Below are 125975 nucleotides of genomic sequence, written 5' to 3'. Positions count from 1 at the left end.
TAACTTGGAAAAACAAAGGGGCATCAAGACATTAAATGTTGTGAGGTCTGTTGTGTTGAGTGTTGAGAACTGCAAATCTGCCTGTACTGATGTAGTTTTCCTTTTTAAACTTCCGATTTAATTTAGAAGTTCACTGTTTGTAATTAAATTAAAAAATAATTAAACTTTCATTTATTCTAGATTGATTACACTGAGAGTGAAATATTTCATACTTTTTTTGTTTTAATTTTGATGACCAGGCTAATGATACACAAATGTACACTCTAAATCTCAAAACATAACTATAGTTTCAAAGATCTATCAAAAAAAAAAGATTTACAATACAGAAATGTTCAAAGCATATTTATGCACTCACTACTTGGTTGTGGCTTCTACAGTTATTCCAATGAATGGCAGGATGCTGAGCTCTGGTAGGATCTGGCCCTTAACCCCCCCTTTAAGCTACACCATATTCAAAAAATGTGGACACCAATTTACATTACCTTTGACTGATTCCTAATTGGAATGTGTATGGAAATGAGCACAAATATGTACAAAACAACAATGACAATCTGTAAATGTGTTAGTTTGATGAGTTGTTGAGTTTAGAATAACAGTTTACTCACACCAAATTACTGAGAAAAAAACAACTTTTTTTGTACTTTTCAACCATCATACAGTCATTGTTTGGTTTTGGTTTTTTATCATCATGTAGCAGCCAAAGTGACCTCTGTCATAGCCACTGTCATTGTCATAGTCATTTGTTTATTTAAATATAAGCCTGACTGGTAAAACCAGTGTAGAACTGTTGCACACTGTCTCATTGTGTTGACAGGTGTTTACTGTACCTACAGATCTGGAGGTACACTGTTGCAGTTGTAATCTTAAATGCATTAGGTTGTTATTTTGAAATGTCACTGTGCTTAAACAATAAGCAGACTGACCATTCAGATCCAGCCACTAATGACCAGGTTCTCCAGCAGGTAAAACTCTGTCAAAACTTAATCTCAGAGGTATCAGAATGCCTTGCCCTCCATCTGATCAGTTTTCAGGATCAGAATTCACACCTTAGGGCTCAGAGTTCAGACAGGGACAGAGGAGCAAAAATGATGGATGGCCACAAAGGTGAGGATCAGAATCTTAAAATGAATTTGAAATTTGACTGAGAGCCAATGAAGGGACGGATGTGATGTGATGAATGGAGAGGGTTCTGGTGAAGATATGTGCGGCTTGAGTTCTGTACCAGTTGAAGTTAAATTATAGACTTGGGGAGAAAGAAGAGAGGGAAGTTACAGTAGACTATGTGGGATACCAGGGTGTGAACAATAGAGAATAGCAGTGCTCCAAAAGGAAATATGCAGACCAAGTGACATTATTCATCTGTCATAGAATCCTGTCAAAAATGACACCCTGACTCTTGGCCTGAAGGTTGGGAGAACCTGAGGTGTTATCAGTGGTGAGGGAACAACTGTTAAGTTTTGTCAAGGTGGCTTTGGTGCCAATGAGGAGGATCACCATTCTTTGAGGGAGGTTCAGTGGATAGGTGGTGCGGGGATAGCAGCATCAGTAGATAAGACCTAAAAGGGCTCGATGTTAGTATACTGTAAGGTCTGAGGGATCAGACTCTCTACATGTACAGTTACAGCTCTCATGTAAAACTGCAAATATGATACACCCCCCCCCTTTCCTCTCCTTGTTTTTTTTTGTTTTTTTTTAATATACTGTATGAAGAGTTCATTTGCAAAAGCAGATGAGTGCCATTTTGAAAAAAATGAGCTGAGGCTTTGTAATTATTCTTTGCATAGTGTTGAAAAAATAAAAAATGAAGATTCTAGAATTTTTTTAAAACAGAGTTATCTGCTTTTGCAAATGAACTCTTCATATATAGTCTACTTGCCAGCCCATAGGGCCCCATTGTGAACCCGGAAATGTTGAGTACCCCAAAGTTTTATGTTAGAAATATATAGTATGGGTCCCCAGTATTCAGAAACTGCCGGATGCTAACTTATATATATTGGGCAATTAGCACAATTGACATGATTAGCATAAATTAGCATATTTTGCCTATTCATGGGTTGCAGTGACGTCACGTCGAAGGGACCGCCGCCATATTTGTGTCCGATTTGACAGGTCTCCTCATATGATAGCATGCAAACTGCAGGATGGAAATTACCGTTTCTTGACAAAATGACAGGGTTTCATACATCCTGTCTGGGTTTATATCTCTATAACAACAGACAAACTCTATATTATCCCACTTATTACACAGTTTATGAATTAATTAATTAATTTGAGACGTAATGTTGATCAAAGTCCTTAGTCCGGTCACTTCGCGCTGTTTGCTCCTCACCCTCCTCCTGTCGACTCGTGTGTAGTTGTTTTCAACGAGCTTTTGATAATCAATCAGTAGATTGATGAATTATCATGTAAATGTTACGTTGTGCGCATTTATGTAGTCCTGTCTGTCATAAGAGATTACGATACGGGACACGTTTGTGTCACGGACTCGCGGTGGCACAGACACAGCTGGTCACAGCTGTGACACTGCGCTGGCCCGTCCGCTCTGTCCGCTCTGATCGCAGGTTTGATTCCAGCAGTGGTGAGGGAGGCAGAGAGCCTCCACTCTCCCTCTAACAAGCTACAAGTCATTTTTCTAACATCACAATTAGTCTGAAGCTGGTAAAAATGAAACACAAGGTAAAAATCCTTATAGTTCTTCTGCCCTGCTCCGCTGATGAGAGCGGCGTCCCTAGCAACGGCCCGTTTTACTTAGTAACGGTCTGTTATACAGAAATAAAAGACCCTAAATGCAGAATCAGTGAGTAATTAATAAGAAAGTAATCAAAATGCAGAATTCAATATATCCATGTTATTTAAAAAAAAAGTGAATCTCCTCTTTTTGTGAGACTTGTCACAGCCCCTGCTGCCACTGATAGACTGCCTGCAGTCAAATATTTATTCCGCCTATAACTTTACGTCTTTTGGGATGGAATAGAACTGCAGTCCGGGGTTTTTTTGGCGACTGCTATCACATTCAACAGCACAATATAATCCTGGCATCTTTCATATAACGTCGGTTTCGGTCTCTTGCTGATTTCCTCCAACTACTCCACTTGTTCTGGTAACGTGACGCTGTGATCTGTGCCCAGGTTGCCCTGATTCGGACACAAATATGGCGGCGGAGAAACACAGTGACGTCATGTGAATCTAATGAATATGGGCAATATTTCAACAAAATTGACTTGGCTGATCTGGGCAATATTGGAGTGGTTTTAGGGGTTATTGATGATGCTGAATCCATTTCTGACATTTTCAAAATTCAAAATGGCTGTCTAAACCGGAAGTGACCAGATTTTAACCGCCAGTGGGACGATTTTGATGGATTTCAATCTGGTCACTTCCGGTCACTTCCAAACAAGCGTACATGCGATCTACACACATATACACACACCTATGTACATACTCAGCAAATACCAAGCAAAAAATAGACATTTAACATTTGTCAAATCATTCCTACACTACATTTAAATCATTCCCCACCTTCAAGACTGTATCTTTCCAAAATGAAAATTTTTAACTTATTTTTAAATTGCACCAGATTTTTACTTTTTTTGATCTCATCAGTTAACTTCCCTTTTAACAGGGAAAACCAGGAGAAACCTCAGGGTGAGGGGTAGCTCACCCAGGACGGGCAGATGTGCAATATATGTTGTATACAGACAAGAAAACAGTTTAACACAGAATGTGGGAAAGCTGTTTCTAAATAATGTAACCGGGATGCAGAGGTCGGGACGGTCCATGGACGAAATTATTTACAGCACTCAGACTCAGGCTCAAGACTACCACCTTCCAGTCCTCACGGGGATGTAAAAATATGTAGGCTATAGGATGATAATTAATGACCCCAGGGGCCACGGAGGTGGGGACCACACAATTTAACATCATTTATTCAACAAGTAATCAAAAAATAAATATTAAGGCTGTCAAATGATTAAAAATTTTAATCGCGATTAATTGCATCTTTTTCTTTTTTTGCTTGAAATAACAGCAATATGAATGGAAAGCATAAGAAACATCCAGATCTGGATGTTTCTTATGCTTTCCATTCATGGTATTTAAAAATCAGCTGTCAGAGAGAGAGCAGCCTCGTTTGGTGATAAGAAGAACAAGTTCTCACATGAGGAGAAAAAACATATGCAGGTTTTCTGCTTGCTAGGGCGTTAGAGCTTCCTGCAGCTCATGTACGCCATCTAGCCACAACCCTGTTTTCCCAAACTATGGAGTGGCCCGAGGTTCAAATGTCACAGCGTTAATCGCGCATTTAAAAAAAAAGTGCCGTTAAAATCATTTTGTGTTAACTTGTTAATAACGCTTTCACTTTGACAGCCTTAATAAACATACATACAAACGTATATGCATTCATGTAATGAATACGCTTGATGCGTTTCTAGCAACACACCGCACACGGTCCAGTCAACCGAGTGATATAAATGAGTACAGTCTATATGCTCTACACGAGGGGTGTCTAAACTTTTTGCAAAGAGGGTCAGATTTGGTGAGGTGAAAAATGTGTGGGGGCCGACCATTCAGCCTGACAACCTTTGAACCATTAACATTAAATGCAAATTAACTATTTAATACATTTTTATGTAGGTTCATTTGAAACATTGCATATTACATTTTATAAGGAAAGGGTCAAGGGTCGCACGGCCACAGGTCAGCTGCCATCTTAAGGTGAAATATAAAATAGGTTTTTTTTGTAAGTTTTTATTTTTATTTTTTGTACGTGCTGGCAGGCCGCATATTATTGATTTTATGACAGACTGGCTGTGGGCCCCGGGTTGGACTTTGGACATGCCTGTCACTTTTCTTCTTCGTCTGTTATGACAGCTGGCAGCTTTTAGGGCCCTATTTTCCTGGCGCAACTCAGGGGGGCGCAGCGAGGCGAACCCTGACGCAGCTGGCGCAGTGGCATTTTCCTCCAGTGCAACAAGGTGCGCAGCGGATTCGGTAAATTGGCAGACTGCTGTGCGCCGAGATGGGAGTGGTCGCGCAGCAGGGGGAGGTGTCGACAGATCCACCGTGGCGCAGTGACAATTTGTTGCAGATAGACCACGCGGAGAGTGCGCCGAAAGCTCGCCAGCTCCGTGGCAATTTGACTGCCCAGCTCGCAGTGCGCCCACGTCACCAAGACCTCACAGGCAGATTTCCACAGTTCCAGGCACATTTAAATGCAATTAATAATAATAATAATAATAATAATAATAATCATCATCACAATAACCCCTATTTATTGTATCGATGCGGCTCAATAAATCAATAAGTAAATACATAAATATAGCAGATACTCGTGTAGTGTCAACACAGCAGTAATCCATCCTCATCTTTCATCTGTGCAGCCTTTGATCTGTCATCAGTGTGACGGGACAATCGATATAGATGTGCTGAATGTGTATGCTGTAATCTGTAGGTGCTGATTCAAATCTTCTCTTCCACGGTGAAATCAAAGGCGAGGAGAGGAGCTCATTTGATTGGTGAAGATCTGACTCGGCTGTGTCAAACCCACTCCACGCCTTCTCTCCTCCCTCTATGCCATTTGCGCCGGTGGGAGGGAAGTAGGCGGGATGCGCCCCGCTGCGTTTCGAAGGAAAATTGCAAACTGCTCCTGGTCACTCCCCGTTGGCGAAGCGAACGCGGAGCGCAGGCCTTATCCGCTGCGCCTGCACCTAGTTCACGAAAGTAGAGCCCTTAGTCTCATTACTGCCACCTGGATTGGAATGACGACCTGACCTTCATTTTTCCCCCTTTATATTCACTCAGACATATTCGTCCTATGACTGCGTGCACCGAACCGTGACCCCCGTACCATGAGGGCATGGGACAAATACAAAAACTGTTGCCATGATTTACATCTTTATAATGAACAGCCATAGGATATCGGGGATTGCCAGTTCTTATTGCATGCTTATGCTCAGCCAATCTTGCCTGCTTTGTTTTCCCAATATAAAATGCGCACTAGACCTCATGGGAAATGCAGTCTTCATTCAAAACGCTACCGCATTTGTCCACAGGGGTCGCCAAAATGAACCCAAAATGAAAGTTATTTGTAGGGGCTTTAAACAACTTTTAGATTTCTGATTGTGGGGTGGGGGTCTTTGGTTCTGTCACCACACGCCACTGAACATTACTTTTATGAATCAACAGTATATGAACATGTGGGTCTCATATAACACAGTGTTATGAACAAGTGGTGCGGTGTGAGGGGAAGAAGCAGACCCTGAACCCACTGCTTCACAAACAACAGTTTCTGTTGGAGTCAGTGTGCATCCACAAAATGAACCAAATGTGTATATTCCTTGACTTGGAGCTCAACTCTGGAGAGCTCTGGCCCAAAGTAAACCCTGCCCTGGCAACACACCTCTACCCTGGTGAGGATAAGTCTGCTTTGCAATTCATAATAAAACTGACCTTTAGTGCATTTCTTCATTTACATATGAGTTACATAAAAGTCATAAAACAAAAGCATTTGATTTTTGCCTGTGAATATTTGGCTTTTCAGAGATGTTGAGTTTACAACAATGGGCCACTAATATCAAATCACTGAAAAACGTGACAAAACATTTTACCTCTAACAATTTCCAACCCTTGAACAATTGGTTATAACTGGTTGGTTATCATCATGTAGCGACCAATGTGACCTCGGCCATATTCCTTATTTGTCTATTTCAATATGACAGATAAAACACAGCAACACAGAGCTGGCTGTGTCTCACTATATCTGCAGCTCAGGAGTTGATTTTCCATTAGCCTATAGTTGTTAAGTTAAAGCTATTTGTTAGCAGGAAGTCGGAACAGTATAAAGTTAGTATTTTCAAAGCATCTCTTCAGTTGAAGAGGAACTATGCAGGATTTTTAGCTTAACTATGCTACATTTTTACCGTAATTAAACAGATTTGGAGTTATTGTGATGGTTAAATAAATGACTGCCTTCCACATAGCGTCTTTTGGCTGAAAACAAACCTTGCAAGATTAGTGCTGCCAACCCGGTGTCCACATTCTCATCTCAGTGGTATCGCAACACAAACGCACCCTGTAACCTGTAATTTCTTGTTTATGACAGATAAGACTACATACATAAATATACACATCATAACACTTATATGATAAAACACACTATCTACTGCTCTATTGATTGCTCCCTCGCTGGCTATGGCCAGGAGGAGGGTTAGCGAAACAGCGGAAAAGCGACAGGACTTGCATAGTTCCCCTTTAAAATACTTCCTTTCTGATACAAACTGTGACAGCCACAACTCTATCCCCCTGTACATGTCTGTACAAAACAGTAGACAATTGTTTCCAAGTGCATCCCATGTGTCATTACAGTAATATACCAGTCTAGATGAACTGCAGTCTGCCATCAACCCTCAGGATTCGGCTTCCTGTCCTGCTCTCATTCTCTCTTTACCATTTACCGTATTAACCTGAAAATGAACTGGACCAACACTCAACATCACTGCTGAATGAAATACACATTTGAAAGTCACTAAGCGAGTGGGCTGAGCGACAGCCTAAAGAGACGCCAGCTTGACTTGGTGATAAGGAGATATGTTTATATGGTTATACAAAGGTTTATCTTTCCTTATTTGAATATTTAAATATGTGAACATCAAAATTCAGCACAGCTCCATGCACCTCTCAGAGAGAGGAGCAGACGTTTCCTATGGGTTTGGTTCATTTTCATCATTTTCTTTACATGTGAGTATAATTCATTACATTTACTTTTATTTTTAACTTCAGTGGTATTGAAATAAATTCCCCTGTGTTAGAAAACTTATCAGCCTATAATGTATATAAATATGTACTTAATATGTAACAATTTTCTGCTGTACTTCTGCTGTACTTTTTTCCTTATTTACTTTTCAGTGAAATCAGAGATGGACTCTACAAAGCTTTTGATTTTTGTCTTAATCGGTAAGAGTTATGATTCCTTCAATTTTCTGTTGATGCTTTTTGGTTTCCAGTTTTGCTCGATCACACGGCTGAGAATCGCAGGCCCTGAGAGAGACTTCATGAGGGATTTTTTTTTTACTTGTCTACTTCCAATTTAATCTAAATGTCATAACAACTCAAATTAATTGTTGAGCAATTTTGTATAATTATAAAACTAAATGAAAACCCTTGAGACTGTAGAGTACAATGTGATTCTTATAGTTTACAACTAAATATGTCCTCTATCATCAAACCTCAGGATTTGACCTCACTTCCTGCTCTGACACCTACGTTCGAGAATACCACTATGTCAACCAGTCACTGACCTGGACCGAGGCTCAGAAATACTGCAGAGAGAAATACACTGATCTGGCAACCTTTGAGAGTGTGGAGGACTTGAGCAGGTTAAACAGACCAAGTGGGGACACTTCATGGACATGGATTGGACTGAGTGATGACCTGAAATCCTGGTGGCGAGTCATGAGCAATGCTGCAAACTCATGGAGATGGTCAGCAACGGGTACAACATCAGAAACTGGTTACCAGAGCTGGCACTACTGTCCAAATATTGAATTGGGACATGTCGTCTGTGTGTTTATTGATGACCGTGGAGGATGGATTGAATACCAGTGTAACAGAACATTATATTTTCTCTGCTTCAGTGGTAAGAAAAAAAAGTTTGTTTACTAGATTTAAAAGATTGTATTGCTAATGTTGTCAATGAACAAATAGTATGTCTCATTTTAAATAGTTGCCTGTACACACATGAAAATGTGAAACTATGAACACACATATAGTCTTATTCTATTGTTGTATATTATGTTTTTATTACTTTGTGCATTTTATTCATATAATTTTTATGACGGCATCCAATGGTGATGTGAGCTGTTCCTGCAGTTTTCTAGAGTAACACATGTTTCCTTAGTGTTACAAATGTTGTTTTTCCACCCTCTTTTAGTATTTACCCAGTTACATGTTTTTGAAACACCCTCATCTCTTTAGAGCTAATGCTGCTATATTTCTCCCACTGACTTTACTTTTCCTCTGTTGCAGGATCAAATCTTCCAGGCCAGAGAAGATATACTTTGATTAACCGTTCACTGACATGGACAGAAGCCCAGACTTACTGTAGAACACACCACACAGACCTGGCTACGATCGAGAACGCTCAAGAAGACGCAGAGGTGAACTCACTGATGACCACAAACTCAGTATCTAATGCATGGATTGGCTTGTACAGAGTACCATGGAGGTGGTCTGACAACAGCAGCAGCTCCTTCACAAACTGGGCATCTGGTCAGCCAGATCACATAATAGACGAGCTCTGTGTGGCTGAAGACTCAGCCCATTTTTGGCATGATATGCCCTGTGATGAGAAACATTTCTTTTGGTGTTACGGAGGTGAAAATACTATATCAATATCATAAATACTTCTCTACCTTTTCTTACAAGGTAATAGCTTTTTTCTCCTTGGTTTGAGGAAATGTGTTTGTTGAACTCTCCAGACCCGACAGAGAAGAAGACGACCGAGAAGAAGACGACCATGGTGAGGATGAAGATTCAGACCTTTGCTGACCTTTCAGATCCAGCTACTAATGTCCAGATTCTCCAGCAGGTAAAACTTCCTCCTGTTCCTGAAAAACTAAATCTGAGCCATGATAACTTCTGTCCATCTATAATAATGTTTATTTACAGTTACAATAACAATTCTAATTATATTTTCTGTTTGATGACGCTGAATTTCCAAAATGTTTGTACATTGTATTATTCAGACACTGGTCTTCTAACGTTGTCTTTATTCCCTCTCAGCTCAGTGAAAGGTTCAAGGCTTTACACGGTGACGTTGAACTGAGGTGGGTGACTCAACCCACAAAACAAGAGGAAGACGACGATGAAGACAATGGAAAATGTAACTGAATTGTTTTGTTTTTAAACCACCTACAAAGGCACAATGCAGGAAACCAAAATGAATGTAGATAGATGACTTTGTTAATCAAATTAGACTCAGTGTGAAACAAATCATGTTGTAATCTTCATTTATCTTCAATTTAAGATTCACAGGCACCACCGTCATGTTCAGTCACTAAAAACCAGTGTTTTGCTGCCCTGTCCGTTGGAAGCTTTCATGTCAGCGTCATGATGAGTGTGGCAAGAAACATGTTGTACTGCTGTTGCTTAGACAAAAACATACATAGCAACAGGGAATTTAGTCGGTGCTCTGTCAAATTGTATTATTTTGGGGACATTTTAGTATCCTATTATGCTATAGCAACCAGGGTAGCACCAATGTGTGTGTGTGTGTGTGTGTGTGTGTGTGTGTGTGTGTGTGTGTGTGTGTGTGTGTGTGTGTGTGTGTGTGCCAGCCGCTGTTCAGAATCATGGTAATTGGTCGTCTTCTTTTCAATGTCTGGCTTCAGTAGAGGTAATAATCTATTAACTCGACCACCGGCATCCTAAAATAAACTGTTAAAGTGATCATGATAATTCCGCTGCTCATTTACAAGCATGTCCCCTCGCTCTTGACTTCCACTCAGTACTGGATGGAAACTGGACCTCAACACACTCAACACTCATTATCACTGCTAGTGCTAAATGAAATACACATTTGACAGTAACTGAGTGACAACCTACAGTGACACCAAAGTACAAATGATTAACTTGTGGTAACCAGGTTTGAACTTTGAATGACATGGTTATGTGGCCATATGATAATATTATTCAAAGGGTTTTCTTTCCTTATTTGAATATTTAAATACAGTATGTGCACAATACAATTTACCACAGCTCCAGGCATTTCTCAGAGAGAGGAAGTTTCCTGACAGGTTTGGTTCATTGAATTTTCATTACATGTGAGTATAATTCATCAGATTAACTGGTTATTTTTATAGTACTGTTGTTCATAGATAGATATTCAATTCAATTCAATTCAATATACTTTAATTGTCCCTGTAGGGAAATTTGTTGTGGGCTTCACAGGTGGTCCGCAGTTTGACAATAAAACAATCAAACAAACAAACAAACAATAAAAATCGAGCGATCGGTAACCCATACTGCTACAGTATACAGCAGCATAAATTATACCATGGTCTGGGTGAATCCTCGATTCTGATTGGCTGCGGGGTGTCCATTAAAAAGTGATAATGGACACCCATAAAGATGTTCCGGTAAAATAGCCTGATTACGTTCTAAATATTACTGCGCTGACTCAAACGCTTGTTGGTAACCACGGCAACGGACACTCGGACCATAACAACTTTTTTTCAGCGCATCATGGCACTGGAGTCTGTAAACACACAAGCGGTAAGAGGCACTGGCCGTCTGAAAAAATTGGTGTCACGTAACATTTGAGCCGTCACCTCATCTCCCTTCACTGATCAACTACCAGGCTGTGGCAGAGTCACTGGCTGAAACGTTACGCTGCGGTCACAGCGGGTCCCTCTTTTTTTTTCTTTTATCGCCGACGAGAGTTATTAAATAGTCCGCTCAGCCGCTTATGTTAAAGACGACGTATGATTTTAACGGTAAAAACAACATTAAATCATGACTGACTTATTTAATATGTATTTTTCTCGTAAGTGACCATGGTATAAGCGGGATAATGCCCTTCACTGAAAACAAATGTACAGGACGGGAGGAAGCAAAACAGTGGGGAAGTGACCGCAATTTACAATTTGATAAAAGCCGATTTTTGCCATATCAACATTATGTTTACATATGGTGACCACGCGATTTTGTATTAGTGTCCGTATGTTTAGTGATTATTGATATTCACAGTAGCGTCTGAGTGGTCAGCGCATGGTCAGAGTCGAGAACTTGACGTGCTAGCAACAGTAACTAAGGGGGGTGGGGATTTATGAAAAATTTCCTGTTTTCCTGTCCACACATGAAGCTGAAACCGGAGTTTTCGAAAAAGTTCACCCTGGACTCCGGTTACAAAAAACTCTGGTTTCAGGAGCCCACACCTGATACTCTGAATGGAGAATATGAGATTGATCAGACACAATTTTGCGTGCGTGTCTCAAGGTGGATTGTTCGTAAATGGATTGAAGAGAAACATGATCTTTAACGCCCATGATTTTCATGACATGTTGTACCAGGCGATTAATTTGTGTCTTTAGTTGAACAGACAAGTTGCCACACCAGGCTGTAATTCCGTACCGTACAGCATGATAAAACAACAACATAAATTTCTGCTCAACACCAAAAACTCTAATCTGCGCAGAAAATACAATCTCTGTTGCAGTTTGGAGCAGAGACTCTCAACATGGGCCCTCCAGCTGAGTGTGTCATCAATATAAACTCCCAAGTACTTATAAGAAGAGACCTGAGCGATGGGTTCGTTGTGGATGACCACCGGCCTCAGGTCGTCCACAGCTTTAACATTGAACACCATCTCTTCAGTTTTAGCATCAGATGATTAGAGTCACACCACTGAACAAAATTACAGATCTCAGAATGGTAAACTACTGGACTGCCATCTTTGTGCAACAGCCCCAGAATGGCCGTGTCATCTGAAAATTTGATGATGTAGTTATCAGGATGGACTTTGATGCAATCGTTGGTGTATAATGTAAAGACAGGGTTCCTACACATTTGACATTTCCAAATTCCATACTTTTTCCAGACCCTAATTTCCAGACTTCTCGGTAAAAATGATTTTGAATTATTCTGAATGTGTATGCCATTATGTAACCAAATAATTTCCAGGAGATTGTAGCTATATACTGCATATAGGTACAATAGCACATACAAAAATAATTAACCCAGATAACTTAAGATACGACCAAACCAGATAAGTATTAAGATAAATATATTTCCATACAATAATTTACATTTTCCATACTTTTCCAGACCTGGAAATGTATAAAATCAAACTCCATACTTTCCATACTTATGTAGGAACCCTGTAAAGAGCACAGGGGAGCTCACACATTCCTGGGGGGCACCAGTGTTGGAAAGTCTGGACTCAGAAAGGACATTGTTAACTCTGACATACTGCACACGGTTAGTTAGAAAAGACATAAACCATTTCAGTATAAAGGGGCTAACATTCATGTTCCTCAGTTTTTCAATCAGTAGATGTGGCTGCAGCGTATTAAACGCTGAGCTAAAATCAACAAACAGTAAACGAACATAAGCTTTGGGGTCTTCCAGATGTTTAGTGACCAGATGAGTGATGCTGTTAATTGCGTCATCTGTGCCACGCCCCTGCTTATATGCAAACTGAAAAGGATCAAGCAGCGAATCAACCTCCTTCTTAAGTGATGACACCATGATTCTCTCAAAACATTTGATTACATTTGATGTTAACGCAACAGGACGAAAATCATTATTTTCCCTTGGGCAGGGTTTTTTTGGTATAGGTGTTATGACTGATTTCTTCCAGAGGGTGGGCACAGTGTGCTGATATACAGATTTTTGAAAGATAGGACACAGTGCAGGTGTCAGCTCCTCCGCGCAGGTTTTAAGAAGAAAGGCTGAGATGCCGTCTGGCCCTGTGGCTTTTTTAGCACAACTGTGTTTAAAAACTGACTGGACCTCATAAGGGTCGATCAACACTCTGGCGTCCTGGTCAGTGACACTTATAGATTGTAAAACATTGTCACACTCAGAGGAGAAATTATGGGTCTCAAATCTCATAAAGAAGTCATTTAATTCATTTGCTTTTTGCAAGTTATCAGGAGTACTAAGACATTTCTTGGCTGGGGTCATGTTAGTGATGGCCTTCATAGTATCCCACAGCTTCTTGGAGTTCATAGCATGACAATTTTGTTCAATAATTTCCTCATGTCTGTTCCTCGCTTCCCTGAGCATGCTGTTAAGTTCGGTCCGGTTAATACACTCTTTCATCTCCTTAGTTATGTAAGGTTTGTTATTTGGGTATACAGTTATTACTTTATGAGGTATAATATTGTCCACACAGAACTGAATGTAATCAGTGACAGTCTCCGCAGCATCATCCACATCCATCTTATGAAAGATGCTCCACTCAGTAGACAGGAAGCATCCTTTAAGGGCCTCAATACTGTCACTGGACCAGATTTTACGTAACAGTTTTGGTTTGTGGTTTGCTGCTTTTGAGAGCGGTTCTGTAAGTGGGGATGAGATACACCGTGTTGTGATCCGAATTTGACTCTGCCCACATATGCATTGTTCACGTTGCCATAGCATTTATCCAAAATTTTGTCCTCTCGTGTACCACACTTACAGTTATGTAGCCTACTGTTGGAAACCCGGGAGTGATGGATCGAGTTTGCAATGGTTAAAATCTCCTAAAATGAAGATAGGTGCTTGGACACAGTCAGCAATTTGAGCAGCAGCACTTACAGCGTTGCCGCTGGGTGGAACGTATACAGTGCAGAGGATGATGCTCCCGAACTCGCAGGGTAAATACATCGGTCTCAGGCTCAGACACATGAGTTCAACATCAGGGTTACACAAAGTCTTGGTGAGTGTGTACTGCCTGCACCACCTATCATTAATAAAAACACAGACTCCTCCACCTCGGCTTCCCCGAAGCTTCACTCCTGTCGGAGCGGATGAGGGAAAACCCCTCCAGTTCACATACCGCATCAGGGATGTTCCGGTGGAGCCACGTCTCCGTAAAGACCAGCATAGATGACTCACGGTACTCATGGCAGACTCTGGTGTTGATGCGCAGCTCATCCATTTTCCGCTGTAACGACCTGACGTTGCCGAGGATCATGGAGGGCAGGGGCGGCCTGTTGCCTCTGCGTCAGAGGCGTTGGCGAATTCCTCCTTTCCTTCCCCTTTTCCGAAGCCGTCTCCTCCTCGGCGCCGTTCGAGTGATGTCCTCGGGCAGGTCGGGGGGAGGCAAAAGTCTATGGAGGTAGATTTGTGTCTTTATTATTCAATCAAAAAAAAGGTTGCTTCAATCAAAAAATATATTTTCAATCAAAAAAACCCGTTTCAATCAAAGAAAAAAAGTGTTTGAATGCAAAAATATATTTGAGACTCAAAAAAATGCATTTGAACACTATTTTTTTTTGCTTGAAAATGTTTTTTTTGATAGAAGTGAAGGTTTTTTTGTTTGAAGCAACTTTTTTGATTGAAGTATTGTTGTTTTGTGTTTGGGCCATATTATGGGTAGGACATTTGTGTCTTTATAATTCAATCAAAAAAGAAGTTGCTTCAAACAAACAAAAAATATTTTCAATAAAAAAATCACTTCAATCAAAAAATAAACCTTTTCAATCATAGAAAAAATGTTTTTGAATGCAAAAAAATATTTGAGACTCAAAAAATTGCACTTGAACACTTTTTTTTTGATTGAAAATGTTTTCTTTGATTGAAGTAATCTTTTTTGTGTTTGGACCATGTTATGGGTAGGACATTTGTGTCTTAATTATTCAATCCCAAAAAAGTTGCTTCAATCAAAAAAAAAACATTTTCAATCAAAAAAAAAATATTTTCAATCAAAGAAAAAACTGTTTAAATGCAAAAAAAAAAAAATCATTTGAAGTGTTTTTTTTTTTGATTGAACTTTCTTTTTTTTTGAATGAAGTGAAAAAAGTTTTGAAGTCGTTTTTTTTTTGAATCATTTTGACACAAACGTACCGCAGTGGGCGGGTGCTTCCCCATTGGTCAGACATGTTTGAGTGACAAGTGTCTACACCAACGACGTCTTTCTGACAAGCAAGTCATGGTCGCCACTCGCCAGCGAGCCAGGAAGCAGTGGTGGAGTTGTTGGTAAGTAGATAAAACCGTATTAAAATGATTGGTGTCACGTTATTAGCCTACTCTGTTTGATATTTCGATTAAACATACAGCTTGCTAACTTAGCTCACGTTGACTAATTTGTGTGATGGTGTTAGATATCTGACGCCTCATATTGTCAGGCAGGCTAGCAGGGTGCGCTAACGGCTAATTGAATTGTTTATTTCACTTAAGTAACGTTACAGAGGCTTGCTATGTGCTAGTGCTATATTGTGTTATAATACGTAACGTCATTAGTGGTCAAACAACAGTCCACAGGCCAACTGTTGCCCACAGCGCTGCCTGTTTAGCAGCAACAGGTCATGCAGAGCCTGAGTCTATCTTCTCACACAGCCCACAGGATTACAGCAATTTGACCGTCCCGCTCTCTCTCTCGCTCACGGGTAGTGGTCTCCCCACCATCACACATACAGGCAGTCAAATGCTCGCAGACACAGAGGCAGATGCTGTTATTTTGAGAGCGGGGCTTACATATGCCGTCCCGTACGGAAAATAATGTTGCATACCACCGGTAACATGAATATATATTCCGTTGCTCGGTGCGCAAACTAGCTGTGTCAGGCATTATCAGGGGTGGATTGGCCATAGGGAGTACCGGGAGTTTTCCCGGTGGGCCGGTCACTAATGGGCCGATAGGCGGCCGTTTTTAATTTATCTATTTATTTAATTTAACTTTTTTTTTCGCCATGCCTCGCCTCTCCCGGCCCGGGGAGAGAGACATGCATCGGCTCGGCCCACAGTGCTCAGCTGCAGACACAGCAGAGAAGTGACGATTGGCCCAGTGGCTTGTCTACCTGGCCCAATGGCCCTATGAGAGGCTACAGAGGCCCAGGAGTCCCACCCACGCATGTTCTAGACCCCCCCTCGTCCAATCACTTTTAATGATGAGTCATGATGAGAGCGAGAGCGAGAGAGAGAAAAAAACAACACACCAGCGCACGAAAACGGAAAAGAAAAATGGAGGAAAGTAACAGAAAAAGAAAAGCTCTAGCAGCACAGACTGCTAAAAGTACAACAATTACGCAGATCAGGGGCCGCCTGGCCTGGCCAGGGCTAGAAGCACCGATGCTGCAGCTTCAGCAGCAGGTCCTTCACGTGAGTCTGAAGAGAGTGAAGCTCCCATTACCACTGCCCTTATGATGCAGGAGGAGGCTGAAAAAATAAGTGTTGAGGAACATTCATTAAAATACTGTAAATGGTCTAGAACGGTTGCTATGAACTTTACTTGACATAATAAATAGCTATAGCTAATAACTCTGATGGTGTGGTGTGTTACAGCTAAATCTAGTTATCTAAAGTATTGGAAAACAATAACTATATTCATATACTATCCTCATTAATTGATTAGTTGCTTTTATTAAAGTGCCCTCACTCAAATTTGGTCATGAAGGACATTGAGCTAACAACTTAACAAATATGTAGGCTATGCTTTCCATGTTTTTTTCAGTCAGTGTTTATGGTTTATTGTCCTTTCAACAGTTTAACATTATACAGTTAAAATTTATAAAACACCAATTAACTACTGTTACAGTAAAACATCATTCTGCATACATAATACTCATGATGCAGTACACAAATTACAAGTATTTCTGGTCATGCTTCATTGTCTATGTTATGTTGAGCTGTACTGTCTTTCTAAGATAAAATTAGTGTTTGTCCATTTTTCAGATCATTGTACTATTGTTTTCCATACTTTAGCCAACTAGCCAAAGTTCTGATTGCATGCAGACTCATTATGTGCATGTAATTTTGTCCAAACTTAACTTATTCCACACTATTCCTCTACTTTGTTGTATATTGTATATCATTTAGTAGTGGTGTTATTAAGAGCTTGTGTGTTTGTATGCACATCAACGGTGCTAGTTTGCAAAATATCCGCGCGCAGATAGTGGGCCGGTCTGGACCAAAAAGTCCAGGGCCAAATTTTTGTCTCAGTCCACCCCTGGGCATTATTTATAAGTAGCCTAATGTCCCGCACAACTCCACATGGAAAACTGGCAGTTCAATGAAGTGATGCTTATTGTCTGACATAGTGTACAAGTAGTTACTAGCTTAAAGTATTGTGCCAATAATGATCCTTCTGGTAAATTTGGCATTCAGTTGAGACACAAAAGCTCTTAGTTTAATGAAAATCCTTGGAAAAGAAGACAAGATGGTTTGTTTAATTAGTATTCATTTATTTAGATTTCTAATATCATATAGTATTGTCCTGTCAACCCATTACAAGTCTTGCCTTATTCAGTGTTGATTTATTGACATGTTTATGTAAGATGTTTTATTAGAAGGTGTGTGAGTGAAAGTTGTCTGAAGTTGTATTTTTCTATTTTATTGCAATGCTGATTGATAATGTAGGACTCTGGTCCTGGCTTGGCCTAAGTTTTGGTGTCTCTAGGTGCTGTGCTCTGTAGGCATGACACATTCATTTCTTTATGTGATACTTTATTTTTTGCATCAAATTATTTGAAGTATTGATAAGCAGTATTGATATCGATACAGGTATTGCTGCACTCTCAATTATAACTGCTCAATAGTGTCGTATGGTTACTTTTATTATACAAGCCATCAATTTTGATGGCTTGTTAGTGTAACCGTTAAGCATAATGGCATTAATGCTATATATAGCGTACACTTAGCCAGATATTTTTTATTTTTTATTTTTTTTTTTAAAGTAGCTAACTAGCTAAAGCCTTAAGTAGCTGAAATTAAGTTGTCTCGTGTCTCTGTCTGCAGCAACACACACACACACACACACACACACACACACACACACACACACAGACAACGATAGCTACCTACATTAACTGCAACATCTTTCCAGGCAGCAGATGGACTAATTGTTTTTCCTGTTGATCAAATTATGTTTTTTTAGGCCAAGAACTCCACTAAAACTTTTTGGAACAGGATTGCTTAATAAAGGTAAGAATGGATGGGTAGATTTTATTTATGGTTTTGCTCTTTTTATGTGTCTGGTGTATTGTAGGTCATAACCATTTTCACAACGGCCATCTTTTCTCCCTCCCATTTAGAAAGACCAATACTACACATCACCTCTGCTGCTGATTCTCCATTTTGGGGTTGTGCTCCCCATTATCTATTGCAGGTAATGCACTGACTATCTCATACAAGTACACTTATACATGAATTTCAAAATTGCTCCTCTTATAATGCTAAATTTTAATTTGCAGGCATCCGATGGCACAACAGCTCTTACTGAGGTTAAGGGATAGGTTGGTTTCTGTCATCAATAGAGTACCCATTGATTTTGAGTACCTCCTGTTTGTGTGCACTCAAGAGTTGCAGTTTATTCAAGCTGGCACACAATACATGGATATTCCCGCAGAGCTGGCTGATGGTCTGCAACAGTTGACTTTAGTGCTCAGTTCACATCTGTCACAGAATCCTGTTCCTCCACTATTTAATGATGTAGCCACCACTTGTTGGAGTGGGAATGTAGGACGGCCAGAACTACAAATGAGTCGTGACACACTACAGACGTTGCTGGATACCTCTTTACCTCTAGTTCATTTAGTAGAAATGCATGGCATTTCACGGTCAACCCTTTACAGAAGAATGAAGGACCACAACATGTCAGTGAGGGCATGCTATTCTGTAATTTCTGATGAAGAATTAGACCAGAAAGTCAGGGCTATTAAGGCAAGGATGCCGCATGCAGGCTACAGAATGGTCAAAGGAAGTCTCCAAGCAATGGGCCTTCGTCTTCAATGGAAAAGAGTGAGGCTGTCTTTGCAGCGTGTAGATGGTGCAGGTATCATTGCCAGGATGATCCAGCTTCGTTGCATTGCTCGACGAAGCTACTCTGTCCCTGCTCCCCTGTCTCTCGTCCATGTTGATACAAATCATAAACTGATAAGGTAAATTAATGTCTTGTCTGGCAGAACTTATTTTACGTTTGTATGACGTTGCTTGTTGACCAATTTACTGTGTTGTATGATGTGGGAGTTCTACATACATGTAATACACAATGAATTATATATTTTTTCAAATGCATTTTTTAAAGGTATAACATCGTCATCTTTGGAGGAATAGATGGATTTTCCAGGAAGGTAGATATTTTATTTTCTATTCATTCACAACATATTTACCCTTATGAACAACTCCAAAACATACATGGTATGCGTCTACCTCTTTCATAGATTTTGTATCTGGACGCAGCAGCTAACAACAAAGCAGCAACTGCTTTTGGCTTCTTCATGGAGGGTGTTCAGAGAAATGGATGGCCCTCAAGGTATATATTCAAATTGCAGGAGAAATAAAAGAACGACGTGCTGCTGTACATTATGAAGTTATGTCATATATGGGGGGGAAAAGCATTTGCTTTTCTTTCAGAGTGAGAGCTGATCAAGGGGTGGAAAATGTCGACATAGCCAGGTGCATGTTTACTGTCCGAGGAACAGGCCGTGGAAGCTTTATTGCAGGCAAAAGTGTCCATAACCAGAGGTAATTAAATGAACTTGTCGCATCTACACTTGACATCTGCTTTTTTGATAATCCTTCTCAGAGTGGAGGAGTAAGCAGTGCTCTGCTGCTTAGCAACAATAGACCATTTTTTATAGCAGCTCCTTTGAGAGAACTGAAGGTAAACTTGTATTGTATTAATGTGACTAACAGGAAGCATTAATTACATTATCAATTTGTGTCAATCATGTGTCAGTCTGACCGGATGTTGGTTTACCCTCTTCTGTCAAGATGGCTGCTTTCAACAAGCTCCATGGTATGCTGGTTATAGTTGGCAGTCATCTTTTACATTGAACAGTGGTCACAAACCTTGGCACAGATTTCAGCTTGCTCTCTCCTATACTCTCCATTCCTGATTGAAATTTCCTGGTGTGAACTGGCGGACACACACACACCGGCATAAAAGTGGCTGCACCACTTAAAAGCCATAAATGCCATTTACTTATGAACAGACAGCACCAGTGTTTCTTATTCTAACCATTGTCTGTCTGCCTTTTTTCAGGGTGGAACGCTTATGGAGAGATGTTTGGAATTCTGTAACATCAAAGTACTACAACGCACTACACAGCTTGGAAGAAGAGGGCTTCATTGATCTGTCTAATGCGATCCACCTCTTCTGTGTGCAATATGTGTTCGTACCTCGTCTGCGGTCAGATCTACAGCATTTCACAGACAGTTGGAACAACCACCCGATCCGCACAGAGGCAAACCTTACACCTCAACAGATGTGGAACATTGGAATGCTCCAAGCACCTGTGCCTGAGCCAAATTATGCAGAGGTGGGCATGTAATACTTGATTGGCATGGCAGTTTTTCCCTTAAGCACTTTGTCTATTATCATTAATTTGTTTGTTGGGCCATGCAGCTGCAGCACATAGACCATCAGGAGGAGGTATCTGAAGACACTGACCATGGGATTGTTGTTCCTTACATTCCATCCCCCCTGTCTGCAGAGAATCTTGCTCTGCTGCAACATGAAGTGAATCCTAACTCTGACTCCTTATCCTTTGGTCAGGATATATACCTGCGTGCTCTTCAATTTGTAATGAGTGAGTGACGCTCCACACTATTAAGTGCTTAATGATTATAGCAAACATGTTTTGAAACAATACAAATACACAGCTAATCATTTCAATGTTATGATTAAAAAAGGGGCACTAAGAAAATGTCTTTACTTTTTACAAATTCCTAGAAATAAATTTTAAACATATTTTTCTAAATGCGTTCCAAAAACCAACCCAACCTTTGTATGTTGAAACCCACAGCCCATGCGTAAATGGACAGACACCACTCAGCTTTGAATGAAGGTAACTAACACATGGTTACTCACATACACCATGAAACGTTACACTACAGGCATTTAAGTATTTTCTGTCAATGTCCAAAATTTAACCTATATATAATAATCTAAAACCTGATTACTATAACATATAAAACTATTTGTTCTGCTAGACCCCTCCCCCTTTCAACAGCATAAAGAGCAACAGTATAACCCACTGCAGCCCTAACACGCCTGGGGCTGCATGATGGATCACTACACCACCTTACAGATCACCTCCACAAGTTCATCAATGTCCTCTTCTGCCTCCCCGGCTTCCTGTTCCTGTTAAAGAAGTCCTACACCACTTCCTCCACCGACCGAATGAGGTCTTAAAAGTATTTTGAGGTCTATAAAAAGTCTTATAAAAGGTATTGAAATAAACTTTTGCATTCCTGCATATACCCCGTATAATAAGTTTGAAAATACATTTTAAATATGAAATGTTATTGCATGTCTGTTATATTGATTTATACGTGAATTTTTGAAATGTGAAGCAGTTGGAAAACATGTTTTTAAAAATTGTTTATGTTATTGCTAGTAGTTTTATTTTTGTTGTTCATAATAGCACAGTATTTGGAAGTGGTCATTTTTGATCAACAATGAATACGTCCAAGGATCTTTAAACCCTAAAATGATAACTAGTGTTGGTCTTTCATTTCCACATTGTGATGTTTCCCCAAACCATATTTTATTTGCCATAAATCAGAAAGATAATGTATGGAATGTGTGTTGTGGAGCTCTCAAAGCTGCTGATCCTGCTGCTGCTAGCTGTCCATATGAGAAAAACATTCATAAATTATGATTAAATGATAATTAGAGCATTAAAACATAATCTTCAGGAAATGGTGATTTTGAGGAAAACTTGCAATGATGTAACAGAATATGTTTCATATAAAATGTAAAATTGTTTCATATAAAATTCCCATATAAATATGTAATTATACAGCAGGGGAATAAACGTAAGGTGACAGCACAAACAGCTGGTTTTACTGAACATTTGTTTTATATAAAGATTTTTAATTATCTGTTTTCGGTAAGTAGAATCATAACAATATGTAGGTCGAAACAAAATCCCTCTCTGATCAGCTGTGTACACATGATGATACAGATCAACCTGACACGTAAGGGGCTCTTCAATTCAGTGGTGCAGTGGTAGCACACGTCTCTCAGCTGGGACATGTGAGTTCAAGTCTCAATCTTTGCATTTTCCTTCTGTCGCTTCCACGTCGATTTGCCGGCGTTTAATCATCTGTTTGAAAAACAACCTAAGAAAAACTTTCATTTCAGCCCCTCTATTGCCTCAAATAGACGACAGGATGAACCTAACTCCAAGCGACGCTGAAGTTAGGTTCCGATTCGTCAGCTTCCGATTCAACCCGATTCGGTTCGTAATGTACAACATTAATCAGACGTGAGAAAGACATCAAAATGTTTGCTGGGTAATCATATCTGTATGTACACACATCTCTAAACATGAAAAATGCATAAACAGAAGGAGCATCAGACCCTCGCATCCTGACGAGAACCACTTTAATTCAAATTATTTTATTGCTGGAACAAAATACAGAACATTAATGACCTTACAGTAGATCCTGAATCGTCCTGCCGCCACATAGGAAGATTTGAATAGCCTAATCAATTAAGTTTGCTGCCTGCTTGTTGTGTGTAAAAACGATCGGTGAAAAATACAGTATATTCAATATAACAAGAATATTTAAAATGAACATTATCATATGACAATGAATTACATTATCGGCTCAAATAATAATAATTATTATTCTTATTATTAACAACAATTCTTATTATAGTAACAAAAGACTATAACTTTAACAAGATTTTTAACACCTCTATGGCACTTTCTGGTCTCTTCAGTGGTCAACACCTAGGGCCCTAGTTTGCTGGCGCAGCGCAGGTGGCGCAAGGTAGCGCAGCCGGTCTAATGCAAGTTTCGACCAGCGCAGCCTAGCGCAAAGTCAGATTGGAAGATTGGCAGATCGCGCTGCGCTGAGATAGGCGTGGCGGCGCAGCAGGGGGAGGCGTCACAGATTCAGCTTGGTGCAGTGCAAGTTTCGTCCGAAAATGTCCCGCCGAAGTTGCGCTGAAAGCTCGCCACCTCCAACCAGGTCTAGTCTCAGCGCAGCGCGGAGCGCAGCAGGTGCAGTGGAAGTTTGGCTGACTGACCTGCAGTGCACACACGTCACCAAGACCTCACAGGCAGATCTCCACAGTTCCAGACACATTTCAATGCAATAAATATCCACAATAACCACTATTTAATGCAACTAACGGAATCAACACGTGAATTTATATCTATATAGATTGTCCCGTCACATCTGACGTCAGATCAAAGCAGAGATCAAAGGCTGTCCGTGCGTAAAGGAAACTCCACCTGAATTAACACAGCAGGGACGAACTGGCACTGAAAAGCAGCTGTGGATGTCCCAAGCAGGACTGAGGGTGGATGACTGCATGTCGCTGCCGTGTTGAGATACCACTCTGCCCTTGTGATGATCGCTGTATTTATTTATTTACTTATTAATTCATAAGCACGTGCGACCGCATCACGCAGCCGTAATGAAAAACAAAACACAAATCATCATCTCTCTTAGTCCACCACAACAGCCTCGGTATCAGATAGTCAGTATATAGCCTACTACAGTATACTCAGCATCTCTATCACAGAAAAAAAAGAGAAAAAAAGAGACGGACAGAGAGAGAGAGAGAGAGAGAGAGAGGAGGACAGAGAGAGAGAGAGAGAGGGAGAGAGAGAAAGCGCGTCCTTGCTGATTTCATCCACATGGTGTGTGTTTATGTTGTGATTAGTGTAGCCTACACCTCTGATCTTATACACAGGGTTTGAATAAATGTGAGTTTCTTTATTAGTTTATTAGTTGTTGTTTCTTACATTGGGCAGGGGTTCTCAGTGTATCAGATCAATCCTGGTTAAGTATATTAGTAAACTCATTATTGGTCACTCTGAGCTCGGACCTCCGGACCAAAACAGCTGTTTCCTCCTGGGAGAGGTTCGGCCTCTGGCGTCGCTGTTTCCTCCGTCCATGTCCAAGTATAAAATGACAAACTTGCAGCGCGCATCACCCGCCGCGCAGTTAAAGGTGAGGAGAGGAGCTCCTTTGATTGGTGAAGATCTGACTCGGCTGTGTCAAACCCACTCCACGCCTTTCTCTCCTCCTCCTGTCTCCCTCCCGCCCTCTCTCCTCCCTCTTTGCCGTTTGCGCCGGTGGGAGGGACGAGGGGAGGGGTTGCGCCGGTCTAAGTCTGACTGCGCGGCCCACCAATCTTGCGAAATGGACCTGGTCCACGCCCCGTTGGCGTGGCGAAGCTGCGCTGATCACAGACTTCACCTGGTCGACGAAACTAGAGCCCCTAATGTCAAATGTCAGACTTATACCCACCCTTCTCTGGGAAACAAGCAGAAATGCAAAGAAATACATCCCTCTTTAAATTTTGCTTTGTATAATTTTGAGCACAGTGTATCAGACACATGAGAGCAATAGCAACTGTCCAAACATTCAGAGCTTTTGAGTGTGTTGCCAATTGAAATTCTGCTGTCATGTTATCAGTTTCTGCTTGTTTCCCAGAGAAGGAGGGGGTGTCAATGCTGGTATACCATTAATTGTACAGTATATTTCAGAACGTTTCTATATGCAAGACTGATTGCAAGAAAATAACAGAACACCCAGCAGACAACAGGAGACATTTTGCAGGAGTGGTGATTACTAGTAGTCTGAGAGGATCAGGGTTGAACTAAAATTAACTGACTAAACACATCAGGTTTAGTAAAACAAAAAGTTAAACTCTATCAAACCTGGAACCATATCGGATTGCAATTTCAAGGTTGGACTTAAATGCATCACTATCTTTCAGATGTGCTGTGGGGAATGTTATAGTGGTGCTGCATGCACTCACAACAGGGTAGCACACTGTGTGCTTTGGCATGCGTTCAAGACAAGTGTGATCGAACAGGACTGTGATTTTGAAATTCTCCCTTTCTGAGACCAGCATGTGTCTGTGAGCCTGCCCCGTGAGCCACTGCATCACTCGAGGAACCGAGAGCGGTGCTCCATTGTCTTCTTCATCAGGCTGACTGGTGTCCCCATCTTTAGTTAAGCATAGTCAAATGCAAGAAAATGGTGAAAAAGTTTCATATTCAGTTTGATGGATGACATTGACATTGGTGCAGCTCAGTTGATTTGAAAGCAAAACGTGATTTTAGAAAAATTACCAAAAGCGGGGGGGAGTAAGCTGCACTAGTAGAACAAGCATAAATTGCACAGATTGTAGGTCGCTCATGTAGCGTACCCAGACTCCCCACAATGTCTGTGATTTACTTGCATATGACCTTAAACCAGCTGCTGTAGACATGGAGTAGCTCTGCTACCAACATGTAAAAATGTAATGCCAATACATACCCTCCAGCTCGAGAAGGAAATCTTGAAAGAAGTTCAGTATCTGCGTCTCTGTCCTTTGTTTTACTGAACCTGTCTCGCTCATCACTGGAGCCAGGCTGGAGATGATGTAATGTGAATCAACCTTGAAACATAAAGTACATTGGGCTGGTTAGTTTGGATTGCATCTTAGAAGTCAAGACAGACAAGAGCATAGCTAAAACCAATTATATTTAGCACACCAAACAGTATGAGACGTGATATTTAAGTGGGAGTCTAATTCTAAAATTTCATGCATTTCAGACAAACGGAAAGTCACTTGCCGTTAGATCACGAGTAAAATAGTGGGGCGAGGAAATAATGAACCACTTTAAATTGAACAGTAGAGTTATTATAGGTCGGAACCACCAATCAAAACAAAATCCCACTCCATAAATTGTCTAAGAGGGGGACTAAAATGGCTGTCTCTCAACTGAAGGTAACACAGAAAGCCATCTCCAAGTGTGGGGTGTGAGACAGGTTTTGGACTGGTTTTGGACTTAGGCATTCATGTTACTATTTTATAAATGTGGATTCTATATGCAGATTTTTATTTTACTGTGTAAAGCACTTTTAATCACTTTGTGCTTAAAATTTGCTATTTCAATACAGTTGCCTTGCCTTAGGCTCGTTAGCAAGACTGTGTTTTATGAGCACCCGTCTTGTTTATTTTACCTTGTCATCATCCCCAATCACGAAAAGATTCCGACATTCCTTGGGTTTCCTTTGCATGACTGACAGTAGTTGGTAGAGTTCAAGGCCTTCTTGCAGTTGTTGAAGCATTGGTGTACGCTTCGTGGTGGCATGTAGCAAAACAGCTCTAACAAAAAGATAGACATTGGACATTAACTTTAGTGCCTATCTTACTGCAGACTTTTTGAAAATATTGCTGAATCCCAGATTTGTGTGTCAAACGATTGTACGCAAGGTTTAAGCACAGATTTGTGCGTATGCACTGGCTGTGAATGAGGCCCAATGACTTTAACTTGTCATCTGTAGACCATGGTTGGCTCACTGCACCTTGGTAAAAATCCATGAAACGTTTGGTGAGCTATAGAAAAAACAATGCATACCTTACTATGCTGTCTTTGTGCTCCAAGGTGATGGGGCCCGTATATCCACAGTTAAGAATTTCCTCTGTGTACTGTGTCACGTCAGTTGCATTTTCAATCTGAAAGCATATTTTCCAAACATAACTTCCAGAAAAAATATTTTTCACACAAGACTTTCATAATGGGAAGGATATGCGCTTGAGATTTCAACACACCATTTCGATTAATGTGGACAACTCTGCATCATGCACATTTTCTTTTGTGATGTCCTTCAGTGTCCCGGTCACCAGATACTGGTAACACCACTCTTGAAGAAAGCTTGGAGGCGGTCCACCTTGGCCAAGGCTCACTGCAAATATTTCACCAGCAACTCTGGATATAAGAGGGGGAAATAAAAAAGTGATGCTATGACAAAATTATGTATTGACCTCCCTGTTCATTCACACCATTACCATGGATATATTTTTTTCCTCTATTATCTAAAAACTATGCTAGAGAAAGTTGCTTGTTGAAAATACTTCCATGTGAGTATATTCCTCCAGCAACAAGAGTCAGTTTGCCATTTAGGCCAACATCCTCTGTTTACCCCATGTGGTGAAGGCTGAAGGAATATAATTTAAATATGAAAGTGAATATTTAGGTTAATTGTGACTAATTTATCAATCCATCCCAAAGATCACATTCTTCAGACTAAAACCACCTTGTGAGATCACAGTGACCTTAACCTTTGAACTCCAAAATCTAATTAGTTCAGAGTCCAACTGGACCTTCTGGCCACATATAATCAAATTCTGCCAAGCTGTTTGTCCTGAGATATCCAGTTACAAATAGTAGGAAGTACTACACAAGTCCTTGCTTGTGTTGTAGGAACTCTCAATGTACGTCGCTTTGGATAAAAGCGTCTGCTAAATGACATCGTAACATTGTACTAAGCCGGATAAGACAAATACAATGCACGAGGTGAAAATATAAATTCATTCCTATGTACCCAAGTCCCTGTGACATACCAGCATCATGTCAGGGGGGTGCACTTGTACACCAAGGTGCCTCACGTTACAGAATCAGGAGATAAGTTCCTGGCTGGAATGGCCAGGAGCCAATATTTGGAATGGTTACTTACTATGTACCCAAAGTCACAGAGTCAAAGTGTCTTAAGACAAGATATGTAGAGGTGTACCACGAGCAATATCTTTTTAATGTAGTCTATTCCTCTAGCAGTGAGTAGTTGTACACACCATTATAGTATACACCATTGTGTAAATGCAAGTAAATAAGTAATACTGTTGATTAATATGAGAATATGAATAAGAGTAACAAACTTAAAATAGTTTTTGTCCAGGTCAGTGATGGAGTATTTTGGGATCTTCCCCTTCTTCCCCCCTTCAAAGAGGCGCGTCTCTATCCCAGCAACCATCTCTGTGGACATAAACAAACCAGAGAACAGCCTCAGTCACAGGGTTTTATTGTTGATTTGGAAGTATTACACACTTGTGACTGGCTTACTACTTACCAGACAGGAACTCCTTCCTTAATGCCCCAGTGTCGATGCCAGCTTCTCCTATGAAGGTAATTTTCAGTTTGTTCGCTGGGCCTCCAGTCTTCTGGCGCTGCCAAAGCTTTAGACCTCTCTCCAGCATGTTGTCCCTCGAGACACAAATGTTGAAGGTCTTCCCCGTCTCAACTTTTGAGTCAACCCAACGCAGAACATCTTCTTCACTGTTAAAATAAATTATTACATCTTAAAAATCTAAAGATATTTTGGCAGCAAAATCAAAGTTTCAAGATCCCTTTTCTTTTTTTTTACCATGAGATGTCATCTATTGGATCTTGTGTTGGTTCTTGCAGATCATGGGGACTTTCAGGTCCAGCATCTGGGCTCCATACAGGACTACAACTAAGAATGGAAGTTACAATGAATTCCATCTAATCACAGCAAACTAAAAAATGTGATGTTATTATATGCAAAGGACATACACCACTTGTCTGTTTTATTTATTTATTTATTTTTTTACTCTTAAGCACATTGAGTCTGCACCTGTCGCACGAAATGTGCTATATAAATAAATGTGACTTGACTTACCTTGTTCCACAGATACTGGCGTGGAACTCAATGTCCTGGCTTGGGAAGTATTTGTTGCATATCGGGCATTTTGTCTTACTTTGCTAAATGGGAAGATGTATGGACAGGATTAGTTCCAATTTTTATAGCAACCCTCTCAGCATAAATGGTAAATAGTAAATGTTCATTTGATCATTTATGGTTTCACTCAAAATCAGGAGTAATAAAAATATAAAACATTATATTATTATTGCAATAAATATTATTCTGTCCTACATAGAACCATACCTTGTTCGATGGTGGCACATCTAAAGTCGCAGGAACAGAAGAATCAAGCTCCTCATCTTCTTGCTGAAAACGCAGCCAAACAATGTGTCAGATAACTAGATAACACTCTGATTGACAGTTGTCAGTCATTTAACATTTAAACAGGCCAAGAGTTGTTTAATCTAAACAGCAAAATTAATTTTTTTAAACCAGGTTTTCTTATAGTTATGGTTATTTTCACTCAGACTTTTGTGGATGCTTAATCAGACACTCGGCTTTGATATAATATATGTATTTTTAATATTCAAATTCATGTTTCCAGGGGCTTTTTTAATTTATTATGACTACACTTTATTTTCTCATAATGATGTTTCTGTTTATCTTATGCCAATAACAGACATAGATGATAACAATTAGAGAAGAAAAAAAACACTAAAAAAAACACCATTTCGATTTTGGGACAGTTTACATTCACTTCGGGATGGTTGAGACCGTTTTTCAGGAATGTCCAGGGACAGTTTTAAAAAAAGTTAGTCTGGAGGCCTGGTGGCAACATTCACCTTTCACTTGCATTAAGTGGAAAAATGTGACAAGAAAGGCGTCTCACCTCTGAATCACAAAGAGCTGTCCAAGACGTCCCTTCACAATCACCTTGCACATGAAGGGCTAGCATTTGCAATGGCATGACCATTTTGCACTGTGTGCATGTAGCCTTTGGCATGAGACTGAACTCTGGAGCATCCACTGGCAGTGGTGTCAGATCAATCTTCTCTTGGAGAGGAGCAATATATAACATAAACTTCCCTCCTGCGGAGGCGCTTCTAAGAACAGAGCCAGTGTATCCCTCTGACTCTAAGGCGACAGCGGTCATTCTCCTCCTTCCATGTCCACCTGCAAATTCAAGTTTTATGGGAATTAAAAGTAGTGCCAACCAAGTATATTAACATCAGTGTGCTGAGCATGGCATTCAGCCAGTGTAAGTTGACCCATTCATGGCATACTTGTAAGTGAAAAATAATGACATGAGGAAAAGTATTATCGACTGTAATGATAATGAAATCGAGGACAAAAAGTTAAAACGTGCACAATCAGGTGTTCTGCATTATAATAATCTACAATGTCATGTTTCAGAAAAATATATTAGATGTTTTTATGTTTAGATACGAGCCTCTATGACATCTCTTCTTGAGTTAAGCTCTAACATTATTCACTAAATTTCCCATATCTCCTTGCGGCAAGTTTGGTTATCACATTATGATCACTGTACACATGGATGTGCCCACTTAAAAAAAAAAAAAAAAAACTGTCAAGTCAGTATTTTCGAACAGCTTATTTTGGGAAACTCTGGAAACTCCTTTTGAACTCGGAAAAGCCTTGTGTAGTGCAGGGCTCCACACTATTTAAAGATTCTATTCAAATAGCCTTATGTTAATCTAATGTCTTGTTTAACATACCAGCTGCTTTGTATAGAAGCCATCCTCCTTCAAGACTTGCCATTTTCGGGTAGGTGCTCTCCAGTAAAGTGGACAACTACAGTAATAAAGACAGAACATTTCAGGAAGGTATATCTGTAAAAATCGATCGTGGAGAAGGCAATGATAGAGGAGGTAGGGGGAGATAAAGAAAGATGCTGCTCCTCACCTCTTCATGGCTTAAGTCTTTAGTGATCGAGAGAGTCCTCTTTCCCAGCCCTGCCTGTAGTAGCTCCAGTTCATCTTGTGTGGTCGGGGTTGTTTCTGCTTTGTCACTCAATAAGAAAAAAGCCATGTCAAATCCTTTCCATGGTTTATGTTTCTTGTCTCTGTGTTTGTCTGCAGATTTTCTTTTGAAAAATCCAGGGAATGATCTGCAAAAAAGTAAAAAAAATGTGAGACCCTTGTTTGTAAAATAGATTTGTAATATTTTACAAAAAGGGGTCAGTAAAAAATGAAATTTGCATGGGATGGCTGTGTATGTGGAATAACATTTCACAAATCCCCTACAACCTGCATGTCATGACTCGGTCCATGTTATAGTTCTGTTTCCTGTGTCATCTTGTTGTATTGACTTCTCCTCTCGTTTCAGATTCCCCTTCCCTCCTCGTGTGGTTTCGTCCTCCTCCTTGATTGTCTGTCCCCACCCTCAATACTTTCACCTGTTCTGTGTGTGTGTATATATAGTCCCTGTGTTTCCCCTGTCCGTTGCCAGTTCGTCTTTTTGTCCCCGTGCGTTACTTCATAGCCTTTATTGCTCTGTAGTATTTTCTAGTTCCTTGGTATTGACCCCTGCCTGTGTTCTGGATGACCTCGCCTTTGCCTGATCCCTGTCTGGTTTGTTTGCCCCCGCTGATGGATTACTTGTGTACCGAACCTGTTTTTCCAGTAAAGACTGTTACCCTGCCTAACGCTGTGTTTGAGTCGTGCATTTGAGTCGAGTTGCTACACCCTCAGCTCTGATACCGCATGGCTGACTTGAAAAATAAATGCACTACTGCTGGCTGGCTACACTACCTGGACATCTCGTTTTGTACAGTTGAAGGAGTAGGCATGTCCTGACTCCTCTGCCTGGGTTCTTCTATGGTGCGATTAAGCACTGACAGAAAAGTCTGCGCAGCGGCAGTGGCTGCCTGCTTGTCATACTGGGATGAGAGATTAGATCCTAAGTTAACCACTGTTATCAACAATAACACCATCAATCACTTTAGATGAAGCAGGTAGAGTCTAAAAAGACTAATAATTTTTTTTTTTTTTTTTTAAAGATTAAAAAGTGTGAATCCAGTCAACAGCAAGTGGAGTGTAACCTGAGTATGTGATAATCGCCTTGCCATGAAGACATGCACAAGAGGTGATGTGTAGTATTGGTCTTTCTAAATGGGAGGGAGAAAAGATGGCCGTTGTGAAAATGGTTATGACCTACAATACACCAGACACATAAAAAGAGCAAAACCATAAATAAAATCTACCCATCCATTCTTACCTTTATTAAGCAATCCTGTTCCAAAAAGTTTTAGTGGAGTTCTTGGCCTAAAAAAACATAATTTGATCAACAGGAAAAACAATTAGTCCATCTGCTGCCTGGAAAGATGTTGCAGTTAATGTAGGTAGCTATCGTTGTCTGTGTGTGTGTGTGTGTGTGTGTGTGTGTGTGTGTGTGTGTGTGTGTGTGTGTGTGTTGCTGCAGACAGAGACACGAGACAACTTAATTTCAGCTACTTAAGGCTTTAGCTAGTTAGCTACTTTAAAAAAAAAATAAATAAATAAAAAATATCTGGCTAAGTGTACGCTATATATAGCATTAATGCCATTATGCTTAACGGTTACACTAACAAGCCATCAAAATTGATGGCTTGTATAATAAAAGTAACCATACGACACTATTGAGCAGTTATAATTGAGAGTGCAGCAATACCTGTATCGATATCAATACTGCTTATCAATACTTCAAATAATTTGATGCAAAAAATAAAGTATCACATAAAGAAATGAATGTGTCATGCCTACAGAGCACAGCACCTAGAGACACCAAAACTTAGGCCAAGCCAGGACCAGAGTCCTACATTATCAATCAGCATTGCAATAAAATAGAAAAATACAACTTCAGACAACTTTCACTCACACACCTTCTAATAAAACATCTTACATAAACATGTCAATAAATCAACACTGAATAAGGCAAGACTTGTAATGGGTTGACAGGACAATACTATATGATATTAGAAATCTAAATAAATGAATACTAATTAAACAAACCATCTTGTCTTCTTTTCCAAGGATTTTCATTAAACTAAGAGCTTTTGTGTTTCAACTGAATGCCAAATTTACCAGAAGGATCATTATTGGCACAATACTTTAAGCTAGTAACTACTTGTACACTATGTCAGACAATAAGCATCACTTCATTGAACTGCCAGTTTTCCATGTGGAGTTGTGCGGGACATTAGGCTACTTATAAATAATGCCTGACACAGCTAGTTTGCGCACCGAGCAACGGAATAGTATATATTCATGTTACCGGTGGTATGCAACATTATTTTCCGTACGGGACGGCATATGTAAGCCCCGCTCTCAAAATAACAGCATCTGCCTCTGTGTCTGCGAGCATTTGACTGCCTGTATGTGTGATGGTGGGGAGACCACTACCCGTGAGCGAGAGAGAGAGCGGGACGGTCAAATTGCTGTAATCCTGTGGGCTGTGTGAGAAGATAGACTCAGGCTCTGCATGACCTGTTGCTGCTAAACAGGCAGCGCTGTGGGCAACAGTTGGCCTGTGGACTGTTGTTTGACCACTAATGACGTTACGTATTATAACACAATATAGCACTAGCACATAGCAAGCCTCTGTAACGTTACTTAAGTGAAATAAACAATTCAATTAGCCGTTAGCGCACCCTGCTAGCCTGCCTGACAATATGAGGCGTCAGATATCTAACACCATCACACAAATTAGTCAACGTGAGCTAAGTTAGCAAGCTGTATGTTTAATCGAAATATCAAACAGAGTAGGCTAATAACGTGACACCAATCATTTTAATACGGTTTTATCTACTTACCAACAACTCCACCACTGCTTCCTGGCTCGCTGGCGAGTGGCGACCATGACTTGCTTGTCAGAAAGACGTCGTTGGTGTAGACACTTGTCACTCAAACATGTCTGACCAATGGGGAAGCACCCGCCCACTGCGGTACGTTTGTGTCAAAATGATTCAAAAAAAAAACGACTTCAAAACTTTTTTCACTTCATTCAAAAAAAAAGAAAGTTCAATCAAAAAAAAAAACACTTCAAATGATTTTTTTTTTTTTGCATTTAAACAGTTTTTTCTTTGATTGAAAATATTTTTTTTTTGATTGAAAATGTTTTTTTTTTGATTGAAGCAACTTTTTTGGGATTGAATAATTAAGACACAAATGTCCTACCCATAACATGGTCCAAACACAAAAAAGATTACTTCAATCAAAGAAAACATTTTCAATCAAAAAAAAAGTGTTCAAGTGCAATTTTTTGAGTCTCAAATATTTTTTTGCATTCAAAAACATTTTTTCTATGATTGAAAAGGTTTATTTTTTGATTGAAGTGATTTTTTTATTGAAAATATTTTTTGTTTGTTTGAAGCAACTTCTTTTTTGATTGAATTATAAAGACACAAATGTCCTACCCATAATATGGCCCAAACACAAAACAACAATACTTCAATCAAAAAAGTTGCTTCAAACAAAAAAACCTTCACTTCTATCAAAAAAAACATTTTCAAGCAAAAAAAAATAGTGTTCAAATGCATTTTTTTGAGTCTCAAATATATTTTTGCATTCAAACACTTTTTTTCTTTGATTGAAACGGGTTTTTTTGATTGAAAATATATTTTTTGATTGAAGCAACCTTTTTTTTGATTGAATAATAAAGACACAAATCTACCTCCATAAAAGTCCCGTAGTTTGTAGAGCCAGCAGCGCTTCCCTGCTGTACGGGAGTACCAGGTTGCTTCCCCCATGTGCTGGAATTGTTTGGCATGGCGACAGGAGTCCGATGGTAATTACGTAAAAGTACCAGTAAAAGTTGGGCAAGGGACGCCATTTAGTGCAGCAACCACTTCAGCAACACGTTAGAATGGTTACATGCTGCTATTCAGACATGCCGCTATTTCGACATTGACTTCTAATTGTCGGAATAGCGGCATTAACATTATTTTTTAAGCGTCCCACTATTCCGACTTTTTTTTTTTCATTGTCGGAGTAGCGGCACTTTACTATTTTTCAAACATTCCGCTTTTCCGACATTGATTGATTACGTTATAGTCAGAGTGTCCTTCTGATTTATTTTTATTTTTTCATCTGAGACACTGTTTCTCATACACAAATACATAGGCCTATTAGAGAAGAAAAAACAAACCCTCCAAGTTTAAAAACACACAGGCAGCAGCGCACACTGATCTGCAGAGCTGAGACTGTTATTATTCTGTCACCTGAGTTTATCCTGCTGCTTTACATTGTTTTAACATAGGTAAAAGAAGAAAAAAAAGATTGTCTGGAATAAAGGGGCAGATTACATAAGATTATTCTTTTTTCTGCTCCCTTTTGTTGAGATTTGGGAGGTTTTTGCCTGATTTATTGCCCGATGCCATGTATCTCGCTTTCTTTCCCCCTCCCTCCGCCCGTTGTCTTCGTTGTCACTTTGTTGTCGCTCCACAGAGCGCACATGGCTAATTAATATGCACGTGCTGACCATATGGTTGTGTAGGCATTCCGGGACGGAGGTGTGTTCACGTGCGCAACTGCGCACCATTCTTGGATCCAGTTATCAAAGTTGAGGTGCAGAGTTGTGCACGCACAGTTTGATAGATCTGAAAAAAGTGTAAATATTTTGGGCTGTCTTTTCACCGTAGGCCTAAGCAAAACATTTAGTAGCAGCAGTTTTACACTGCTTACTTACAGTTTTGATAAATAAGGCCCCAGGCCCTAAGCCCAGAGCCCAGACGCTCACAGCTGGAGCTCCGCGGCTCATCCGCGGCGCTGTCCGTGGTGCTGAAGGTGACAGGTTAACTTGACAAACAAACTGCAGCATAGTTCTGTTTGTTTATCATATGTGTCAGTTTTGTTTGCTTGATAGTTGAGTTGTTGAGATTAAGAACATCACTCCCTCATCAAACCAGTGATAGACATGCTGAAAAGAAAAGAGAGAGAGAGAGACGCCCCTGGGTATCGCAGCTGTAAAAAAAAAAAAAAAAAAAAAAAAAAAAGACGTGTCGGAATAGCGGTATCAAAAAGTGTCGGACTACCGGTATGTCTAGATAGAGGGATGTCGTAATAGCGGGATGTCTAAATAGTGACATGTCGGAATAGCGGGATGTCTGAATAGTGACATGTCGGAATAGCGGGATGTCTGAATAGCGGGCGGACCCCCGTTAGGGTTGACGTGGTGTAAAAAATCACCAAGAAAAACGAACTTACAGTAAAACAGACAAACAACATAGAAAAACTGCAGCGCACAGCAGGAGCCCGGGTCGCCGCGGCGCAGCGCCACCGGTTAATTCATCCGATGGATGGATGGATGGATGGATAGATAGATAGATATTGATACTTAATATGTAACAATTTTCTGCTGTACTTTTTTTTCCATATTTACATGGAGGTGGTCTGACAACAGTAGCAGCTCCTTCACAAACTGGGCATCTGGTCAGCCAGCCTAGAACACCACTGTCACTGTGTGGCTAAAGACTCAACCCATGCTTGGATTGATGTGGCCTGTGACTGGAAACTATTATTTTTGGTGCTATAAAGGTGATAATATATCAATATCATAAATGCTTTTTCTTTGTTTTCTCACAAGGTATAACTTATTTCTCCTTGGTTTGTCTTCGTTGAACTCTCCAGACCTCACTTCTTCTAACGTTGTCTGTATTCCCTCTCAGCTCAGTGAAAGGTTCAAGGCTTTACACGGTGACGTTAAACTGAGGTGGGTGACTCAACCCACAAAACAAGAGGAAGACGATGATGAAGACAATGAAAAATGTTTTTCTACCAGCTACAAAGACACAATGTAGGAAACCAAAATGAATGTAGTTAGATGACTTTGTTGATCAACCTGGATCAATACTCCATCATTAGACTTAGTGTGCAATCTTCCTTTATCTTCTAGTAAAGAATCATGTTGACAGTCACTAAGAGCAGGCTGAAAACCAGTGTTTTGCTGCCCTCTCTGGTGGAAGCTTTCATGTCAGCATCATGATGAGTGTGGCCACAAACATGTTGTGCTGCACCTGTAGCTCCACCCAACAATGATGTCACAGGGTATTTGAAGACACTTGTATGTCACTGCAGCAGGTGAGAAGGTAAACCACTCCATATCATATCCCAAATATTCTGTATCTCAAATGCCATTTGAATTCTTAATTCAACAAAGTGACCAACCCACAGACATTTATTCGTACTGCTCTACTTTTCACTTTATTAATTATTATTAATTTTTGTACTTTTTATCCAATGTGTTCTTGTTATGGTTTTTTGGGTTGGTGAGCCAAAGATAATTTTCCACTTCAGTGGACACGGTTCTATTCTGTTCTATTCTATTCTATCCTATTGGGGAGCTGAAAATAAAACCCAAACCTTGACATTTTTGTATATAGCAACCAGAAGCATGTGAGGGAAGAGAAAAAGTCCCAGAGGAGCGTCTCTCAGACTTGGTATTTTTTCTCGTTTTGTGGGATCTGGTACACCTTATATCACCTTTAATATCCTGTACCAGCCGTGGATACAGAACAGCATCTCATCTCCAGGTTCTTGCATCTGGCATGTCCCTGGTTTCCCTATCCCTCTGCAACACCCTGAAACATTTACAGACATCAGGATCATATTGCCATACTTAATGATGGACCAGCACCCTGTTTTGTCTTTTGTGTCTGACCTCATTACCTCGTTTACCTAATGAAGGTCTCCTGACCGAAAGCTTGTTTATTAAAATAGTGTGTGCAGATACTTTACTTTTTTTTTTTTTTTTACAGCGATTATATGCATCATTTTCTCATTCCCTGATCACTATCTTTTTGCACATCCTGCCCAGAAGGATTGTCTTCAGAATAATTTGTTTTGATCTTGTTCACCAGGTATCCGTTTCTTTCTTTCTTATTGTTTGTATAGAGTTTGATGTGTACTTGCTGTCCATGATCTGAAGAAATTTTCTAAAATCGAAGATCGTCTCCAATGTGGTTTATGTTGCTAATGTTTATGTAAAGAGGATCTACCAGTGGCAGCTCATAAAGGTGCGTTCACAGCGGGCCTTTTATTTTTTTCGCTGGCAACGAGTTTACTTATTAAGTCAATGCAAATGGGTGATTGAGTGTATATTCGGTCAGGCGAAAAATCACTGGGGCTCCGAGCAACAGCGACAGAGCGAAAATTTGCTCATCACCCGAGATGAGAAATCTCAAGTCAGCGTCATTTCGCTGGTCGTCAGTCGCTTGCCACTCAATGCTGATTGGCTGCTGTACTCCCGGTGGTGCCAGTGTATACAGAAAGACATGACAGTGACACAGACAAACTTTAGTCTGTTGAATTGTGCCAAACTGACGAGCGATTGCAGCTGAGTGATATAGTGATAACAAAGGAGCGATATGAGCGACAGCGAAAAAAAATAAAAGGCCTGGTGTGAACACACCTTTAGCAAGATAACCTATAACTAATTATGTGGCTTCTGAGAAATGAAGAGGGCTTATATTGACAAATTGTTTGTCATGTTAAAGTTTTGCTGATGGTTAAAAAGAGATAACAGAGCACATAAGCTCATAATTGACTCTGCTAATGTAGTGGTTAGAGCTGTATGGTTAATGTCACTTTGCAGACATTACACTCTGCTGAGTGTTTTCTTCCCACTTGACTTGCAAATAAATTCTTTGTTGTATTTTGAATATACAAATCAAATAGCAACGACTTAAGGGAGGATCAGACTACACAAATTCAGGCCGATTTTCACACAATTTTCTCACAGCCGACAAATTTCCAGTGGCAGGCCCAATTATGAAAGTCGGACCAGCAAACGGACGTGTAGTGTGACATAACTGACAACCAGCCACTGTGATTGTTTAATTTGACATGGTGACCATCGTGAAAGACAACAAAAATTGTGTAGTCTGATCCTGGTCTTAGCTGACATCTCTTTAGCCACAGACGGAACCTTTCTCCACTGTCCTCTCTTACTTGGCATGTAGGGGGGCAGCGTTGAAACGTTCAGTTGGTTCCAAGACAAGACCACCTCTGTTGTGCAGTTCTTCATTTATGTCATGACCAGAGACTCTGTTCAGGTTTAAGTTGTCATGTTGTCTTGTGGTTTCCTGTTTTATTTTGTAATTTACCTCTCCTCTCGTTTCAGGTGACTTGCCCCTTCCTCTTGTGTTCCCCCATAGATATACAGTATATACTGACTAGATGCCGCCTTCTGCTTCTCAGCGTACGTCAATAGCGCCGCCATCTTGGTCCGGGGTTTCTGACCATAGACATAATATACGTCTGACAAGCAGTCGGACCCGGTCAGACCCTTGTAGAACAAATTTCAGTGTATTTATGCATGTGGGTGTGTGTCTGAGTATGTAAGTGTATGTTTAATACATACAAAAAAAATGTTTAAAAAAATTAAAAAAAAAGATTTTTGTTGAACTTTTGACACCAGCTCACCAGCACTGTGCAGACCTTTTCATTGTCAAAAGCCTTTGAAACTGTAGACCACAACATCCTGTTAGGTAAACTCTCATCCATCAGCCTGATAGCCTTTCTGTCAACTGGTTCTCCAACTATCTCTCAGGAAGAACACAAGCCGTTGTGTAAATGGAGTTAGATCTCTCTTTTAGTACACAACTAACCCTACCCATTCTTGGCCCGCTTTTATTCTCTATTTATGTTAAAGGGATAGTAGCATTTTTTGTAGCACAAGTGGGGTTGTATGATCTACAAATAGCCCCTAAGTACTTAAATTGCAGTAGCAGCTTCTCTACACTCCTCCAGTTAGCAACGCCAGCCCATAGCCCTGCCCAGAGATTTACAACATTGTTGTGAATGGACCCAAAGAAACGGCCTATTTTCGTGGCCGTGGTTTTACCTGAAAAAAAAAACACAGTTCCATTGTTCGCTATAATATAATTTTTTCCAGCCCTTCAAAGTGCAGGAAAAACGCAACTCACGTATCCCTCCGCCCAGGGTTAGCGCCCGCTGATCAGCAGTTGGTTAGGTCCAAATAAAAACTGTGTTTTTCCTGCACTTTGAGGGGCTGGAAAACATTGTATTGTAGTGAACAATGGAACTGTGTATTTTTTTCCAGGTAAAACCTCTTTTAGGCCGCGAAAATAGGCCGTTTCTTTGGGTCCATTCACAACACTGTATATTGTAAATCTCTGGGCAGGGCTATGGGCTGGCATTGGTAACGGGAGGAGTGCAGAGAGTCTTCTACTGCTATTAAAGTACTTAGGGGCTATTTGTAGATCATACAACCCCACTTTAAAAAAATGCTACTATCCCTTTAATAATATTGTACCCCCCTCTCCAATTTGTGATGTCCATTATTATGCAGATGCATACCTGCCAGCACTGGGCTGTGAAAAGGGGGAGATTTTCTGGGATAGTGGTTGGAATGCTCCACTCGCAACATCCTTTCCCCTATTTAACCCTACACCACAAATTAATTACAAGGATGCAAATAAAATGACTTTTAATGAGCCTTCAATCCATGGCTACAATGAAATGTGCAGCACTCTACCTCCAAAAATGACTCTACAGTCTTCTTGTAGCCAAATATGTTTAATATTAATAACAATACATAAAATACAATTATACATAATAACAGCAATAATTGTTGCAATAACTGTGTGTGTGTGTACTTCTACATTTCTATTGAATGCATTTCTATTGAGATTATTATGGAGAAAATGAAAAATATCACGGTCAGCTGTGTTTACAGAGCTCCCAGCTCTAGTGTTGAAAAGTTCAAGGAAGTGATGGAAAGCATGTTTGCAAACACTGAGCAGAAACACACTTTTATCTGTGGCGATTACAACATAGATCTATTAAACCAGAAAAATGTATCATCAACCTACAGCCAATATACAATATGCAAAAGAGAGCAATAAGAATAGTGAACAAAGCAGGTTATTATGATCACAGCAACGCAATGTTCATAAAATCTCAGACACTGAAATTTTGGGATCTAGTAGAATTCAGAACCGCACAAATTCTGTATAAAGCACATCATAAATTACTACCTGGCCATATACAAAAAGATTTTAGTGATAGAGAAGGGGGATACGATCTAAGAGGGAGATGGAATTTTAAACAACCAATTGTTCACACTACTCTGAAAAGCATGTGTGTATCTGTCTGTGGGGTGAAGCTGTGGAACAAGTTCACTGATGAGATCCAAAAAAAAGTAAAAATCTGGTGCAATTTAAAAATAAGTTAAAAATGTTCATTTTGGAAAGATACAGTCTTGAAGGTGGGGAATGATTTAAATGTAGTGTAGGAATGATTTGACAAATGTTAAATGTCTATTTTTTGCTTGGTATTTGCTGAGTATGTACATGTAGGTGTGTGTATATGTGTGTAGATCACATGTACGCTTGTTTGTTTATGTAAAGGTACTGTATATATTTACATGTATGGTGTAAAGGTTAGGGCATCTATAAGCTTGTAGCTTCAGCCCTGACCCTTTCCATCAGCCATGCAGCCCTGCTTTTAGAGGGATGTGTAACTGTTTTTTTGTGGTTCTATTTATTTGTTTATTTTTTGCTGATCGAAATAAATAAACTCAAACTCAAACTCAATACTTTACAGCTATACATGTGAGGACCAGTTTGAGTTTTGAACCATCAGAGTCAGGACATTTTGGGCAAGTAAGGAAATTTTGGCCAGTCCTCACTTTCTCAGACCCCTACCAAGGGCTGTTTGAGGGTTCAGACTAGGTTTAAGTTAGGTAATTAAGTAAGTAACGGTTAAGTAAGTAATGGTTAAGGTTAGGCATTTGTTTTGGATGGTTAAGGTTAGGGTAAAACATTATATCAATAAAACATTATGTCAATGAGTGTCCTCACAAAGATAGCCATACAAACATGTGTGTGTGTGCGTGTGTGTGTGTCTGACTGTCCACACTGTTTTTAGCAAGTGTCTAAATTGGATTTGGCTCTGTTCAGACTGGGCCACATTATTGACTGATTGACTGACAGGTTGCTGTAGCAACGACATCGGAGCGGAGGCATCATCCAGCGTGTGTATTGTGTGACGTCATTTATAATTGCGACAGCGACAAGAACAACAACGGATCACCATGACCCATCTAATGAGGCATTTCGTTTCGTCCTCTCTCCAAGGACTGATGTTTTCAACGTCTTCCATTGACTTCTCCATTCCGCTGATATCGCTCCACAACTCGAAATAGGCCGGCGGTCAGAGGGTGGTCAGAGGGTGGTCAGAGGGTGTTCAGAGGGTGGTCAGAGGGCGGTCAGAGGGCGGTCAGAGGGCGTTCAGAGGGCGGTCAGAGGGCGGTCAGAGGGCGGTCTGGCACGGCGTAGTGACCTCACGGACAGTCAAAACTGATCTGAGTGTTTGGAGCTGTTAAGGGCGCCCTCTGTCACCCCTCCGGCCCACCGCCAAAACTTCGCTCAAGCGGTGACGCGGCCGCCTCCTGCTTTCAGAATCCCCCAGCCTGCGACTCAGGCCCCGACGAGGTCGTCGACCCCTAAGGGCCCATGGCAGAAGAAGTCCAAAGAGGGCTCCCAGTCTGACCAACCACCCCCCACCTCCTCTCAGGTGGTTAGGAGGAAGAAGCGGTTGGCCTAATAGCCCTGTGGGATGCAGCAGACGAGACGGCGCTGTTCTCCTCCCCATCTCCACTCGCTCCAACAGCCCCGTTTTGTGTTCACGAACAGGTTCACGAAACTCGGTTCTGTTCGGTGCATGAACAGCGGGATTTCCGACCCAGCCCAGCGCCCCATGGAAGAAGCAGAAACATTGTTCAACAAGTGGACACTCATTGTTGCACAGAATTAAAGTTGTTCCAACTGTCGCAGCCAGGCATTGTGCAGAGGGCACAGTTAAATTTCATTCATTCATTTCTCAACATCTGGTGGAGCTATAAAAGCTAACAAGGCCAAGGCCACAGCTGTATCACAACAGTAAACAGCAAACAGCAAACAAATGTTCGGGTGTCAAACCCACAGCCACACACAGCCTGTTTGCACCGTGCAACACCAGTGGCTTTGCTGTTAGAGCTCAGCCTTCCTCTGGAAACATAAACAACAAGGACTTCGAACTGAATTCATACATATATGGATGAACAAATGCCCCACGGTTTCTGTAGACACAAGATTATAAATCTGCAACAAAATGTAACTTTTTCATGACAATTCAGTATAGTTACACAAAGGGTTGTCGCTTTTTATTTGAATATTTAAATATGTGCACATTAAAATTCAGCACACCACCAGGCACTTCTCAGAGAGAGGAGCAGACATTTCCTCACACATTCTCGGTTTGGTTTATGGTATTTTCTTTACATGTGAGTATATTTTATTAGATATACATTTCTATTTTATATATTTATCTTCAGTTGTATTACAACAAATATACCATTGGATAGAGTTGTAATGTATATTGTTTATATTGTTATCTCATACTTAATATTTAACTGTTTCTGCTGTACTTTTTTCCTCGTTTACTTTTCAGTGAAATCAGAGATGAGCTCTACAAAGCTTTTGATTTTGATCTTAATTGGTAAGAGTTAAGATTCCTTCAATTTCCTTTTGATGGTGTTGAGACAGTATTCAGATCAACTGTTCCAAACATGATTCTTATAGTTTACAACTAAATATGTCCTCTATCAAACCTCAGGATTTGGCTTCACTTCCTGCTCTGACACCTACGTTCGAGAATACCACTATGTCAACCAGTCACTGACCTGGACCGAGGCTCAGAAATACTGCAGAGAGAAATACACTGATCTGGCAACCATTGAGAGTATGGAGGACTTGAGCAGGTTAAAAAGACCAAGTGGGGACACTTCACTAATGTGGATTGGACTGACCGATCACCCAAAATCCTGGTGGCGAGTCATGAGCAATGATTCAAACTCATGGAGATGGTCAGCAACTGGTAAAACATCAGAAACTGGTTACCAGAACTGGGGCCCCTCTGATCCAAGTGATGATTTGGAACGTGTCATCTGTGTGTTTTTCTATGTCCAAGGAGGATGGATTGACAACCACTGTCACAGCAAATTATACTTTTTCTGCTTCAATGGTAAGAAAAAAAAACGGTGTTCACTGAATAAAAAGAACCAGGTTGAAAATATAAAATTGTACTGTGCTGAGAGCTTCAAGTCTGTTTGGGTGTGGTCAGCAGTATGCTATATCACACCTCTCACTGATATCACAGTGTACTGATGCAAAAGCCAATTTGCCGTTGTTGCTAATTTGCTTTTGACTCAAGACCATTTGCATGCATGCACATACACTCACACATGGTCATTTTCCAGTACTCTATAAAATGCCTCTTATAATACGAGAAATTTATCTAGCACAAAGTTCACTTTGAGCTGTTTCCTTCAAATTAATTTATTTCCTTAAACTTTACTTAAAGGGATAGTTCACCCTAGAATGATATTTCGCTCATTATCTACTCACCCTCATGTTGACTAAGGGCTGGAAGAAGTTTTAGAGTCCTCCGTCCCTTCTCTGAGTTACAGGGGGTCTTAGCGTAGCAGTGCATTTCAAGGCAGCGGTTGTAAAGGGACACCAGAGCTCTTCGTAAAAAAACACACACAAAAAAACATCCAAATACCTCCATGATGCTCGTATGTAATGTCCGTCTTGTGCTGAAGCCCCAAATTGCGTAATTGTCCCGAAAAAAATTAAATAAGTCCACATTCCAAGCATGTTTGTAGCATTAGCTCTGTGTCTGTTGTCCGGTCTTCCGCTGCCAGCGCGCATGCGCAACCAGACTGAGACTCGAGTCGGTCTCAGTGCGAACCTTGCGCATGCGCGCTGGCAGCGGAAGACCGGACAACAGACACAGAGCTAATGCTACAAACATGCTTGGAATGTGGACTTATTTAATTTTTTTCGGGATAATTACGCAATTTGGGGCTTCAGCACAAGACGGACATTACATACGAGCATCATGGAGGTATTTGGATGTTTTTTTGTGTGTGTTTTTTTACGAAGAGCTCTGGTGTCCCTTTACAACCGCTGCCTTGAAATGCACTGCTACGCTAAGACCCCCTGTAACTCAGAGAAGGGACGGAGGACTCTGAAACTTCTTCCAGCCCTTAGTCAACATGAGGGTGAGTAGATAATGAGCGAAATATCATTCTAGGGTGAACTATCCCTTTAAATCTAAAATTTTCTTTCAACGTCACCAAGAACCGCTATCTTAATTTTAAGTTCACTTCTATTGTGTGGTTTATGCTGTTGTGTTGCGCTTTTTGTTGTTGTGTTTTGACTTTTGCCATATAGTGCTCCGGCTTACTGTATGTATTCATGTTTTCCATTAATGTGCTTGCTGAGATATCTCAGCTACCGAATGATTTATTGAACAGCTGAATGAGTTTGTGAGTTGTGGCTGGGGGAGGGGGGAGTTCTCTGTCTCTGCTTGCCTAAAAATCAACACACACCACTGACATGACATGATGTAGGCTACTTCATTTGTCATGTAGGCTATTTTATTTTCATTGTATTCAGCTGACTGTGTGGCAATTTTCTGTTAGTGTAACATGTTTCCTTAGTGTTAAAAAATTATTTCTTTTTTGACCTTTGACGGAGTATTAACCCAGTTTTGTGTTTTGAACACTTCCATCTCTTCAGAGCTAAAGCTGCTAAACTTCTCACACTGACTTTACTTTTCCTCTGTTGCAGAATCAAATCCTCCAGGCCAGAGAAACTATACTTTGATTAAACAGACACTGACATGGACAGAGGCCCAGATTTATTGTAGAACACACCACACAGACCTGGCTACGATCGAGAACGCTCAAGAAGACGCAGAGGTGAAATCACTGATGTTAACAAACTCAGCATCTGAAGTATGGATTGGCTTGTACAGAGTACCATGGAGGTGGTCTGACAACAGCAGCAGCTCCTACACAAACTGGAGATATAATGAACCAAATGGCCTACATGAGCTCTGTGTGGCTGAAGACTCAACCCATGCTTGGCATGATGTGTCCTGTCACACGAAACTATACTTTTGGTGCTATAAAGGTGAAAATATATCAATATCATAAATAAATGCTTTTTCTTTGTTCTCTCAAGGTGATAACTTTTTCCCCCTTGGTTTGTGGGTCTTGTCTAGACCTCAGAATGAAGAAGACGACCATGGTGAGGATGAAGATTCAGACCTTTGCTGACCTTTCAGATCCAGCTACTAATGCTCAGATTCTCCAGCAGGTAAAACTCCCTCCTGTTCCTGCACAACTAAATCTCTGTATCGAGAAGCACAGAGTCGTTGCTGGTACCATTGCCATCGTTGGTACTGGTACTGGTGCAGAGTAAAGGGGGTTTTGTGTGTCACTGGAACTCTGGAGGGGAGGCTGGCCAGCCGTGCAGCCCAGCACAGGGTTCTTACATGTGGGTGAGAGGAGCGGGGAGAGTGGGCTTGAGCTCGGTCTCTGGTGCTGTGGTCCTACCCAAACAGGAAAGTTATCGTGCCCTGCTAAGGCTGCAGCAGCAGCAGCACGATTAATCTTATTAACAGTTTCTCTACCGCTTAAATTAATTTAGAAAAAATATTTAAAGGGACAATGAGGAGTTTCTATTCGGTTATAAAAAAGTCTCATATTAATGTGAGTGAATCTACGCTACCCACACTTGTTAATGGGTCAATTTTCGATAAATATATCGTTTTGTCTCTATCGTTATTTTGTTATTTTAATTAACGGTGGAGGTGCTTGGCGAGCCGACCAGTGTTTCCTTACTTTCGGTTTCGCGGACGCTGCCCGGCGAGTCATGGAAATAATGGTCGGAACTACGTCTTCGAACCTCTGACTTTAATTCTTGATGAATGAAAACCTTCTTGGCAAGACGTCTGTCTTTCGCCGGTCCAAGAATTTCACCGTGCGCCCGGCGGCTCATGGTAAATGTAGTATGAAAACACTTCGCTTTCCAAAACTCCTCGTTGTCCCTTTAAAGGTAAAGAAAAAACTACAGGGACAGCCCTCCATTCCGAAACCCCCCCGACTCGGAAACACCGCTGTGCCTTGCAGAGGTCGGTGCTGTCTCTCAGCACCTCCAAGAAGCTCCTCACTATATAAAATAGTATTTCAGCCAAGAGCTGCAGCTCCGGGCTTAGGGCAAAATTTGCACCAGGTTGCACTCTGGATGTCTCAGCCTGGGTAGCTGGTACTTTAATTAGACTTCCCAGTCTGAAAGCACGTTGAGTGGGCTGAATATCTCATACATGTATGCAGATGTAGGTGTGTGCAGAAAAATTATGATTCATTTTATTTGTGTGCCTGTCTGATGTGCAAAGCACATACAAGAACACACTTGTTATTCCTCATACTTATAATTATTAACTTGTGCCGCAGCTTTGAGCTCACATACTGTACATAAAACATATAGCTATATGATTCACACCGTTTTAATACCTCCTTGCTTAGTGTAATATTGATTTGCCTGATGTGGCTGGATTTGTGAGCATTTTGTCACTAAGAAGAAGAAGACGAAAATTTATTTATAGAGCACTTTTCACAGAAAACAGTCACAAGGTGCTTTACAAAGTTAAGTGCAAGAATAGCCTAAATTAACACAAATCAATCAGCAATAAAAACAGTTACAAGAAATAGATAAAAATGCCAGTGTAAACAGGTGTGTTTTTAGCTGTTGGACAGCAAGTAGGCCTTGGTTTGTTTGTTTGTTTGTTTGTTTGTTTATTAAAGACTCCCATTAGCTGCTGGACTTTCCAGCATCCTTGGTTTGAGGAACGAAGTGGTCTAGGTGTGGTGTGTTCGTTCAGAAGTTCAGCAATATAAGTGGGGGCTAGTCCATGAATGGCCTGGTAAGTTATAACCAGTAATTTAAAATGAATCCTAAAATAAACCGGGAGCCAGTGTAGAGAAAACAGAATAGAGGTGATATGTTGGGAGAGAGTGGGTCAGCTCAATCTCACATCTCCTTCTTGTTGAAAGATCATAGAGTGTGATAAGTGCAACTCTGGGAAACACCTTTTCTTTCGCGGGAGGCATAGTTCAGATTTTTTGACGTAAAGTTATATGACATCTTCATTAGCACTTTGTGTTGCATTTCCATGTATGAAAGGTGCTCTATAAATAAAGACTGATTGATTGATTAATTAGCAGTGTCGTGCATCAACAGTGACTTTTCCCCTACTGTCTTCTTTTTCCTGCCTGTTTTGTTTTTTTATTCTCATTTAAACTGTTGTTTTTAATGTGTCTGATTTTTCTTGTATTACTGATAATTGTTTTTATGTAAAGCACATTGAGTTGCCTTTGTGTATGAAATGTGCTATATACAGTAAATAAAGATGCCTTGCCTTGCCTTGCCTTGCCGAATCATCTGAGCAGAGTTCAGGCCTGGTTTAGGGTGTTGAAGTAGGTAGCTCCGGCTAGTTTGCTGGGGTCACAAAAATTAAGCGTTTTTCTCCCCAGAACAATACGTGTTCAAAAGAATAGCTTGTTTGCATCACAAAACCATTGTCCGTAAAAAAAAAAAAAAAAAAAGTTTCACAGTGTTTACATGCTTGAATAGTTAAAGTAAACATGTCTGACTATGAAACTAGTGATGAAGACATTCCTTTTAACACAGAGCAAAACAAAAGTCACTGTGGATGCACATCACTGCTGATGAGGAGGATGTCATACAACTTCATGTCCAGTGCGTTCTAAAGAAGCATCTTCTTAACCTGATCTGTGAAACGTGTCCATTTTCTGTTTGATGAATGTTTCCAAAATCTTTGTATCTTTCAGTCATCTTCTGTTGCCTTAATCCCCCCTCAGCTCAGTGAAAGGTTCAAGACTTTGCAAGTTGAAGTGAAACTGGGATGGGTCACTCAACCCTGGAGAGAAGATAGAAGATAGAAGACACTGATGAGGACAACAGATAGCCTAATACAATCATGATTTTCAAGGCACAAGGCAGGAAACCAAAATGAATGTAGTTAGATGACTTTGTTAATCAAATATACTGGATCAAATACTCTTTTATTAGACTTAGTCTGAGACAAATGTTGTTGTAATCTTCCTTTATCTTCTAGTAAAGAATCATGTTGACAGTCACTAAGAGCAGGCTGAAAACCAGTGTTTTGCTGCCCTCTCCGGTGGAAGCTTTCATGTCAGCATCATGATGAGTGTGGCCACAAACATGTTGTGCTGCACCTGTAGCTCCACCCAACAATGATGTCACAGGGTATTTGAAGACACTTGTATGTCACTGCAGCAGGTGAGAAGGTAAACCACTGGACTTTCAGCAAAGACAACACCGTGTCGGTTTTTCTTTGTGTATAGTTACTTCTAATAATCGCTCAGCTGTATGTAGGCTAAATATCTTTCAAGAACTATAATTTTGTATTCAGAGTATTTCCTAATATACCTAGCCACGAGGTTTCTGTATCTTCTGCCTTAGCAGTGTGCACAATAAAACTACAATTTGTTCATTGTCTTTGTTTTTAAAGTGCTAATTTAATTTTTACAAATATGGTTGTTGTTGTTTGTCTGTGGCAACAAACAAGATTATCTACACTTGTTGTAATTCATGCTTTCCTGTCCTTGTCTACTTAATAAAGTGCATCATATTTGCATTGCATTTGCTAATATCATATGTGGAGTTTACCTTCATTTTAAATCTGTGTTTGAGAATTCTAGGCTTGTCACGATACCAGAATTTCAATAGTCGATACCAATACCAGTAAATTCCCAAGATATGATACTTTTAATACCACGATTTAAAAAAATAAATAACAGAACCAATGTGATTCTAAATTCATCAGGCTACTCTATTAAAAAAAAAAAAAAAAAACAGTTTCATATCAAACTTTCTTTCCTTCAACAACTTAGGGCTTCAAAAACTTCTCACACAGCAGAATATAAAAAGCAGGTAGAAACATGAAGTAAGAACAGATTTAAATGTGGCTCAACATGAACAGAAAGTTACAGGGGGCTCTGTAACTTTCTGTTTGTGTATTTGATGAATTTAATGAGGAAAACCAAGAAATCCCATTAGCCTCCGTAGCGTAGCTCTGAGCAGCTCACAGCTCTGCTCCGCCGTTCTAAAAAACACCATGCACCGACAATTAAAGGTAACAAACCTACTCCTAAAACTATAGGGATTATGGCAATGGGCCAATTTGCCAAAATGCTGAACTATCCCTTTAAACCAAGGACACTTTATTCACAACATCTGTTACCTCCTTCCGAGCTTTGATTTAGGTCTACCTGTCCCAGTCACACCACTACTAACAGAAGATAAAATATTTCTCGTAACTCCACTTAAACCAAAATGGCTCAGATCCCGGATCTCTCTTTTTCCCCTCTATCCCTCTTTCCTTGTTTGCATCATGATGTCAGGTAGACAGGATGCCACACACATGCTTGCAGTCAAATTTGAGATTCCCACAGTGTTCATGAATCTGGAGTAGGTTTTTAGTAGCATGAGCTTTTATGTGCAAATCTACACAAAGATTCACTAACGTTTAGTGAATGAGACCTACTCAACATTCTGATAAACGGTATGTTCACTGGACGGGCCACTGAAAACCCACTGTTCCCTTGCAATGAGAGGGTCTGACAGTCTCCACCAGTTTTGCGAGTGATTCAGTGATTCACAGACTACGCAGCAGTCGGTCTGCAGACTCGCTGCTGAGCTTTACTGAACTGGGAAAGAACAAATCAGTTTAGGAAGTGATTCCCTTCAGTTCATCCACTCAAACAATTCGTTCTTTTGAACAAAATGTTCGCTTATGACAACACTATGGCACTCTCAAATTTGATGATAGAGGACATATTTAGTTGTAAACTGTAAGAGTCATGTTTAAAACTGTTGATCTGAATACTGTAAGGCAATACTAAGGCTTTTCATTCAGCTTTACAAAAGAAAATGCCTCACCTTCCTCATTTGGATATTTAAATGTAAGTATATCAGAGCGCAGTAGAGCACTGGATACTTCAGTATCTCAGTGAGGACCATTTGCTTGCAGAGATTTCAACTTTTCAACTGTTCTTTTCACGTTTTTTGTGTGAGTATCAAGATCATCAACCTAAAATGTATATGTTTGTCTTTCAACTTTAAGCTTTGGAATTAGAAACAATTTGCATACATTTCATGCAGCAACTAATATTTCTGGTATATCCTGTCCAACTAAACTAGAAAAACAAATACAGTTAATGTTTAAATGTATATCAATTGAAAACTGCAACTATTTGGGAAATAATAGGCCAAACAATGGTCAAGCCTGTAGCATGTCTTTTATGCCTCTTACCTCTCCTTTTTTTTCTTTCCCCTCCAGTGAAATGTACTGTATACTGCTTTTGATTGGTGTCTCCTTTGGTAAGTGTATTAAGTATAACTTTTAACAAGTTCTCATTTGAATCTTTGTTTCTTATCACTTGAATCTCATTTTGAGACACCCACAAGTTACCCACATCCCGTTCATAAATTGTTTCTAGGATTTACAAAATGTTTGTGTGGTTAACAATCAATATTTTCTGTGATGATTGTATGAATGGTTTTCTTCTTTTTTTTCTCATCTACTACTATTAAGATTCCACAAATATTTATTATAGTTTACAACTAAATATATTCTCTATCATCAAACCTTAGGATTTGGCTTCACTACCTGCTCTGACGCCTACTTTAGAGAATACCACTATGTCGACCAGTCACTGACCTGGACTGAGGCTCAGAATTACTGCAGAGAGAACTACACTGATCTGGCAACCATTGAGAGTGCGGATGACTTGAGCAGGTTAAACAGACCAAGTGGATACACTTCATCTGTATGGATTGGACTGAGTGATGACCCAAAATCATGGAAGGGAGTTATGAGCAATGATTCAAACTCCTGGAGATGGTCAGCGACTGGTAAACCATCAGAAACTGGTTACCAGAACTGGTACCCCATTGAGCCAAATAATAAGGGTGGACAACAGAACTGTGTATTAACGGATAGAGAGGGAAGATGGATTGATAAAAGCTGTTCCATTAAAACATCTTTTGTTTGCTACAATGGTAAGAAAAAAACTAAAACTCACTTGAAATGCAACCTATAACTCTGCTCTGTCATTTTAGGTTTCGAGTCAGTTTGGGTGTGGTCAGTTAAACCACTAGGTTACAATTTTTGCTGCAGTCCTCAGCCTATTTGTTCCTGCTGGCAGGAAGTCACACATTCTTATTTTACAATCCCTAAAGAGAGACTCATTTGCCTGCAGTCTTCATCAGCCGCTAAGTCATAACAAATGCATGCCTAATCTTTACTTTTATCGTAAAAACAAGTCATCACCTTCAAACATCATTCTCTAGTAGGGGACCTTTTGTCCCAATGGTGATGTAGGTCTCTAGCCCTAGGAGTAAGTGAACATAATATTCCTCAAGGGATTATAAAAACCAAAACTGCAAGAGCCCAAAATGACTTTGCAGTAACAAATACAAATTGTTAAAGGTGTAGTCAGGTAAAAGTAACAAAAGTACAGCGTTACAAAAATATGTGGTATCAGGGCAAACACAAATTATATTCTTAACAGTACATGCTCTGACAGACCTTTTTATGTGAACAACTTGTTTCCATTACAACTACAGGTCTCGTAGTCTGTGACTTTTTCTTAATATGCGCGTGTAACGCCCGCCAATGTAATAATGCCCACAAACGTAATAAAAATATGCAGCTTTTAATGTAATAATCCTGCAAACGTAATACATTTTCCTGCCTACTACAAACATAATACGTGATTTCCCACAAATGTAATAACTATTACGTTTGCGGAGATTTATTACGTTTGTGGGGAAGTGAAAATCTTAAATTTTCAATGTAATAAAATGTAATAACGCAATGAATAATGGTCGTTGTGTTGGTTGTTGTTGTTTATATCTACTAATAGCCTACTGACTGTGCGAAATCCAGCTGCTGACTCTCCACTCCACGATCACGGAGAGCCCACCCCACCCTGCCCACCCCGCAAGCAGCAGTTCTCTCTCTCTCTCTCTCTCTCTCTCTCTCTCTCGCCGCTGTCTGCGGGAAAATTGAATTTAATTAATACACCTTTAGATGCCTATTTAGACTGATAAGTGTTGTGTTTACCTTTAAAAAAAAAATCAGGCTATCTCCCTCTGTCAATCACAATCTGTGTCCTCTGTCAGTATCAGCCCTGTCAATAAACAGGTAGGGGGAAAACGAAGGTTACGATATTGTAACCCTAGTTATATTAACACAGGCGGAGCCCTCTACTGGACTCTATGGGTATATCTCTCCTCCAATCGCGTACGCGCGATGGCCCACTGAAATTTGCATGTACGTAGCCGGCCAGTATGGCGTGCCTACCTTTCCCGCCCTTTAGCGGGCTATATAAGCAGATGCACCACCAGCTGCCCTCATTCCACCAAACTTCAGCGTAAGGCGAAAGAGCGGCAGGGCCCTAAGTAGAGGGCTCTGCCTGTGTTAATATAACTAGGGTTACAATATCGTAACCTTCGTTATATCTCACACAGGCTTCGCCCTCTACTGGACTCTATGGGTACAGTAGGCGAAGCCCCGATTTATGTACTCCCTGCCGCGGGATAGGCTCCGCCCACTGACCACACCAGCTACCAGTTAGGTACCAAGACCCAGTCACCACTTTATTAATCTTAACCACCGTATGGAGTGATAACGGGTCCAACTTCATCCCAGTTAGCAGCACCTGACTAGGCTGGGTGAAGTTGTGGTCTAACCTCGCAGGGGTCTCAACCAGGGGTTAATTTGAGCCGGATCCTGCCGGAACAAGATCCGGCACCTCTTAATTTTGGCCTCCCTGTGTTCCGGTACTTATTTGGGCAGATCCGGCACCTCTCATTAAAAAAAACGTTTTAAAAATGTTTAAAATAAAATAATATGTATTTATTAATTTACAGAACAAATCCCCATAATTCCATGTTGTTTATAGATTTAACGTCATTTGAAAGAGTTGTAGATCTGTTGAAGTTGACGCACTGACCGGTATAGTTTCGCTTCTACCGCGCTGTGCACTGCTGCACTCGCCATTCTCTCTCTCTCCACCCCTCTCTGCCTGTGTGTGTGTGTGTGTGTGTGTGCGTGCGTGTGTGTGTGTGCATGTGTGTATGCATGCGTGTGTGTGCGTGTGTGTGCCGCGCGCGCCAATAACGGCGAAAGAGCGAGATGAATGAACGGAACGATATTGCCGAAAAATCTATTCGTGGCGGACGTAATTTATTTGAAACTATGGGAAACAGTGGCCGGAGCAACAGGCTGGACCCTGGCATCAGCCCGCTGACAGCAGGGAGGTTCAGAAGAAGAGGAGAGGCAGTGAGCGGAGAGTAGTGTGGGACGTCCAGCGACAGGTCAGGGATGGGATGCACAACTGTTTGGACAGCAGCTCAGTTCAAGCTGAAGCAGACTTACTATCCCTGGCTTCTTATGGAAAATTCAGGTTTTGCTGCACAACTGAGCTGAGCATACTGTCTATTAATAGGCTGCCGTGCCAATCTTTGAATAATAGAAAGATTTGTGTGATTTATTATAAGCTCTTTTTTTTGTTTGTTTTGACCTGTTGAGAAAATTCCTGCCTGTGGTGATGTGGGCATTTGCCTGTGCTGTACAGAGTAGGCTATAGCCTATATTTGAAATTGAGGCTTGTGTCCCACAGCATGGCATGTCCGCCATCATCGCCCCCCCCCCCGACATGCGCCGCATACGTTCCGGGACCTCTGCCCGTCTCGTCATCCCTGAGCTGTCATATGTACTTTGCGTTCCGGCACCTCATGATTTACAAATTAAACACTGGTCTCAACCCTAGACCTCCTGCGCACCTCATTGACAGTGTCCTAGCAGAGCACAGTCCAATGCAGGTGCATGACACCCTGTGGGGATCAAGTATTTAAAACACTTGACACACCCTTCCTCTCACATGTCCTGTGACCCTACCTGGAGAGGGCACAGACCTGGAGAAGGAGCCTGATTCATCCAAGAGATAGAACCTTATGAACGGGCAGGGTGAAGATCACGATGCCGCCGTACATATGTCCTCAACACTCGCACCACTGAACAAGGCCGTAGACGTCGCCACACTTCTTGTGGAGTGCGCCCGGACCACAGTGGACGATTCTCGACCCGCTTGACTGTAGGCTGAGAGGATGCATTCACACATCCACCTCGCCAAGCGTTTCTTGGACAGGGCTCTGCCAGCCGTCCCGTCACCATAACACACAAACAACTGGTCGGTGTTCCTGACAGTGGCTGTTCGGTCGACATAGTATGTCAACGCACGCACAGGGCATAGGAGATGCAGTTTCGCCTCCCTCGAATCCTCATGAGGGGGAGGGTGAAAAGCCTCCAACTGGATGATTCTGGACCGAAATGAGCTCCTTATGTTCTTAGGAAGAAAGGAGGGGTTCGGTTTAAGGATGGCACCACTGCGGTCCCCGCGAAGGAGTAAACAACTCGGGTGGACTGACAGGGCACACAATTCGCTCACTCTCTTGGCTGACGTCAGAGCAAGAAGCAACGCTGTCTTGAACGACAACTCCCTTGTGAGGGCCTCGAGTACCAGTGGCAATTCCCACTGTGGTACAGAAGTGCGTGCCACTGGTCGTAGCCTTCTGACCCCCTGCAGGAACCGTTTTACCAGAGGGTGGGCGAAGACTGGACCTCCGCCCAACCCTTCATGGCATGATGAGATGGCTGCAGCGTAAACCTTAACAGTCGCGTGAGACAGCCCTCTATCAACCAAAAGCTGTAGAAAGGAAAGAGTGTCTCCCACTGAGCATGTCAGTGGGTCCACTTCCCTCTCTTCGCACCAATGCTGGAAACCTAACCACTTAGCCCTGTAACAGGCAATGGTGGATCCAGCCCTAGCCGCTTGGATGATTTTCACCACCTGCCAGCCCAGTCCGCATTAACCTGTCCCTTTCAGGGCCCAGGCTTGAAGCGACTGGCCCAGGATCGGCAGCGCCTGTATCGCGCCTGCCTCCTGTAACAGCGCCCCCCGGATTTGGGGAATGGGCCATGGTGGGGCCGCCATCATTGTGGTCAGCTCTGCGTACCACGGAGCCGACCGCCGGTCGGGAGCCACCAGAATGACCCTCAGCCGCTCCACTCTCACTCTCTCCAGTAGCTGGGGGATGAGACGGAGGGGGGGGGAGGCATAAAGTAGCCCTCTTGGCCATGGAGCGTGTGCAAACGCGTCCACCCCCAAGGGTGGATGGTCTTGCGGGCTCAGGGAGAACCAATGGGGGCAGTGGGTGTTCGACCTGTTGGCAAACAGGTCCACCGTTGCCCTCCCGAATCGTGTCCAGATCTGCTGTACCACTTCTGGTTGCAGTCTCCACTCGTCTTCCAGGGAGCTGCCCCTTGACATGAGGTCGGCCCCCCTGTTCTCGATTCCTGGAACGTGGAGGGCTCTCAGAGATTGTAGGTGCTCTGAAGCCCATGACCACAGGTTCTCCGCCATCGCTAACAGGGCAGCGGAATGTACACCGCCCTGTCTGTTGATGTAAGCAACTGTGGTGCGATTGTCGGTCCTCACCAACACGTGTCTCCCCCTTAACAGGTGACTGAAGTGTTGGAGAACCAGGAACACTGCCTGTAACTCGAGGAGGTTGATGTGGCGGTCCTCCCCCGGAGGCCACACACCATCTATCGCCCTCCCCAGGCAGGTGCCTCCCCACCCCATCAGGGAGGCGTCCGTGAACACCAACGTGTACGAGGTCACTCGTCCTAGTGGTGTCCCGGTCAACAAATGTCGTGGGGACCCCCAGTACTGCAGGTTGCCCCGCACTGTTGGGGGGACAGTCAGCAGCTGAAACTTCTGCCTCTTGAGGTCTAAGCGTAGGCTGGCGAACCATCTCTGCAGGCGACGCATGTGCAGCAGTCCTAGTGGAACCACCGGGTGAGCTGCTGCCATGTGCCCCAGTGCTTGCATGACGGTCAAGGCTGTGACACGTGGACCCTGTTGCAGCTTGAGAACCTCCTGCTGTAGGGCTGTCCGTCTGGACTCCGACAGAGTGGCTCTCAGGCTGACAGAGTCGAGCACAATCCCCAAGTATTCGGCCCGCTGGTTTGGTTGGGGGTTGCTCTTCTTCCAGTTGATGGCAAAACCCAACTTGGTCAGGTGAAGTATCAACTGAACTGTGTGAAAAATGGCCCATTGTTTGGACCTGGCCATCACGATGAGGTCGTCCAGATAAAAGAAGACCCTCATCCCCTGGCTGCGCAGCGGTTGTAGCGCTGCGTCCACACATTTGCTGAACGTACGAGGGGCCAGGGAATAGCCAAATGGCAGCCTGTTGTATTCGTAGGCTGTTCCCTGGAATGCAAAACGCAGGAACTTCCTGTGTTTTGGTGCCACCTTGACGTGAAAATAAGCGTCCTTCAAGTCGATGGTTGAGAACCAATCGCCTGGTTGGACGAGTTCCAGCAGCCTCCTTGTGGTTAGCATGCGGAACGTTTTGCGACCGATACGTGTGTTCAGGGCACGGAGGTCCAGGATGGGTCTGTAGCCCCCTGTCTTTTTGGGAACCAAAAAGTATGGGGAGTAAAAACCTTGTTCCTTGTCGTGAAGAGGGACAATTGACACGGCCTGTTTTGATAGCAGGTCCTGAATTTCCCCCTCGAGGAACTCTATCTCTTGTTGCGAGGATAGATTCATCTCTTGTATGCCCCTGAACGCTGGGGGGAGCCCGCAGAACTGGAGAGAATATCCTAGTCTGAGGGTCCTGTCCAGCCAGTCTGTCAGTACGCAGCTGCTCTGCCATGCTTCGTAAAAACACGTGAGAGGACGCGCAGACAGCTGTGGAGCAGCTTCTAGAAAGCTGTGGTACACAATTTCGGCCCTCTCCGCCGCCAAACCCGCCATAAACGGGAGTTTGGCCCATGGGGGGCCCTCTGTGAAAGGGCTGAGTCGTCCCTGAACGCACCAGGCCCGTTGTCCGAGCTCGCGGGGCCGTCCGTGAACGCATCTCTGTTGTCCGAGCCGGCGTGGTGTCACCTGAACGCACCACCGCCGCCCGGCACCTCACCGTCATGACGTCCCTGCTGCTGTTAGATCCGCCCGTGGAAATAACAGTCACAGGACCAGAGCGGTCAGGCACGTTGGCCGCTCCACTGCTGTTTATCGGGGAGACAGTTCGTGTTAGCCCGGCCGCTTCACTGGAGCGGCGTGGGTTAAACGAGCGTGAGGCAGCCGTCTCATTGTCCGGAAACACAGCCCTGCCGTGCTGCTGCGAACGATGCTTGTCACCGCTGTAGCCGTTAGCTCGGCGGTGACAATCATCGCTCGTCAGCCGGTCAACACGCTGAGCCGGACGCACCGTGGAAGTGACACGGTGTCGGCTAGCAGCGCGCGGGGCTAACTGTGTGGTCGCTACAACCAGTGGGGAGCGATGTTTTCTTGTGCAGCCTCGCCGGTTGTAGCGCTCATATAGAGGGACAACGGTAGCTTTTACCCGGTTGACAACGGTGCTCCGCTCTACCGCGTCTCCCACAACGGGGACGGTAGAGGGTGTGTTGTGTGAGTGTGCTTGTGAAACCGTGACCGGGGGGCCTTGCTTGCCGGGCCCGCTTCGGGGATGTGATGGTGTAACACAAGCCACCGGCAGCCTGACCGACGGTGTAGCGGTGACTACACCGGCCGGGGCTGCGCGGCAAGCGGGGAGCATGGTGGAGGTGGGAGGGGGAATTTTTGCTCTGTTAGTGGAGTAACATGTTTTAATAAAAACATTTTTCACATCCACAGAACAGTGAACACAAGCAGAACATACAGAACCATATGAACAATGAGGGAGGGCGGCGAGGCAGTCTGCCGGCGTCGTCCCTCCCGTTAACTGTCACTTTGGTCGCTGTGTGCCCCAGGACAGCTTCGGCCTGGGTGTGCTGCGAGCCGCCGCGGGACGGGACGCGCTGGGGTCCCGTGCGGGGCGTTGCTGCGGCGGGCCCGCTGGGGCCGGCTGTGGGTCAGCTGTGGGATCCGCCGCGGAGAAGCCTCTTCGCTGGCGGCGATCTCTCCGCCTCGCCGTAGCGTTGCGGCGGGGCAGCTTGACCTCTCCCTTCTGCTTGGCGGCGACAGCGAGCGGTAGATGACGGCTCAGCTGCGCCTTTTCCTCCTCCAGCCTCTTTAGCCGCTGCGTCACCATAGTGAGGAGCCAAAGAGACCGTCAGTAGAGACCGGTGCAGCCAGAAGATCCTCTCGGTCCCTTCTGGGGAGGGTGGTGAGACCTAGCCAGACGTGGCGAGAGCCGACGCCCGACAGTGACATCACTCGTCCGGCAGCAGTAGCAACTCCCTGTCTTGTTCATCTGACCGATGGTCCGGCCAAGATACTCCATAGTGTCAGGGGAGGGGGGGGCGTCGCGCGAGAGTGAAGCCGCCGCTGCTACGCCCAACACACCGAGGTTGTTTGCTGCTGCTGCTAGTTGCGCGCCCAGCTGGAATATCTTGTCAAAATATTCCAGCGTGTCCTTATCCTGCAGCAGCGGTGGTAGTAGCTCTCTGTGTCCTGACCAGCCGGCTGAGTGCGGGATAATGAGAACAGCCAGAGCGTCTTCGAGCGGGGGCACACCGGGGAACACAGTCTCCGTCTCGCCCTGCACACGCGGAGGCGGCTCACCGGCTTCGGGGGCAGTGGGGGGGGGGGGGCAGGGGAAGCCCGACACACTCCGCTGCAGTCGTCATGACTTACGGGAAGTTGAGCTTGATAGAAGCGGCGCCAAACACCGTCGAGCCGTCGGAGAGGGAGAGTTCATCCTCCTCGTCTCGTAGCGGCGGCGAGTCTGCAGCAGAGGCTGAGGCGGGTCTGGGCGGCGAAGCTTCATCAGGCGGCGTGGAGGTGGTGTACGCTGGAGCGGCGTCCTCCTCCTGCCGTCGCTGCTCCAGCCCGGCGGTGGCGCGCTTCCTCCCGAGACGCTCGAAGCAAAGAAGATGTAGGTCTGCCGGGGTGATGATGCCGTTAAGGCAGGCCGGCAGAGGCGTTGTTCCTGAAGCAGCGACTCCATCCTCGGAGCTAGTGTGACAGTGGGCACTCGCCGACGCTGAAGTAAAAAGGAATGAGGGCAGCTGGTGGTGCATCTGCTTATAGATACTTATCAGTAGGTGACGTCACGGTGCGTTCCACCGGGCCGCCGCCATGCTGGGTACCGAACACTGAGTTAACCTCTATTCAGCTCAGTGCAGCCACATCCTCTCTGACCAGAAATGACTGCTGCCTGATGTAGTTTGGATATGGATATTTCTCATTTTGATGGCCTTGCCTTGAAAGCACACACCATTTCTGCTGAGACGATCTTTGACAGCGCGGTGCGCCGCTCTCTCTCCCGTTAAAAGTTAATCTAGCTCACCCAGCGGACCTCCTCGTCTCTCTCTCTCTCTCTCTCGCTCGCTCTGTCTCTCCTCCAAATACACGAAAAGCCAAATCAAATCAGAAATGCGTAGCCCACTTCTTTTTAACTCACAGACATTTATTTTCATAAAGTAATAAAATATCTGGACATTTTGCCATCGTTAACATTGAGACAAAAGGCTGCAGGAATGGAAGAAGAATTCGGCAAATCATCTTATCACGCAAAAAGTCACAACAAACAGGTTTTGCACAATGGTTTGCACTGATAAGTCTTAAAATATGTGCAACACCTTCTCATCACAATCCACACCATCTACACAGTTACGTTATCAGCTGTTATTAAAACCCAACTCATCAGGACGCGATGACCACCACTCACATTAAACAAACCGTTAACAATTAATAATCCACACTCAAACCGAGGCAACAATAGTGTTAACTGTACTCAACAAGCTGTTATTACAAGGTTTACAACAGATATGACAGACAACCTGGGCCGTGTGTGTGCGATAAGAAAGGGGGGAGGGAGGGAGGGAGGGAGAGAGGAAAAGTAGGTAAAAACCTGCTAGCTGCTAGCTGTTAGCTACCGTAGCTCAGGCGTCGGTCTCCCGTCAGGTAAAAGCTGCCGTTTATTCCTCAGATGAAGCTCATGTTGAGGCTCTCCGGTACAGTTATCCATCACTGCTGTTGAATTAGCCGCTAAACTGCTGGACGCTAAAACCGAGGGGGCGTCTGTGTGTTTACAATTCACGAAAGCAACGTGAACGTACGTGCTGCTCACACTCAGTAGAGTGAGGCAGCCTCCCTTGGCGTACATGTCTCCCAAGCTGTTTAATGACGGTAAAAAATGAAACAGAAAGTAAATATCCTGCATAGTTTCTCTTTTCTGTGCTGCGCTGATCAGAGCGGTGTCCCTACCTAGTGTATTTTACTTAGCAACGATCTGTTAAACAGGAATAACAGACTGTTAAATGCAAAATCAAGATGTAAATAAATATCAGAAATATCAATAAATTATCGGAATACGACATTCAATAGAGCCATGTAATAAAAAAAGGTTTATCCACTATTTTTGTGAGATTTGATGTCACAGCCATGGATGTATTAGGTCACAGCCCATAGACTGCCTTTGGAAGTCGGTACCCAAGATGGCGCTGTGACCGGCTGCGAACGCTGTGTGACGTCACGTGATATCTATCTATATAGCCCGCTAAAGGGCGGGAAAGGTAGGCACGCCATCCTGGCCGGCTACGTACATGCAAATTTCAGTGGGCCATCGCGCGTACGCGATTGGAGGAGAGATATACCCATAGAGTCCAGTAGAGGGCGAAGCCTGTGTGAGATATAACCCTCCGACCTAATAAAAAAAAAAAAATCACAAGCACTTTCATGGGGACAGCTCTGCATTCCGACACCCCTCCACTTCGACACCCCGCTGTTCCGAAATAGCCCCACTTCGAAACACCGCTACTCCGACACCCCCTCCTCCCCCCCGCAGCTGTCCAAGGTGCTGAACCGCGTGACGTTGTTTACATTCTGCTTTGTGGCTTGTCTGTGAAACGTGCGCTGCTCAGGGACTGGGCAGATCTGTCCCACTTGCTTTCTCCCCGACTCCGTTGTTGGAGATCTCCCACACAGTAATAGAAATACACTTTTTTTCTTTTTCTCCCCCCCTGCTCCGCTCGAGCACGGCTGAAGCCGGCTTGAGCTCACACGGGCGCGAGGCTGCTGCAGCCGCCGCTCGCACTGACAGCTGACTGAGGGAGATGCTTTGGTTGGGCTTAGGCAATGAAGAAAGGAGTTGGTTAAGTTTAGTAAAAAAAGACCAGGTAGAGGCTAGACAGGCTAGAAGCATAATGAACGTTATATGTCATTAATATGAAGTATTTGCTTGTTTTGCAGTTAATTATGCACATGATCCGTTTGACCCCAAAAAGGAAAAAAGGATCAATGCGCACTGCGCGCTGGGGGTTTCCCCCAATAGCCTTTTCGGAGTAGCGGGGTCTTTAGAAAAAATAGAAAACCCCGCTATTACGATGAATGGAAGTCTATTGTCGGAAAGGCGGGGCTTCGGAAGGGCGGGGTGTAACCCACTTTCATAATGTGATGCGTGTGTGTTACTTTGTTATTTCTGTATGACAGACCGTTGCCAACACACCGCTATGGACGCGATCTGGTCAGAGGAGCACAGAAAAGAGAAAATATGCAGGATATTTACCTTATGTTTCATTTAAACTGCTTGGGACTAATTGTAATGACAAATGACTTGTAGCTTGTTACAGGGAGAGTGGAGGCTCCTGGCTAAAAACCAAACCTGCTGATCAGAGGCTCGGACCCGTTGTCATTCTCCTCTCGTCTCGGAGTCCGCGGCTCAAACGCGCTCCGTAAACTGTAATCTCTTGTTTGACATATATGACGTATGATGTTTTAAAACTAATAAACACAAAGTCTCGACGGGGAGCAGACCGTGGTGGTTTTCAATCACACACTCCGACCCCACTTGTTGCATCTTTAGAATATATAATCCAGTGGAGAAAAAGACTTACAAACATAGACCAAAACGGCTCCATAATACGCACAAAAATCCAAAAGAAACGAAAATTAACTAAAAGTATTCCTTGGACCGCCATAGCGTTCATATTGAAAACCTCATATAAACAACTGTTATAGACCACTGTGGTCAGTTTTGGTCACAGGAATTATTACAATGTTTCCATTTCTTGGTTTTCACGCATCCATTTTTTTTTCTCACTCACTGGTTAGTGTTTTCATATAACATTTAGTTTTACATGTGAATCGGGAGCAGACTGGACAGAGAAAGAGCAAGCGCAAGAGAAAATACACTGGGCGTGCACCAGATTTCATGTTTGCCTGCCAGAGCTGGTTAGAAAGGAAGAGAGAAAAAACACTAAGAATATACATATTGTATAATAATACAAATTTTAATAAGCGATCCGGTCGTTTTGGCTAATGCTGCGTTCCAGGCAGGCTTTTGAAACCGTAAATTACAGCTTCAAGTCACGACTTACGACTTTGTAGCGTTGCAGGCAACCCACTCGTGTTTTTCCGACCTGTTTTACCTGTGAAAGTCACTGTAACGGCCACTCGTAACTTCTGACCCGTGAACTCGTACCAGATCGAACTGATACAACTTAAAGGGATAGTTCAACATTTTGGCAAATTGGCCCGTTGCCATAATCGCTGTAGTCATAGCAGTAGGTTCGTTACCTTTAATTGTCGGTGTAAGCTATTTTTAGAATGGTGGAGCAGAGCGGCGAGCTGCTCAGAGCTAAGCTATGGAGGCTAATGGAATTTCTTGGTTTCCCTCATCAAACTCATCAAATACAAAATCCAGAAACTCAAAAACGCTTTCGTGGACAAGTTGTGACTTGCACATTCACCACGCTATGAGATAATAATGGAACGTTACGAAACTGAGCCGCTTTCGAGGTAAATGCATAGACTGCTTGCTGAAAAACTGTCCCTGAAGGCAACGCACATCAGCGGTTTTGCATGAATTTACCTCTAAAACATCTCCGTCTCGTAATGTTCCGTTATTATCTCATAGCGTGGTGAATGTGCAGGTCACAACTTGTCCACAACAGCGTTTGGGAGTTTTTGGATTGTGTATTTGATGAGTTTGATGAGGGAAACCAAGAAATTCCATTAGCCTCCGTAGTGTAGCTCTGAGCAGCCTGCCGCTCCACTCCGCCATTCTAAAAATAGCTTACACCAACAAATAAAGGTAACGAACCTACTGCTATGACTATAGCGATTATGGCAATGGGCCAATTTGCCAAAATGTTGAACTATCCCTTTAACAGGTCGGAAAAACACGAGTTACGGGTTGCCTTGAACGCACCATAACGTCTTTGTCAGCCAATGGAGTTACTTAGCAGCCCCCGCCCTCGTCCCTACATCACCACATTCAGGCGCATCTCTTGGCTGCACACACAGCCCTGCATGCCGTTCTCTCTCCTCATTGGATAAAGGTTGTAGGATACGAGAAATGTTTTCTCCTCGGCTCAGAGCAGAGCAGAGTGACTGAGAGACCCGTGTTTCGGTCCAAACACTCTATGTAAGTGATTGCTGTCGGAAGATATAACTATTTAAGACTTATATTAACACAAAAATATCGCTTACTCCTGCTTTAATGCTGCTGAATTGCTTACAGTAGCTTTACTTTTTCTCTGTTGTAGATGCAAATCCCTCGGGCCAGAGATCATATACTGCAATAAACAATTCAATGACATGGAGGGATGGCCAGACGTATTGCAGAAGATACCATACAGACCTGGCTATGATTGAGAATGCCCTGGAGAATGCAGAAATGGTATCAGTGATTTCATCAAATCATGTGTGGATTGGCTTGTACAGGGCATCGTGGAGATGGTCCGACAAGAGCAGCAGCTCATTCAGAAACTGGATAAGTGGACAGCCAAATAACTATGCCTACAACCAGTACTGTGCTGTTGAGATCTCAAACCATGATTGGCATGATATTAGCTGTAACTATAAGTTCCCCTTCTGGTGCTATAAAGGTATACACACACACACACATGAACAATGCAATACAGACAGCAAACAACAATAATGTTTCCTACTATGGATTGTTAATATGTTCTTCTTACTGTTCAGACTTGAGAGTGAAGATGACCTTGGTGAGGATGAATATTCAGACTGTTAGTGACGTTTCAGAGCCAGCTGCCAACAGCCAGATCCTTCAGCAGGTAAATAATAGTGTATTGTTTAAGAACATTCAAAACATTGCAATGTGGAATGACAGCAGCCCTTTAATGACACTTTGTAATTTGATGTTAGGGAGGAATCCTCTCGACAACATAGGTGCTACTTATACGTGTGGTATAAGTGGCCATGTAAGACTTTTAATATGAAAAAATAGGTGTCCTACAGTTAGGGTTGACACAGCCAACAGTTATGAGCTCTAGCCTTAAGATACTTTGTGATACAAGCCCAGACATCACCATCCAACCTCAGGCATTAGACATAAACATCAGATCATAGGCAAAAGGCATCAGCATCAGACCTCAGCCAGAGTCCCTTAACATTCCAGCCAGCTCTAATGGGCGCATGACGTCTGTCCGACTACCCATTTCTCCGACCATACATTTCTTTATTTTTGCGTCCATTAGTCCGACCTACCATTTCTCCGACTTAAGTAGCCCTAACCCTTAACCTTACCCTAAACCTAACACTGTAGAATGGGTATTCGGAGAAATGTCGGACTTTTGGGCAGTCGGACTGATGTATGCTCCCCAGCTCTAATGAACACAGTGTTAGGGGCTGTGTCCACCAGACGCGTTTTCAGCTCTGACAGCGCTCTCAGCGCTGCTTTCCCAGCGCTTAGCGCTCTCTCTCTCCCTCGTCAGAATGCCGCTGTTGCTAGGTTACAAAACGAGTCCTCTGACACTTCCGTGTTCCGGCCTTGTTTAATGTAAACACTACAACGAGTGTCAGAAATACACAATAGCATTAGCGGCAGCTTTTGACATGGACCCTGAGGTCGGCCTACCTTCAACACAAGTGTGGGTCATGATATAAACCGAGCCACGTCTCCGGTTGTGTTGCTGTCGGTAACGTAAGTCCCGCCCCTTCTTGATTCTGATTGGTCAGTGCGGTGAAAAGTGACATTGACGAGCGTAGCGCTGTTCTAAAAGTTGAACAGATTTCAACTCGAAGCGCTCTGAGCGCCGCGACAAAAAGAAGCAAGCGCCCAGGGCGTTTTACCGCCGAGGGCGCTGAGCGCTGTGAGCGCCCAACTCAATAGGGTTTGAATGTAAAATAGACGCCCAGAGCGCTGAAAACACGTCTGGTGGACACGGCCCCTTAAGGCGAGACAGCACCCCCGAAAATGCAATTTTCCCTTTTTTTCGTCAATTTTGAGATTTTGTGATATTTTGCTAAATTCCTCATAAATTCGCCCAAAGTTCTGTTCATTTCATATGAATAACTTCATGCTGCGTTGTTCAGTTATCAGTCATGTGTTTAGTTTGATTAGGTGTTGTGTTTATAAATAGCAGTTTCAAATAAAAATGTATGGAATGTTACAATACAGAACATTAAGGCCGTTTTCTCAAAAATTCGTTTTTCTTACACACCAAGATATGAAATACCCATTTCTCCAGTACTTATACTCACCAAACTTTCCACATTTCTTCCTATCTATATCCTGCTTCTTTTTACAGAAGGGTTTGTTGACCTGGGTTTAAAGTACATTTCATACCAAAAATATTGTTTGATTTTTTTTTTGTTAATGACTGTAGATGGTATTTCCTGATGTATGGGCTGATAGGAGGACATAGCCACAATCCCTTCTGTAAAAAGTTTCTTGTGGAATGTATCAACAAAATGAAACCAATGTTGGCAATTCTGTTCTTGGCGATTTATGTAAATTGGCACATATATTGTGTAAATATTGAGTGAACGCCTCATTTGCATATATAAACATAACATTCAGAAAACTTGGAATACATTTTTTCTTAGTTTTTATGTACATAACAAACTTGGAAGTTTTATTGTGATATCTATTAAAATGTTTTATTTTGCCTATTCACCTAGGCCGTCTTGCCTTCAGAAGAAGTTTCAAAATGTGTGTATATCATTCAGACAGTCTTCTAATATTGTCTTTATTCCCTCTCAGCTCAGTGAGAGGTTCAAGGCTTTACGCAGTGACGTTAAACTGAGGTGGCTGACTCAACCCACAAAACAAGAGGAAGATGCTGATGAGGACAGTGGCTGATGTAATGGATTGTGTTTGTCCACAAGCTACAAAGGCACAATGTAGAGAACCAAAATCTGTGTTTAACCTGTGACTCATCTGGTTTTTGTTGTGTACCTACTGCTGTTTATTCTTATACTAACTTTTGTTTGTTTTTTGTTATTTAAAAAAATATTTTTTGTCTATGATGGGTTATCTTGAGTACAAAATGACATACTATATTTTGTCAACGTAATAAAATCATTGTGCTGCATAATTTACCAATGATCCTGTATCTATCTACATAAACACATATACATTTTTAAAAAAATCACTTTCCTGTAATCCAGAGTCCCCCATTTGGGGGACTTGAAGACATGCATAACAATAACAAAGCCCCCACTGCACTGATTATGAAAGAATATGGTCATATTATATGTCAAATTAAACAGCAGAAGCTGGGCTACAACGTGTAAAAACCATGTTTATATGACCCAAACACAGCCCAAACACTACTCAAACAAACAACTAGACATCAAACTTCATAAAGCACCTCTGTGTGGACCCAGTCGCCACATTTCTGGCTCGTATACAACTGTACATTATGCAAAACACATCAGCGACCTCTCATCTGAACGGAAACATCGGGGCGTCCCCCAACAACCGCGGCTAACACAGCAGCTAGCAGCAGCACGGCAGAGGGAGAAGACAACAACCAGCAAAGTCGAGCAAAAACAGACACTGCGTGGCCAAAACATGGTCGTACATTTGCTCTTACCTTTGCTGTTTTGCCGTGAAAAGGTTGTGTTATGGGTAAATCCACAATATTTCCAGTTGAACTCTGCCTAGTGTTTACATCTGAATCAGCCGGGCCGAAACACGACGGCTCTAGGACCCTGTACGGAAGCCTGCACGGAGCGCATACAACCCCACGTTGGCCTGCACGTGGATCTGCTGATCTGATTGGTTCATGGCTGTCACATGGCTGCCTACGGTGGCCCTGAAGTGCAAAACACAACGGCAAATCAGACAACAACGGCAAAAGAGAAAACACAACACAAAAAGAGAAAACACAACGCAAAAAGAGAAAACACAACGCAAAAAGAGAAAACACAACACAAAAAGAGAAGACACAACGCAAAAAGAGAAAACACAACACAAAAAGAGAAAACACAACGCAAAAAGAGAAAACACAACACAAAAACAGAGAACACAACACCAAAAGAGAAAACACAACACAAAAAGAGAAAACACAACACAAAAAGAGAAAACACAACGGCAAAAGAGAAAACACAACACAAAAAGAGAAAACACTACACAAAAAGAGAAAACACAACGGCAAAAGAGAAAACACAACACAAAAAGAGAAAACACAACACAAAAAGAGAAAACACAACGGCAAAAGAGAAAACACAACACAAAAATAGAAAACACAACGGCAAATCAGAAAACACAAAAGCCAAACATTTTGGGCAACACATAGCGGCCTCTGTGCTAGTCCCGCTTGCGATAAATTTTTTTCCTACTATGGCCACGCCAAGACCCGCCTTACTCTGCCTCTGATTGGCTGCCTCTGCAAGGCTAAGCCTATCCCTGCATCTTACCCTAACCTTAACCACTCCCTTCACACGCCTAAACCAACCGTCTTTGCCTAAACCAGCCCGAGGGTACCTACCTTTTCCGGTTTGGTTAATGTCGTTGTGTTTTCTCTTTCTGTGTTGTGTTTTCTCTTTCTGTGTTGTGTTTTCTCTTTTGCTTTTGTGTTTTCTGATTTGCCGTTGTTTAGTAATTTGTCGTTGTGTTTTCTGATTTGCCGTTGTGTTTTCTCTTTTTGTGTTGTGTTTTCTCTTTTGCCGTTGTGTTTTCTCTTTTTGTGTTGTGTTTTCTCTTTTGCCGTTGTGTTTTCTCTTTTTGTGTTGTGTTTTCTCTTTTTGTGTTGTGTTTTCTCTTTTGCCATTGTGTTTTCTCTTTTTGTGTTGTGTTTTCTCTTTTGCCGTTGTGTTTTCTCAGTTTGTGTTGTGTTTTCTCTTTTGCCGTTGTGTTTTCTCTTTTGCCGTTGTTGTCTGATTTGCCGTTGTGTTTTGCACTTCAGGGCCACCACAGCTGCCAGTGCGGCCAATCACATCGACCTGGGTCTAGCGTCATTCTCTGCTCTCTAATGGTCACAATGAGCCGCCACTCACTCGAATCGACCACTCCGCTGCAGAGATAGAGGCTGAAAGCCAAACCCACCCAAATAAGCTGCAGAGTGCAGCAGTACGCAGAGACACTGAATCCACTATGTTAGTTATTTCCAATCGGTTCCAGTAGATTTATTTTCAGTTAGTTTATCCAAATTGTGTGAAAATAAAGATTAAACAATAGTTTATAGTAGCAGGTGGTTCCAAGCTGTGCCAAAAATGGACATTTTGGAAAGTTCGCCTGGATATTTTGTAGTAAAATCTCAATCATTTTGTCCTGCTTCAATTAATCAGAATCAACCACTGCAGAGACAATGTTCACATGTTGTACAATGATTTTATAGAGAGTTTGAGCTTCATCAGCATTATTCTAAAGGGCACTCATCAAAAATATGATTTTTTTTTTAGGCGAATATTAATTTTATTAATTTTTTTCTGTGTGTCATCTTCATTTACTCTTCACCAGTAACAGATATACTGAAATGTACACATTTCAGCAATTCCTCATTTTTTTGCCTTTACTATGACACCAAAAGTATTCAAATAGACCTTGTGGTTGCAGAGATATACTCATTTTATTATGGATATGCAATTTTCGAGAAAAGGCCTAAAAAATAGGCTGGATATTATTAACTTAACAGTACTTTACTGCCTTCTGTATTGCTGTGCCAAGACTGCCCCAAAACCGAGGTCATTCCAAGGAGGAGACAGAGCTCATCTCCAACAGGATACCATTTGAACGTCACAGCACAGAGCTCCAATCTGGGTTCTGACCAACTCCAGTATGGTCAAAACCTATTGCACACATGATGAAACCTGACACTGCTATTGCATGAACTTTGTCAATTTTGTCATTGTCATATGAAAATATGTAAAGACGACAACAAGTCAAGGTAAAATATAAGAACATTGTGCAGGCTAGTAAGTGCCTTGCTTGTTAACAGTCTTATTAATGAAGTGTAAATTACTTAGGATGCTATCGCTCCCATATTTTAATTTTTATTACTCTATTTATCATCTCTATTTATCCTTTTTTCTATTATCGTATTTCTGCATGTTGGAATGACAATAAATTACCCTGGAGGTATCATCTTATATTAGTGGGCAACTGGGCATACTTATTTAGTCCACAATTTGTACCCAGTCAGGGATGTGGTGCTCATATAAAACATATTAGAGGCTGTACTGCCTGATAGTCAGCATCTCAACATAGTGATGGGCAAAGCAGTTCTTTTTTTTTTTTACCTGTATATATAAATAAATGTGTTGAACTTACTACACAGGGAACATGATCCCTCAGCCCTGAGTGACAGTAGTATGTTCACTGAATCTACTAATAAACTGTAGCCTACTTTCACAGTCATTCATGAGCGACACAGCGACACGTTCGCAAATGACACAACACAACATTGAGTAGTATGTTCACTGAACCTGAGCCCTCAGCCCTGAGTGACAGTGTGTTCAGTGAACGGATCACTGAGCATGCACCGTTAAGTAGCACTGAGAGGATCTGATCGTCTCCGCCACCAGATTCACAAATGATTCAGTGATTCACGGACAACATGGCACCTCCACTGCCGGCCTGCACGCTCAACTGAACTGAGAAAAGAATGAATCAGTTCAGGAAGTGATTCCATTCAGTTCGTTCACTCAAACAATTTGTTCTTTTGTACGAAACGTTAACAAACGACACAACACTATAGCGAGTATTGCCAAAATGAAATCCACATAAAGAAAACATGGTTCAAAAAATTCTGTATGGCAAACATCTACACAGACAAATAGAGATGACAGAGAGGAAGCTACTGGGCAAGGTAACACTTTATTTTAAGGGGTCCTTGTTCCTGTGTATCAACCTAATTAATTACAGTGTAATTACCTATGTAACCGTATGTAATAACATGTACTTACATTGTAAATACATAGTGTATTTTGGTGTACTTACAGGTCCTTGTTACACTTGTAATAAGAAATGCCAAAGTGGCCTCTCTCTTTGCACAAGCATTTCTTATTACAAGTGTAACAAGGACCTGTAAGTACACCAAAATACACTATGTATTTACAATGTAAGTACATGTTATTACATACGGTTACATAGGTAATTACACTGTAATTAATTAGGTTGATACACAGGAACAAGGACCCCTTAAAATAAAGTGTTACCTTGCCCAGTAGCTTCCTCTCTGTCATCTCTATTTGTCTGTGTAGATGTTTGCCATACAGAATTTTTTGAACCATGTTTTCTTTATGTGGATTTCATTTTGGCAATACTCGCTATAGTGTTGTGTCGTTTGTTAACGTTTCGTACAAAAGAACAAATTGTTACATAGGTAATTACACTGTAATTAATTAGGTTGATACACAGGAACAAGGACCCCTTAAAATAAAGTGTTACCCTGGGCAATAAGAGGAAATCGACCTTGACATAGAGATACAGCATAAGAAACTGAGGAAACTCGACCTGGACATCCTAAAATTAGAAATAGAAATATGTGATTTCACCACACACCTGAAGCACAACAACAACAACAACAACAACAACAAAATCTTGCAGCGACAGAGGTCCTGCAACAACAACGTGCTGCCCATTCCGTATTATATCTTGAGGCATATAACTTTATGACTAAGACAATAGAAAAATTGAACCAGACCTCAGGATCAGACCTCAACAGAAGCTGGTGGCTTCACTGGCAGCTCTGCCTTTGTCTAGAAATAAAGCCTAGATCACAAGGACTTCAAACGGGGACATGGCCTTTCTGGAGAACTGAAGAGTCAAGGTTTTGATGACCAGACACCAAGGTTGTACAAAGGGTTAAACTTTCACATTTGGATATTTAAATACAAGTAAAACAAAATTCAGCACATCCCTGGGTACTTTCTCAGATAGAGGAGCAGACATTTCCTACCAGAGATTCCAGCCTGGGTTCATTCATTTCAAATGCTGAATCTTTTTACATGTAAGTATATTTGTTTGTTTTTTTATTATCAGTAGTGTTACAATAATTGTATCATCAGTTAGATTATTCATCAACTTTATAATTCATAGCTTGAATCATAGACATGAAACGGTAAAAAAAGAAATTGGACTCACTAGTGACCAAAATGATGATGGCTAATGCTATCAGTATCATCACAGTATTGTTGAAATGAACCAAGAATGTGCTGTATAGAAACTGACACAACTATACAATGAACCCATGGGATCGACCGTGGTTACAGTGGTAATCTTTTTATTTGTTTGTTTCATTTCACTTTTCAGTAAAATCAGGAATGGGCTGTGCAGAGCTTCTGATTTTTCTCTGCCTTGGTAAGAGTCCTGCTTTATTTTAATGCTGGTAGTTTTTTGAAGCTGAGAAATAAGTGCCAGTGCAGTAGCCTACTCTTTGATGAACAGTATAAATTAAATTCCTACTTATTTATTTAGAAGTTGGTTAATTTTATGGTCATGATGATTTTTTTATTGTATACTAAATGAAAAGCCTTGAGACAGTATTCAGATCAACTGTTCCAAACATGACTAGTTTACAACTAAATATATCCTCTATCATCAAACCTTAGGATTTGGCCTCACTTCCTGCTCTGACTCCTACCTTCGAGAGTACCACTATGTCACCGAGTCACTGAACTGGACCGAGGCTCAGAAATACTGCAGAGAGAAATCCACTGATCTGGCAACCTTTGAGAGTATGGAGGACCTGAGCAGGTTAAACAGACCAAGTAAGGGCACCTATTGGTCATGGATTGGACTGAGTGATGACCCACAATCCTGGAAGGGAGTCATGAACAATGATTCAAACTCCTGGAGATGGTCAGCAACGGGTACAACATCAGAAACTGGTTACCAGAACTGGGGGAGCGGCAATCCAAATAAAGGAGGTGGAAGCGAGAGCTGTGTGTTAATGAATAGAGAAGGAAGATGGTATGATTTCTCCTGTTCCACAACATTACCTTTTGTTTGCTACAATGGTAAGAAAAAGTTTGTGTTAACTTAAATTAAAAACCAGTTTGGAAAGCAGCATATATCCGTCCTCTGTCGCTCTGTTGACACAAACTGAATGTCTGACCTGTGGGATTGTGAATTGTGACAAGAAAAAACTGGAATGTCAGCACTCAGAGTTCTGACATTCCAGTTTTTTCTTGTACCCAGTTCATCTTTATATAAGAGTCGAGCATGCCATTCCCTTTGTTCTCTATTGTGAATTGTGGAAAGTCAAATCAAATCAAATAAACTTTATTTGTCCCGCAAGGGAAATTTATCTTGGGCAAGTAGTACAGGAAGAAACAACTTCCTTGTACATACAATACATACATACACACCAGAATATACAACAGTATCAATGGCAAGCATACACAAAAAAAGAGAAAGAAAGAAAGTGCGGTGAGTGCAATAAATAGGTTAAAATACAGATCAAGCCTGTTATTATCAGCTTGAACCAGTTTGGCCATTGTCCTCTGAACTTTGTCCCTAACCCATGTCGATATACCTAACTGCATTTAGTTGCTGTCATGTACCCTGGAAGGCATTTGTGTTGACAAGCAGTTAAAAAAGTGTTAGGCTTAAAAATGTCTGGTGATTGCATACATCTTCTACTGTACATGCTCCTGTGTTCTCATTTGCTTTTTGTCTGCTGTAGATACAAGTCCTCCAGGCCAGAGAACATATTCTCTAATTACCGATACAATGACATGGACAGAAGCCCAGAAATATTGCAGAACACACCACACAGACTTGGCTACGATCGAGAATGTCCACGAAAACAACAAAGTGATGTCCACAACTAATGTGTGGATTGGCTTGTACAGAGTACCATGGGTGTGGTCCGACAAGAGCAGCAGCTCCTTCACAAACTGGAAATTCAGAGAGCCAAATAACGGCCGTGGCAATGAGTATTGTGTAGTAATGAATACAGAGCATCTTTTTGGTGATTGGATCTGCAACGGGAAAACTTTCTTCTGGTGCTATGGTGAAAACAATTTACTCATACAAACATAATACATGTTTTGTTTTTTGTTTTTTACAATCACAGTGCCATAATCTCTCCCTCCTTTGTTTGTGGATGTTTGTTTTTCAAACTCTCCAGACCTGAGAGTGAAGAAGACCATGGTGAGGATGAAGATTCAGACCTTTGCTGACCTTTCCGATCCAGCTACTAATGCCCAGATTCTCCAGCAGGTAAAACTCCCTCCTGTTCCTGCACAACTAAACCTTAGCCATCAAAAATTAAGTCTGACTGCCTGATCAATGCTCAGGATTAATTTTCAGACCTAAAATATGAGATATCAGGCAAAAGGCTCAGTATCAAATCTGGCGCACATGACTAGGGATAAAGCAATAGAAAAAAGAAACCAGACCTCAGGATCAGACTCCAACAGACTTCCCACTTCATAGCTAAAGGATATGATGATCATCATATGAGACATCAAGAATCAGACAGAAGTGCTCAGAATAAAAACCCAGACAATTGATCACAGACATCAGACCTCAAGACCACATATTTAGAGTCAGAACACAATGATCCTGACCTCAAGGGCTAAATCTCTGTCTAATATCAAGGATCACTTCTCAAGCAGTAAATGTCAAAACCAGATTTCAACAATCACACCCCCCTTATCAATACCCAGGATCAGACCTCTGTGTGAAACCTCACATAACACACTTCAGAATAAGACCTCATGGCCAGGTCTCAGGATCTAATATTTAACCTCAGACCACAAGATCAGATCATATTTCAGTAATAGTTGCAAGGAATTAGACAAAAGGGGCCTTAGACAGAAAAAAAATGGACAAAACTGACACACAGGCCAAGATCTGACAGCTGACTCTGACAACTCCCTATACGAGTATCATAAAACTCCTTATGTAAAGCTCTCTTCCATTTGCAAATATAACAAGTGACATAAATAATGTTAATTCTGTGCTACAATAATATTGAAGAATGTTCTATTTTATGAAGCTTGATTTCCATAATGCTTGTATCATTCAGACAATGGTCTATAATGTTGTCTTTATTCCCTGCCAGCTCAGTGAAAGATTCAAGACTTTACGGAGTGATGTTGCCCTGAGGTGGGTGACTCAACCCTGCAGACAAAAGGAAGAAGAAACTAATTGAAGCCAGTGGCTAATGGAATGGATTGCATTTTTCCACAAACTACAAAGACACAATGCAGGAAATTAAAATGTGTAGTTGGTCTGTAGCCTCTATCTGTAACCAAATTCAAAGGATCAAATACTGATAACTCTATTATTAGATGATAGAATGGGTGTACACATATGATGGATAATAATTTATTTAGGGGTCTGACTGGGGTCATTTTTAACTTTTACCTTGTGTTTTTTTTATTATTGCTTTTTTGATGTTATAAACTCATTGTCTTTATATTTTATATTTTGCTTGCATTCTTTTCTGTAAGACATAGGCTAGTCCTTAATAACAAAATGACATATTTTAACTGCAAGTCATGGCTTCCTGATGTCTATTTAATAAAGTCAGTGTGCAACATACAATGTGCTAATGTTCTCATTTTATCTTCAGGATTATCCATCCTTAAACCAAATTCAAAATGTTGCTGTGAAGCTATAAACCACAAAGCAACAGCCCAAAACAAGTCAGTGTACTTTGCAAATAGTGGATGTCAGAAGCTGTTCCTACTACCGTTGCTAAGCGCAGATATTGTCCAGCAACCTTGACACCATGGAGCTTTTTCACAAAAACATATGGCTTTAAGGCGGTTGGTTTGTAAGATGAACAGAACAGAACGGATGAAGTGAGTTGGAATACAATACTTATTATAGGTTCCTGATGTCCCTGCTGGGACACAATTGTAGTTGTGGCACAAACCACCAGAGACGTTCTATAAGGACTTTGAAACCACCATACAGTACATACACACTTGCACTGCTAATTGTTAACTGCTTACTAATTAGCTAACTCTATACTTTCTGCTCTTGTGAGCTGCTGAATCTGTGTGGTCTGATGATCACTTATGACTGCCTACCACACATCGGCTGGAGTTATACATTTTCTACTTGGTAATTCATGATCTCATGTCTCATGAGTCATCATGTCATAAAATAAAAGCATCTGGTTTTTATGTGTGAATGTTAAAGAGGACAAAGGATCAAGTTATTAAAATTCACTTTACTGAACCATCATGTAACGTAGCAACCAAGGTGACCTCTGTCATGTTCCGTAGGCTATTTGTTTATTTAAATGGCAGCACAGAGCTGGTTGTGTCTCACTCACTAACCCTAACCCCCTAACCCTCACCCAACCTTAAAGCAGAAGTAAGTGATCCGGTGGTTTTGGCTAACTTCCTGTCAGCAGATGGAGTTAGCAGCCCCCGCCCTCGTCCCTACGTCACCACATTCACGCGCATCCCTTGGCTGCACACACAGAGAGGACCGCCCCTTTATGCCGTTCTCTCTCCTCATTGGATAAAGGTTGTAGGATACAAGGAAAGTTTTCTCCTCGGCTTACAGCAGAGCAGAGTGACTGACAGACCCGTGTTTCAGACCAAACACTCTATAGAAGTGATTGCTGTCGGAAGATACAACTATTTAAGACTTATAAACATTCTACTTACTTCTGCTTTAAGTGTACTAGAGACATGCCACTGTCCTTAGACAGTAAGGCAGGAATCGCCTCAGACTAAAAAATAAAACACAACTTGTCCCTCATAAGACCAACAATCAAAACAGCTCTGACTGTTGACTGTGAACTCTGTGTATACTACAGCTCTTATGTAGAGCTGGCTTCCATTGGCGAATACAACATGTGGAAAATGTATGTTCATTTTGACATCATGACAACATGAATGACAACATCACTCTAAGACATGAATGTTGGCCCACTTGGGTAATTTAAAGAACTTTGAATGGATCCTCAATACAAGTGCGGCCGTGAAAACCATCACCAACGCTATGATGAACTCTGTGATCCATCCAGACCGTAGTGGATTTGGTTTGTGGTTCTGTACATCAGCCAGGTCTAGCTGTGACTACTCCATGGAAGGCAATAATGTAGGTGTCTCTGTTGTTTCCAAAGCAAATAACCATCAAGTCTTCAACCACACAAGTGTTTTGTGTGCACCTTAATCAAATTTAAACAAGTGAGTCGTGTGACAATCAAATCTTTTAAATCACTTCCTTTGTTCACTCTCTGGATTCCAAAGTCATCTGGCAGTGTCTTACACAGGTAAATCAGACATTTGAATGAAATGCATATTAGCTTACACATCCTCTGTGCAAAACAGCCTCCAGGGACAATAAAAAAAACTATTGGCTTTCCATTTTGACCTCAAGTGACACTTGTCTGGGAAAACACTTAAACTCATGTTTCAATGTACGCATGAAGTGCTCAAATTTGTGAAATTTGAGTTTTGGCAGAACAACTACAATTTGATTTATAACACAATAAAATACAGTAATATGCAAGACTGACACAAAATTTGAAAAAGTATGGAGAGGTGGGATTAAAATAATTGATTTAAAATACTGACAAATACATGAATTAATATATTTATCAAGTCAAGACCATTTTGTAAGTGTAAAGAAATGTTTGTCAGTGGGGATCTGTAAATCTTCAGTAAGCATAAACACAATCAGTGAATAACGCTTATCTACCAGAGGATGACCTCCAACTGTGAGTTGAAATGTGCTAATTCATTGGTTTTCTATTATAAGCTATTGCATTGTACTATGTAAATGTGCCAAATGAGTTACTGGTCCCAGATGGTCCAAATTGAAAAAAAAAGAACACTGGCAAGCATTTATCAGTCATCATGAATGGCCTTGTTTGATATCTCAAGTTTGACCATTTAGAAAATCCAAATACAACTTCAAAGATGACTTGCAGAGAGCCATTTATAACCTGTAGTCATGTTCCGCCTTGTCTGACAGTGAAAATAAAGAGATATATTGCACTAATAAATAACCCTCAGTGGTGCCAGTAGAGTTTACAACTGGTTGTAAAGAAGCAAAAGGAGAAGGCTGTGAATCGTCTGGTCATTTTGCTCCTTTGTACCTTTTGGTGCCACACCATATTTGGACAAAATGCTGTGGACATTTGTATAAATGCAGAAAATGAGAAGCAGATGAAGGGTTTTTTACATCTATCTATCTATCTATCTATCTATCTATCTATCTATCTATCTATCTATCTATCTATCTATCTATCTATCTATCTATCTATCTATCTATCTATCTATCTATCTATCTATTCTGCAATGGCAATGAATTGGTGTCTTTTCATAGTGCTGGCACTTTATGTTTTTTTTTTGTTGGCTGAGTACCTGCAGCTGACATTCCCAACAGCCTTGGATATCATATATTATAAGTCATGTGAATGTGTGTGTATGTGTGTGTCTGTGTGCGTGTGTGCGTGCGTGCATGTGTGTGTGTGTGTGTGTGTGTGTGCGTGTGTGTGTGTGTGTGTGTGTGTGTGTGTGTGTGTGTGTGTGTGTGTGTGTGTGTGTGAGTGTGCGTGTGTGTGTGTGTGTGTGTTCGTGTTCGTGTGGACCATCTGAACATATTAAACAAAGATGGTGGACATGTTCAGCTAAACACCTGCTGCCACTAGTAGCAGCATTCACTCTAAAATGAACACAGCCACACATACTTTCTAGCATAGCTGTAGTCAAATCAGTATAGTTCCAAATCAGTATGATTTGACTACAGTTACTGTAACTTAGAGAGAGACTGAACTGAAACACATGAGTGAATGAATACTGGAGAAAGTGATTGAGATGGAGAGCAAGAAAAAATGTTAGACATGCTAAATGGGACAGAGGGAGGAGGAGGAGGATGAGGAGCCAGGGGAGGAGGATGGATAAAGGAGAAAGGAGGAGAAAGGGGGACAGGGGGAAGACTGAGCTGCAGAGAGGTCTACAGCAGCAGCAGCAGCAGCAGGCTGCAGGAATGTTTCACATGCCTGTCCTCCGGATGACCTCGCCTCCCTGGAGTGTGGGAGATACTGGGAGTAATTAGCCTCCTTTAACATTGGAGCTGTGCTGCCTCTACGCCTCAATGGGGTTAGCAGTGGCATTGAAGGAGATCAAGTGTATTTTCTTTCTTTTTTTTAAATTCAAACAAAATAACTTTAATGTTGTTCTTTGGCACCACCTGTCTGTAGAACTGCATCTCTCCTCAGTGCTTCATTTTCAGATGATGCATTCAGTTCCTTCTCTATAGTAGAGTTCTTTTTTGTTTTAACTTGGTCTCTGTCATTTCCAGCTGATGAATGTTGTAAATTAGTTCCATTATTTTGAAGTGGAACAGATTTCCTTCCCCCCACCCACCAACCCATCTTGCAGCTGACCTACTTAGTCTTCCGGTAGATTTAATTATGGCTCCTCCTAACTGCGAATATTTCTCACTTAAAGTCAAGGATCAAGAATTGAAGTGGACGTAAATGAAGAAAAACAGAGCCTAAAAAGTATTGATTTTGTAAAAGGCCACATGGTTTCAATCATGAAATGCCAATACTGGAATGTCAGTGTTATCTGCTTTGCTCTGATGCCCTTTATTTAAAACAGATGAGTTTTCCATTATAGCAAATCTGGATCCTAAAAACATGAATGTTTTCCAGCATGTTGTTGCTAATTCAGTATTAATATTTTTTTAATCAGTCAGATCAGACATTTTCTGACCAAATTAAAGCATACACTACAAAAAGCATGCAGTGCAATACATACGTATGTTCATCAAGTTGGAATAATTGCTTTTAACCTTTCTCATGAAATGATTGTGACAATGTGATTTATTCTATATCTTCTCAAAACTTTATCATCATAATATAGTATTGAACTTAGGGTTTTGAAGCCAGAGTCAGATGTGACAGTACGTTGGTTTGTTAGTTCATTAGTTATTTTTGTTGGTTACACAAATCAGAAGACAAGACCATGAGAAGTCAGGAAAAGAAAATTAAAATTGTTAAGATAAATATGATTGTAGCTGAAGGGTAATTGATGGACCAGCTATAAATATTTAATAACAGATTTTGGGTTATACCCAGATATGGGAAATCCTCTTACAGCTACATTCAACTCCTGAGGGGGGGGGCTGGGGGCTTTTGGGAAGAGCGCTGCCAAGGGTCTGAGCCAAAATACAATATGATGACCAACATTTTATAATAATTTTCTACTATCATAGTGGCCTTTATTGCTGTTACTGTTACTTGTATAACAGTAAACTTTATGACTTTAGAAAGTGAGACAAGTGGGACCTTTTGTTAATGATTTACTCACACACACTGCAGATTTGAAATGGAGTGTCCCTCATGGACAAATACAGAGGAATTTATTTATTTATTTATTTTATCAAAATGCAGTAGTTATAATTTATAACTAAATAACTAATTAAAGCTTATAGAACGTGTATAAATGACACCTTTTGAAAATGGCTGTGGCCAAACTTCTCATCTACCATCCTGCATTAAAGTGAATATTCCCTATCATGTCGACCCATTCCTGTATCTTGAATTGAATCTGAAGTCAGATTGAGATAGGCTGCTTTGAATTGAGTGAAGCACCTCGGTACTTGTTTCCACCGCTGATGGTGATGTCAGACAGCGGCTGGGTCATGTGAAGGTCAGCAGCGGAGGAGGTTCATGGAGAGTTCAGCCGCATACATTAGGTAACACCATCGGTCGCTGTGACATAACTAGTATGAAGCAGGTTGAGTTGAGACATTCGTCAATAAAGAAGAGATAAGAAGAAGGAGAAGAGGTAGAGGAAGAAGAAAGAGTCCTGGAACAAACTTTGTCATGCAAAACAGCCTCCAGATCCGGACGCTGTTAAACCGCTAGGTCTGTGTTCAGTCTGCGGGCTGCACGCCAACATGCAACCCGACGCTGCTCGTCTGAGGTAGATATACAGGTCGGACCCTGAATGCAACACGGTCATGTTCTACTGTTAAAACACAGTTTGCATAGTCTACAACTACATTTATTGGAAGAGTGGGAGAGAGAGAAAGAGGCCGTCACATCGTGAAGGATTCCCCATGCGGACAACATCTCCAGGCGGACTTCGCTGAGACCAGATCATGTTTGACTATATGGAATTTCAGTGTTTCGGTCCCGGGGAGATCATGGACTTCTACAGCTCGTCCAGCCCGGTGTGCATGCTGCAGGAACAGGACCCGGACCCGGACCAGGACTTGGCAGCCTTCTTCCCCGAGCTGATCGAGTCGGACTGGCAGGAGCACCGCTGCTCGCAATGTAGGTGCAAAGTGGTGGAGAGTGATGTTTGTATTCATTCATGTTTGAGCCACTCGTGTTTTGCTGCTCAGTAATAACAGGCCTGAATTAAATCTGTGTCTAACATTCTGAACAACTGTTGTTATTATCTAGGAAATATGTTGAATGAGGTCAATTTAATTCAAATAATGCAGCTCAAAATAAAATAAAAAAAGATCTAATGGCTCCATCAGAAAGGTGTTTCATATCTGTGCTGAACCAAATGAAAGCAGGTGGATTTACTGTCTATAACCCCCATCCACCACTTTAACCTGAATTTTCAAGTGTATCTTACTCTGTTGTGTAGGCTATATATACACATATAATATATGAAGAGTTCATTTGCAAAAGCAGATAAGTGCCATTTTGAAAAAAAATTAGCTGATGCTTTTGAATTATTCTTTACATAGTGTTGTTTTCAATAAAGCTTTATTTTTTTGAGTTACATCTGTTTTTGTACATCTCATCTCCTTGGTCAAAGCCACTCAACTTTGGTTTGACTGATATCACCTGGTGTAATTAATAATTAAACATTTTCAACAAAAAAAGGAGTTATCTGCTTTTGCAAAGGAACTCTTCATAGCCTATATATACTGTATATATACACACACACAGTATAATATACAGTTGTTCCGACAGGAATTACTTTCCAAACCCTATGCTGCACTGGTGGGTACAAAGGTATAGGTAACAGTAGATAAGGATGGACCCTTCATCATCAGCTAAATCAGTAAACCAACTTTAATTTGTAAAGCTCCTTTAATGCAGGTTGGTGCAAGTCAGGGCCATTTACAATTGACTGATAAGCTGATAACGAGACAGTACAAATGTAAACAGCAAAACAATTTGAAATAGCCTAAATAAAACTGACAGTATCAATAGAATAGATAAATGATGAAGTAAATTGCCGAAGAATTTAATCTAAAAGAAGTGAAACAAAACAGAAAATCCAGACTAACCTCTCCACGTTTGAGTGGTGAAACTGTCTGGCTCGATTATTTCATCAGGGTTTTTACATTTTCACTGAGGATTTGAGTTTTTGTCTGATGGCGTCTGGAGGACTTCACCTTCTACTGTAGCACTATTGTTTAACATCCTTATTTCAGAGTTACAGATATTCAGTGAGTGGCCTGTATCACACCATACTATAAGCAGATTTGAATGTTTTTGTACTCTAACTCTAAAGTAGTGGCTGCTGTATGAGCAGATGATGAATGATAATAGAGTAAAAAATAATATGTGAAATCTGTCTTCACATGAGAAGTAATAAATGTTACTGTCCCCTTTCAAATAAACTAAAAAAAATGAAATGAAATAATGTGCTTTAGACATTTAAATTTTCATAGTGTGTTTAAATTATTAAATTTATGAACTGCTTATAAATTCTATATGGGGCAGTTCAAGTGAAGATTTTCATTCTACATTTATGAACTTTACTTTATGTGACATTTTACGATGGTGAGTTTCCTCTTTTGACCAGAGAGGAGATGTGGAGTGAAGCAGAGAACAGGGTTCTGTATGTGCTGGTCTGTGTTTGGGACGGGGCAGGGCCGGTCAGTTTGGGGTCGCAGCGGGTTCAGCGAGCGGTCACCATCTCAGGAGGTCAGAGGAGAACCAGACTGTGCCAGTGGTGCTAGTGCTATTACTACTGCTACCTGTAGAAGTCCACAAGTTTTTGTTTTTTTTTATCTGAAAAGATTAGGGTTAGTAACCAAGTAAAAAAACATCTTCCTCTAAACGTGATGAACTTATCATATATTTCCTCTAAATCCTACTTGAAGTAAAGTACTTCAGTAAATGTCCTTTTACTGGATCCAAGAAACTGAACTGGTCAGGGAGAAAAGCATCAACACATTTTAATCATAAATTCCAATATTTCCTGATATGCCACAAACACACACTTAATAAATTAATTACATTTGATAATAAGTAACCCAAAGCTGCAGTCTTACACGGTTAGTTGACTGAAAATCATCTGTCTATTTCACTATTAATAAATTTACGTCATTTTTTTAAGCCAAAATGTCCTTGTTACACTTTATCAAATGTGACAATTTGATGCTTTTCTTTGTGACATTTGATGAAATGTGATTGTATTTTAGGTGATTGTATTAAAGCATCACTTTTGGAAATGTTTTGACATTTTTTATAACTATAAAACAGCATGAAACAATAAATGTATGGAAAAATAATAAATGACCACTGATAGAAATAACTGTTAGTTGCATGGTTACAACTGCTCTTCTCACAAATAGTTTGTCAGCAGACCACATGTATATCAAGGACTATGTTGATACTGTTTTGTCAGACCAGCAGCCCTTAAAGGAAAAATTTGAAATTCCCTAAATTTTTAACAAATTTATGAGAGAAAAACTTAACTGTATTAACTGTACACAAAACAACACATTTGCCTAGGTTTTTTTTGTTATTAAACTTTTTATTTGAAGAAAAAACAGCTGATACATGTTTCTCTACATAGCAAAAATAGATTTTAATGCCATGTATCATGTATGATTAACTTTATACATATCTTTCACTCAGTAGTTCATCAGGACCTTCAGTTGTTGGTCCTTATAGAATATTCTTTTGTTGATTTAAACGGTGCGTGCATTGTGACATACATCAAATAACACCACCTAAATTGGGGTTGAGGGTAACCTCTCTCCCCCCTCCCCCCACTCTCCTTCTTCTCCCTCCCTCTCTCTGCCTCTCATCAGTCAGTTGGGCTTGTGGCATGCTCCTGCATTGTTTTGTGCTGGGAGAAGGCTTGGGCTGATGGGGGTGTCCTTGTTTGACCCGACGATTCCAGGTTCAGCTGGAGGCCACGGGTTCAAGGGGATGGAAACCAACATTTTTTCTCGTTTTGTTCCCTTTTCAAAAAGGCTCTCTTGGTTTTCTGTCAGCACTGGGGCTGTGGAGTTGACCGGAGAGTCGGTGGGAGGCTGAGCGTAGCCGCACACAGGCTGGAGAAAACCTCCCGCTTTCCCTGCCCGCTGTGATTGATGGAGGGAAATGTTACGTTTAGCTGAAAGAAAATGGGGGATAAATCCCTGCTACAGTAGGAAGCCTCTCATCTTGGCAGCTCAGCTGTAGATTTTAGTGAGAGGGGAACTCACAACCCTTGTGGGTCTGTGATGCGTCAGAGAAACCAGGCTGATGAGGCTGGCCTCCTGTGGACACAGCTAGCACCCACCCACTCTGCTGTTTGAAAAACTGAACAATACATAGGAGTGAGTGGGGAAGGGACACTTTCCTCGTCCCTGTAGTGTCTGATAAGGGCTTTACAACAGTGTCCTGCCCCATCAGCTGCACATATCATCATGCAGTATCAAGTATCATGCTCTTAGATCATTACTTGACTTTGCTCATGAAAACTTTGTGAAATTGAACACACGGAGCAGAGAGCCAAGGAGGAAAAATACCACCAACTTTCTTCTCAACTTGAATATATAAAGTTTTTGTTGTTATTTCCACATTTGTTTATGTGCACACAACATTTTACTTGCTTTAGAAGCCGAAAGTCTAAACACAAGAGAAAGTCATGTATTTATGTCTTTGACTCATCAGGCTTTCTATTGCTCGCAAGTTTTGCTATTACACCACGTTAAAACACAACACTGCTTAGAGGCTGTTTGATAACCTCTCGTCTTTTACCACCAACTTTCAAATAGCACATTTAAAGCAGAAGTAAGTGGTCCGGTCGTTTTCGCTAATGCTGCGTTCCAGGCAGGCTTTTGAAATCGTAAATTACAGCTTCAAGTCACAACTTACGACTTTGTAGCGTTCCAGGCAACCCACTCGTGTTTTTCCGACCTGTTTTACCGGTGAAAGTCACTATAACGGCCACTCGTAACTTCTGACCGGTGAACTCGTACCAGATCGAACTGGTACGACTTCGGAAAAATACGAGTTTACTTGAACGCACCATAACAGTCCTCGTCCCTACGTCGCCACATTCACGGCGTTCCTTGGCTGCACACACAGCCCTGCATGCCGTTCTCTCTCCTCATTGGATAAAAACTGTAGGATACGATAAATGTTTTCTCTTCGGCTCAGAGCAGAGCAGAGTGACTGACAGACCCGTGTTTCAGACCAAACACTCTATGTAAGTGATTGCTGTCGGAAGATATAACTATTTAAGACTTATATTAACACAAATATATCACTTACTTCTGCTTTAATTTAAATCTTATTATGACAAGTAAGTTATTTATGATTACGCTTCATTTTTCCAGCTTTTGTTTCCTCATTGAGTTCTTACTGTAGTGAGGCAAACTGTCATTGTATCCCCTCTGAAAATGTACATTTTATTCCAGCAAGGTCAAGTTGAAATAGCTCAGATGCCTATTTGACTATGAGATCTAAAAAACTGACACAGAGGTCACAGAGAGTATGTGCTCACTCAGTATATTTCAATCTGCATTTTTAACATATATTTCCGCTGTACAAATTGGATTTTTGTCCTAATGCTGCCATTAGAGAAACGGTCCAAGAGTCACTGGAACAATAGGATTCTTCCCCTGGAGATAATGAATGTTTAAACCAGAGGTTAGACAGAAAGCATAATGCTACCATGAGGTCGGTTAACATTGGGACATAGCTATAGAGCTCTTTGTTTGTTTGTTTTTTGCCATCTGGCAAATTTTAAAATGACCCCGAATTACAGATTAGCAGCTCATGTTGGCCGTCTGTGCATGGATTTACAGGCAACCATCACTGGATTATTTGAAACGGCAGAAAACCTTTAAATGTGATGGTTCTAAAAGAAGTTCTGGATTTAAAAACATGTTTTTCGATTATTTCTCTGTAGGTTTCTGGCCATTTATTTGCAATATACACCAGAGATAATGTACATACATGTGTGTATGAGTGTTGAATGAGTTATGGCTTCAAAAACATTGATTATTGACACAAATTGTGACAGTGACACAGATCAATCTGTTGTTAATAAGCATGTAGCACCTACTCTACTACAGATGGACTGAGATCAGCAGATCTGATGGAGTGTGTGTCTTCAGTGTTGTAAGGTGTGATGTTGTGTGTTTGCAGCGGTGGGCAGCCAGAGCTCCAGCTCCAGCTCCAGCTCAGATGATCTCTTCGCCAGCCCGGCCTCCCCGCCTCCACCTCCTCGTACTTACAAGCCCTGCTTTGTGTGTCAAGACAAGTCATCGGGCTACCACTACGGAGTCAGCGCCTGTGAGGGCTGCAAGGTAACACATCAGGCCTGTGGTCCGCTCCATCACATGCAACTTAGCATTTTGTGAAGATGCGTCATGCTTCAAACAAACAGGGGATGGACCCAGCTGCAGAGCTCTCAGAATAAATGACATAATGAACTTAATAGGTTAATGCACATTACTGTTTCACAGGAAGTGTATAATTCAGGGCTCTGTCATAATTAGTCAGTTATTGATTCCTGTGTTTGCTCAGAGGAGTCACCACAGGGACAGTAATCAAGCATTTCATTCATTTTAGATTTAAAAACAGGAATTGTAAATCCCTGGTCCTCCATAAACTGCAGGACCTCAACTCACCACATGTGTGTGTGAGTATATTGTGTAGTGTTGTACACAGTGAACAGTGTATCCATTCAGACAATGGTGTGGTTCTCACATTTCTTTCATGTTTTTCTTGTTTTTTAAACTAAATGTGACATTTCCATGGAAACTGATTGGACCCATTGGATTGTCCATAGTTTCCACAAATACAAACGTATACACAGGGAAATTATATGTGTACATATACATACCCCACACATACATATCCATACGGGTAAACATATCACACCTAATACACAATAAATTAAGCTTATAAAAATTATAATAATTAATAAGAAAAAGAAAAAATAGGTTATAATCTGGTCGATATCCTACAAGCCATTTTGGAACCTCGGTTTCTACTTTATGTATTTATCACAGTTTTTGTCTCATTGCTCTCTAGAACATTTCTTTACTCATCCAGAATTGTAAAGCAACATAACAAACATCTAAACAATGAAATCATAGAAACAAGACAACATACAATTAAATGAAAGAAATAAAATCAAACAAAAGGCAGGATTGATACTCTTGTGTTACCTGTATAACATTTTTTCAGTCAGTGATCCATTGGCCAGGATGGACAGAATTAACTGTTTCTGTTTACCTTTAACAATAATGTGATGGACGTAGTGCAATAAGTCTTCTTGAATGGAGAAATCCAACATTAGTCATTTTTGTTTGCATTGTTATTCTGTTGAAGTCAAACTTTTGGCCTCAATGGAATCATCAGGCTACATTTTACTGTTTGTGATCAACATTAACCATGTTCCAGTGAAATATCCTTATTTAAGGACCGATGTGATGAAATATTGCCGTGTAATACATCTACACAGGGTGTTTTAAACATTTTCTGTCACAGCAGACAGGATTAGTTGTATTACTCTGAATCATTAATGCCTTCTCTTTCCTCCCATGTCGGGCTCCGCAGGGCTTCTTCCGCCGTAGCGTGCAGAAAAACATGGTGTACACGTGTCACCGTGACAGAAACTGTATCATCAACAAGATCACCAGGAACCGCTGTCAGTACTGTCGGCTGCAGAGGTGCTTCGCTGTGGGGATGTCGAAGGAGTGTAAGTGTCTGACCCTCTCAGATTTAGCAGGAGGCGAAAGGTTAGATGAGAAGAGGGAGGAGTGTGTTCTGTGGAAGGGTAGAGACAGGAGAGTGGATCGTAGTAGGAGCCCTGTGTCAGAGAGAGGAAGGCTGAAGTAAAAGGTGAATGAAAGGTCAGTGCCATTACCAAATATTGAGGCAGGTGTTTCTGCAGAAGCAGTTGCATCATCATAAGTGACTCATGGAACCACAGTGCAAGCTATGCACACTGCAGTGGACAAATATCAAATAAGCTCAACTTGAAATAACTTTATTTATCTGTTCGGAGCTTCATTAGTGTAAAAGCATCAGTTAGTAAACAGTCTGCACACACATACAACTGTAGAGGGCTCATCCACCTAAGACAGTGGCCAGTTGGAGACATGATGAATCAAAACATAATAGAATATCCACTGAAATAAAAAGGGTTAAACAACGTAGTCTCTAAAATGAGAAGATTATCCATTTTAAAAGTGTGATAGATGTCAGTGATCTGTTGTGTTGATGTTTGACCTGAGGGTAAGTGACTGTACAGTACTCTCTGTGTGGGGGGTGAGTGTAAAAACCGAATAGTGGTTCTTGCTCTGTGTCTGATTGGGTGGTGGTGGATGTTGGATACAGATCCAAAGCAGGCTGTGATATTTATGTCTACATGACGCTGACAGGACAGACTGGTGGCCTATGCTCTTTGTCTGCTCCTGTGTCACTGTCCTATGAATAGCATCAGGATTTATGCATGAAAACTATGACTGAATGGTGACTGATGTTTTCTGTCCCATTCATGAGAACTGAGATCGCACTCATGCTGTGTCAGATACAAAGGTTCATTTGGTCTCAAGAGATGAACTGATTAGAGGTTGGTGGTCAAAGGTCAAAGGTCAATCTGGCACATCTTTTGAAGCTAAAGTGGTGGAGATGTGAAAAAGTGAGGGGAAGAAAAATAAAATATTATTTAAAATGTTAATTTATTTATTATTATCTATTTATTTGGAGTGGAAAAGAAGGTGGCAGCATTCAGGGAAAGTATTATTGTAGTATGATAGAAAATTGAATAATCATAACAATTATTATTATTATTATTATTATTATGAATGAATTATCTATAACTATGTTGTTATTATAGCTGAAAGCAAAGATGAAGAGAGGTTAGACGGGTTTTGGTTGGGGTGCAGGTTTATGGTGTACAGGGTAAAGCATAACCCCTACCCCTCACCCACTGATCTCACTACTCTCTCTTTACTCTGTCTGTTCAGCTGCCAAAATCCAGAAGCTGTGGCTTGATGAAAAAATGTTGAACTATTCATTTGAGAGGCCTTTTATTATTTCTGTGCATTCAGAGCACTAAGCTATCTGCAGACCTTTCTTCACCCCGCGGCGTTTCCATCCATGCAGCAACAAAGCTGCCCTGTCTTCTCTTGGTGGGAGTTATTGGGGCTGAACGTAGTACTATGGTTATACCAAAAGCTGGAGATACTATTCTCAGTTCGTGTACTACAGTAACACCACAATATAAAATACTCCAATCCTGCATTTGAAAATGCTTCATTTATATTTAAAGAATAACTCATTCTTCCTGAGATATGATGAATTACATAATTAATATTGATGCAGGAATGTGTAAGCAGCATTTTTTTAATAAGCAGATACACAAATACCTCAAAAGTACACTCAAGTACAGCATTTTTGTACTTTCCTCCTCTTCTTTTTAGAAAAGAAGAAATACAGCATTATCTATGGATTTATTCTCTGTCTAATCTGACTGGCCGTGAGGAGTTGAAGTGCAGTGGCACTCGACTGTACACGAGAAACAAAGTCAAACTCAGTCAGAATCCAGAAGGGGGGAAGTGACCTAGATAAGAGAGTGTGTGTTATGTGGAGGGGGAGGGCGGCAGTGAGGGACCCACCCAGCCACATGTTCTCGTTGGTGCTGGCCCAGACACACATACACATTACATAAATACATCACATGTAGCAGACTGATGGATGCTATGTAACTGCTTGCTGGCTGCGGCAGCCGGCGTGTAATGTGAGCTCACTAGTGTGTTTACACAATGAGGACTGGATGTAGGGCATCCAGATAGAGGAGGAGGAGGAGGAGGAGGAGGAGGAGGAGGAGGAGGAGGAGGAGGAGGAGGAGGAGTGGAAGAAGACAGAGACTGAGGTGTTGCATAATCACAAGCTCCCCTCACATGTGCGTAGCTGCCTGAGCCAAAGTCAGTGGAGCACCATGTTGACACCGTTACCGGAGCAATTATGAAAGACTAACCTGGTTAGGCCATGTCAGCCGGCTTCACGTGCTCCCTGGTGGAGCAGAGAATCCACACAGCCCACGGCCAACCGCCTCCACCACAGACACAGGCCAGTGAAATCTGCTGTAGTAGTTATTTTTAGATGCTTTAAGAATCTGAAATTCCCTTACTGTAGCTCCCATGGTATGAGGTTCAGTGACCTGGATACTGAACACTGAAATAAAAACAAAAAAAATTAAAGGGACACCGAGGAGTTTGTATTTGGTTATAAAAGAGTCTCATATTAATGTGGATGAATCTACGTTACCCACACTTGTTAATGGGTCCATTTTCGATAAATATATCGTTTTGTCTTTATTGTTATTTTGTTATTATTTAGTGGTCGGCTCGCCCAGGATTTCCTATTTTCGGTCATGGAAATAACGCCTCCGAATCGCCATTTGTGGACGGTATCTGATCGTCTTTGAACCTCCGACTTTCATTCTTGATTTGAAAACATTCTTTTCGCTTTCGTCCATCTTCGACCGGTCCAAGAATTTCACTGTGCATGTGGAGGCTCATGGGAAATGTAGTGTGAAAACACTTCACTTTCCAAAACTCCTCGTTATCCCTTTAAAACAACACCATATGGCCAAAAATAAGGGGAAACACATGTGACAGGAGGACAGGAGTAGTCTTTTGTTTATTATATGCAGTGTATATGAAGCTAAAGAGGAACTATGTAAGTCTGGTCGCTTTTCCGCTGTTTTGCTAACCCTCCTCTTGGCCATGTGCATTTGTTTACAACAAATCCAGCAAGAAAGCAATCAATAGAGCGGTAGATAACGTTATATGTCATATACAATATTACGATGTGTATATTTGTGTAGTTTAATCTGTCATAAACAAGAGATTACTAGTTACAAGGCGCGTCACGGTGTGCAGAGACGAGAGCTGGGACACTGGGGCGGTGGCTCTGATCTTGCAAAGTTATTTTTCAGCCAAGAGCCAATAAGTGACACGCATGTGGAAGGCAGAGAGCCTGCATTTACCCTGTAACAAGTTAAGCCATTTATTAAACCATCACAATGAATCCAAATCTGTTTAATTAAGGTAAAAATGTAGCATAGTTAAGATACAAATCCTGCATAGTTCCTCTTAAGGTAAAGTAAAAACTATAACATGTCAATGCTAATTTCTTTGGACACCATTATATTGTTTGATGCACGATAAACACATGTGTGATATTGACCATTGACCCATAGTTTAAATCAGATTTTTTTTATGCCAAATGCAGTGAGGCCCCCAACACTTTGAGGACCTCTAGATAATATGTGTCACTGTTTTTGTTTTAAAACAAAATGTTAAAGTTACATTTGCATAAAGCAGCATATTTGTCCAAATACAAATAAAAAATGGCATCAGTTGTATGATTAATCATATTTAAAATGTGGAGAGTCATGTGAGTAATGTACTTAATATACACACACATAAAATCTTGCTGTTCCATGGTCATCTTCTAACTGGGCTGGTCCTTCTCCCCCAGCGGTGAGAAACGACAGGAACCGGAGGAAGGGGAAGAAAGAAGAGGTGAAGATGACGATCATGGAGACGTACGAGCTGACGGCAGAGCTCGGCCTGATAGTGGAGAAGATCTGCAGGGCTCATAGAGAGACCTTCCCCTCCCTCTGCCAGCTGGGAAAATACACCACCGTGAGTCTTGACCTGATGTTAAACAACAGAGCTTTCCTCTCTCTCCTGTCATTCATTTAACTAGAGCCTATTTTATAGGAAGCAGCTAAATCATGGACTTTAAAACTTGCCTCTTTTTTTACATATTTTTTTCAACATTTCTGTGTAAAGAAATTATTTTTTCTGTAGAAGCAAAATAAGCTTAAAGTAGCAGGACTTTTTACTTTACAGGATCACCCAGCTCTGAAAACCTCACGGGGAATGTACTGTACTGTAGGAGTGTCTGCTGTGATCTGAAGCTAGAGGAGATTTTGAAATAATCAGGGGCCATTTGACATGTGACATGTGATTATCATTCAGAGACTGAAAGGTCAGAGCATGATGTTCAGAGTGGTCGACACATGGTTAATGAGTTATTTTACAGAAACCTTTGAATTTTTCAGTGTGGCCATAATAGTTACAGAGTAATAGAGCCGGGGTTATCAGACAGAATGAGTCACAGCTAAAGAAAGAATCACCCTAAAGCAATATTTGATCAAATCTTATTTTAAGGATCTTTAATTATCTAATAATGCTCCAGGATAATTTGCAGAAATAACTTTGGTACAAAGATTTGGACAAAAGTTGTGGATTTTTGATTCCATTTTCATCAATTTTCCTTTATTCTAATGAATTAAATCGTACGTTTTCCTACCTGTAGAAAAACATGACTTAGGACTAACTTATGCTGGTGATTAATTAGAATCAGTTAAGGTACGAGTGCTAAGGTTTGTTGGCCTAATGCTCCAGTTGTGTGTGTCACTATTACACACAGGTTTTGCACATGTAAATAGAGGAAAATCAGGAAAAACAAAATAGGAGGATTGAGTAGAGGTCTACACAAATACTGTGACCGCTTCACCTCTCAACCACAAAGCAAAAAGAGCTAATAGCCCAGAAACCACAGGTAAATCTGTGAAGCCTTCCTTGTTGGTGGAGATGTAAATCCAACAACAAAAGGGGAAATTTGCATACTGGCCATCTATAAACTCACATTAAGTACATAGTGTTGTTCATGCAAACTGGGACAATCAGGAAAAACATCCCATCCTTTCATGACACAAAGGCAAAAACTCCCTAATGCACTGCAAATACAGCGATCTGACTGGTGTCATGTGACCTGTTCAGTAGCTTCTGGTTAAACAGAACAAACTTCCTGGTTTTAAATCAATCAGGAGACCTTCTCTGAAGCATGAGACCTCCACTCTGACCGGTGAACCTCTGACATGATGCTGCTCTCCATCTTTTCTCTCCAGAACTCCAGCTCAGACCACAGGATCCAGCTGGACCTCGGCCTGTGGGACAAGTTCAGCGAGCTTGCCACCAAGTGCATCATCAAGGTGGTGGAGTTCGCCAAGCGGGTGCCGGGTTTCACCGGCCTGACCATCGCCGACCAGATCACCCTGCTCAAAGCCGCCTGCCTGGACATCCTGGTGCGTCCGTCCTCAGACAAATTCCCACTTTTGTATTTGAGGTTGAAGTTGATGATCAGATTGGAATAAGGATCTGAATGAGAGTTACACATGTATGCAAATGTACGCAGACAAAACACGTGTACACAGCTCCTCCTGTGATTGACACCTTTCTGAATCATGAATCGTCTCACAGAGAGAGAGAGAGAACAGCCCTCAGGCAGAGAGTGTTTCATCATTTATCCTCCGTCAGTCTTCCTCCTTATTCACCGCCAGGTCTGTCCATCATCAGAGCCTTCGGATTTACCCTGAGAGCAGCAGGGAAGGGCCATGTGCGATCACAAGTACTATCACATCTCCTCTTAACACATTTTCCCCCTACTGAGGCATTCTGGGACTTTTCTTCGCCAGGTTCATATCAGTCACTCTTTGCCCTGCCCTGCCATATGTCATGGTGTAATAACAGCACATGTGCAGCGAGCTGTGCATCATCGGGATCTGCCAAGGTGCAAGTGTCCCTGGTGTTTACAAAGACCAGGAGACTGTGGTGTCTCGCAAGACACACCGATTAATTAAAAGACTCAGTACAACTCTTTTGCACCATGCCGTCAAAATAGCAAAAGATATACTGTATGGTAATAGATCTCTGAGAGTGAAGAGAAAATATTGAACAGCAACAACAAATTTTTGAAACTGGGTAACACTTTACAATAAGGGTCCCTTAATTAACGTTAGTTAGTATATTATTAAGCATTAATTAATATACTAACAATCATTATTATGTATTACTTAGGATTAGGAAACACATTAATTAATGTAGCCTATTAGTAAGCAGTTAATTAATGTTTATTACTCAAAGTTAGTTAATAAATTTAAAAGTTGAATAATGTAATTAGTTATCATTATGTATGCATTACTCAGCATTAATTAACACATTAGTTTATATATTAAAGCTTACCAATGTACTAACTACCGTTAATTAAGGGACCCTTATTGTAAAGTGTTACCTGAAACTGTTTCTTGACAGTCTGATGAAGATTGCCTTGTGCATATGAATCAGAAACACACAGTTATTATGTTACAGTGATCCATTCCACATAAACAGTATATAATAGAAATAAAAACAGTAAGGCCCTATCCACATGAAAATGTTTTTTTGATAAACGCAGGTTTTTTCAGGTTTGGGGGGTCCGTCACACACAAATGTATTGAAAACGGCTTAAAAAACAGAGATTTTTAAAAACTCTGGCCACAGTGAATATTTTTAAAAACGTATTTATAAGCGTATTTATTTTGACGTGTGGACAAGATAAAGGGACATTTAACAGCATTGATGCGTATTCATGTGTGGACATAGATATTTTAATACCTGAACTTGTGTGGACGGGAATATTGAACAGTAAGAATTCCATGTATTCAAAAAAAAACGTTTTCGTGTGGATAGGGCCTAAGTGAGGCTGTAACAAGTCGATTGAACCGAGTGCAGCTGTTTGACTATCACAGTCAGCAAAGTGTGCGTGGCTTGGCTCCATAGACAGCAGTATTTTGCTATTTGGCTGTTTGTGCTGAAGTCGCTACAACTAGAGAAGTTTGCGGTCGGCAAAGCTGATCTCTGGAGGGGGGGTTCTACTCAGTCTCACGGTGTGTTAGACTAATTGTTAAGTTTAGGCCAGAATATCCCTTTAATATTTACATGTCACTTACAGTGAAAAGTGAAAATCAAGGCTTTTAATGTGAAATAGATGGAGGACATCAGCATATACTTGAGGACATGAGAAATGTTTTAGTCTCTCATAATGTGATGACAAGTTTTATTGTTATCAGCATTAAAGGCTATTTTATTATTTTAGGTTTTGTATTTCAAAATAAAGTGTTTGAGATTGTGTAAAGATGCCACACTGAAGCTCTGCTCCTCATGTGAGTCTTCCCTCTGGTTTTCCCCCTTTTTCATTCAGATCCTGAGGATCTGCACTCGCTACACTCCGGGCCAGGACACCATGACCTTCTCTGATGGGTTGACCCTGACCCGTACTCAGATCCACAACGCTGGATTCGGACCGCTGACGGATCAAGTGTTCACTTTTGCCGGGCAGCTGCTGCCGCTAGAGATGGACGACACAGAGAGCGGGCTGCTCAGCGCCATCTGCCTCGTCTCTGGAGGTACGGGAGCTCAAGACTTTATTCATCTCACACATGGGAAATTTGGTTGTTACAGTAGCATTGTAGCATACAAGGTAAAACAAAAATATAAAAATATGCAACTATAAAAATATAAAATGATATGAAAACAAAAGAGAGATAAAGACATTCTTTACAGTTATGTGCCAAATTATTTCTAGAGTATATACAGTTATTTACAAAAAATAAAAAATAAAAAATAATATTTGCACAGTGTTGATAGAAAATAAACTATTGCATAAATGGGGGTTGTATGGAAGTGTACAGGAGTAAGGTGTGCAGTTTGTACACAGAAATGGTGGTGTTGGACATATATAAAATAAAATAGATAAAACTGTGTAAATACAGTCTTAATCAGTGTTTTTCAACCTTGGGGTTGGGACCCCACGTGGGGTCGCCTAGAATTCAAATGGGGTCACCTGAAATGTCTAGTAATTGAAAAAAAAAATTACTGAAAAAAATATTTTTTTTAAGTAATTATTATTCTTTTTAAAATTATAATTAAAAACACCACACACAATCTTAAACAACTGTATTCTATACTTTAACTTTCTCAAATATAAATCGAGTTCAAATAAAATGCAGCATATAAAAATATCTGAGCTGGCGCATCTTGATTGACATGACTGCACAGGATCACAGGGTCGGCAGGAATTTGTGATATCAAAATGGGGTCACAACCCAAAAAAGGTTGGGACCACTGGTCTAAATAGTGGAGTGAAATGTGTAGGGCTGTCCCTAAGATTATATGGACTAATCGATTACGTCGATGACGTAAATACGTCAACAGGTACAACACAGCATCGGGTTGTGAACCATAGACTGTAACACGTGCAGCAGAAAAACACATGCTGTACCACAGCAGCACCACAGCGATGAACGAGCACCTGAAGCTGCAATATCGTTCCGTTCATTCATCTCCGCATAGCGCTCTTTCGCCGTTATTGACTCTCTCTCTCTCCCTCTCTCTCTCTCTCATACTGTCCGATCGCGGACCCCCTGCGCCCCCCTCCCTCATGAGTCGTCGGACGATCAGACCACCCGCCACAGTCTCCTTGCAAACCTGTGGGAAACACTGGTTCCGCTGCTTTATGTATCCATAGATGCAAACACGTGCGTCCTCGTGTTGTCTTTTTTTTTTTTTTTTATCCACTCGGCTGCTGCTCTGTGCACCCGGACGCAGCACAGCAGCAGATCGTATGTGAGGGTGATGTCCTGCACCCCGGCTTAAAAAACATCCTAGAGGAAACACTGGTCTGCTCCATGACTATACTAAATAAATGTGCATATTCAAAATCCTTGTGCTAATATTTCAGTGTGCACTCTGCTTTATCTGTCTGTTTTCCAGGTTAAAGCAAACTGATGTGGCACAGTTTTTCCCCTCCAAACAAAAAAAAGATTATTTAGAGGAACGCACACCAGAAAGAGCATGAAGAATTTAAATAAGAGAAGTGTTCAGAAGTGTTTTTTTGCAAATGACTAATCGTCAACCAAAAAATAATCGTTAGATTAGTCAAAAAATTAATCGTTAGACTAATCAACTAATCGAAAAAATAGTCGATAGATTAATCGGGAGAAAAATAATCGTTTGGGACAGCCCTAGAAATGTGTGGCTAGCGCAAAAATGACAGTGAACCCAACAAGTGGAACTGGTCCTGAAACTTGTCGTCCTGTCATGTGTTCTGTGTCTTGTCCTCAGACCGTCAGGACCTGGAGGAGCCGTCCAAGGTGGAGGTGCTGCAGGAGCCGCTGCTGGAAGCGCTGAAGATCTACTCCCGCAAAAGGCGACCCAGCATGCCCCTCATGTTCCCCAAGGCCCTCATGAAGATCACCGACCTGCGCAGCATCAGCGCTAAAGGTCAGAAAACCACCGACAAGCCGAGAGCTGGTCCTTCATTACAGTCAGGAGCTGTCCTCAGTGTGTAGAAACCTCTCTGTGTCCGTCTCCACAGGGGCCGAGCGGGTGGTGACGCTGAAGCTGGAGATCCCGGGCTCCATGCCTCCGCTGATCGAGGAGATGCTGGAGGACCTGGAGGAGCTGGAGGAGCACCAGAAGAAACGGTCGGGAGGGGAGGGGAGCACCGCGCCGCACACGAACCCCTCTCCGCTTGCTCACTCAAAGAACGTTTTTCCTCCGTCTTCCCGCGCAGAGAAACCGCAAGCTACATAAAGTGCAGATGCAGTCCAGAGGGTTCCCAGTGTCTTACCTCAGTATTTGGCCGGAGAACTTGTCAGCCAGTGTTCACAGATTGATCTGCAGTTGTGATGAAGAGTGATAAAGATGCAGTAATGTCTTAAAGGGATAGTTCACCCAAAATTCAAATTTCACTCATTATCTACTCACCCTCATGTCGACTAAGAGCTGTGAGAATTTTCAGAGTCCTCCGTTCCTTCTCTGGGTTACGGGGGGGTCCGCGCAGCAGCATTTGTCCATATAATGGTTGTGAATGGATACCAACTTTCTTTGTCCAAAAAGACACACCAAAAAAACATCCAAATACCTCCATACTGCTCGTCTGTAATGTCCCTCTTATATTGAAGCCCCGACATGAGAAATTGTTCCGCCGGTCAGTGCAAATCACACAGGAAGAGCAGTGAACTGAGACACTGGGAGCTTATTTAATTTTTTTCGGAACAATTTCTCATGTCGGGGCTTCAGTACCAGAGGGACATTACAGACGAGCAGTATGGAGGTATTTGGATGTTTTTTGATGTGTCTTTTTGGACGAAGACAGTTGGTATCCATTCACAACCATTATATGGACAAATATTATTATATGGAGACCCCCGTAACTCAGAGAAGGCACGGAGGACTCTGAAAATTCTCACAGCTCTTAGTTGACATGAGGGTGAGTAGATAATGAGTGAAATTTCAATTTTGGGTGAACTATCCCTTTAACCAGTTCATGTTTCCTTTTTTTTTTTTTTTTTCCTTTTGGTCGCAGTCACCTCATAACCTCTGAATCAGCCTCAGCTGTTCTTTATCTGGTTTTTACTGTATTTATATTTGCATGAGATATCACATGGATTCTTTTTTTTCTTTTCTTTTTTTACCTCAATAACAACGCTGTTAGCATTAGTGTAGCAAACATAGGAAATGTATTGGGAGACTTACTGTTAGCACCTGATGTGTCATTGTGCTGCATGTGTGTAAAAAGAAAAGGGAAATGTAAACGCATTAACAAAGTTCACAAACTGATGTAACAGAGCTGACGTAGAGAGTGACACATTTAAGACGAAATTGTTGCTCAATGGGCGTTGTTGACTCTTTCTGGAGTAGTTTTGTGTATTTTGCTGGAAACCTGCAGTATGAAACCACTGAAGTAAACTCGCACACTTCATGTTCTAGCTACAAAGTCTTAACCCCAGAATGTATATTTACAGATATTAACAGGGCTGGATGTTGTTTGAAATGTTTTAAGATTTTTTATACCTTACTTTGATGAGTACTGTACACACATGTTTACTATAAAAAAAAACTTTTTTTTTCATTAAAGTCAGTTTCTGAAATGCATCAGTGTTTGATGCCTTATCACAGATAGAGCTGTTAATGAAATTTGCCTATTAAATACAATGTATTGTAGAAATAATAATAATCATAATAATGCATACAATAGACATTTAAAGGTGACAATATGTTTTTTTTTTTAAAAAGCTGTAGGCAACAGGAGAAAAAGGATTATGGGAAATGTAGTCTGAGTGTTAGGGAAGCAGGTGGGTATATATATCTATCTATCTTTATAAAAAAAAAAATCAAAATACATTTGTGCCTCAAACGTTTACCTGCCATGAGAGAGAAGGACAGTAATTCTGCTGATGAGAACAAACCAGACAGTGAAATCTAATGGCTGGTCTGTGTCTGCTACTTTCTCCCTCTCTCGACTTGCTGACATTTTCCACATCTGTGAGTTTTACATATTTTGTAAATTTAACAGCCTGGAACAGTAAATGTTATCTTCCATATTCCAGTATGTACATATCTAAAGATCTGTCTTTTTTCATGGTGCATTCATTTGTGATATTCATTAACAGATCACTTTTCATCACATGCCTGTTTTACTTTGTTTTGTTGTTATTGTCGTTGTTGTTGTTGTTGTTGTTGCTCTATTAAAAAAGTCTTGTGTATCATTTTCTTTCTTTCTTTTTTGCTGTTTTATCTTTCTACTAGTGTTTCAGTTGTTTCTGAGGTGACACTGTTTCCTGTTTCGTGTCGTGAAGCCCTGAGGTTATTTTAGGTCAGCTCACTTAAAGTCTCAAAAGAAAGGCTCATAGCGCCCCCTGTGGATGGTCTGAGGTACTGCACTGCAGCACAGTTCAGTTCACATACAAACTGCTCCACTGACCCGAATTAACGAGGCAATACTGTAGCTCCATTTAAGACTTTTCCCTAGTGTGTTCGGTTGTTTCTCTCAGCACACATGATGAGTGTAGATGTGCAGTGTCAGCTCCCAGCGGTGATGACAGCACACATGTGTTAACACATCTGGATGGTGTGTGTTTCTGTTTCCACGCAGTAAAGAGGTGTCTCCTCTAAGCTTGAATTTTCTGAGTCACTCGGACCGACACTCCCCCTCAAGCTTCTGGTTATTATGAAATAAACTCTACGTGCAGATACAATGTGTGTCAAACATTTTGGCTTGTGACTCTTTACAAATATAAGCAGTAGCTAATGGCTGTTTTTGATGCCAGTATATCCACAAAATAATCATCCTCCCTCTGAACTGTTCACATCGTATCATCCACATCAAATTAATGTTTAAATCAGACTTCAATCTATTTAAACTCCAAACAGGTTAGCCAAGCATTTTATACACATAAAGATACAGTAATTTGAAAGAAAAGTCCCAAAATGCAACAAGAGATTTGCCCCCACCCTCAAATGCATCATGTGACCTCTGGGAGGAGGTTTGACCCAGACATTGGAAACCATTCGACTAAACAGTTTAACTGTATACATGTAGCTCCATACAAACCAGTTACAGTCTTGAAATATTGCGTAACTCTGGGTATTTTGCTTATAATACTTGTAGTGGAGTATTTTTCCACTGTTGCATTAGCGCCTATTAAACTAAATGTGAATCCTTCCTCCACCACATCCTGCTTCTCCTGCACGTTCAGGAAGAGCAGCTTGACTGACTTTTGTCATTCAAAACAATGAAAATAGAGATCACAGACTAATTCCTTCACATTGCACCACAGAGCACCAGAAATATACTGCCCGTCAGTCACCAGTTGGATTTAATAAGCTAATAGGTCAGAGCCTCCCATTGGATAATTACTGCATGGATGATTATGTTTCAGCTGGCAACAACTTATTTAACCCTAACTGATGCAGTCTCATTTAGAATCAGCCTTGACTGTCAGAAGTACAGTGAAATTACATTTATAAACAACCATGTTGGAAGACACAGCGAAGAAGACGTTAATCTGTTTCAGAAGGGTTAAATTATTGGCATCAAGCTAATGAAACATCTAAGGAGATTGCTGAGACTATTACTGTCCAACACATTATTACAAACCGGAACCATCATCTTCAAGGAAGAAATGTGGTCCAGTGACCACAGAGTCCAGACCTGAACCCCAATGTGAAGCTTTGAAAAATAAATGCAACTCTGGACGGAAATAAATATTGTGACATTGCAGAAGCTTATCGAAACGATGCCACAACAAATGTGTGCCGCGAGCCATCAATGACCTGCAGCTTTTTAAGTCCAATCTTATAATGTTTTTATTTAGAATGGCTTTGTTTTGACAGTGATGCTGTGACATCTGTGTGTGTGTTCTCTCCAAGTACTCCGGTTTTGGGAGTGTGAATGGTTGTCTGTCTGTATGGCCCTGTGATTGATGGATGACCTGTCCAGGGTGTACCCCACATCTCACCCTAAGTCAGCTGAGATAGCCTGCAGCTCCCCCGAGACCCTAGTGAGGATAACCGGTATTATTTGATAGTTGATTATTATTGATGGGGTACAATCTTTGTATATTTTGAACATAGGGGTTACATTATTATTGTTAGTTTTTGATTTCAGAAATGAGGCATAGTAACATAACAGTTTCCCACAGGATATTATGTCAGAGTTTGTCTCTGTTGTTTTATTCTGAAATCCCTGTCCTGTCTTCCTGTGATTACCTCATGTGTCTCACCTGTGTCTGACTGCTCCACCTGTGTCTCATTTCTCCCTCGTGTATATTACCTCAGTGTTTTCCCATTGCCCTTTTTTGGTTAGTCAGCGTTCCTCCCACGTGGTGCTCTGTATTCCTGCTCAGTGTTTCCTGTGTATTCTATTTCCCATAAGTTTAATAAATTATTTGTGTTCCACCATACTGTGTTGGTGTCTGCATCTGGGTCCACCTCCCTTGTAAATCCTGACAGACTGATAAAGTATTTTCTATTCTATTCTATTCTATATTATCTTCACTACATCAGCTTCATATCAGATCCCAGCTCGCTCACTCTCCCAGGGGATTGCTCACTGTTTAGATCAGTGTGACAAGTGGTTGCAAGTTTGCTGTTTTTAAAAGTGTTTATTGAAAACATCGCTTTGAGAGAGTTTGCTTTTCTTTATACAGATTATACTGACAGTTTCCTTTCGGATCAAAGTGCACAGAACAGCTTTTTCATCAGCTGCTTCAAAAATGTACAGAGAGTTACATACAACAAATATATTTCATTAATATTTTCAGCAGTGTTTCAGAGAGTAGTGTTCATGCAGTACGAGTGGGGAAACATTTTGACCTGATTTTCATGAGTGAGGAGGATTGATGGTGAATTGAGGTGGAGTCCTGGTTTCTTATCAGCTCTTTAAAGCAAAGTGAGTGAGGAAACTGGCTCACAGCCACCTGAATAACACACTCTTATAACAGTCAAACTGCTGAGTCTCCTAAACTCAGACAAACCTGAAAAAACAAAACACAAAGTTTTACACAAGCAGAGTGGCCAAAGCTCGCTGATAAAAACCAACCAAACACAAAAAACACTTTAGATAGTGGTAATGGAGTTTGCAGGCCAGTTGTAATGTGTCACACACTCACAGGTTTTGAGATCAGACATGTAACAATAACAGCATTTATAAAATATAAATTATCTTCAGTGTAAGGGTAATAAATAATCTTTGGTGATGAGCACAGTCATGTGACATTTGTACAAATAGTCAGTTCCTGAGAACCAGTGAGGAGGAGTGAGTGTGGTGACGGAAACATGTGGAAACATGTTACACCAGCTTTGTCTCAACAACAACCTGCCAAGCTGTCAACACATCACTACACACATGAGCACAGGCTCATATGTCAAACAAGTATGAATATAACATATAAAAAGTGATGATGAATGATACTTCAGCTGCTTCTGTGATTTAAGTCAGATGAATATGGATGACGGTCACCTCTTGTCTCCGTCATATCTTCTCACTGTGCCCCTAACATCAACACAAAACACATAAAAGACTGCGAACTATACCACAGCAGTTACATTTCAGTGTATGAGTTTCATGTGTTGTTTTTTCTTTTTCAGAAAATCCACAAGAATCTTTGTGTTTTCCCACACATCCCACTTTAACCCTACCCCACTAAACTGACTTCATTAATTCACAAGAATCTGTGAATGCTTAGATGAGCCTACAATTATTGCAATTAAAATGTGTTTTATTGTCCATGTGTTGAAATTCTCACCTGCTATTTGTTGCTTCATAGTAGCTGTTCTCCTCCAGCAGCTCCTCTATGATCCCCTGTGAAGGAACATTTGAACAGGACAGATTCAATAACCTTGAAGAGGAAATAAAAATATTTTATTCAGAACAATACAAGCAATTTGTATATTTATATCTATCTATCTATCTATCTATCTATCTATCTATCTATCTATCTATCTATCTATCTATCTATCTATCTATCTATCTATCTATCTATCTATCTATCTATCTATCTATCTATCTATCTATCTATCTATCCCAAAATGTTAAACTACTTTAATTTACCTTTAAAAAGAAAAAAGAGACTAAATAAAATTTTCAGATTTAAAAATTTTTTTACTATCTGACTGACCTGCAGCTGCTGATATGTCACCCCCTCTTTCAGACTCCCATCACCTGAGAAAAAGAAAAGTCACACACATCATCTAACAATGAATTTGCAAACATTTCAGGCAGGGGGCACCACTCTCAGCATGCCGCCTTCTCAGCAGTGGATCTGATGACGAGCTAGTAAATCATTGACAGGAATGAAGATCTCCTGTAAAAGCTAAGCAGCCTGCAGGGTGTCAGTGTCACTAACCGGATGTGCGGCGTGAAGCTGCAGTAACAGTGCTGTAACTCTACCTGTGGTGTCGGCGACAGGGGGGTCTCCTGTGATGTGCTGGATCAGAGGCCACCAGTCTGAACTGGCTGAGCCCGGTTCCATCAGTTCTGTGGAGGCCTGGAGCAGCTGCAGGGAACACAAGAGGGGGATTCTCTCTTTGCTTAGAAATGTGATTACACTGTATAAAAGATAAACTGGAGGCGAACTGGGCTTCTTCCTGTCAGAGTTCATGAAAGTTGACTTTGAGGATAAAATGAATTGCTTGATGAAATTTAGCCAATCGACTAACAGGGTTAAGAGAGTGCAGCGACGTGCCAGCAGCTCTGAGACACTGTAACCAGACACAGTGCAACATTCAACTAAATGCTAACATAAGCATGCACTCACAATGCTGACATGCTAATATTTAGTAGGCCTATACATTGTTTACCATCAGAGTTTAGCATATTGGCTAAAAACATACTAGCACTACAAGTACTGTGCGGATAATTGAAATTTTGACCTGTTGACAACTGCTGACAGTCTAACAGATGGGTGTAACAGTTCATCCTGATGTTAACATGAACATCTATGCAAATGTAATGGCAAAACATCCAGCAGCTGTCAAGACAGAGTTCACCCTGATGCACAAATGTGAACCCCAAGAAAAGTTGGATTCATCCTCTGAGAACTGTGAATGTTTGTACCAAATTCAGTCATGACGATCTATGATTGCTGTTGAGATATTTCAGTCTGGATCAAAGTGGGCCGACATTGCCATCCCTAGAGCCACGTGGCTGACGTGCCTGAAATTACAGGAAGTGAATTATTGTTGCCTACTCTGTGACCACACAATACGACCTCATTTATTCAGAGGAGCCTGGATACAAATGAAGATTTACCTGATGACCCAACCTAGCCTAGCTACCTGCTTTCTCCATTTTTCACTAAACATACCAGTGAATTGCAGGATAAAAGCACAAACCTTGCTGAGCTCCACTTTTAGGTTGTACGGGTCGCTCCCACAGAAGAAGAGAGATTTTTTAAATCTTTCAATAACCCGCCGTTTGATGTTGTGGTGCAGAGCCGGTGGAAGCTGGAGATGGAATTAAGATAATTCAGTTTAATAGCAACACATTTACAGTCACATGCAATCACTGATGTGAAGGTGGGTCAATGATAAAAACCAACAGATCATGATGAGCGATGGAACTACAGCGTTGAACTGAACTCTGTCGAGAGTAGACTCAACCAAATGTACAACCGTACTTGGGTTATGTAGATGATTTTGTGCAGCTGCACGAGGAGCCGCTGGCTGGGATCATCAATCTGTCTGAGCTTCTTCTGGGAGACACAGATCCCTGCTGACACTGAGATAAGATGGAAAACAAACACACTGACTGACGAAGGCTAAACAAACAGGACAGAAATAATTCATAAGAGGCATTTACAACATTCAGACTTTCAAAATGAGCTTTTATATAGCTTTACTTGTGTGTTCTACTTGTGTGCACATTGAGATTTAGAGACAGAAGTTTGAAGAACTACCTGGTCTTGGTCTCATCTTTGCTGCAGTCAAATCCCCACTGAGAGGAGTAAAGAGAGTCAGTAAACAGCTGCAGATTGGTTGCCTGTTGGTTTGTCTCTGGATAATTGTGCTTTTTTTTTTTTTTACATACATACTAAAAGAGAAGAATGTCCTACTAATTTCATCTTTACCACACCATGTGCAGATATAGATGATGCAATGTTTTCCACTTACTTTGATAGAAGTTGATCAGGTGTCTCACAGGCACTGGGTTTCAGTCCTTTCAGCAAAAACAGAGTGGAAAAACTTCAATAGGAACCAATAGCTTCAAAAAGAGCAGATATGTTTGTGTTGTTGTCAGTTTGCCTCTTATTTGAACATTTGTAAAAATGAAAATATGCTGCCCAACATGATGAATGATCCTGCACTGACCGTGGTGTTTTCCTACAGAGGCGGTCATGTTGTTTCTGGTATTGGGCAGTTCCGTGTCGTCATCTGAGGCAGCATCTGAACACACCACACACACATAGTTATTTATAATATGGTGTCATTTTCAATTTAAATCCCTCTGGTCATTGCTGAATCCTACACCGTATGAAACAGAGTCACCTTGACAGGTAACTCGCTCCCTGTGGTTGGACGTGCAGGCTGCAGGAGAGTGTGGAGTTGCACGTTCAGTTTCCATTAAAGGCTTTTCCTGAAATCATTACATCATATCATTCATTCAAACAGACAGTTTTTGTACCAATCAAAAGAGTCCTCTGGGAAATGCTGTCAGATTTACAGTACATTACCTGCATAGAGAGGCAGCAGGTCGTCCTGCTTTTGTGTTGCTCCAGGAAGTATCTCTGCGCTCGTTTCCTGTCCCTTTCTGCTCTTCTTTCCAGTGCATTCTGGGAGGTGTAGAGGCCGTCCATCAGCCTCATCATGAGGTCACAGATCCTGGAGCTGACGGCCACAATGTCCGGCCGCTGGTCTGCGTCTGGACTCAGACACCTGGTCCAACAGAGCGTTGTGTGAATTTTAATATGAATGGAAAGCAACGAAAACAGAAATAATATCAGAAAATAGATCAAATCTAAGACAATCATAGAGTGGTATCACACGCTGAGTTTGAACCAATAATGAATAATGATTAATGAGCCAATCATTGATCGTCAACAACTGCCAGTGAAATATTGGGGCAACATTTGTGTGTTGTTAAAGAACTAGTGAACTTACATGCACCAAGTATTGGTCATGTCAAAATGAAAGTCTTACCATCTTATCATGTCTGTCACTCTGTCTGAAAAAGCACCTTCTTCAATTGGCTCATAAACAGCCTCCACAATCTGCTAGCACAGAAGAGAAAGAAAAGAATCAATTACTCATGGACAGATGGAGAGAAAAAGGTTTGATGCTGGGAGTGAAATATGAGGTTTGTGTGTGTGTGTGTGTGTGTGTGTGTGTGTGTGTGTGTCTCTGTGTTGCCTTGCTGGCCAGTGACAGCATATTGGTGCTGTAGAACGGAGGCTGTAAAGTGGCCATCTGGTAGAGGATACAGCCTAAAGCCCAGATATCAGCTTTCTCTCCGTACGGCTCGTTCTTCACCACCTCTGGACTGAAGCACAACGCATAAACATGTATAAAGATTTACTTATGAGCTCCTGACTCTAACCTTAAATCACCGCTCCATACATGTGGGGGAAAAAAAACAAAAACATATCAAAGTGTTTGCCACAGGTGGTTGGTGGTGAAGCTGCAGGTTTTGACAGGGAGGAGGAATGTGTGGAGTAAAAAAGATGATATCTCTGGTTATATCTCTGTAACTCTTTTAACCCTAAACCCCAGTCTAAATAGTCCTTCGAAAAACATGCAAACCAGACAAAAAAATATCTTGTTAACACTTTATTTGAAGCCTATCTCTATAACGCATTATAACCATACTTATAATTAGTTATAATGCAGTTACAGCACTGTATAACTATAGTTATAAAGACTCATAAATGATCATAATGCTTTATAACAATAATCATAACACACTATAAAGCATTTTGTCATGACCTATAAGGTCAGGTATTATAATACGTTATAATTGTTAGTAACTCGCTGACAATGCCCACATCGATAATGCATTATAAATATGGTTATAATGTGTTATAATTGGCTTATAAATGTGTATAACTATCATTATAAACGCTCATAAATTATCACAAGGGTTTATAACAATAAGCATAACACATTATAGAGCATTTTATAATGGCTTATAAGGTCAAGTATTATAATAGAGTTATAATGCTCTATAATGTGTTATGCTTATTGTTATAAAGCCTTGTGATAATTTCTGAGTGTTTATAATGATAGTTATACACATTTATAAGCCAATTATAACACATTATAACTATATTTATAATGCATTATCGATGTGGGAATTGTCAGCGAGTTACTAACAATTATAACGTATTATAATACCTGACCTTATAGGTCATGATAAAATGCTTTATAGTGTGTTATGATTATTATTATAAAGCATTATGATCATTTATGAGTCTTTATAACTATAGTTATAACTGCATTATAACTCATTATAAGTATGGTTATAATGCGTTATTGAGATAGGCGTCAAATAAAGTGTTACCATCTTCAATCTCAAGGTGCACAACACCATCCAGTCTCTGCACTTATATAAAAGTCTTAAAACAAACAAAAAATAATAATAAAGGTGTTTTTATTCCCAAATGTGAGGAATCCCCATAATTTGACTGTGTGATGAATACACGGCTATAGGAACATAACCACTTTGAGCTGCAGAATATATTATTTTAGACTTTGATAACATTAGACAGCTTTGTTGTAACTGAAAAGCAACAGGTGTGGATTTCCTCACCAGGAGTAAAGGATGGTGCCCACCACTGACGTCAGCTTGCTGTTCTCCTGCTTCTGCTTAGCCAGGCCGAAGTCAGCTTCAAGTGGAGGAGAGACACGGGTTGAGGTGGGATTAGACAGGACAGGAAGTGACACCAATGGACTCAGTAAATACACACTCACTAATGGTGACTTTGTCCTTCTCCCCCAGCATGATGTTGTTAGGTGTGAGGTCACGGTGGACTATTCTCTTCTCCTTGTGCAGGTACCTCAGGGCCAGGCACATCTGAGGGGAGCGTGGAGAGGTTATATCAATTAGTGAGCTAATAAATTACTAAAACTTAGGGAGATGTTTCCATTCAGCCTTCTTAGCCAATGGAAATTATTTACATTCACACTTTTAGGCTTTCATCCAAAGCTACTGGCAGTGAGCACAGGACTATCCCAGGCTGAAATTCCTCAACTGTTGGAGAATTTGAAAAAAAAACAAAAAAAAAACACACACTCTGGAAAATGTGAGTTTGCTTTATTTCTACTACTGTGGCTCACAATGTTTTAATCGTATGTGTCCGTACTGGCCTGTCAGATGAGCTCTAGTACCCCTTCATGAACACCATCATGCTCCAAATTAAATATTAGACTAGATTTTGGATTCAATCAGGCTGGTGTCAGAGCAGAAGTAAGCGATCCGGTGGTTTTGGCTAACTTCCTGTCAGCTGATGGAGTTAGCAGTCCCCGCCCTCGTCCCTACGTCACCACATTCACGTGCATCCCTTGGCTGCACACACAGAGAGGACCGCCCCTTTATGCCGTTCTCTCTCCTCATTGGATAAAGGTTGTAGGATACAAGGAAAGTTTTCTCCTCGGCTCAGAGCAGAGCAGAGTGACTGACAGACCCGTGTTTGGGTCTGATCTTGCTGTCGGAAGATAGAACTATTTAAGACTTATATTAACACAAACATTCCGCTTACTTCTGCTTTAATGGTATTCACGGCTCATGTTTATGTCCATTTGTCCATATATATACAGTATATAATATGTAAGAATATGTGTGTGTGTTTATTTTATAATTTAAATTTGCTCCTGTCTGGGAATTAGTTTCATTGAAGTGTCAGTCAGATGTTGGTCAAAAGTCTGTTGAGCTTCCCATCAGTCCCTCCAGGGACAGTGACTAATGCATGTTCAAAGAGATAGTTCAACATTTTGGCAAACTGGTCCATTGCCATAATCTCTATAGTCTTAGGAGTAGGTTTGTTACCTTTAATTGATGGTGCAAGCGATTTTTAGATCGGCAGAGCAGAGCCACGAGCTGCTCAGAGCTACGCTATGAAGGCTAATGGAATTTCTTGGTTTCCCTCATCAAACTCATCAAATACACAATCCAACAACTCCAAAACACTCACGGGCCAATTTGCCAAAATGTTGAACTATCCCTTTAACGCCTGGCCATAAAATCTGTATGAACAGGTTTATGGTTACATAGCTAAACTTTGTCTTTTTGTCATGTGACAGCTGTATATTAATCTTGGTCAAAACACATGATGGGAAATCTACATTTGTATCAAACTAAGATTTATTTCTGCAGTCGTCACCTGTATGAATATATTCCAAATCCTGTCCTCTGTGATCTGCTGCTGCTTCTCCTTCAGAGAGTTAAAATGCTCAGCCAGTGGAACTCCCTCGATCAGCTCCATCACAATGTACAGCTTGTCACCTAAAATGGACAATATGAGGTAGTATTACCCTATCATTTTGATGTATTCCTTCTCACAGCCGCGTAAAAAGTGCTTATCCTCACCTTCCAAAAATGTCTTGTAATATTTGACAATGTTCGGGTGTATCATCTGGTGAGGAAGAACCAGGCAACATGTAAGTAATGCCAGTTGATCACATGTAATTAAATTGAACTGATGAAATATGTGGCTGCTCTTTGATGATGGTCAGCTCAGAGATGATCTTCTCCACGTTACTGTCTCTGGACCTCTTGTCTTTGCCAAAGACTGGGTTGTGCAGGTTCACCTCCTTCAGAGCCAGAAGGTTCTGTCCACTCTGCTTTCGGACCTGTGGTTGAGTAAATTCAGTGAAATCAGCACCTGAAGTACACATAGACGCTAAAATGACCTTGCTGCCTTTAGTTCTTATCTGTCTGGAGTTTAGTTTAATAAGTTTATTTGTATCAGGGACAATGTACAAAATAACATTAGTCTCGAAATGAGAAGAGATGCCTTGTACCAGATTTATCTTACTAGCTACTTTCCATCCATCGTCCCTGGGCAGGTAAGTAAAAACAATAGAAAGGTAAGAATTATCAATTTACATAGCGTTCTTTTTAGACTTCCCGGGAAAAAACATTGAAGTCTGTACAAAGTTTCAGATTAGTTGGAAGATTGTTCCATGATTTGACAGATTTAAAAGAAAAGACAGATTGAGCAAAGGCAGAGCTACGCTTAGGAATATTACAATCTCCACTAACCCTAACCCTAACCCATCTTAAAGCTCTGGTGGAATGCTCAGAACAGAGTTGAGTTTTTCAATGGGGGAGGGGCAACATTATGAATTATTTTGTACACTAAACGAATATCAGAATACATCATTAGATTATCAAAGCTAAGCATTTTATATTTGTTTAGTATTTCACAATGATGATACTGTCGTGACTTTCTGTCTAATATTTTCAGAGCTTGTTTGTGTAGTGACCTGGTGGGTTTCAGGACAGATGGACTTGTCTGAGACCAACAGGACATACAGTAATTACATGTGACAAAATCATGGCATTGAAATAAGTTTTCGTGGCTTCAACTGTTAATGAGTTCCTGATGTTTCTAAAATTTAACAAGTTATATTTCAGTGTGTGGCTCATTTTTTTGATGGTCATGATTGGAGGATGGTCATTGTACCTTGAAGACACTCCCAAATGCCCCGGTGCCCAGATGGTCCAGTACAGAGTAACCGTTGATGACTCTGAGGGGAGGTCTGTTCTGGTCCACAGCCTCTATGCTCTCTCTCAGATTGTCCAATTCGTCCTCCTGCATTAGAAAAACCCACAACACGCCGTCATTCTTTGAGCTACAGAAACTTCCACGTTAGCGTACAAAAGTTGTATTTATGATAATATAAGGCCATAATATATATTTTATTTTAGAGCCAAAAACCAGCTGAATAAACAGATGAATCCATATAGAAGCTGTTTTCTTACAGTGTAGAGTGAAACTTTGGTTTGCAGTCCCTCATAGGCCGTGAGGTCCCGCACATAGTGGCCAACATCAATAAACAGCTCAAAGAGGTCTGTGGGAAAGAGTCTGAAAAGGATAAAGGATTATGTAACAACAGTGGAGAACATTCGATGAGAGGGCAGATATCCAACAGAAGCTAGATTTGAATGATTTATGCCTAACTTGAATTTCAGGTCATATTCTCTTTTCTTTTCTTTCTAGAAGAAATATGTGTTTGAGCCTTATAATCATGGAGCATCACCTTTTGAACAGATGCCTGTGTCTTTCCACACTAAAGAGAAATCGCAGCGTCCGAAATGCATAGCACTGCCAACAAGCCAACAGATTTGCAGACAGTTTACATTCTGGAGATTAAAAATACTTTCATTAACACCATTATGTAATTGCATGCGCATGTATGCACCGTACCTGTAATGGTGTGATATTTGATCCGGAATATTGAGGTAAAATCAATTTTGCTATGATGTAGATCCCATTTTCCTTAGAAAAAGATGTAAAAATGTATCATGTTACATTATATATTTGTGTTATTTTACACTAATGTGGACTGTGCATATATTATAGACTTTCTCTTACCTGCACAATGTGGTGAGCAGATGTGTCGTCCAGACTGAGCTCTGTCAAAACTGTACAACATGCTAGAGAAGGGGATTAGACAGGATCTGACTTAATTTGAGAACTCATTCCTGTAACTTTCAAGACTCAGGCAGTCTGAGCAGCACTCTCTCTCCAAAACCAGAGTTACAGAACAAACACTGTTGACTTTGAAGTGTAAAATATAGTAGAGCTTCTTAAGGCACAAAGAGATTGAGCTGTGCTGAATTACAAAATGATAGACAGGTTTATATCAAAGGGAGTATTATTTTTACAGTGGTGTCTCTAGATTTCCAGAAACCGAGGATTTACAAGTACTTCCTCCTAAATCATAGACACAAGTCTGGTTTCAGTGGTCTGGATTTTCGCTGCAGGAAAAAGATGTTTACATTCTCAGTTGCTGATAAGACTGCCCCAAGGGAAGGGTTTTCTTTTACTGTGCAGTAGCCTTTACTGGTTGAGTCCTAACTCTAAAAGGATGTTTTGTGCAATGAGTTGTATCTTCTCTGACCTGACTGCAGGGCCTTGGTGTTGTCTACCTCCTCCTGCGGGCTGAGCTCCTCTTGAACGTGCTCTCTCTGGATGCGGCCGGCAGCGTTGGCGCTGGACAACGTCTCGATTGAGGAGCGATCGGAGACATACTGCCTGTCACTGTAAGAGTTCATTTGTATGTCACTGTGATAAATCCAGAAAGTATGTTGATGGTGTCTGCTCAATAAATGCAGAATACACAATGAGATGTTCAGATGATGAAAAACAGGTAGATTTGAAAGATCAATCGATTAGATTAGAGAGCCTTCAAAGATAACTGTACAAACTGCTGTAGAGATATGTGGGTCAAGCTCTACAAAGACTTTCCCATCATGTAACCAGCAGCATATTTTCCTTGGACCCTCCCTGCTTGGTAAACACCTATATCTTTCAAACTCCACACCCAAGTTTGATGCACGCCTTCTGCTATACATTTTTTTGTTTCCCAAGCCTGGATCTAAAGAAAAACACATATCAAATTGCATCATGGGAAATGTAGGACCAAGTGTTTTGCAGTGTTCTGACCACAATTTCTCAAACTCTGTTGGTCTGACATGATCATTACCAGTGTTGGGCACGTTACTTTTAAAAAGTAATTAGTTATAGTTAGTAACTGAATTACTACATTATCTAAGTAACTAATTACCAGGAAAAGTAACTATTTTGTTTCTTTTTTTTTTTTAAATAAAATGCTCATATATGTCAAATTACTTGGACTGCCCCCCAACCCCCCAACCATAACCCTAACCTCCTGTTTATAAACAGCTTTTTTCCGACTAGTAATGGACTGAAAAAAAAGTGTATATAACGTACACTTTAATGGGTGTATTACTTTGTGATGGGATGTCTTGAGCCAAGTAACGGCACATTTTATTGTCAGCAACGGTAACGGGGAAACAGTAACTCTTTGGATTACTCGTTACTGAAAGAAGTAGCGCTGTTAGTAAAGCTGAGCTGTTATTTTATAACGCTGTTATTCCCATCACTGATCATTATTTGTTCATGTGTTTTTTGTGAATTGTAATACCAAATCACTGCCTTGTCCAAAGATCACTTCAACAGTGTTAAACTTAAAGGTTTTTAGTAGAAGCACCTTTCTTAGTCAGTAAAAGAGAGGCTGCTTTAACAACTGGAAAGAGAGGATGTAACATAAAACTCCAAAACACTGAGGAGCTTCGAGGACCTGTTGAGCAGCCAAAGCAGCTGCTGCACCCCACCCCAGCTCCGGATCTCTGCCCTGGTGTCGGGATCCTCGCAGAGCTGGACCAGGACCCAGACCAGGCTCCACAGCAGCTTCAGGTGCTGACCGTGCAGCTGGCTCAGCAGCACCGGCAGCCCCTCCAGCTCCCTCACCTGTTCCCTCACCTGCCGCACCGGGGACAGGAGCCTCAGCAGCTCTGCACTGATCCTGAAGGGAATAAAAGGTTCAACCCTTTATATCATGTACGTCATATGAATATTAATTGACATTTTGAGTGGTTATCACAACTTAATATGTTTTTCGGCATCAATGTTATCAGCTTTTAACATTTTGGCCTCATCTCCACCACCTGAATCACTGCCATGTCTTCAATTGTCCTATAAAACTAATTTTTACTCGTTTTTTGTTACAGCCTTAAATAAATGTTTTCATTACATTTTATGAGTCTAGCCTTGATTTTTTTTTCCCCCCAATGTTTTATGGCTCTGCTCTACCGACTCTAAAGGATAAAGGAGGGTTCCCACAAATAACCACAACAACCTTGGCATAACACTTTTATCTGACAGCCTGACAACACATCAACAGATACGTGGCCTCTGACCTTTTAGACAGCAGGTCATATTCCTGCAGTATGATGAGAAGGTTCTCCACTATTGGCAGCTCCCCGATCTCCTCCTTGCATTCTGGGCTTTAGACAAGAAGGGCTTGCAACAGATTAAATCATAAATGTATTTAGCGCATTAAATGAACTATACTAGTTACCTTTCTGCCAAAGAGCTGAGTGCCAGCAGGGCTCCCACCAGCACACTGCTGTCTGTAGTGGAGAGGAGCTTCACCAGGGTCTAGAAATGGTAGACTTTATTAGAGCCTCAATTATATGAGGAGGAAATATAAAAGAATGTGTGAGTATTGAGAAACTCAGTGAACCCTCAGCTCAGTAAATATTATTGCCAAAATCTGTGGAAGCAGCATTGTACTGACAATTTTGCAAATTGAGCTACAATTGACCTGAAAAGGGTTTTAAGAGGCTGTAAATCTTTTAGGGATTCAATTCAGTGATTAAGAAAAATTATGTCATGATCTGTCAGTCAGAATGATCAAATCAATCAATCAACCATCAATGTAACCATCAATCAATCAAAATGATTAATCCTCTGTGGAGCATGAATGTTCTCAATATATTGAAACACAATCTTCTCGATAAATTTTGGTATTACTTGAGTTATTTTATTCCTAAAGATGACACCAGAGGAAAATCCAGAGGTCGACTCCTAAACCGGACATAACAATAATCCACTGTAGATTCAAATGACATGCAGGAGATTTTAGGTTATGTGCTGCATGAGCAGAAAGCCTGTCTCAAGTGCTAAATAAACCTATTTTATTCTATTTTATCTATCTATTTATTCCATATTATCTTGACTTACTGCTATGTGCTGCTTATGAATGGGAGTGCCCCAGACTAAAAAATGTTGTCTATTCATTATACATGACAACAAAGTTAAAGCTATCTTATCTTAAAATACATTAAATAGGAATAAACTATGTCTAGTAAGTAGAATATAAAATTTACTTTTAATTTGAAATAATTGGAAAATCCAAATTATATATAAGACCCTGATTTAGTCCAAAAACATTAAATATTATATATCCAGAATGTTATGAGTGCCCGAGTGATTTCATGTGATGGCACAAACTCAAAGACGAGCTTATCAGCACTTATCTTACCTTGTGAGCACCACTCGCAGTGACCCAGGCCCTTTGACTCTCAGCAGCAGACAGCTTCTGAAACATGTCTGCAGAGCAATCAACAACAAAGCCAGCCATGATAAGGACAAGACGCACAATTCATCTGAGTTGCTCTGTGATATTTCCCCTCGGGCTATACTCACAGGTCATTGTGACCAGCTTCTGCACAGAGAAGGCCTGTTCGCCACAAGACATGTACATGGTGGTGACGGACTCCATATACTTGAAGACAAACAGAGCAGGGATGAAGAGGCTGATATCAGATGTGACAAAATGCCGCCTGTTTAGGTGTGGGATAATAAGAGTTTTTACCTTGGCAAGTGAACTGACGCCCTGGAGCTGATGGAAAATTCTCTAAGAGGGGAAACAGTTAAAAGAGGCAGTTACTGTTTGCTGAACCAATGCACTAAATGAAGAAGTATTTATACAATATGTCATAATCAGTGCTAAAATAGCATCCAGAGGGAGAACTGAAAAGATTCATCACGTTGTACCTGATGGTGAGGATCTCTGATCAACAACCGTAGGCAGATTAAAACCCTAAGGGCTGGTTCAGGTGTTGCATGGTCAATCCAGTCACTACAAAAAGAGAGGCTATTGTTTATGGCTTGTGTTATACAAGGGCAGAAATTCTACCTCCAGGACATTTTACCTGCACAGTCGGTTCTTGACCAGAGACACAAGGATGTCAGAGAAGAGTTTATGCAGCGGGTGGCCACTGAAGCATCTTTGGTCTCGGTATGTTTTGCTGAAAAAAGGTAATGATGCATAAGAATGAATGACAACCACCACACCACTATAAATACAGCTCATGACCTTTCCCCCAAAGTTACTGAATGTGACATCTTAGCCCATCAAGTTAAACATTTATCTTATATTACATGCATAACATAACACAGGTTGCAAAATAGTCAGTCCCATCTATCCCAATGTTTTTGGGACTTAAAGCAGAAGCAAGCGACACAACATTCATGTGTGTCCGTCTTTTTTCAGAACATACTATGAAGATTGGACATAAACTTGAAAGGTAAACCTGAATTTTTCCAGTTCAGATGCTTCCCCGCTGAGGTCGCTCTCACTCCTGTGTCTGTGGGCATCTTTTTGATGATGCAGGCCTTGTGATCTGCCGGCTCCACTGCTGCGTGCCTTACTGTGACTCAGCACAGCCACCTGCATCACAAGGATTCTCATGCTACAATATATACACAAACCTGAAGAAATATGAGCTGGTGTGTATCGTTATCATAATGTCTAGACACGCTGCCTCAGAATGGCGTCACCCTGTTGTTGTTCACCTCTTGTCTGGGGCTGGTTTTGGCAAGCAGGGACTGAAGCCTCCTGAGATCATGAGATGCCCTAGAACACAGGCTTATCAGGTGATTTTTTTTTGTCATTTTAGGAAAATACATTTAAAATTGTGTAACAGACTATACAGCTTACGAAGCAGATAGCCCAGCTTGCTTACTTGCTCTGGATTCCTGTGGACTTCAGAGGTAATCTTTCTCCTTGTCTCACTTTTTTAACTGGGTTGGACATTTTCAGCAGTCCCCTTTTCCAAACCTGTAGTTCAACTTGAGCAGTAGGAGAAGAGACACTCAGATCGTTTACTTGAAGTAAAAGTAGCACTCAGTAAGTTCATCAGCACCAATGCTTAAATGCACCATCACTGAAAGTACTAGCATTTAAATTAAAAATAAGTAAGCTTAGCAAGAATTTTGCATTTCCCACCCACAACAGCAACCAGAGACCACTCAAATCACTCAACCTTAACTGGCTCATTTTACCTGATGGCCCAATTTACCTGATGTCACCCTACCTATGCAGAATGGTGTATTGTTATTGTTGTAGGCATTGCAGCTAGAAAATATGAAGCTAATTATAATGACTATGCATAGGGCTGGGTTGTTTATGGATTTCTCCTAAGGATAAATAAAGTTTTAATCTAACCTTATAAGATAAGACAAATAAGATGACCCTTTAAATTTAAAGGGTTGCAGCAGCAGACAATAGCAAAGAAGAGAGTGTCCTAGGACAGGTAATAAATTGTAGATAGCAGTAAAAAAGAAAGCAGTAGGCTATTTGTAGTAGAGTATGATTAAGATTATGATTTTGACAAAATAATGAATAAGAAGAAATATAAATAACACATTTGAACTATGTTTATTTATTATAATGCATAATAAATGTATTCGCTTATTTGACATTTTAGCTTGTCTAGCAGTAGCCAGTCATTTAAAAATCTTTCTAAAAAATACAGCCAGTGATCTGTATCATATTATGTTTACCTAAAAAAAAAAAAAAAAAGCAGATGACCTAGTTTACACAAGTGAAGTCTCTTACCCGTTCTCTAGCATCGTGAAATATATGAGTTTCTTCTTTAAATAGCCCTGGTCAGTGATACAGTCCACGCAGTTTTAATTCGTAAAACAGCACACGCTCTTATATTAAGTAAAAAGGGAACAATAATGTGGAAATGTAGCTACTTCGTTTTTTATCAAATACAGGTGAGCAGTTGCTGCTGAGTCTTTGTTGCCATGGCTACAACCGACGCTATTCGCATTCCGTCACCGAGTCTTTTGAGACCACACACACACACACACACACACACACACACACACACACACACACACACACACACACACACACACACACACACACACACACACACACACACAAATAATCTAAATATAATGTAAATAAGATAAACTGACTTATTTAACAAGTGCTACGTGAGTAAATCTTTTTACAACCTTTGTTATTTTAATAAACTGTATGGTCGTTGAGGGGGGGGGTTTCGCAAGTTCCAAGAGCAGAAGGGGTTGGTTGTCGCGAGAATGTACCGGTACTCAAAGGAATTAAAACATTCTCGCGAGACAAATTTCGTGCCTCCCTCTGGGATTCACGTACAGTTTACGTCAGACTTTCGCCGTAGTCTCGCTGCGCCGGGGGGGCTTTGCGCGCCTCATAGTGCGTAGCTCAACCAAAAGCAGCGAGAAGGGGAATGTCGGCTTGTGAATGATCGGTATTTGAGGCGGCAGGGAGCGTCAACGCTATGGGTAAGACTGCTGCTCTAGGCTACTGGCACGACTTATTTTTTAAGAATATACCTTTTAAACTACAACACTGATTATTCGTGTTAACATTGGTCCGGCTGTTTGAACTATTTGGCTTTACCGCTATCTCGCGTCCCCAGTTGTCTGAGCACCAACGCCCAGGCATCCGCCTCCAGTTGGATGGGCTGCTAACCAGCTAACCGTTAGCCTCTGCTTCGCTAGCAGGCTGCATAACCTAACGGGAGTGTCATTTCCTGCCTTAGTTCTTAAAGAAAGTCTTTCTCTAAACGTGTTTCTTGTGTGTGTTACGGTCTACCAAAACGAGCCACGTTAATATTTCTGCCACGCTCAGATTTAAGTGTTTCTTAAAGATTTGGATTTAGCTAATTTAGCGTCGTATGTTGGATTAAACAGCCCTCGTTAATGCTAACTTGTTTGAACCTAAGGGAGGAAACGACATGTAGCGTCACTTTATGTGAGCTGCAGGGCTCCTTTATTGGGCTTGTTATAACGCGTATTGCCCCTACACGATGCAGAATATAGTCAGTGGTCTACAGCATCACTTTTTTTCCAGGGAGACATTTTAAAAAATGGTTCTTTGAATGGGGAGAACACCACTTCCTTGCATCTCTCTCCCCCTCTCCCTCTCTCTCTGTGTGTCAGAGATCACAGCTGCATTAGTGCGAGATCAATACATTGATGAAACTGCAATGATCGGAACATCTAGGTTAGACAATCAAGGCCAAACCAGGAAGCTCTCTCACGGTTTAGGTACAAGGAGGACAAGCCTGGCATTTAATCTGGATTATACTTGATGCAGTACCTCAGAGTTCACGTTTTGACTTTTAAGTTCATTTGCGTTCGTGCAGTCAGATTGTGATTTGCATTATAAAACCTTTGCATTATAAAACCTGCACAATCAGACTGCAGCCTGGTCCTCCTCCACCTGCCACCACTTCCTTTAGCAGACCTGTCAGACATTGCCGCAAAGGAAAAACGGCAGATTTCCTTTTCAAATGATAGTCCTCTAATTCCCCATCATCTTTTTTTTCTTTAGAGATGTTGATGTAATTGTTTGCCAGCAAAACAACACATTTGACAAGCATTGATTCATCTCCTGAGGCTCCAGGATGCTGATGCTGCTGACGTATTTGCTGCACATCCTTTAGGCAAATTAGCATAAGACATAGTTTTCACGCAGAAGACATGTGGGCTGCTGTGCTGTTGGTGGGCAGGAGATGCTCTCCTAGCCACGGGCCATAAGGAAAAGCTGCAACAATGAATGGGCCTTACTTTATGGTGCTGCTGACATTAAAGGAGCAAGTGGAGTGGAATATGCACCACGCAGGCCAACTGTCTGTGTTGTTACAGTAGTGAAGATCATGAATCATTTTAGCCCAAGGCTTCACAGCTTGGGAAACTGAATCTGGAGACAGAATGGCGTGTTTATCATCAGATGGGCCCGGGATTGATTCTCTGTTGCCTTTTTTTTTGTTTTTTGTTTGTCCTCTCTCCCTTGGCTCTGCGACCCTGGAAATGCTGGCTCTTCCTGCACGCTGGAACCACATCACTATGATCTGCATACAACAGCTGTAAGTAGAGAAATTATCCTCATACTTAAAGTAATTGGACAGTAATTTTATTTCAGCGATTTTATTCAGTGTTCAGCTCTGCATAATTAAATTGAAGCCAGCATGCCAACTGTGTCATGCTTAATTACAGTTAAGCATGTATGTCATGATGTGTTCATCCTTTTGATATAATGGTGTCATCTTTGATTTGAATATTATACTGTGTCTAAGTGTGATATATCTACAATATGATGATTTATCTGATGTTGAATCTACATGGGGGGGGGGGGGGATTTAAAGAGCAACATTGCAGTGTTTCTCATAGTATTAGTGTTTACGGCAGGGCCGGCTCCTGATTGCCTGTCTGACCATGACAGACGGCTCCGTTGTCAGTGCGATTGTGACACAGAGGCCCCGTTCATACCGGCATTAACATGCATCTTGGGGTTGAACCGATCAGAAGCTCGGCAGCCCGGAGCATGTTGGCTCAGACCTGCCATTAAAATGCATCTCCACACACAAGCGTCTCATGTGACCTCCCATGATTGGATCTGGCTTGCCTGCTCCATCCAAACAAACACCCGCATCATTTCTGTTTGCAGAGACCAAATACGTTGTTGTTGTTGTTCTGAGCCACTCTTGACCGTGACAGCCAGGTCCACTGTCGGTCTGTTTGAAAGAATGAGAGCAGCAGGGAATGGAGGGGGGTTGGTAAATCAATTCCCTGCACTGGCACAGCTGCACAGTCAGATAATATTTTGGCCATTTGAAATGGTGAAAAAAAAAAAACCCAATAGAAAATCTATATTGTGGTCAATGTTGATATTGCGGCAGCTACTGCAAACATATCGATGGATGGGAAAGGAAACGCTGCATTGGGAACAATGAGGTTCAGGTGGTCAGCAGGTTGGGAGTGTTTCAGTTACAGCAATGTGGGAATGGGTGATAACATTTTTCTTTTTGAGCTTTGCATCTAAAGCAGAGGTGCTAGATAAAATCTCTGTATGGTTTGTAACGTTTGCATCTTTTTCCCCCCCTGTCTTACAGCAACAAAAGAATCTGGAAGGATATGTTGGCTTTGCCAGCCTCCCCAACCAAGTGTACAGGAAGTCTGTCAAGAGGGGCTTTGAGTTCACCCTGATGGTCGTGGGTAAGAACACATGCTGCTCAGCTCTCTGTTTGCCCTTGTTTTATGTGAATCATTTCATTGTATTCATTGCGGCTGGCATTTTAAAGTCCTTGGTTGTGGTTTCTTGTTGAGAGCGAGAGAGGGAGAGATTGTGTGTGTTTGCAGCTATATTTGTACACAGGGGACATGCCCCCAGCTTTGTAGTATTAATTGCTGAGTCAGAGAGGAGGGGGCCGGTGCATCGCTCTTCTTCTTTGTATTCCTCTTAATGCCAAGCACTTAGCGTTGTCCTGTAGGACGGAAACATTTGGGTTTTATCTAGAGCTGCACTCGGAGAATCAGAAATGCGGACATTCTTTTAAAATGCTTGGATGTGGTGGTTGACGCCGTGCCAAGATCCTCCTCGGCTGATCAGTCTCTGTTTGGAGGGAAAATGTTTCTCCGGGTCAAAACCATTTCCTGTGGTGGGACGAACAGAATCCGTACCCAGCATGCCTCTAAGAATAACCCATCTCCCTTTGCATTCACACCACTCAGGGTTTCTCACAAAGTTCTGTTTTTTTTTTTTGTACTGTTAATCAATTCCCAAACATATTAGCAAGCAGTTTCTTTATTGCTGTTTTTTTTTTGGCTTACATTAGATCGAGCTCAATGACAAGGAACTTGGAATTTGCTTGTTCCTGTCCTCTCAAGTGTTATTTATAAAAAGCTGCTGGATGGTGATCAAGTGGTCCTCTGGGGCCTGTGAGTGCTTCAGTGTGTTTGCAACGCACAGGCTTCATTTTGGCAATAATTGCAGAAAAGATTAAAAAAAAAACAGTAGGCCTCTCATCTAGAAAGTAGAGGAGCTCTTCTGGGCTTGTTTGTAGTTAAATACTTGCTATTGTTTTTTATGCTATCATCTTTTTCCATCAACATACACACACACTGAAAATAAAATCAGCTTTTCTTGGCTCTGATGAGCTGTGGGCCCACATGTCCCCACCATGCGACACAGTGTGGTGTGAAAGAGGAAAAGAGGATGAAAGATGGAGGAAGGGAAGCGATGGGACTGGTACGAGCACAGCGACTGTCACGTCAGTCCATGGCTCATGAAACACATGACCCAACGGCACGTTGAGGTCACACATTCTCCTGCAGCTCTTCTTTTTTTTTTTTTTCCTTTACGGGTATCTCTTCATACTGCAGCGAATTTAACAAGCACACGCCCGTAACAGATGGCTACATGTCAGGCATAAAACGCAGGACAAATAAATTCATCGGTACGCGTCCCCACACATTACCCTTTGACTGTGGCTTTGGTATAAATGGTGGCTCGTTAAATATTGACTTGTGGCCATCGGCCAAGGCAGGCAGTGCCAGTGGTCATTTCCACTAATGATCCTTTTCATTGGGAACTTGGAAACTAGGCGCACAATGGCCACTTGTCCGCGTTGTTTCCTTAGCCTTTAACTGTTAACCAAAACGGATTAATGTCCTGGGCAAATGTCAGTCTCATCCCCGGCTAGACACATGCCCTTTGATTGCCTTAAAGATGTCCACAGTGATCTTTGTGTAGGGAATAATGGGAGGTGATGGAAGGGGTAGGGCTTTTGTAATTTTTGTAAACACATTTTCATTGCAACACTTTGTCTGATGTTGTCTTTCTCGTTCAAGGTGAATCCGGCCTGGGCAAATCCACGTTGATCAACTCTCTGTTCCTAACAGACCTGTATTCAGCAGAGTATCCCGGACCATCGCATCGAATCAAAAAGACTGTACAGGTACGTTTTGGATAAAAAAAGTGTTGTCTTTGAGCAACAAACAGGGTTCCTACACAAGTATGGGAAGTATGGAAAAGTATGGAATTTGATTTTATACATTTCCAGGTCTGGAAATGTATGGAAAATTGAAACTACTGTATATTTATCTTAATACTTATCTGGGTTTGGTCTTATCTGAAGTTATTTTGGTTAATTACTTCTATTGTACGTAGCTACAATCTCCTGGAAATGATTTGGTTACATAATGGCATATACTACACATTCAGAATAATGAAAACAAATGATTAATTGCATGCTTCTTTTTTTTTAATATTATGCACATCTATTTACTCAAATATCACAAATTATTTGAATTTTTTTATCAAGAAGTCTGGAAATTAGCGTCTGGAAAAAAGTATGGAATTTGGAAATGTCAAATGTGTAGGAACCCTGAATAAAAGAACCCCCCCAAATAAATAAATAAATAAAATACACAGATACAGGGACAGGAAGTTGCCAACAGTATTTTTAGAGTCAACATTAAGTAGACCAAATATCAGCGCTGACAAATGGCACACTCACACAGCTTTGGCAACCGCTCAAACCACAACTTTGCCATTTCAGTTGAAAGCATGGTCAGCACTGTGGCCGCAGAACCAACAAATACAGATTCCTGTTCTGAGTCGTAGAACATCTATTTCAGCGACGCACATACCTGTTTAATTATCCGTTTGTTTTTTATTACGCTCTCAAGTATGTGCTGCCTCTCAGTCCACCCAGACAAATACAGTCACATTAAATTCTTAGCGTTTTTGTGTGATTTACGATTTTACAGTGTCAATGACTTATCTGTTAAAATCCGAGGATTATCTCTGCCTATCTGACGGAGTAAACATCTGAATGTTGTGAGAAGCAGAGGATCATGGGTTACGCAGGGAAAAGCGTGGGCTGTGTGCCTTTTTTTTTTTTTTTGAACCAGACACAACTCCGCTGTCATCTGATTTGACTCAGGACAGTCGGCCATGCTGCGACGGTTGCAGTGAATCCTCAGTTTCTCCTCATGGTCTGAACAAGTCAGCTCACTCATGCAGCTCCTGCCGTAAATGATTTTATCTCCATCCTCTCTAATTACGCAACCTTGTCCTCAGCTCGCAGCGCTCCAGGTGCTGTACTTTATCTGTCTTCCTCCCGACTGACAGCGCCGCTATCTCCAGATGCTTGTTTGCCCTTCTCGTTCCTCAGCATAGTTGGCTAATTGCACAGTGTGAGGTGGCGTGTCACTACATGCCGCTCGCTTCAAGTGTTTTCTGTGTGAACTATATAAGCGAGCCGCTATTAGCGTACGATGTTAATGATTTATTAACGGTATTAATGATTGCACCCTTTGCCTTCCATACTGCCCCTTCTTCCTTCAGTAGATTGGTTTCAAAGGCGTTTCTGTGAACACAATGTGCCCTTCGTTCTGTCTCCTGTGTCAGGTGGAGCAGTCCAAAGTTTTAATAAGGGAGGGCGGCGTCCAGCTGCTGCTCACAATAGTCGACACCCCGGGGTTCGGAGATGCCGTCGACAACAGCAACTGGTAAGAAACACCACAAACTGCCGCTCGCATGACATTCCCTCATTTGCAAAGTTTTGAAAGTCAAAGCTGCTCTCCACCGTCTCTAAATGAATGAGTCTTTCCGTCTCTTCTTGTTTGTCGCCAAAAGTTGTTGTTTGTGTTTTGCAGCTGGCAGCCGATCATCGACCACATAGACAGCAAGTTCGAAGACTACCTGAACTCAGAATCTCGGGTGAACAGAAGACAGATGCCTGACAGCAGGATCCACTGCTGCCTGTACTTCATCGCCCCCTCGGGACACGGGTGAGTCCTGGAGACGAGTTCACAAGGCAACTGTTTTATCGGACGCTCTTATTTAAAGGGAACATATAATGGAAATATCACTTTTTGAAGGCTCTTTAACATATATCTGGGTGTTTGTCTTGCCTTCCGGACCCCAAAATGTGAGAATTGATCAGAAAATCTGTAATGTGCAGGTTCCCTCGGTTGAAATCCATGTGGTTTTATGAGCTGTTTCCTCAGTTGTCATCCAGTGATGTAACTACGACTCGAATTTGCATAATCCCACCCCTACCTGGGACCGGTAGAAGGGGCGGGGCAAGCAGTGGCTGATGTTGCATTTAAAGGGACAGGCACTGAAAGCAGCCGTTCTGAACAGGGCTGTTTTGAGAGGATGAAAAGAGCTGTGATGTTTGATCCTTGGGGTATTTTGACCAAAGCATGTCACGGACATGTCTTTAAGACACCTGGGAACTATTTTAATTTGTGGAAAGGGACAATAATATGTCTCCTTTAAAGCACAACGAGTCGGGGGTAAACGCTGCTCCGGTTTGAATCAATGTGTCAAAGTGCCACCGCCTTGCTCATGGTGAAAGGCCTTAAGGATTCACTGAAGAATGAACAGGGGAAGGAAATGAGCAAAAAAGAGTGTGCGGAGGGGAAACGAGAGGTCAGGAAGCGTCCCTGCCAAAGGTGGCTGGTCCAGATCCTTGTGTTCTCCAAGGGCGGTGAGACGGCGAAGCTCCTCCTTAACGTTTCAGCGAGGTGTCGAGCCCCTCGGCTGCTCCTGGAACAGCCTGCAGCCAGCGCTGTGGTGGAACTAGATTACTAGGCCGTGGGTTGTACGTGTGCAGTTATGTGCGCGTGTCGTCTCACTCCCATCTCCTCTCCACCCTCCGGGGCCTTTACTGTAAATGATAACGTGAGACTGAGTCAGCTCCTCTTGCAAAACAAGGGTTAAAACTTGAGGCATGTAAGAAGGGGAAAAAAGAGAGAAGGGGGGGGGGGGGGGCGGTGTTGGCGAAAAGCCCAGCAGATGATACCGATTGCCAAATGTTTCATAAAGA

The 125975-nt window shown here is 41.4% G+C and overlaps 8 protein-coding genes and 1 pseudogene across 10 annotated transcripts in view; 7 read left to right on the top strand and 2 right to left on the bottom strand.

Moving 5' to 3' along the window:
- The first annotated feature begins 6313 nt into the window (after positions 1–6313).
- On the top strand, positions 6314–9885 carry LOC146971552 (putative C-type lectin domain family 20 member A). The gene is made up of 5 exons (XM_085801885.1): positions 6314–6407; positions 8228–8632; positions 9022–9369; positions 9474–9583; positions 9778–9885. The coding sequence occupies exons 1-5, from the start codon at positions 6314–6316 to the stop codon at positions 9883–9885; spliced, it is 1065 nt and encodes a 354-aa protein (XP_085658011.1).
- Positions 9886–19275: 9390 nt separating this feature from the next.
- On the top strand, positions 19276–21848 carry LOC146971551 (uncharacterized). Its single transcript, XM_085803297.1, has 8 exons — positions 19276–19577; positions 19724–19769; positions 19860–19951; positions 20053–20163; positions 20684–20960; positions 21047–21230; positions 21447–21488; positions 21634–21848. The coding sequence occupies exons 1-7, from the start codon at positions 19276–19278 to the stop codon at positions 21455–21457; spliced, it is 1023 nt and encodes a 340-aa protein (XP_085659423.1). The 3' UTR covers positions 21458–21488; positions 21634–21848.
- A 3464-nt stretch (positions 21849–25312) lies between these two features.
- LOC146971550 (G2/M phase-specific E3 ubiquitin-protein ligase-like) lies at positions 25313–37580 on the bottom strand. The gene is made up of 10 exons (XM_085801882.1): positions 37521–37580; positions 29347–29409; positions 29080–29162; positions 28510–28715; positions 28319–28415; positions 27215–27371; positions 27021–27118; positions 26623–26767; positions 25929–26053; positions 25313–25607 (listed from the first exon to the last, which is right to left on the bottom strand). The coding sequence occupies exons 1-10, from the start codon at positions 37578–37580 to the stop codon at positions 25313–25315; spliced, it is 1329 nt and encodes a 442-aa protein (XP_085658008.1).
- A 5924-nt stretch (positions 37581–43504) lies between these two features.
- LOC146971549 (secretory phospholipase A2 receptor-like) lies at positions 43505–48884 on the top strand (annotated as a pseudogene).
- Positions 48885–50333: 1449 nt separating this feature from the next.
- LOC146971548 (C-type mannose receptor 2-like) lies at positions 50334–67075 on the top strand. The gene is made up of 5 exons (XM_085801862.1): positions 50334–50343; positions 51596–52003; positions 64515–64856; positions 64954–65045; positions 66977–67075. Exons 1-5 carry the CDS (start codon positions 50334–50336, stop codon positions 67073–67075), a joined length of 951 nt encoding a protein of 316 aa, XP_085657988.1.
- A 5393-nt stretch (positions 67076–72468) lies between these two features.
- LOC146971547 (putative C-type lectin domain family 20 member A) lies at positions 72469–75323 on the top strand. The gene is made up of 5 exons (XM_085803293.1): positions 72469–72520; positions 72772–73179; positions 73848–74177; positions 74295–74386; positions 75234–75323. Exons 1-5 carry the CDS (start codon positions 72484–72486, stop codon positions 75321–75323), a joined length of 957 nt encoding a protein of 318 aa, XP_085659419.1. The 5' UTR covers positions 72469–72483.
- Positions 75324–80550: 5227 nt separating this feature from the next.
- LOC146971546 (retinoic acid receptor beta-like) lies at positions 80551–97930 on the top strand. 2 transcript variants are annotated; one of them, XM_085803537.1, is made up of 8 exons: positions 80551–81428; positions 86496–86656; positions 87915–88056; positions 91851–92017; positions 93292–93468; positions 95403–95607; positions 97325–97483; positions 97578–97930. In XM_085803537.1, the coding sequence occupies exons 1-8, from the start codon at positions 81254–81256 to the stop codon at positions 97793–97795; spliced, it is 1404 nt and encodes a 467-aa protein (XP_085659663.1). In that variant the 5' UTR covers positions 80551–81253; the 3' UTR covers positions 97796–97930. The 2 variants fall into 2 exon arrangements, with proteins under 2 accessions (XP_085659663.1, XP_085659662.1); XM_085803536.1 differs by having other exon boundaries at positions 81145–81439; positions 86510–86656.
- A 5359-nt stretch (positions 97931–103289) lies between these two features.
- nek10 (NIMA-related kinase 10) lies at positions 103290–117123 on the bottom strand. The gene is made up of 34 exons (XM_085803538.1): positions 117042–117123; positions 116872–116932; positions 116610–116746; positions 116229–116324; positions 116071–116155; positions 115889–115930; positions 115720–115798; positions 115556–115623; positions 114590–114669; positions 114429–114515; positions 113810–114034; positions 112607–112746; positions 112078–112139; positions 111910–111981; positions 111743–111807; positions 111465–111567; positions 111166–111294; positions 110195–110329; positions 110067–110115; positions 109861–109982; positions 108452–108554; positions 108291–108366; positions 106895–107024; positions 106685–106755; positions 106219–106420; positions 106034–106121; positions 105857–105931; positions 105659–105704; positions 105445–105482; positions 105166–105266; positions 104882–104992; positions 103938–104043; positions 103666–103709; positions 103290–103349 (listed from the first exon to the last, which is right to left on the bottom strand). Exons 1-34 carry the CDS (start codon positions 117110–117112, stop codon positions 103290–103292), a joined length of 3159 nt encoding a protein of 1052 aa, XP_085659664.1. The 5' UTR covers positions 117113–117123.
- A 1444-nt stretch (positions 117124–118567) lies between these two features.
- The window catches only part of septin7b (septin 7b), a 22650-nt gene continuing 15242 nt past the window's right edge, over positions 118568–125975 (top strand). For both annotated transcript variants that reach the window (XM_085803533.1, XM_085803534.1), the window contains exons 1-6: positions 118568–118632; positions 120220–120221; positions 121248–121350; positions 122986–123092; positions 124550–124650; positions 124798–124932. In XM_085803533.1, coding sequence (XP_085659659.1) covers positions 118629–118632; positions 120220–120221; positions 121248–121350; positions 122986–123092; positions 124550–124650; positions 124798–124932 — 452 coding nt within the window. In that variant the 5' untranslated portion in view covers positions 118568–118628. The remainder of the gene's footprint in view (positions 118633–120219; positions 120222–121247; positions 121351–122985; positions 123093–124549; positions 124651–124797; positions 124933–125975) is intronic.

This window comes from Trachurus japonicus, chromosome 16 (assembly GCF_045865225.1).
Source record: "Trachurus japonicus isolate A0001 chromosome 16, Traja_1.0".
Classification (NCBI taxonomy): domain Eukaryota; kingdom Metazoa; phylum Chordata; class Actinopteri; order Carangiformes; family Carangidae; genus Trachurus; species Trachurus japonicus.
This window is presented reverse-complemented; position numbering and strand designations above follow the sequence as displayed.

What these genes read in the sequence shown, in the direction of transcription:
- LOC146971547 (XM_085803293.1), top strand. Translation starts at nt 72,484, where the DNA reads ATGGGCTGTGCAGAGCTTCTGATTTTTCTCTGCCTTG. An exon ending in TCTGATTTTTCTCTGCCTTG is followed by an intron (nt 72,521 to 72,771) that starts GTAAGAGTCCTG and finishes ATCAAACCTTAG; the next exon opens with GATTTGGCCTCACTTCCTGC. An exon ending in ATGCCCAGATTCTCCAGCAG is followed by an intron (nt 74,387 to 75,233) that starts GTAAAACTCCCT and finishes ATTCCCTGCCAG; the next exon opens with CTCAGTGAAAGATTCAAGAC.
- LOC146971552 (XM_085801885.1), top strand. Translation starts at nt 6,314, where the DNA reads ATGAACCAAATGTGTATATTCCTTGACTTGGAGCTCAACTCTGGAGAG. An exon ending in ATATTTTCTCTGCTTCAGTG is followed by an intron (nt 8,633 to 9,021) that starts GTAAGAAAAAAA and finishes CCTCTGTTGCAG; the next exon opens with GATCAAATCTTCCAGGCCAG. An exon ending in TTTCTTTTGGTGTTACGGAG is followed by an intron (nt 9,370 to 9,473) that starts GTGAAAATACTA and finishes TGAACTCTCCAG; the next exon opens with ACCCGACAGAGAAGAAGACG.
- LOC146971546 (XM_085803537.1), top strand. Translation starts at nt 81,254, where the DNA reads ATGTTTGACTATATGGAATTTCAGTGTTTCGGTCCCGGGGAGATCATG. An exon ending in TGTGGGGATGTCGAAGGAGT is followed by an intron (nt 88,057 to 91,850) that starts GTAAGTGTCTGA and finishes CTTCTCCCCCAG; the next exon opens with CGGTGAGAAACGACAGGAAC. An exon ending in CATCTGCCTCGTCTCTGGAG is followed by an intron (nt 95,608 to 97,324) that starts GTACGGGAGCTC and finishes TCTTGTCCTCAG; the next exon opens with ACCGTCAGGACCTGGAGGAG.
- LOC146971548 (XM_085801862.1), top strand. An exon ending in ATCTTTTGTTTGCTACAATG is followed by an intron (nt 52,004 to 64,514) that starts GTAAGAAAAAAA and finishes TCTCTGTTGTAG; the next exon opens with ATGCAAATCCCTCGGGCCAG. An exon ending in ACAGCCAGATCCTTCAGCAG is followed by an intron (nt 65,046 to 66,976) that starts GTAAATAATAGT and finishes ATTCCCTCTCAG; the next exon opens with CTCAGTGAGAGGTTCAAGGC.
- LOC146971551 (XM_085803297.1), top strand. Translation starts at nt 19,276, where the DNA reads ATGAAGGACCACAACATGTCAGTGAGGGCATGCTATTCTGTAATTTCT. An exon ending in ACAAATCATAAACTGATAAG is followed by an intron (nt 19,578 to 19,723) that starts GTAAATTAATGT and finishes CATTTTTTAAAG; the next exon opens with GTATAACATCGTCATCTTTG. An exon ending in CTGAGCCAAATTATGCAGAG is followed by an intron (nt 20,961 to 21,046) that starts GTGGGCATGTAA and finishes TGGGCCATGCAG; the next exon opens with CTGCAGCACATAGACCATCA.
- nek10 (XM_085803538.1), bottom strand. Translation starts at nt 117,112, where the DNA reads ATGTCCAACCCAGTTAAAAAAGTGAGACAAGGAGAAAGATTACCTCTG. An exon ending in GAAGGACAAAGTCACCATTA is followed by an intron (nt 108,367 to 108,451) that starts GTGAGTGTGTAT and finishes CTCCACTTGAAG; the next exon opens with CTGACTTCGGCCTGGCTAAG. An exon ending in CCTGATCAACTTCTATCAAA is followed by an intron (nt 105,483 to 105,658) that starts GTAAGTGGAAAA and finishes TACTCCTCTCAG; the next exon opens with TGGGGATTTGACTGCAGCAA.
- LOC146971550 (XM_085801882.1), bottom strand. Translation starts at nt 37,580, where the DNA reads ATGCAAGAACCTGGAGATGAGATGCTGTTCTGTATCCACGGCTGGTAC. An exon ending in TGTCCACATTAATCGAAATG is followed by an intron (nt 27,119 to 27,214) that starts GTGTGTTGAAAT and finishes ATATGCTTTCAG; the next exon opens with ATTGAAAATGCAACTGACGT. An exon ending in TGATTGGGGATGATGACAAG is followed by an intron (nt 26,054 to 26,622) that starts GTAAAATAAACA and finishes TTATGTTTCAAG; the next exon opens with GTTGATTCACATTACATCAT.